The 144179-nt window shown below is 33.9% G+C and overlaps 2 protein-coding genes across 2 annotated transcripts; one reads left to right on the forward strand and one right to left on the reverse strand.

Moving 5' to 3' along the window:
* Window positions 1-43664: 43664 nt before the first annotated feature.
* LOC124353785 lies at window positions 43665-65532 on the reverse strand. Its single transcript, XM_046803781.1, is given in 8 exon segments — window positions 43665-46928; window positions 49703-49959; window positions 53105-53139; window positions 53141-53399; window positions 56256-56457; window positions 57698-57871; window positions 59524-59714; window positions 65399-65532. Coding segments are annotated over 7 exon segments (3792 nt in total). The 5' UTR covers window positions 59711-59714; window positions 65399-65532; the 3' UTR covers window positions 43665-44250.
* Window positions 65533-70471: 4939 nt separating this feature from the next.
* On the forward strand, window positions 70472-94089 carry LOC124353786 (serine/threonine-protein kinase RIO1-like). The gene is made up of 10 exons (XM_046803782.1): window positions 70472-70732; window positions 73042-73211; window positions 82101-82314; window positions 83416-83676; window positions 84429-84615; window positions 85938-86056; window positions 86856-86959; window positions 89147-89355; window positions 91136-91402; window positions 93904-94089. Exons 1-10 carry the CDS (start codon window positions 70689-70691, stop codon window positions 94006-94008), a joined length of 1680 nt encoding a protein of 559 aa, XP_046659738.1. The 5' UTR covers window positions 70472-70688; the 3' UTR covers window positions 94009-94089.
* The last annotated feature ends 50090 nt before the right edge of the window (window positions 94090-144179 follow it).

The raw sequence follows: 144179 nt of genomic DNA on the forward strand, positions 1-144179 counted from the left end.
GTGTAGAGTTTGCCTAGTTTTTCTGACGAAGAAAAAATATAATTATATACTGTACTTACGTAGGACCGAGATACCTACTTCGGTTACAAAGTGCCTACTTAAGACCGTTTAAATTCACTTACCTACTATATGACAGTGTTAAGCTTGCCATATTGCCTCGATCAAAATACTATATACGTTTGAATATCTAGTTCTTGGAAATCTATTTTGGTCAAAATCGTGTTGACATAGTTAAGTTTGCCTTGTCTTGATGAAGAAAATACACACATAAGTAGGACTGAAAAGCCTATTACGACCTAGGAGGAAGTTCTACCTACTTTTTATGTACTTTCGTTATAAGAGGAAAATCCTTATTAAGGTTATGCAACATTCCAAAATAATCGTTATTAAAGTTGTGCGTTACACTTGTTTTTTGGACTGTAGCCAGGGAAAGAATGAATCGTTGAGGCATGTTAGTATTCATTTCTCTGTTTTTAGATAAACCATTGTTAAAATGTAATATCGTAATGTCAAGGAAGCCCACCAGTTTAAAGTAGGTATTTATTTTTATCTATTTATGTTTTCAGATTCTGAACTTATATTAATAACATAAATATGCTCTTTTAATGTATCACCTCCAGCAATTATCCCAGGAAAACTGTCTAAGATATGGGAATCAGCCCAATAATATCACGGGAACTGCAAGACCATCTGAGTTTTGTTCATTTAAAAGACTCGCTATCATCTATATTTATTACCTACTGCCTAATTTTCATGAAAACAAACCATCTGGTTCAACTTGTGTGTAGTGAATAGCAGCACTCCACATGTTCATGATCTCCCGTCCTTGTCCCTTCAGCTGATTAATAATCCGCCAGGTGCCGTCAAGCTGGATGACTTGCAGGGCCCGGATTATGATGAAACATAACGATGTTAGCGACCCATAAGTCAGAGCGGGGTGTAGGCCGAGATTGAGAAGTCAGTGACAGACAGACAGACAGGCATACTTTGCGGGAAGAATGACGTCACCGTGCCACTCATCAAAGTCAGGTGGGCCGCGCACCGCAAAGGTTAATACACCTGCATTATGATTCTATCAATCAGACGTCTCCTAAGATGATGTGAAAATCTTGTCTCGTCCAATGTAATCCACTTTACCCCATTTTTAACGACTAGTCATCAATTTGCATACATCCGAGTTAATGGGGAATAAGAGACACGCGAATGCTATTATCTACCGCCTTGTTTGGTTATTTCCCGTCTTTGAACATCCAGAGCCGGTTGTCCTAATGGGCATTTTGATTTTAGCCTACAAAAACAATTTTTAGATTCACATATTGTTTCGACCTTTTTTTTATTGGTGTAATCATGGTAGGTGTCTAATTTAAATATATGATTAATAATCCAAACGAGGTTTAGATATTGTACTACCAAATTATTGTACTTCATCGTTTAAATAATTAAAGAGTACGTTTACAATAAAAACTAAAAAAGTTCGCTGCGCATTAATCATTTTTTTAATGAGACAAGGCTGCAAGGTGTTTAGCGTGGGATGTACTCTCGATTTACACTACATTCGGCTAAAAAGGAAACACAGAAAATAAATTTTGTGAACGAGAGATATATTTGAGAAATTAAACAAGACGAGAAGATCCCTAAAAGGAGGCAATTTCCTCAAAATTATTCATTGCCAATCAACTTATTTCCAGTAGTACAATGAAATCTAATAACACATTAAATAATATGTTTGTAATTTCCATATAAACAAAGCCAATATTTGAAGCAATATTTGCTTAATGTACATAAGTTTTATATGTAGATGTATAAGTCTCTGACATTCTAGAACAAGTGCGTGCAAATACAGAAGTAGGGATACGGAGATAAATGTTTTTCCCAATAAAAAATTCATTGACGTATTCATTGCATTTATTGACGAAGTGATTTCACTAAATACAACTAATCCAACGACGTTACTCTTAAGTCACTAAGCTCCAGAAGGGGGCGGTGTGGCGATTTTTATGAAAAATTCCTCAAAATTTGAAGATTTCAGAATTAAAAACAGTTCGGACATGAATTTTGAAGCTGAAGGCATCACAATCTTGTCCAACTCTTCCGCAAGAATAACTATCATTGGACTTTATAGATCCCCCAATGGCTCTAGAGATCTTTTTTCGAGAGCTTGGAACACTTCTGAGTGGTCTCTCCTTTAAATCAACAAGGTTTGTAATAATTGGCGATTTCAACATTAATGTTTTGGATCACACCGACCCCCTTACCCAGCGGCTTCGCGATCTTCTAAATTCTTTCAATCTAAATTGGTCCGTGAATTTGCCAACACGAGTGACAGCACGACGCGTACTGCCATCGACAATGTGATCACCAATATTCCTAACACAACAGTCTCTGTATTAAGTTCTGCGATCTCTGATCACTTTGCGCAGGAAGTCGTGATTCATGGATGCAAACTGGAAAATCAAAATCCAAAATTCAAAATTACTAGGGCAATTACTTCCCAAAAACATTTGCCACCTGAATAGATGTTTAAAAACCGAGTCTTGGGAGTCTTTGAGTGGGTGTGGAAATGTCGATGACATGTATCAGTCATTTAGTGACACATTCAGTCACTATCTGGATGTTGCATGCCCGTTCAGGAAAAACAAAAACAGTAAAAAGCTGCAAAATTCATGGATAACTAAAGGAATTCTTATATCTCGAGAAAGGCTCCAATTCTTCTATAAAATCTTCACCAATACTCAAAATTATGATTTCAAAATGTTTTTTAGAAGGTATCGGAGAATCTATAAGAAGGTCATAAGAGCTGCAAAAGCCTATGACATCAATAGAGCCTTGGGTACCTGTGAAAATTTTTCCAAAACGGCTTGGAAAATAATTAATAACTTTTCTCGAGATGGAGGTTCCAACAAGTGTTCCAAATCTATTGCAATCCAAATTAATAATGAAATTGTTGAAGATAAATTAAAAGTGGCAAACGAGTTCAACAAATACTTTTCAACCGTTGCTTTTACGAATTCGTCATTTAAGAATCCTCAGTCTCACGGAGGAGAGACTGGGGGACCAGTTGCGTCCATGGCTTTGGCTCCTGTGTGTGTGAAGAGGAGGTAGGCACGTGTCATACAGAGACTGAAATCAAAAAAAAAAGACCAGTGACGCCAACGGGATGTCAGTATGGCTACTCAAACGATGCTTCAAGCATATTTTGAGTCCTCTAACAAAAATTCTGATAAATTTTTCATGGGAGACTGGAAGTTTTCCATCTCTTTTAAAGACGGCCAAGATCACCCCAATCTTCAAAAAGGACGATCCTTGTCTTACAAGCAATTATCGTTCCAATCTCAATTCTTCCAGTTTTCAGTAAAGTTTTTGAAAAACTTTTCTACGAAAGGCTTGAAAGCTTTCTGGAAAAAATTCGAAATTCTGAATCCAGAGCAATTTGGATTTAGAAAAAAACAAATCCACAATTGAACGCTGTGAACAACCTTTTGGACAAATGTTGTCGATGGTTTGGATAGACGAGAGCATGTGCTTAGTATATTTCTCGATTTGTCCAAAGCCTTTGACTGCGTGCACCACGAAACACTGTTGCACCAGTTGGAGAAATGTGGCATTCGGGGTGTCCCGCACTTATGGATCGGTTCTTACCTTAAGGATCGACATCAGTGCGTGGAGATTTCGAGCGTCATTTCAAACAAAATTAAAATAGCCCACGGTGTTCCTCAGGGTTCTATCCTTGGGCCTCTCCTGTTTTTAATTTATGTCGGCGGATTGAATTCAGTTATCCAGCATGGAAAGCTGGTTCAATATGCCGATGACACGACTCTTTGTTTTAAAAGTAAATCAATAGAAGAACTAGAAAATCACCTCATTCATGGAAACTGAAACACTTGCATTCAGTATTTCACTGAAATGAATCTGAAAACAAATCAGTCAAAAACAATCGTAGTAAATTTCGGCCTTCGTCAGCATGATCGAGTGGTGCGTCCGGCCGTATTTTATAGATGACGACCTTCTCGAAGAAAATAACTCCACAAACTTTTTGGGAATGATCCTAGACAAGGACTGACCTGGAGCGATCATGTTGACAGGGTCTGTGCTAGAGCTACCTCAGGTATATATGCTCTGCGCAATCTAGCAAAATTTTGTTCCCAGAAGTTTTAATAAATGGCCTACTATGGCCTAATCCATGCTCATTTTGCGTACGGGATAAGACTTTGGGGAAGTTGTGCAAAAAAACAAAATGGAGCGCGTCTTTAGACTCCAGAAAAAAGCTGTCAGAATCATTAAACATTTAAATTATAGAGAGTCGTGTAGGGAATCTTTCGGGGAGTTGAGATTGCTGACTTTGGCCTTGCCTCTATATTTTTGAGGGTGATCATGTACTGCAGATCAAGGTGCACTTTGATTCGTGGCGGGGACGTTCATCAATATGAAACTAGAGGCAGGGACAACTTTCGCACGCATCAACACAGATTGACTTTAGCGCAAAATCTACCGCAAGAAGTTGGTGTCAGATTAATCAACAGGCTCCCTGAAGAAATCAAAATTTCCAATAATCAAAATCAATTTAAAAACGCGTCTCAAACTCCTTTTGGAGTCCAAGGCTTTCTACTCTGTTGATGAATTCATGTCAAGCCGCTGGGATATTTGAGATTGCTGGATCTGAGGTCAATGCGATTGTGACCGAATGAATGTAAGAATTGTAAGTATGAGGTTGTGTGAATGTGTGGATGAACTCGTGTAAATAGACTTATAAAAACTGTTGACGATTGCGATACGATGTAAAAAATTGTTTTAAAAGAATGCAATAAAGAGATTATTATTATTATTATTATTATTATTATTATTATTATTATTATTATTAGGTAAAACAGGTTGGGATTGAGATATTTCTCGGTGAATATCACTAAGTTTAGATTTGCTTTGGAAAATCCATCCATCCTCTAAGAGTCCTATTCAAATTCTTTCGTAGTCTATTGGCAGTTAGGACGCAGTAGAGGAACGAGATGGGATGTACTCGTCATATAAAGATGAAGATGGCCGCCGACCTTGTAATTATATAGGTATTCGAGTTTTTATATAAATACAAGACTATTAGGTGGAATATATATATCGGCTGTCATTTTGATAGCGAGTCATTACTTTTTTGTGACTTCTTTAATGAACCATTAGACATACGTACTTGGGCTGGTATTTCTCTGGTATTTCAACGCCAAATTAAAATCCTGAGATCCATTCCTGAATAATTCAAAATATAAATGCATTCTTTGTTAAAAATTTGTTGTTGAAGATGGACGGTTTGAAAAGCTAATAGTATTTCGGATATTTGCCACCGCTGTATATTACAAAATTTATATCAGAACGTTTCGAGAAAATATATCCTCTTCGTCAGGTGAGAAGATATTAGACAGGCATGTAATTATCACTCAAATATATCACACTGTTGCAAACACAACACATGTTGCGTAATAAGCTTACGTGCAACATTTAGATTCTATAGCCCTTATCATAAGGCTACACTGTGTTCTATGTTATCTTCTCACTTGACGAAGTGGATAGATTTCAATCCTCGAAACGTTGAGTTATACATTTTGTAACAGGTGACGAAGATAAATGTCCGAAATCCTCTAAACGCATTAATTGAGTATGAGGAATTTGTCAACCAGTTTAACGAGTTTTCTAGATCGTGCACGTGCCTTGAAGCATCAAACTATCTTTGGAAAATAATGTGTTAAAATACCTAGAGCCATTGTATTCTAACAATGGCCAGGTTCGACTCTGTGTGTTATTGTGGTTTTGACGGGTTTACAGAGTATAAGTTACAGGTAACGGCGCATAAACGTGCTATAACTTGTTGAGGGCCTTCAGAAGAGATTGATTTATGTGACCATTCAATCCTCTGCTATTTCGTCACCAACTGTCACCAAGAGATTTGGCGATTTCCTCTACGCCCTTACTTCACGAGTTCCTGTATTTGTTAGCGGCGTATAAACCAAAACAAGTTTTAAATTGTACAATGGTCTATATGTCTCGGAAGGTTTGACAAATTAAAACAAACGCATTACCGAAGTCATACTACCTTGTCGAGGTTTCTTTTTACTTCCACAGTTTTTGGGAGGATTCAAAGTTTAAAATACTTACATGCACAATTCAGTTTGATGATTTAAACTATCTTAAATGTCCCATAAAGTGCAAAAATATTTGAAAAAATAGGCAATTTTACAAACAGTTCGTGTTTTTTAATCCAACTGCTTCTTTAAGCGGTAAGACTAAGTGGCAAGAAACATTTGTCTGTTTAGATCACTTCGTTTCCCAGTTTTCAATGAATCGTAAAATGAGGAAATGAATATAAAAATTAAATACATGTGACACTCATAGGTGCCATTGGGCATCCTTGAGGAGATGTTGATTGACAGACAGACGTACAGATGCACAAATTGATGCATAATAAATGACGTCATTGAAGAATTACACCCACAAAAAGTGTATATGAGCTTATTCAAGTTCCATTGATAAATGTACTAGTAGTAAATACAAATTTCATTCATCAGTTTATACCTTTCATAAGAGAAATTACTTATAATTTAGTAATTGAATTTTTACTAATAATGTATTTGTATTATTATGAGGTTTTCTAAAGGTGGTGATGTCATTATGATTAGTATAAGTATAAATGAGATAAACACCATTATATTAGTTATCTGTATTACATTTTAATTAATAATAAGTTTTTGAAAAAATACCTCGTAGTGAGAACTGAACATTAACTTAAATGTAACTCAATTAAAATTAAAACATTTGTGTCCAGAGATAAGACCAATGTGTTTGCGTGTTTATAGCTACGTGTTTATATTATTTATCGAAAATGTATTACCCCTCTCCTATTGATCATAATCATGTATTCTTCCCTTCGCGTAATAAATTCTGGATACCCTGTTACAGAAGTTAGACAGTATTCTTTAAAAACAAATATATTGCAGTGAAATTATACGACCAAACACTGAACCAATTATAAGCAATTAGCGCTAATTGGCGTAAATTGATTCATTTGGACGAATATGGCGTTAAATGTAATGCAAGGGAAGCAGGATATAATTGGACTGGATGGAACTTTCAATTAATTAATTGAAGCCTGGGGTGGGTGGGGAAAACTGCAGCTCATTCCAGGTCAACCCTACGAGGTTAGCATGGTTTCAAGTTAATCCTGAACAAATAACTGAAACTGTTTTACGAGTTTGTAGAACAACTATGTTAATTATATCAACAATTTATCGTCATTAATTAAATCTTGATCATGTATGCAATCAGGTTTTTCTGCCTTGTTTTGTATGTATAAATTATATGGAATTATCTTGCAAGTAATTACACAGTACAAAGTCGACTGAAATTTTTACCGACTCAATTTATAATTGGATGAAAATTAGTTAAATAATCTGTTTACCTATACTATGTTAAAAGATGGAAATAAGATTTAACTAAATAGGGTAAGATCACGAAATTTCAGCAATTACTTCCTATATCTTGGGAAGGATTTATTTCTTGCTGATTGATTTGCATTAATTTCAAGTCAGCTTTTTTCAGTAAATTAAATATTTACTATAAACAAAATTAATCACCTCCAAAAGTACTGCATTGTTTTAAAATTATCAGTCTTTGCTATATAAATCTAACGGTATTGAAACGTCCATACATTATTTTAAAGAGAGTAAGAAAATAATTGTTTGTAATTTTTACAATAATGGGTACTTTTAGAGCTTTAAATGTTCAAAAATTTGATTTGATTTTTAGGTTCAACTAAATCTGATGTTTTGTAGTAGTTAGTTTTCAAGCCAGAAATAATGCGTTCAGTGATATAAATACAATAATAATTTAAAATGTACGAGAGGTATAAAAGTGGTAATTAATAAGAATAGCTGTGCCAATTAAAGCAAGAAACAAATAATTACTAATATCTATGTTTTCAGGTTGATCACTTTGCGTAAAAACATCGCTACATAATTACATGCTTTAAAAATGTCAGAACCAGTGTGGAGGAGTCAACAGATGTTAATATATTTAGTCAACAGTTATTAAATCGAAACTGCCAATAATAATAATTCGTCTGTGCAGGTCAGTTTGAAAGGGGGCTGAGCTTAATCGTGACTGACTAAAGCTAACCAACCAACTAACAACTATGATTAATACGGCTTCTTTATTACAGATTTTAAACAATTTGGCATTATCATCTTTGTTCAAGTTTTCTTTTCTACCTTGAATGTATCCATAGTTTCTCTTATTCCTCTATGTCCGAAATCTGTGAGGATGCTTTTTGGATTCGTTCCTGCTGTGGGTTAAATTTTATTTTCAGACCACTCATTTTTACGATAATTCTCAGGCTCTCTATGTAAAGGTGACTCATGCCTGGCAAGAGCTCTCTGTGTAAGGGTGACTCATGCCTGGCAAGAGCTCTCTGTGTAAGAGTGACTCATGCCTGGCAAGAGCTCTCTGTGTAAGGGTGACTCATGCCTGGTAAGAGCTCTCTATGTAAGGGTGACTCGTGGCTGGCAAGGGCTCTTTGTGCCAGTGAGACACAAGTCTAGCAAGGGTTCTCCGTGTCAGCATGACTCATGTCTAGCAAGGGTTTCCTATGTAAAGGTAACTTATGCCAAGGGCTCTCTGTGTAAGGGTGGCATGCCTGGCAAGGGCTCTCTATCTAAGGGTAAATCATGGCTGGCAAGAGCTATCTATATAAGGGTGACTCATGATCGTTGTAAATTGTTTGTAATTTTTACAATAATGGGTACTTTTAGAGCTTTAAATGTTCATAAAATTTGATTTGATTTTTTAGGTTCAACTAAATCTGATGTTTTGTAGTAGTTAGTTTTCAAGCCAGAAATAATGCGTTCAGTGATATAAATACAATAATAATTTAAAATTTACGAGAGGTATAAAAGTGGTAATTAATAAGAATAGCTGTGCCAATTAAAGCAAGAAACAAATAATTACTAATATCTATGTTTTCAGGTTGATCACTTTGCGTAAAAACATTGCTACATAATTACATGCTTTAAAAATGTCAGAACCAGTGTGGAGGAGTCAACAGATGTTAATATATTTAGTCAACAGTTATTAAATCGAAAACTGCCAATAATAATAATTCGTCTGTGCAGGTCAGTTGAAAGGGGGCTGAGCTTAATCGTGACTGACTAAAGCTAACCAACCAACTAACAACTATGATTAATACGGCTTCTTTATTACAGATTTTAAACAATTTGGCATTATCATCTTTGTTCAAGTTTTCTTTTCTACCTTGAATGTATCCATAGTTTCTCTTATTCCTCTATGTCCGAAATCTGTGAGGATGCTTTTTGGATTCGTTCCTGCTGTGGGTTAAATTTTATTTTCAGACCACTCATTTTTACGATAATTCTCAGGCTCTCTATGTAAAGGTGACTCATGCCTGGCAAGAGCTCTCTGTGTAAGGGTGACTCATGCCTGGCAAGAGCTCTCTGTGTAAGAGTGACTCATGCCTGGCAAGAGCTCTCTGTGTAAGGGTGACTCATGCCTGGTAAGAGCTCTCTATGTAAGGGTGACTCGTGGCTGGCAAGGGCTCTTTGTGCAAGTGAGACACAAGTCTAGCAAGGGTTCTCCGTGTCAGCATGACTCATGTCTAGCAAGGGTTTCCTATGTAAAGGTAACTTATGCCAAGGGCTCTCTGTGTAAGGGTGGCATGCCTGGCAAGGGCTCTCTATCTAAGGGTGAATCATGGCTGGCAAGAGCTATCTATATAAGGGTGACTCATGATCGTGGTGATTCACTTGGTTATGAAATATATTTGTCAGAATCAGTTATTATGATAGTCGAATAAACCAACAGTGCTTTAAAAATAAGACTTTTGTTAGGTACATGATTAAGTCAATAGATTTTTCAAAATAATTTGTTTTAAATAAGATTGTTCTAAAATAAAAAGTTACGTCTTTGAATTTTCCGAAAATGTATACTCTAAAGATCAAATCAAGATGTTTAGAACACCAGCTAAAGTTTGGCATTCTTCTAGGACGCTGACATGGGAGATTTTACAAATACTTCAAAACCTTTTATGGAACCAACTAATCTCACAAAAATAATTGCAACACACATGTGTTAAAAGCTTATTGAAAATTAATAAGAATTGTGATTCACCCAGGTTGAGTTTGTTTAATCAACGTTTCTCTTGTTACCATCATGGTTCCACAATATTCTAGTTAACTTCATCTTATTACAAAATGCAAAAAACCTGTAGTAAAGGATCATCCTAATATCCCAACCTCTATGATCCTAGATCCTAAATCCTTTATTCTAAAGGTCTGGAGTGTATTCATCATGTATATTTTAGAATGGAGAATTCTCTAATATTAGAGCATATAATATACTAAAATAATTAATAATTAATAAGTGAACGCCTCAGTTTTTGAACAAAAAGGATATTCTGAGGAAAACTGCCTGATGAAGGAACGGACTAGTTTGTGCACTAGGGCGAGCCAGTCAGCAGCTTCTAGCAGCTGCAGCTAGCTGGTCAGTGGTCACTGCCTCGCTCGTATGAACAGTGCTGTGTTCCACCTCTCCCTCACTTACCGCTACCAATGAATAACAAGAATTAATTGCAATTACCGATATAGTTATCGACTTCCACTCATTACTAATATCCATGCGGGTCATAACTGTGATAATTTAATTTTGGTTGTCCATTTTCGTAATAATATATTTTCTTTTCTTGTTTTATTTAAATACGTACTAATACTTATACATATTTTATCATTAATAAATAAATAAAATTGCATTTATAATGTGAGTTTAACTAAGTGCCATATTTTAATTTATGTATAAACTGTATTTACATCTATATACAGCATTTCTTAATTTATTATTATTGTGAATATTATTATTTTGTACTAATTTAGATTGGAACTGGACATCACGCACAGACGCTGCTCTATGTGCTGTCAATTTTCATGCCTTGTACAACTTTTGGAAATGTCTGGAAAATAAATTTCTCTGAGTTTGAGTTTACATTGTATATCTTCAAGATTAAAACAATAATTTTGCAGTTAACGTACCAATTGAACAAGATGTATCCCCTAATACAACCGGCTCAACTTCATAGCAGTAATTAGAACACAAGTAGTAGCTGTTAGAAAGGACAACTTTGATCATAATGAATGAAAACCGGAAACTAACTGTCCTTCGGTTTTGAAACGTTCAAAATCAGCAATATTACTTTCCCAGCCTAGATGTATAGTCTTAGAAGATAATTTAGTAGGGTTACAACACTACTCAAGAGTAATTTAGACCTTGAAATGGTGTAGTCAAAGATGCATTAGTCTTGAGATCTCTATTATCTCAATCAGGGGAATGTCCTATAGTGCAGTGATAAATCATAGCGAGGAGGAACCCGCCGCACCAGTCTGACAGATGGTCGGTCGGGTCAGGGAAGCCCGCTAGCTGTAGCCGGTGCACTGGTTGCGGAAGTGCAGCAGAATGCAGGCTGTTACGATGCACCAGCGGCGTGGCGGCTAGATGCAAGGATGCTACGATCCTCTCTCACGCCAGATGGTCGGTGCCGGCATTGTCTATTCTGCCAGCCTCGATACGGGGAGTCTCACGCTAGCATTTTAACGTCAAAAGATGACGGGTAATTTATTGGATATGTTGAATAAATCTTGATTTCTCATCATTTCTACAACTACTACTGTAAGAAAGGGAATTGTCTCACTGGCTGATTGACTATCAGCATTGCAACACGTGGCTCTCAGACTAGAAACAATCCGGAAAACTCAGACCTTTCCAACTTCTTTCATTTGAAAATTTTTTGGGAAATTTGCAATCTATAGTTTATGACAAAACAAAGAAAAGTAGTTCTTTAAATTCATCTTTAAAAAAATACCAAAGTAAAACTTTGCAAGCATGTTGATTTTATAAATGGGTTCTTCTGGACTCTAGTTCTAAATTGTAATGTATACGCCAGAAATAAAATGTGTTAAAATATGTTTACTCTTTAGTTTATACGGATATCACATTACGTGTACTTTTTCACAAAACATGAAGCCTTCTTAGATGTTGTATAAAAGAATAATTTGCTTACATTCTTAATTTTTTTACACGTTGAACATTTTTTATAAGTATGCCTAAATAAGGTATCAAATTAAAGGTACGTTCTTAAAAAATACGAACATATGTACTGGTTAAAAATAATGAATATTTATACGTTTTTTAATGTTTGTAATATTGTGGAATAATTAATATGTTTAAACATTCATTTTATCAAGCATACTTCTTAGTCTCAGACGCGTGTATAAACCGACCCTTTCCGTATCTGCTTAACTTACAACACAAACAAAATACCACAAAACTGCATCTTATTCGCAGTTTTGGTTTATTCGCAATGTATTTGTTGCGAATAAACCAAATAATTGTATTCAATACTTGTACATAGAACTTATATGAAGTTTAATTTGAGTTTCTAAACTTCACGCCAAAATTTTAAATACCTTCCTTTCTTTTCCTTCTCTCTGATGGAATTCTCAAAGTATTTTCATTATCTATTTCGTTTTCCTTTATCGTTTTGTTGATAACAAAATACAAATACCTCCATCATAAATATCACAGTGTGCCTTATAGAATAGGCAACTATTGTCAACAGCAAATTTACGTTATGAAAACTTCATCTAATGGGATAAAATTAATACATCAATGTTTCGTTCGTATATTAGTACGTAATTTCTTCAATGAACGAAAGTTGCTACAAATAATGTTATCTCGGTGGTGAACTCGGTTTTTTAATTTGGTTATTTTTTAAATTTAAGAGTGTTTTTTTAATATAACCATCCTAAAGTCATAATACAAATTTGTATTTCTTGATTACTCCACAACAATCTTTAAAGGTGTTTAGAGACGGATTTTTGGCAACTTTATAACCAGGCCAAAGGAACACCGAATGAAGATAAGAATATGATATTTACATTACGTACATTCATTGTGACTTCAGAGAATGATACGACTTTTAATGATTTATGATTTAAGGGAATTACATTTTTTAAATTACATGAAAAAGTGTTGTAGAAAAATATCGATTATATTGTCTATATATAGAAACATCACTCATATTTCATAAACGTATCGTAAATATTTCACAACAATCGTCGTTTTTACATGAGCCTGAGGTCAAAATACTCCTAAAGACTCCTTTAATGCATGCGGTTTGTCTTGGATGTAATTTTTATATTTCTCTAATCTTCAGGACAGGTATCTTAAAGAGCTGTGAATATTTTTTTATTTAATTTTAACTAACCGAACCGGACACTGATAGTACACCTTAAAGTAAAAAAACAACATGGCCCAATATTGAGAAGGGTGTTCGTATGTTCACATTTCTATGTCTTTTAATTTTGAACACAAGGATTCCTAAGACTCAACGATAGTAACAACCTTGATGTAACCGAGTTTTCTCCTGAGAACGCTCAATTCTCTTCAGCCGGACTTCACGACTCCCGTGCTTAGATAGCGTGTGGTCAGCGCTACCATCCAGCCGTTGGCGTGCCCCAGCCAGCGTGTCTGCTCCTAACGTGCAGGTAATGGACGGTCTGACCATCCCCGGTGGTCACTCACTCATCACTCCACCTGCTCCAGCATGTCGCTCAGGCGATCTTCACGAAGATGACCAAAAGAGTTCTCCAGAGAAAATGAGTTCAACTCAAAGTTTTTTTCACGGCTTACAGCTTTATTGCATGTATCATTTTTGTTATCCCTAATATTCAAAAGTATTTTTATGATTTGAAGTCTTTGATTATGATTAGAAGATACTCTCGAAGACAAATAAACTATTGATCATGAAGATCATCCACCCATAGGGGTGGATGAAAGTGCCTCATGCTTTGAACAGAATAAAAAAGGTTTTTCATTAGTTTCAACCATCTATACGAGCTAAAATAGATCTGTCCCTAGAAGAACTATATTTCGTCTCCCAGCTGCCCGCTGTCCTAGAAAGGTGAATTTGAACATCATATATTATCTTTTCAACAAAGTATCGGCACTGGAAATCCTTAACTAGAATACAAGAAGATTACAATAGCCGATAGTAATGGCTTTTTGAGACAAGTTGACTTTCAAACTAACTAACCTTCATGTTCTGTTCAACATGGCAAACGCAACTCTAACCTCGGAAATACCTAAGACCAGAAATAAAAATTACTATTTTAGTACAGTAGCATTGTAGACCAAAAATCCATTAAAATGCAATGACAGGGAATTTTTGAACTTTTGATCGAAAGAATATTTCTCAGAGCAACGTTTAAACCCAGCAGGGATCACTTCTGGCTGGTTTAGGCCTGTACCTTCCAGTTGAACCTACCACTGGGCACAGCAAAAACTGATGTGTCACTTAAATCTGGACAACCCGATGGATGTCCAGGAGCGGCACATCACTAACCGCAAATGTTGAGATTCTGGGGTGCAAGGCAGTTTGATATGTCTAGTCTACTGCGGGAGATGACTGTTGGAGTTTGGCGGGGTTCGTTCCCTAACTATCAGAGGTTCTTGCTAGCCTCAACAAGCCACCCTCTGCCTACTTTGACTGGAGAGGCTGGTTCAGGACTGGCCTCCCCTTCTTCCGGGGGGACATTGCTTTGAGATTAGTGCCCTAATTCTTCATCATGGATCTCGATAGGAGGCAGCCCCTACCCCCTAAACTTACCCTCCCTGAATATCCTGTCACTCCGGAAGCAACGCAAAGGAGAGGACTAAGTGCAATTTATAAGCTTCTTGACCTAAGAGAACAAAAGAAACGTTTAATATGTTGCCTCATAGCTCGTGTCACGCTTAGACTAACAGTTCCGGATTACTCGTTGAGGAGCACCAGGAGTGTGGGGTAGGGGAACACCACTTGTCCTGGAAAATAAAATTAGGTGCAAAATAAGCAAGGGCATTGTTGAATGTGTAAATTTCAAAACCGGAATACAAATTATTACTAAGAACTCCTCGATGGTGATTAATGCTACATCTATGCGCTATCTTGTATCACTCGGCACCTGCCAGAACCGGGTACCGCGTGGAAAGCGGTCTATGAGCTAATTGGACCTCGTTCTGATCGGATCCGAGAGACCACTGGCTAGGCCCAGACACATCAAAGAGCCGAATGTTGACAAAAACTGGCCGGTCCTGTCTTCCCCGGGCCTTGATGTGTGTTGAGGTATCACTGGAGACTCTTGGTCACGCGGTTCGCTTCAGGTTAAACCTGATACGGGCAGATGAGTGGTCGCTCTCTTTTTATGATCTCCCGAAACCCGAAAAGTCAAACTGAAAGACCTTCTACATCCATCTCTAACCGCTAACTACTTCTAAACCTTTATACATACATATTAGGTAAGAATAAGTGGAAATGTTACGAAGGAAAGTAGAAAAGGAACTAGTGTTACCTTTAATAACCCCAGTATGTATGTCAGGATCATATAGCCTAGCTGGACGAAATACTCATACCTCTGCAGAACCAGGAGCTCTAATATCCGTCATATAGCCTCACATCGTAAAGCTTATAAATTTAGTAGCCTTTTAGGCTTTCATTTCCCCAGTACGAATGTCAGGATCATATAGCCTAGCTGGACGAAATACTCATACCTCTGCAGAACCAGGAGCTCTAATATCCGTCATATAGCCTCACATCGTAAAGCTTATAAATTTAGTAGCCTTTTAGGCTTTCATTTCCCCAGTACGAATGTCAGGATCATATAGCCTAGCTGGACGAAATACTCATACCTCTGCGCCTCACATCGTAAAGCTTATAAATTTAGTAGCCTTTTAGGCTTTCATTTCCCCAGTACGAATGTCAGGATCATATAGCCGAAATACTCATATCCGCTCTAATATCCGTCATATAGCCTCACATCGTAAAGCTTATAAATTTAGTAGCCTTTTAGGCTTTCATTTTACCCAAACTAAAGTAAATAATCAGAAAATAATTTCAATTCAGAACGGTAGAAGAAATTACGATGAAAATGGTGTTAATGAAAAGTTATTGGCCTTATTGCTCCCCATATATGACCATTTATGACAGGAATAGCAGAAATTATTATGAGAAAGGTGTCAAAGAGAAATTATTGGACTTATTGTTTGCCTTGTATAACCATTTATAACCAAGGCGGACTAGCAGGCTCGATAATGAAAAAGATGTCAAAGAAAATCTATTGGACTTATTGCACCCCATGTATGACCATTTAAAACAGGATTAGCAGAAACTGTGATGAAAAAGGTGTCAAAGAAAAGTTATTGGCCTTTTTGCCCCCCATATATGACCATTTGAGACAGGACTAGTAGAAACTATAATGAAAAAGGAGGCAAAGAAAATCCATTGCCTTATTAACCCTGTGTATTACCATTTAAGATAGGAATAGCAGAAACTATGATGAGAAAGGTTTCTAAGAAAAGCTATTGGCTTTAATATGCATGACCACTTAAGATCCAGAAACTGGATTAACAAGCCTCAAAGTTGCTTACGCCTTTGGCTACTCTTGCTATTCCAGAACTGTGTAATCTTCTTATTTTAAGGGAGAAATATTGAATTCAAAACTAAACTGAATATTTATGACTGCACACAGTTCAATTTCAATAAGAATTTTAACGAATTTTATTATCTGTCATGTACCACTTGTTAAATAAATGTATGAGTTCAACGTTACCCATTAATATTAATCGTGTCAGTTTTCAAAGACTGCATATCAAGTTCTGTAATCTCCACGTGATGGAAGACAACACCACATCCTAATGTACAACGCTAGAGCCGACTAATTTTATTCCATCGCGACATCGCATCGGGAGTCGAAATTTAATTTGGATCTCGAAATAAACTGTTGCACAGAAATTAATTTAAGCGGGGCTGTTCAAAAACTGACATATCTCTGGTGTAATCGGTGTCGGTCAATTAACAAGTCAATTTCCGGTCCGGTCCAGGTGAACTGGCGCAAACGGTGCGGTGCGGTGGCGGGAAGAAGACCGGTCTGTGTGTACCGAACGTTGGGACATCCTGTCGATATCTCGATAGTGACGACAGTTCGATATTATATGATCGATGCGATATCAAACACTTACTACTTAAGTTCAAGTTTTATGAACTTAATCATATCCATACCATTTACCATGTTGACCTTGTACCAGCAATCCAATAAAATTGTTTGTACTATATATAATATACAACTAAACGCTCGTTTCATGAAAAAAAAAACAAAAACAAAATCTAATATTAATATGTCCTTATGCCATCAAGGGACGATTATGATGTATTTTAGCTAAGAAGATATAATAATATTAAACATTAAGAATAATTCACATTTAACTAAAATTAAAAAGGCAAATAAATTAACTTTTGCAAAGCATTTATTCGTAATACGTATTTTTTTAATTATTAATATAAGCCACACTCTAAATGTTGAGACTACATTAACCCATCGTGTAGGATCTTACTACCTTAGATCATATACGAGTAGTTATTTATCCACCAATGAACTCTACTCCTCTTACTCAATACTTTTATCTCAAAACCTAAATTCGTCTATCAAAAACTTATAGATCTGAGAGAAACCTTATTAAAGCTCCTACACAAATTTATAAAATCTCCAAACATTATCAATCCATTGTCTAATGTTCTTCACTCAATATATGAGACCCATTTAAATGAATCTTGAAACCACCCCACCAATGGCCTCATTCGGTTCCTCACAATCCAACTTCTTGGAATGTTTTGCAGTTTTTGCAGAGTTTTTTTCTGTCGAAAAATTCCTTTACACGTATCTTGGATCTCAATCTCTATACCAAGACTAGAGGCCTATGATACCACTTTTTAGCAAAATTCCTCCACATAGGATATTATTAATATGATAAAATGTAACACATCAGAAAATGGAATTGCAAGTAAACAATCGACTATCGTGATAAGCAATACTGGAAGTATTTATTAATTTTTGCCTAGCCACCAGCTCAAAATATTAATATAATAACAAGGCGTTTTAGATATCATACATAATATGCGATGTTGTCAGAATTGTAAAAAATGTTTTGTTTATTTTGTTGGAATCCAACTATAATATCTGATAATGAACAACTACGGATTCAAAACCGTTGTTTCCACTAACTATGAATATTAGAAGAACAGAAAAACATAGGCCTATTAATCAAATGAAGAGATAGATAAATTATGTTAAGCATAACCATTTTAATAAATTTGTACATAAGACAAAATATAATATTTTTCAATCGCCAAAACAATCATTCAATTTTTTTTTCTTTTTTTCCAAAACTATGTCATCGGACATTGATTTGTAAATTAAACATAAATCATAGCCCGCCAAACTATTGGAAAGATCTCTTAAAGGGATAGTAAACTCTGTAGACATGCACCAATTGACTGAATTAGTACAACGTAGTCTTTTAAATCTCATAACACAATTTATGACAATCTAAAATGGTCCAGTATTTGTATCAGATTCCCGGAATATCGTTTCCAGTGGATGTATTTCTCCAACGACCGGTGTTGTACTTTCCATTTTTCAAACGGTTGAAAACGTAGTGACTAATATTTAATGTGCTGGTGTGCTTTATTTAGATTAAGAGCATCTTTAAATGTCTCTTTATAGAGAAGAAGGACTGCTACTTACATGCTGACAGGTCCCATCATGTGAACCATCATGTGTGTTGTCCAAAGGACAGACCAGACATATAAAGTCTAACCTTGAAGTCAACATTTATATAACTTTCTGGAATCTTTTATATTACGGTCCCCACATACATTGTTTATCAATAGCGTTCTAAGTAAAAAGGTGTTGTTAAGTACACTGACCACGACTATTGGAATATGCATGCCCAAAGTCACTTCCAGACTCCCACGGTAAGTTGAACGCTTCATCCGCTTATAAAAACACACTTTGATACAATTCCACATAAATGGTTTTTAGACAAAGGAGGCTAACGAAGAACTAGTCCAAGAACGTGTCCGCTCTCGCAGCTGTCTATCGCATCGCGACCGGTCCACCTTACATGCTGGTCAATAATGCCTATTAAGGCATTAATTCCGGACATGCCGGCTCATTTTTCAACAAGTGATAAAGGTGTGACAGACGAGCCAAGGAAGCTGGCAGGTGTTTCTTCTTGCACCTGCTTTGTTACGTGCGACCAGTGCAGTGAAAGGAATTTAATGACAGTTTTATAATTGTTTCTTGATGTAATGTTTAATTAAAAATAATAAATAGAAGTCACAGTCTGGCTTTAAAAAATATTTTGGTATTCTACGCCACGCCGGCTGGAGGGGTTCCAGTCATCTCCTTTCTAGCAGTCCAATCAATACACTATTTCTTTTGAAAGGAATAGTTTTTATGTGGTTGGTGAAATCTTAGGCACTGATCCAGATGCTTAGCCTCCAAGTCTGTGGTGTTCCACAATACGCATGGCAGTGAAGGGACAACACCAATCTGTGAAAGTAGCTTTGTGAAAATTCGTGGTAAGTTAACCATTTTGAAGTTGGCCACGAAATCTCTCGGAGGCAAGTCTCTCAGAACTGGTTGTCCCACTGCTTTCGTTTGGTTTTATTCCGGTGTATTTCAATCACGGTTTCTATATTTTCTTTCAATGCTCACCCATTCCCTGTTTTAGAGTGATGGGTTCTTGAAATGGTGATGTGTTTGATTGACCTCTAGCAAGAGTGTCAATCTTTTGCATTACCTAAAACTCCACAGTGTGAGGCGACCCATTGGAGGTCAACTCTCAATCCCTTCTGTATCACAGCTTTAAGGGCTCATTTTTCAAGCAAAATGCAAGCAAAGTCCAAGAATTGCTAACTGGAATTGAACATAGAAGACTTCATTTTTTGGGTTATGCGGTAAATGAGAGAGTACGTACTACCCCCTCTGATATCGCATGAACATCAGTGTCAAAGTTGGTAAATGAGCTCAGTGCAATTCTACCTTCAAACAGCCCTGGTGCATAAACAACAGCATCTGCTCTTCGATCTGGATCAGTGGAACCGTCACTATAGATTTGTTCTCAAGAATACGCTATATTGTTACGAGGAACTATCTCCAGTGTTCGAACTCGTTCTCCTCGGCAATTATCTTCCTTTTTCGTTAGTAGCTCAATAGAAAGGGTGAAAGTGGAATTTGGAAATTTTAGATCTACGACTTGTATTGCCACAAAAGTGCCCAGCCTATAATTCTTTCCGGAGCTTTGCTGCTGAGGTCAGAAAAGTAATTTCAGACTTTAAGAAGAGCATGTATGTATCCGTCGATAGCTGCTGAATAGGTTACGGATCATCTTTTCAACTAGCTTAAGAGTGTTTAGATTATGGTGTACGTGAGGGGTTCTGTACCAGTCTGAGCCAATGATTGGTGTAGACCCTGTAAAACATATGAGTGTCTTATTTTTATCATGGACGGAACAGACGTCAATGATATGAATTTCTAGTAATTTAATAAATGGTCCTTATATTTATAAATATTTCTACATTCAAAATAAAGTATAAGTTTGCCACACCATGAGTCATAACAGGCTCGCTTCGGTTGCATGCTAATGTTCAAATCTACAGCTGATTTTTTATTACATGTTTTGTGGACAGATAGACAGACAGACAATCATATAAAAAGTTGACACAAAATTGACGCATCATAGAATCCATTCTGGTAGAAATTAAGTTTCAAATCTACATATGAAGTATTTCTCGACATATCTAGCCACATGACACATATAGATTTTCGTTTCGTTAAATTGGGTTTCATATCAGTTTTAAAATACCGCAATAAAGGCCTACACACCAAGTCACTACATGTGGCATGTCACATGTTTTTACCACTTATTAGTAACCTACAGTATTCACTGAATGATAAACTCTTCTACTAGTTCAGCCGAGAGCCCTCGATCCCAAATTTAAAGCTAACTGCGCGCCGCGGCGCGGGCGGTGAGATAACATCGCCTCTGCGTACTTTAAATGGTAATCGTGAGGGCGTGCTCTGTTCCAAAAATTAATTACTTACGCGGCGTCAAATTTATGCACTGTGGTTATCGAAGCTTAATAGATTTCGTTGACCGCCTCTAGCAGTGTGCAGATGTGATCGTGTTAATGCACAGTAGCCACTTGCACATGGCCACAGGACTCCACATCCAATTATGTGAAGGCATGTGATCATTTACCATCCAGCAGTATACAGATGTGATCGTGTTAATGCACAGTAGCCACTTGCACATGGCCACAGAACTCCACGTAACATTATGTGAAGGCATGTGATCATTTACCATCTAGCAGTATACAGATGTGATCGTGTTAATGCACAGTAGCCACTTGCACATGGCCACAGAACTCCACGTCACATTATGTGAAGGCATGTGAACATTTACCATCTAGCAGTATACAGATGTGATCGTGTTAATGCACAGTAGCCACTTGCACATGGCCACAGAACTCCACGTAACATTATGTGAAGGCATGTGAACATTTACCATCTAGCAGTATACAGATGTGATCGTGTTAATGCACAGTAGCCACTTGCACATGGCCACAGAACTCCACGTAACATTATGTGAAGGCATGTGAACATTTGCCATCGTTAAGTGATGCAAGAAATCAGCAAAACTACGTTTCAAAATTTGAAATCTGATCTGTTTCTCTGGTGGATAACTTACACATGACTGAAAACTGGATTAAACTACACATAGCTGTTAAAGGATCTACTCTCTGATAAAAAAATTAAGTATGGATTCACGAATTTTAAAGATATCCACAAACTAGCAGAAGTACAACAATGGAGTTTACATTAATATTTGGTTTGTTTATTTCTGAGTTTAGAAATATAAAGCAAATAATTTTCAAAAATGACTTTCAGTTCGTATTCACCCAGTAAGGAATAGGTGTTCGATTTTTTAGCAAATGAACATCGCATGGTAGACCCTAAATTTCAAAATTTGAAGTTTTACCAAAATGGTTCACCCGTAATACTCTACAAGGTGAGAGTCAGTTATACAAGCACACAACCTGGCTTTTATTTAAATCGATAGAGAAATCCTGCGAAGAAAGAATCGATTGTCAACAGTGCTAACTTTCGTGGCGCTCAATATGTTTACAAATCCAAAATGTTTATTTTTTTGTTGACGATTGTGTTCTAATACAGTGAATTGGCTCTTGGTCTATAAGCATTAACTACAATTTTACCTACACATTAAAGTTATTGGTGATAAAGTCTTACCCTCAGAATTACTTTATTTTAATAATTAACGATTACATGTTATGACAACATGTTAGTGTAGCTTTCTCGGTGGGTATTGGAAGTCCAATAATTTCCGTTATTCCAGAAGTATGTGTGTCTAAAAGGCACTTTTCTAATACTTAGCTTTCTACTGGTTCGTCAAAAATATTTAGCGATTAAATAATATTTTCATGGTTTGGTCTACAGGATGAGGTAGATTTATATTTACTAACTTTTGTTTTATGTGTTACCTAACTAAAAGGGTTACGGCATGTTCTGTATTGTAAATTTAATTCCTTTAAAAAACTCTTTTTAGGTATCGATACTCGTCAGTTTTGAAAAGTTTTCGTTATCAATAAACAGCCTTCTTCATAAGACGCAAACATTAATTTTGAAGTTAAGGTGCACTTCTTCTCTTCCCAACCTGATGTGTTTACCCGTGTAGGGTAAATATAGTATCATCCCCTAAATTATAAATGCAAAAAAAGTAATGCACGCTATTTATGACATTGTATACATGTCTTTCATAATAAAACGTTGAAATTAGAACTTAAAGCCAAAATTACTGTGATATATTCACCTCACGCAGAGAGCTAATAATTGATAGTATCGTAATGGGAAGTGCACAGTACGTTTGTGCAATTAACTGCGAATCACGGGTCAATCTCGTAACAAGATAACGTTAATTTGGCGCGACGTGGCGCGGCGAGCAAAGAGCGTGCAAATTGATTGCGAGATGGGATGGCGAGGCGGGAGTAATTACAGCGATAATTTCATAGGTCGCGGCCACATAGTATACGTCAGTACAGCGAACTGCAAGTTACAGCCGAAAACTTCAAACTACAAGCTGTAACTGTAGTCACCACAATTGAGTGGAGTAATTACAGCGATAATTTCATAGGTCGTGGCCACATAGTATACGTCAGTACAGCGAACTGCAAGTTACAGCCGAAAACTTTAAAACTACAAGCTGTAACTGTAGTCACCACAATTGAGTGGAGTAATTACAGCGATAATTTCATAGGTCGTGGCCACATAGTATACGTCAGTACAGCGAACTTCAAGTTACAGCCGAAAACTTCAAACTACAAGCTGTAACTGTAGTCACCACAATTGAGTGGAGTAATTACAGCGATAATTTCATAGGTCGTGGCCACATAGTATACGTCAGTACAGCGAACTTCAAGTTACAGCCGAAAACTTCAAACTACAAGCTGTAACTGTAGTCACCACAATTGAGTGGAGTAATTACAGCGATAATTTCATAGGTCGTGGCCACATAGTATACGTCAGTACAGCGAACTGCAAGTTACAGCCGAAAACTTCAAACTACAAGCTGTAACTGTAGTCACCACAATTGAGTGGAGTAATTACAGCGATAATTTCATAGGTCGTGGCCACATAGTATACGTCAGTACAGCGAACTTCAAGTTACAGCCGAAAACTTCAAACTACAAGCTGTAACTGTAGTCACCACAACTGAGTGGAGTAATTACAGCGATAATTTCATAGGTCGTGGCCACATAGTATACGTCAGTACAGCGAACTGCAAGTTACAGCCGAAAACTTCAAACTACAAGCTGTAACTGTAGTCACCACAACTGAGTGGAGTAATTACAGCGATAATTTCATAGGTCGCGGCCACATAGTATACGTCAGTACAGCGAACTGCAAGTTACAGCCGAAAACTTCAAACTACAAGCTGTAACTGTAGTCACCACAATTGAAGGAAGTAATTACAGCGATAATTTCATAGGTCGCGGCCACATAGTATACGTCAGTACAGCGAACTGCAAGTTACAGCCGAAAACTTCAAACTACAAGCTGTAACTGTAGTCACCACAACTGAGTGGAGTAATTACAGCGATACTTTCATAGGTCGTGGCCACATAGTATACGTCAGTACAGCGAACTGCAAGTTACAGCCGAAAACTTCAAACTACAAGCTGTAACTGTAGTCACCACAATTGAAGGGAGTAATTACAGTAATAATTTCATAGGTCGCGGCCACATAGTATACGTCAGTACAGCGAACTGCAAGTTACAGCAGAAAACTTCAAACTACAAGCTGTAACTGCAGTCACTACAACTGAGTGGAGTAATTACAGCGATAATTTCATAGGTCGCGGCCACATAGTATACGTCAGTACAGCGAACTGCAAGTTACAGCCGAAAACTTCAAACTACAAGTCTGTAACTGCAGTCACCACAACTTGGCGGGAGTAATTACAGCGATAATAATCATAAAAGCGATGTCCTGGGGAAATTGTTGAGTTTACCTTTATATTTGTACATTTTTTATAAATTTGTATATTTATATTTATATTTGAAATTTTATATTATGTAAATTTATGTTATTAAAGTAAAAATAGTTTATTTACACATTTTTAGTTTTATTTTATTCTTTTCTCATTACAGAGAATTTGTAGATAAGTATATACTTTTATCATGGCACTGTAGTTATGGGGTTGTAGTACTTCATCTAAAAGCAAATAACCATTTACACTCCAAATAAATAGTTTACACCAAATACAGAGCTTTCTGTCAACCTTTTCAAAAAAATTACTATTGACTTTATCTTGCTTTTTTTATTTTATGTATGTCAATCCAAGCTATAACGAGGTTTTTCACAGCTTCTAAATCATAATTCTAACACAAGAAAGAAAAAATGTGTGTGTAATACTTACAATCATAGTACGCTTTTCTAATAGGGCCTAGTATGCATTTTTTACTTATCTAAATTTGTTAAGTATACAATAAGTTAAGTTAACAAAAAACTGTTAAGTTTTGAAGCCGATGATCTTCACAAATATACTAAAATATAACTTTGTCTTGAAGGTTTTATTATAATAGTTAAAACATTATACGACATTTTAACATATTATCTTATTATTTCTTGGTGGAAGGTTACATATGCTATTTAACACATACCTAAGTTATGAAACCTGTTAGCAACTGGGTACACTCCAAATATAACGTCCCTTGTGCTGATAACGAATTAATTTCACAGCATTGCAGATTGCAGACTACGAGGCCCACACGTAACCGAGGTCAAATTGAACTCCAATTACCACTCCATTATATAAATGTGTCCATAAATAACGTTCATTGGAAATGAAATATGTTCGCCGCCAGTTCGCAACCTTGCGGAGGCCCTCTTCATTATACGGAATGTTAGTTATTGAAAGTTCCGCTTGGCGGCGCTCTTCTTGTTCGCGGCTTGGGAGGTTTATAGTTATTGTTTATGCGAGATGTACAACACCCGAGGTGCAGGAGATGGTTCAGGTTATGGCTCAATTGACTCCGGCCTCCACGGCAATCCTGAGCGTGACCAGCAGTTGGAGGTAGCCTCGCCATTGCGCTTTATGACCATCTGCGTTTACCCTTTCCCTCGACTTTTATTAGGTCATGAAGTTACTTTATTGCATCGGTATTAGCGGATTTAAATATTGTATTATGGTGCCACGTACACTCAGGTGACTATCAAACCTGACCCGGAACCTACTCATTCAGTGCGTCAATTATCCTCTTTACTTATCTTTGTTCGTAGATCTTCCCTTAAACCATGTTCGTTTGGGTGGAACTTAAAGTTCCTCTTAACGTTAGATGGGCTACTTGTGCACGATACGAACGTGTAGTATAGTGATCTTTGTGAAATGAAGTAATCGACACCTATCAGTATGCCAACTCTCTGATGCCAAATGTAAAATGTTTTCGTTCTACATGTGTAAATAAATTTACGAGGTGTATTATTCATGAGATAGTAAATTTATCGCTTTATCTTTCGATTGGTGTCTTTATATTGCTTTTGGAGCCACTCTGAAACTGTTCCTTATAAGAATCAATTTAAGAAGCTAGTCTCCAGTTTTGTAAACTCCGACACAGTTCTACTTACTAATATTAGTCTACAACATATTGGCTGAGCGAAAGTTAAGTTTTTTCTACAGATTAATCAGACGAATATCGATCATAAAGCGTCTCCGAGTACACATGACAGCAAAGAAGGGATCAAGTCATAAAGTAAAATAGTCTTATTTTACCAGGCGAAGATAGGGCTAAGAAGCCATCTCTAACACCTAACCTGGGGACCAACGGCTTAAAGGTGACTTCCTACCACCACCAATGGCCGAGCAGGCGGGCTGCTTGCAAGGACAGGATCGCTCAGCGGTCACCCATCCAAGCAGCAGCCACGCTCGACGTTGCTTGATCCGATTATCTTGTGATAACCGTTGTGCCTGCTACACTACCATATTGGCAATAGTCATAGCTCGTAAAATGTTTTATTGGCATCACTCTGGTATTTTTACTAACACTAACGTCCTAGTCATATAATCCAGCAGATATATCATTGAATTTATGGGATGGTTTAAAGCTAGAATGTGTATTGTAATTGAGCTATCTGTGGAACCAGATATATGCACTAAGTTCCGCTTACATGATCACATTGGACTATGATGCAGCAACTTTAAAAGGTGGAATTTCAGAAGTCTCCTAACCAGGATATTTTTAATGCTCGATTTCAATTAGTACATCTTTATTCACCCACATAATTAGATGATGTATGTGAACCCGGTATAGCTCTGGAAATCCAAATAGCATATTCCCTTGTATGTCGTATTTTTTAGTTTCCTTGATCTGGAATTTTAAGAGGAACATCGTCCTTTAATAAAAATTAAGGTCTTTCTGAGTTCAAAACAAACAATCTTACTGTGAAGGTGCTCCAACCCACAAATTCCTCTGTAGGTATTTTGTAAGTTTTAGCTCTCCTCTGTCAGCGTCTTCCTATGTCTATAGACTAAAAAGTTGTGATTTCTCCTGCTTTAGGGCCTCCTCAGACTGCAATCCAATCAGGGATATATACATCTGGTGAATTAGAGAGTGTTGGCTTATTTGCTGGAAAAATTAGAAGAGTTGTTAGGGTGAAAAGGAAACAAATAAAATGAAAAATTTTCAAATATTCCTTAACACCGATCAATAAAGGAAACAATCCTAAAGATCCAACAAATATGTTGATGTCACCGGATAATGTAGACCAGTGGATTGCACTCAAGCATTAAGGCTGTTGAAATGGAGGATCAACTCTAATTTTGTTGACGCATACGTGATACCTAGAGATAAACTTTATGCAAGATTGATTGAGTACAAAAAAATTGTGCAAAGAATGAGCCAAGCATACTTCTGAAAATTTTTGAAGTCTCTTAAAGTATCTCAAAGAAATGTATGGTCTAAGTGGTCAAGTATATATTGTGCTATTTAGTGCTCGTTTGTGGCATCCCTCAAAATTATTAGTTGACCCGTTACTCAAATGCCTTAGAACATGGACTTAAGGAAGATTCAGAATACCAAGCTGCCCCCTCCCCCAAATTGTGAAGACAAATATTAAAATTGCACCCACTAGCTTGTTGCCAGGCTTTCTATTAGCATTACGTTACAAAATACAAGACCGCCCATAGAGTAATACTAGTGCTTATGTGAAAGCCTTTGTACAAATTAACATTTCTCTGCTAAATATTGCTCCAAAAGCAATATAAAGACACCAATCGAAAGATAAAGCAATAAATTTACTATCTCATGAATAATACACCTCGTAAATTTATTTACACATGTAGAACGAAAACATTTTACATTAAATTTGGCATCAGAGAGTTGGCATACTGATAGGTGTCGATTACTTCATTTCACAAAGATCACAGCCGGTCTGCTACATTCAACGAAGCTGTAAAACTGGAAAGGTTAAATGTTATACACTGTGCATTCTGGACTATAATACATTGATTTAGAGATATTTGCTTTATTTTGCTTCTGCAATTATACTAATGGTAGTTATTTACGGCCGTACAGCAAACGAATTGCTCCTAGCTGAATTACTTATAGTGTGATTTATAATTGTATAAATACGAATGAGGCATGAAACTAGAGCGGAAAATATGCTCTGTTGAAATCAATTAACTAGATGACTTCCATAATTTATGTTGAGTTACCAGTTTAAACAACGGTAACTTTCTGTTTTCTGCAATCAACATTACGCGCCCTTATTGAGCTTCTGTGCAATATCAATCTTTGTTAATTTGTTTTCTGGTAGTGTTATTATTACACACAAATCTAGTGTAATATAAAAATATGATTATAAATGTAATTAGAGTTATTGGTGTTTTATTGGTCAAAAGTTAGGTAACAATACTGCAATAGCATCTGTTAAGGTACGAAGGTGTTTCAGAATTTATATAAACATTGATATATAAATACATATATACACTAAACTAAAACACATTTATTTGGTCCTAAAGATTAAAAAAAAAATACTGGTAGAGGACCCCGGGTCCCCATTATGGGGGAGGGAGGGAGCACAGTATAAAAACTCCCCAGTGAGTCAGCTCCCACAAAAAATAGTTTTTATAAGTAATGCAACTTTAGTAACAAATAGTTTGCAAACAAGATCTTGATCGGGATATTATAAGTGAGCTGGAATTGCAACGCACAATAACTATTCCAGATTTATAACATCCTTAAAGTTATGTTGTGACTTGTCGCCACATCCTACTGCAACATTCATCTCCTCTAACTGGTGCCGTATGGATGTCTTGCCAAGGGATAAACAACCTTCATGTAAAGTCATGAAGTGTGTGGGGGCTGTGGGAGGAACTATTGGTTGAGAAAATTACAAATCACCTGACTCGACCAGGTCGAGCAGCCTGCATCTCAAGGCAAATAGCCATGCTTCTCAAGGTAAGTGGTAGAAGAAATCTACTTATAAAGTAACATGTATGTAAAGGGGAAGTATTGTTGAGACCTGGAGTTAAATTGGCAAAATAAATATTGTATTCATTTCAAAATAAGAGAAATGCGTATGGAACGAGTTTCACATAAGAGATTGGTACGCTTTTGATTGGCATGGATCATCGTTTGGCATTGGTTTATGACTTTGAAAGTTATTATAAACCAACAATGTTTGCACAGAAAAAGAATTATTATTTATTAGAATTTTTTCATCATATATGTATTTTTTATTTAGATTTAAAACATTGATTTTTTATCTATAACTACATTTTACGGTCTTGTAGTACTCTTTGTTTAAAGTTTGTTATTGCTTATGGTCGGTTTGAAAGGATAACAGGATTTCGGACATTTAACATCGTTATATGTTAATATATAAGACTAAGTTTCGATGATTTAAATATACTGTCTTACTCAAGTGTAAGGAACCTAATACAAAAACATGCTTTTAATAACTGAAAAGTGGGGCAATAGAGTGCCACTCAAACAATGTTTGTCATACCTGACTGTTACATCCAGTCCAGACCGGATAAAATGAACCCAAGGAATGTTAAGAGTACAAACAACACTTCACACCCGCACAAGTGAAAGTGCAACACTAACGAGAAAATCAATGTTGATATTCCTGTGGTATCCCGGCACATACACTGAAACAATGACCAAGAAAACGACAGACGGGAGGGGGAGGGTTAAAAGCAGCTGCTCTCGAACTTATACTTTGTCCTAGACTTCAATGTCATGGTGTGTGTACAAATTATATGGCTTTAATTGGTTGTTAAATTCTTTTTTAATATTCTCGAACTGTTGATTAAGCTTCATACGTTAAGCACCAGTAAACATTGCTCCCCGTTGGGCAAAAATATCTTGCTCTTTTCAAATACGAGGTTAAGGCGATGGTAATGCAAATTAGTTTAAAATAGATAAAAGGAAGATATTGGAGCTACGATAGAAATGCTGGACTGTGCGGCCAGAGACGTAGAGTTTTCTCCTGTAACTGTGACAGTAGAGTGATGAGGTATATTTGTTGACCAGCCATCGCACCCTGTCCCAGGTGGTCTACTCATACCTCAAAGACGTAATTTTCATTCCATTGGAATTAAATAACCGTTAAAGAAGTACTATCGCTAAGAGCCTTCTCTCGTCCGATTTGATAAATTCCTTTTCTTGTGCACTGGAAAGCAGACCTTTCGTAAATTGCAGCAATTCAATTTAACTTTTTCGTAGCTCTGGATGATTCACTGGCAATATTTTAGTCAGTACGACGGTTTTATTTGCTAATATGCCCAACTCTACTCAAAAAAGGTCCAAATTTCGACCCATCAGCATCTCGTCAGTAGCCATCAGGCATTTCCATGAGAATTTAATCAAAGAGACCGAAATAATCGAGAGGTGATTTGACAGTTTTTAATATTGTCTTGTTCGAAACTTGATCGGAATTGCGCCAACGCCATGTTTCTCCATTGAATTACAATTTACATATCGTTTTGGTTCGGATAGTCGCGTTGACCGGGTTTCAAGAGTACGAGACAAGGCTTTGTAATTGGACTTCGCGGTGTTTGAAGTTCCAGACATGTGGTTGCGAGTTTATATGTGCTCTACAGTGTAAGACAGGATAAACCATTGTTTTTTGCTTGGTTCGTTGTGAATGTTTCGAGAGACTTGTCCTGACATATTGGCTTTTGGGTTGAGAACAATCAAGTCATTTTTTTTGTTTTGGTCTGACGATTTTATTATTTTGTTTGTAGAATCGATAACAGTTCTACTAACAACTATAAGTCAGGTGAAGCATACAGCGACATATTTTTTATCTAGATAAAGCCTTTTGTCTTTTGTTGAATAGACAATGTGCATATCCTATGGGAAAGTTAAGGCGTAATTGCAGCAATTACATTCAGCTTTGGGCAAGGTATGTTTGTTCTCGTTTCGGCTTTTGGGAAATACAGGTAGCTTGGCTCGAGTGTACTTCAACGTTGACTCGGAGAAAGGATGTATTCACTTATCCTTGATCGTATACGGACATCTTGAAAATTCTATCATATCTTGAAAATGTTCATTTCTTTCTCGTAGCTCACCTCTTAAAGTGTTTCATATGGTAAAATAATGTTAGAAAGTTGAGATCGCTTGATGGACGTGTTGGTACTTAACTTCAGCAATAGCTGAGTCCACCAGAGATACATGCCTTTCCTGCGATACCATGCACACCTAGAAACTTGGCATGTTGTAAAATTTGTATAAATCATCATCCTCGATCATCCCAGCGATATCCAATTCCGAGTTGGTTGAGAAGCAAATTCCTTAAATTCGAAATGACTTGTGACTGTGGTGAAGTACTATTTACAGAGTACATACGAAAGAAGTGATGGAACTTTATCTGGAGTTGGATTTCCATGACACAGGAGCACTTTGTCCAGCACTGAGGCCCTAAATAGTGCAGTTCAACAGCAGTGAACTTACAATTTTATCATATCAAATGTGTTGATGTATTTATTAATAGTTCTAAATATCTTGATCTGGAACGTTCTGTATATTACAGTCGTATATCATGGTCACAATTAAATACACCTTATAGTTATCATAACGTGAAAGTGAATCTAGTAATATATATATTCGACAATGACTTGAAAGATCCTTTTATTATCGTGCCGTCTCTCTGTTTGTGTTTACGATAACTCAAAGATCTTAGATACTTCTAACATAGGTTTTTCTTGGCCCCAGGAAGAATTCTAAAGATTTTGGGGCCAAAGGTTAAAGGTCAGCCCGTTCGTCCGTACGATATGTTCTGTGGGGTCTTCCGATACTTCGATGTATTGGTTTATTATAATATATTACGTTATAAACATCCCAATAGAAAGGTCCTTCAAACTTGTTACATAGGTTGTTCTTGGCCCGAGGAAGAATTCTATAGATTTTGGGGCCAAAGGTTAAAGGTCAGCCCGTTCGTCCGTACGATATGTTCTGTGGGGTCTTCCGATACCTCGATGTATTGGTTTATTATAACATATTACGTTATAAACATCCCAATAGAAAGGTCCTTCAAACTTGTTACATAGGTTGTTCTTGGCCCGAGGAAGAATTCTATAGATTTTGGGGCCAAAGGTTAAAGGTCAGCCCGTTCGTCCGTACGATATGTTCTGTGGGGTCTTCCGATACCTCGATGTATTGGTTTATTATAACATATTACGTTATAAACATCCCAATAGAAAGGTCCTTCAAACTTGTTACATAGGTTGTTCTTGGTCCAATACAGAAATAGATTTTGGGGCTAAATTCGTCCTTGCGATTCGTGCTGTCGAATCCTCCGCTACTCCGATTAATCGTTTTATTATAAACGATAGCATTATAAACAGTATTTCACCTAAGGTTAATAAGGTATTTTCACTAATTGAACTAATATTTTTACTACACAACGTACAATTACGAACGTATTACATACGATAGTTGTAGTACATTAATAACAGATTGGTTTTAGGCAGCAATTAACAGCAATGCATATTGGATAGTTTAGAATGATAATTTTGGATTGTTACGACACTTTCCGTCATCAAGTGTAACAGTAACTAATTGGAGTAACATAACCTATTTTATTTTGTATATAGATAAATATTTAGGCTACCCTAGCTGTCATTCTTTATTGAGATTTTTATTAATCCGTTGTCTTACTTCCGCAGAAAAATATATTTTTCTATAGTAACAAGTTGTATCAATTACATTACTGCACATATTTCATCCACTACACATGTACATATCCTCAAGGTTAAATCTTGATTTCTTCTCCTGTAACATCAGTCGTCCAGTAAAAATTATTCCTGGAGACTTTTCAGCACACCTGCAACTTTCTTCTTTTAAAGGTCCCAAGTGATAGCCAAACAACAACATCCTGTTTGTAGAACCGCCTATCCTGAAGGCAGAGTGCAACTACACAAACCGCAAGACCGTAACACGTTTCGCTCAGAAGCGGATACGTAAACCATTACAGCCACGGAGGTTCAATCATTCCTCTTTATGGCTACCGGTCGCCGCGCCGCTGGTACTTGATGCGGGAATGGCTGGTATAATTCCTCTTTCTCGAGGTAGTGGTACCACTTGCGCGGGAGATTCCAGTCCTTCTTGGGATACGCCCTACAGCCTACATCCTGTCAAGTTTTCTTGTGCGTAGTTGTCGTGAAATAATATAATATATCGGAGAGACAAAAGAAGAACTGAAAAAATTGCACGCCATCGCTTGTTTCCAACACTACAATTCATTTAATTCTTACCGCGATGTTGTAAATGGAAAAACTCTCTGCATACTTCAGCTCGCGGTTCGTGGTTTAAAATAAATATTATGAAGGCAGTATGATACTATGCATGCAGCCTGTTGATGGTCATCATATAAATCGCATGAGCAAGCTACTATTTTTAGTGTGTGATGTATTCATTGACTAGACCTTGTGCTAAACCTTTCTCTACACGTCTTTACAATTAAACAAAGTAAAAGTGCGCCTTAAGTGCCGCATGATAAGTTTCGCTGAAGTTGCATGCAAAATTATAAGCTCATTTCATACTCGATACATCCTGTGAGAAAACAGATGGTCAAAAATGAGACAGAAAATATTTCATCAGCTCCTTGACATAAACAGTGAGTTCAGAATTGTGTGCACATTGAAGGGATCTTGAAAACTATAAGGTATACAACAAAGATTAAATGGACAAAGTTGTGCGTAATAACAAGATCAACAAATCAATGCGGTTATGTTAATTAATTATTGGTTGCATCGTTCACCCACTTTGCTCAAAAAACTGTTTTTGGTCCAAATTTTCAAACTGCACAGCTTTCATATTAGGACCTTTAATAGAACGTTCTTTACATGAGATTAGTTCTAGTTTTTAAATACTACAATGTAAATTTGTACAAGAGTAGGAAGCAAGTCACCACTCTACACCAGAGTTCAAGTCATTTGTATAATGCAACGACCATTTTTTTACTTAATCAAAAGAAAGAAAATGTTGTACTGATTTCAAAAATACCATAGTATATGTTTTATTTTCCTAAAAATATGGTTTCTTAAAATAATTCATAACAACGTGTTTTTTGTAGGCTATTATTTTGAAGGTATTTTTTTAATACTATTTGGATGGTTGTTAAACCTGATTGATATCCTGGAAAATCAGAATCATATCAGAGGTATTCGTAGTCGGGAACGGTTTCGGGAGGTGCTTAAGGACCATCTGTTTCGAGCCTGTTCGGGTTGAAGATTTCGTTGCATAGAATATTGGACGATGGCTTTGTATGAATGGTGATGGATGGATTCCTGTTAATTTTTTTTCAATTTTTATTTGTTTATTTATTTATTTTTAATTTCATGAAAAACCTTCTTTTTATTTTATTATTTTATATAAATATAAGTTATCATTTTTTAACGTAAAACAGTAATGTAGACGGTACTGTGGCTTTGTTCTACTCTAAAAGTATCGCTTATAAATTTATGGTTACGTGTAAGAGAGGACTTAATAGTCCAAACTCGCCAATTCAATACGTTTTTGTTTGTATTCAATAAAGACAACTTTCATTTCATTGATATTTTACCGCACAGAGAAATTATATGACAAGGTCAGCCTAAAAATAACTGTTACTGACATTTTTGTGACTGATTAGCACAGTAGCATGTTAGTTTCACATTGTATCATATTTTATATTCCTATAACAATAAAAATAAATTAATATGTAGTGTTGGAATTGTAGAATGTACGTTATGCAAAGAAAGGACCATATTCAAAACCTTTTGTTAATTAAAAGCTACTAAAAAAACTGAAACTACATTTATATTCAATTACATAAAACAATTAAGTTATTTATTATATTCTTTTAGTTATGGATTATTTTTACATTATGGTATCATTCGTATTACCATACATATTCAGAAACTTCTGTCAATTAAAAGCAGTTTTAAAAATTTATCAGAACAGAGTACCATATTATAGATAATTTCTTCTTAGATCTAAACATGTGAATGAGTTCTGGAAAAGTTAAAATGTATGCCACTCGTCGGCGTTCAATATGCCTACAACAATGATAAAAACGTCTCAAATTGGATACAAATAAATCACCTTTGGTTTTCCTGAAGTACAAATAAATCATTTGTTTTCCAGACTCCAACAGACAGCCTAACCTTAACCACATACATTAGCAAAAATCTTTTGTTTCCCAAGTGTAATACTTTAGACTGCTAAGAACACTGATTCTTTATTTACGAATAAATTTCAATTCAATGTGTTTTTATATGACGTTTGGGTACATAAAGCGTATGGTTCATTTTACATACGTTCGTCCCAAAAAGAGAGTCAAGAACCAACATTTTTAGTGAACTAAGTTACCTAAGTTTTTATACAACTTCGTTTGGCAGATCTGATTCAAGATTGGTTAATACTCATCACCCGGCCTTAAAACTGTCCATACTAAACAAAAAAGAACTCGAAGAGATATAGTAGTTGAGGAATTATGTCAGATACAGAGAAGAAACTAAGAACGCTGAACAAGAAGAAGTATCTGAAATGGTGCCAACAGGAAATATTAGGAGCTATTTCTCAAGCATCGCTGCAGTATTGTCAATGCTGCACGACTTCTGGTAGATCTCAAAGTGCAACGATGGAGAAAGCCTAGGTGCTAAAGGCCTTGTGCTTGCATATCGCTAGATACAATTATGCCAAGCGATAACGATCTCTGAGTGTCACGAAATTCATCTTCAAAACCATTTATCTCCAGCTTGGATGTCACACAGGGCTTGACAACCTGTAGTCTCACTTCTTACTGACACAATCCGTGTTCGAATACCAGTTTCGTATAAGAAAACCAAAAACACAACGAGAATACAACATTAAACGGCTAATTAGACCTAATTAATTACAAAGCACTTCCAGCGATGCACAAATGAACAATGGTGATGTCACGTCAATTCTAACAAGTGACAATGACGTCACCTGATACTTGTCACTGTTAATTGTACCAGTTACGTCTCGCCGCTCTGGCTCTGCCGCACCAATTCACATCGTAATAAACAAATTTACTCAATTCTCACCACCGTGGCGGCCGCGACTAGTTAAATTGGAGAGTAGACTCGTGCCGACAACAATTTTGGGGAATTTTCATTTCAAAGCTGTTCTGAATTGTATTTTTGGCAGTGCACTGCCCTTGTAGTTTTAGTCTATCGTGTTCACAGAAAAGAACCTGCTCGTTATTTTGACTCGTATGGCTGAAATTTACTGCATAAATTTCATACTGATTTGTTGGATCCCACCATCATAACTTTATTCCATTTGTACAATTCGAAACTTGGTGGAGATTCCCAAAAAAGTTGGCTAAATATAATGGGCTTTCTGAGTTCTTGGTATAGAGTAAAGTTAATTCTGGACATATTCATGTTTATTGAGACTTCTGTAACGGTTTGTGAAGAAATATAACAAAGAAGTTATATATAGCGAAATACTAAGAGCTAAAGACGGTATAAAGATCTGGGTGTTTTTCGACTCAATGACGATGATATTGTTATGACAATATGGTAAAATATTGAATACCAGTTATAAACTGTTTTGAATGGCATGGTTACATGTGGTCGTATTAAAAAACCCCAAAATAATAAGTACCCATACTTAATCTCATTTTGGTCAAACTTGGTGAATGTAAATTTGCGATAGAAATGTTTAAATTCTTAGAAAATATTATGTGAACCAAAGTTTCTTACAGCCATAATATTTCATGTTAACCTTCACACTTGCAGACTACAAAATGTTTCGATTTGTGTAATGCCGACAGAAATAATAAAAAATTACCTTGTATTGTTACATTCACCTCTTTTGGTTGGACTTAAGTATTTGTTTGTCCCGACTGCAACATTTTCTGTCACAACAGTCATTAGTAGGAGAGAAACATTATAGTATGTGTTACTTTTTACAGAGAAGGATTCCTCGTATTTAGTGAATTGCCAATGAATAATTCCACACAGACACAGACTTTTTCCGTTTAACATGCTAGACATTCTAGTTCACCTGTTTAACATAAATACTCGTAGCTTGGAAACCTCCATTTTGGGATGTCGTGTGATCAACTTTGCATTTGGTTCAAAATCAAAATTAACGTGTTTATAGAAGAACCCTTTTGAGGATAACCTTTGCGAGCTCTTATTTTCCTTGTGATTCAGTTTTCTTAATTTAGAGTCTATCATTGAAAACTAGAAATTAAGTTGTCGTGGTGGTTTTTTGGACTGTGAATACTGTCACCCTTTTTATATCAAAAGTAGGCCACTATTCATCCTTTGCCTTTTAAGGTGTGCAAGTTTCTGCTCCAAGAAAACACCCAGTTCTTGACGATAGCACAAACCTCACCTAACAGCCAACCCACCGACAGTAAGTTGCGTGCGTCTTTTCGCCTCAACTGGCCCCCAATTATTGAAATTATATTTAATCTCCTTTTCGTGATCCCCGATGGATCGTCGATGACTTCATTAGAGTCGGACTTTTCAAAGCACGTAGTGGCCGCCCCTCAGAACTTACGGTACTGAACAGCCAGGATCGTTATCGCTAAATTGACCCTAATCGAAGCCGTTTATAAACCCTTCGTGTCATCAACACTTTGAAATTTTTCCGAAGAATAGCAGCACTCTTGTTTATCACAGTTTTATGGTAGCAGCACTCCTGTTTATCGCAGTTTTATTGGTAGCAGCACTCCTGTTTATCACAGTTTTATTGTAGCAGCACTCCTGTTTATCACAGTTTTATTGTAGCAGCACTCCTGTTTATCACAGTTTTATTGTAGCAGCACTCCTGTTTATCACAGTTTTATTGTAGCAGCACTCCTGTTTATCACAGTTTTATGGTAGCAGCACTCCTGTTTATCACAGTTTTATTGTAGCAGCACTCCTGTTTATCACAGTTTTATGGTAGCAGCACTCCTGTTTATCACAGTTTTAAGGTAGCCTTAACAAACCCAAATAATCGTTATCAAGTAACCTCATGTAATATTCAATTTTAAACTAAATTATTTTATACGATGTATAATATTTTGTAGATTGGATAGCAATGAAAACATGACACTAACGTCTTAATCAAACAACTGTTAATGTTTATTGTATGGTAGAGACTTACATTATCGAAAAATAAAGGAATGTAATAGGCCTACTGGTATTAAACTCACTTATAAACGTAGAAGTTTTATTTATATTTTGTTAAGAACTTAGAAACTAATTTGCAAACTTAATCCTAAAGTACTTTTTTCTCGAAACACACTTTAATTTTGTATTGATACACGATTATAACTTTCACCAGATAATGACATAGAAATTGAATTTCGTCAAGTAAAAGGACCATTATCAAAGATTATACAGACAGCAATTATGTCAAAACTATTTGAACTTTCACATAATCTACTAAATCCATGTATTTACAAGAAGTAAGCCACACCACGTATCGTAATAAGGTTCGCTGAGGTTGCACACAAAATTTCAAATATTTAGCTCATTTTATTATAAAGATATCCTGCGGACTGACAGACAGATAGACAGACAGACATAAAAGTAGAGGCTGCCATGGAAATTACGTGTCTTAGAACTCATTCGCATAGAAATAAAGTTCCATGCAAAATTTACAGGTTACATATGAAATCTGAACATATCTTGCCAGATAAAACATTTAAATTTTTGTTCATTAAATTTGGTTTTATATCAGTGTTTAGATAGTAAAATTTCACACAACTCATAACTCAAAATGATGTATGTAATAGGATAGTTCCAGAGGCGCACCCAGAAATCTTCTCTGGGGGTTGTCCTTAACCTTGTGGAGTCGGGGGTATCGAAATACCCTAGATCACAATAGGGGGGTCCGGGGACCCTCTCCCGAGGAAATTTGAAATATTAGGTTTATAGTACTTCTGATCTAATAAAAGGAGGGTTAAGATGTGGTCAGAGTGTATAAAGTTTACAGTAAAACCACCACTCTATCACCAATCACCAGGAAGTTTATATGGAGAAAATTAAAATCTTCTGTAACAAATACAGTTGATATGAAGTTTATATAACTAAAACGAAATTTAGTTATAACATTAACAATATTTTGACGAACGGGACCTGTCCCCCAAGAGCATTTTATTTCCGAAATCAACCCCTATTAGTATAGTTTGGACTAAAAATACCATTTATGTTGGAGCTAAGAAATTAATTATTATCAAATATATAAATTCAAACGTTATAACTGTTTTAATTTACAAAATATACAACACTACACATACAATTCAATTTAATTCAAAACGCAATATTTTACAGTAACGCAGCAACTACGAAAGTGAGGTTAGTTCTTACTATTTCTTGTGGCTTCTCCCTGTACTCTGTACTTTCAGTAACCGAGTGCAGAATGTACTCGTACTTATTTAAACTCATACGTTGCAGAGTACTTCTAAAATGTCCCAGTTATTGCTAAACGAGTCCGAGTACTTTGTACCAGGAACGGCAAGGCGGTAAACGTGTATGGCATCTGTGTCGTAAAAAAGCCCTGGGCAGTGTGACGGTTTGCGCCTTAAAACAAAACGTGCTAAATTTAATCTGTGTTTTAAAATGTTTACTTTTTTCATAGTGATTTAAAAAATTACATGCTCAATTACTAAGACTTCCATAACGTGACCAATACCGAATTTTGAGGATCACCCAGTCAAGAGTAAAAGTTAAGATGGTATTTTGATAACAACCTTATACCCATATTATCCTAAGATTCTAAAAAATTACATACTCAATTACAATATACTTGCATATAATTTATATATACATTTAACTACTATCGAATCATACGTATCCAAGTTATGTACGTTCAAAGTTGCAGTTTGGGCGAAAAGTTCCAAAAACCGGTGTTTTTATCGTTGTCATTAATGAATAAAAAATGGAAGTTATTGTTAGTAAACAGTTTTATATGTAAAAACATAGGAATAAACATGCTAAATTAAAAAAAAAACTCCGGTTATTGGACTTCTTGGTTCTGCTTTGTGATTTAAACTTACCTATTTTAGTTGAGAAGAATCTGACGTCATTATCTTAAATTTGGCTTTTCGTTTTATATTTTTTCTAGTTTTTTATTATATTATAATTAAAATACATGTTTGATATAGAAATCATGTATATTTAAATTTGCTAAACCACTCATATAAATTTTACAACGTTGTATGGCACAAGATAGATTTTTTCCCTTTTTGATTCTTGTACTAATATAACTTTTGAAATATTGCTTTTTGCTCCATATTTTATGGATATACTGCTCTTTACTCCCTTTGGCGGTTATGAGTAAAATCAAGCCTATCTACAGAGGTTTTTCAAACAAGACTATTCCAGAAATGCCTGCTTGCCATGGAAAGACTCAAAGACCAAATAATTCTTTCAATACTATGATCATTGAGATAAAAATGAGTTTTTGTTGCACTTAAAATAGGAATTTGGAGTCTATTAGTAATTTAAAACTCTGTTTACTTAGGTAAAGATGTTGTAAGAACTCTTCCATGAGGCTAGTGCAAATAAAAGCCGATAAAAAAGCTGATGAGTTGATGAAAAATGCCAGATTAGCAGCAAGAACTAAGAAAAGGAAGCTGGAACACTGGTATGCTGAACAAGTTCTTTCAAGAATCATGCTAGATCAGGCAGACCCAAAACAGTAAAATCCAAAGGAATACTGTATCGTACTTTTGCAGTCTGTCTGATTTTGAAGGAACCTATATGTACAAAGTATACAAGACTTATCTTGTGCACAAGTATCTCCTGTGAAATATGACGGTAAGAGGACAAAAATCACTTGTTTATAAATAAAATGTTGATGGAAACTTAAATTGTTCTTTTTATAATAAAAAAAAACTATTCAAACATTTTTCAAGTTATTTATTGGGTGTCATTCAGGATGGGATAGAGACAGAGACCTCTATTTTGTGTTGTTAAGTTTTATTTACCAAGACCTTAAAATAAATCACGTGATAAGTTTTGCATTTTAAAACTGAGTTGCCCTCAAAATTCCCAATTTTTGGGAATATAAGCACATTGAGACATGCATAAAAAGTACAAAAGCTATATGTATGTCTCCAGGCATCAATAACCCTCTTTAACAAATTTTACAAATTGATTTAGGAAAAAGAAATAAAAACACACACTTGAGAAAAAGACATATATTAAACAGTACTTACATAATTACAAATATTATTAACAGGTTCAATAGGTAATAAGAAACAACTTTATTACTAGTAACAATGTGGAACAAGATATCATAAAATTACAATATCCCATAGCACCTCTATTATGAATGAAACTCATACAAGGAGTGGCTTTATGTACTGCTTTACATTCACAAGAGCAAATGTTAAAATGCCTAGAGAAAATCAAAAAGTACATTATATAATTCATACTGATCTTATCACACCCATTTTGCATCTGGGGCCTGAAGTTTAATAAAGAGCTTGATAAAATAAAACTATATTATTATACTGAAAATCCCCACATATTATTAATACAGCCCAAAAAATATTTTAATAAAACTAATATGTTATCATATAATTTCTTTTCTGTAACTTTAGCAGTGCTCGAATTCATATTAATGTTGACTTAATTATCATGTTTTTGGAGCAGGTCTAGTAAGCAAGTTAATTATTGCTCCATAAAATAATGATAAGCCTTGAATTATTTTATTCTCTTGGTTATAAAGTGTTGCAGTGTGTCTTTTTCAAATATATTTGACCTACATTTAATTATTAATATATAATATTATTACCTACAAGTACATTTAAACCTCAGTTTTTGCAATATTTTTTCCAACAAAATAGTAGTAATTTTATTAAAGTACCGTTTTATTTGAAAAGCCTAATTAATTATAAAATACATCAACTTTACAAAAACCCTGTGATTTATTTATATCAACGTGTTGTACCTTTATAATGACATCTTACATAACTCTGACCTAAAAATGAAAACTTTAAGTAGACTTTAATTGCTACGTCTTGTCTAAAACTCTTTCTTTGGTCCAAACCAGCTAACTTCTTGAAATCACCCATTCGAAGAATTATATATCCTAACCTTACTAATAACAATTCCATTGGGTAGGTGAATCTCAAATCCAAAATGCAACTCTGCCCATAGTTGGAATACTAATACTGGTAAAGAAAATTGTAATACACCACAGTCCTAGAATGTTAGCCTTTTAGGGATTGTAATATTAGGAGGCTGTACATTATCATCAATTTTTTCATATCTGACTGCTTTGCCTAAGATTAATTGAGGATTAATTTATATTTGTAGCCATATTCAATACAAAGGATTAGGCATTTCTACACTTTTTCCCAATGAGCAACAAATACTAGTTATACATTTGTAGTGTGACTGGAGATATGAAAGCTATTATGCAGTTAACATCAGAACTTTTGCATCAGCTCATAGAACTCCTATATGCGTTCTGTCTTTATTGATTGTAGTTTTTGAGGGTTTGCTGTTTTCCATCATCCGTCTTTTCCCCATTAACATAGCTTTTACAGGTTACACTCAAATTTCTGTACTTTAAGTATATTAATTTCCCACTTTATTATCCCAGATGGTCAAATATCCTGTCTTCATTTTGTAGGCCAATTCTAACATCTCATTGAGAATGTGTTCAATTAAGTCAATAACACCATGAGGTTTATCTACCACTGATGAACTTGTACTGTTAGTCTCTAATGAACCCGTTTCACTTTATATGTTTAGTAGTCTAATGAAGTCTACACATCTTAAGTACTTTAGAGGCAGCAGTTGTGATTTCAGTCAGTTTGAGAGATCTAACTTTTTTATTTCATATTTAGTATAGAACTTTTAAACTAAGTGACAATGCTTCTAGACCTACATCAACTAAGGTAGGGATTTATTTTGAAATATTTCAATAGTCTGGTTAATATTTTGTTTCTAGAGGAGGGTTTGTTGTTATGTGCATTAATAAAATTCTAATAATTAATAATTTACCTCCTCTGGCTCAGTTCTTACAAGTAGCATAATTTGCAATGACAGGATAATGGCCTCCTAGTATTGTGAACTTGAACTTACTAAAGTTGCACAACCATTCAGCATAAAAATCTCACAAAATATGGGTTAAAATTTTAGGGTATATCTTAGATTAGGGCATCTGTCTTCCTTCTAATCTAAAGTACAATAATTAGTACCTATTAATCAATTTTATGTACCATTAATAATTCTCTAAAGAGCTTTGTTTTTGTTGGTTACTATGCATGTGTGAATTTAACCATTCAAAGGGCTCTTAGTTGATTTTTTTGTCCTTTTCCACATTCATTACATTTCTATCGTTTTTGACAGATTTTTTTAAGAGTAATGGTCTCAGACACATTATTCTTACATGGGATATGCTCACAAATTTCAGGACCCAGATGTTATGTAACTACGAAAAACACACTAGGCCTACTATTATTATGTACTGCTGGTGTCACCTTCAAACTTCTCATGTTGAAATATTTTAATTTTAACTGTTTAACATGACTTTTAATCTTGATTGTTATACTTCTATTTAAATTTTTAGGACAAACATACAAAATAGATTGTGTGTCATGATACATTTATTACCAAAAAGAGGGAAGGCGCCCTGAAGAGAATTTTATCTTGACATCTTAATTTGTAAAATACCCAATAACAACAAGTATACAAATAATGCTGTAGATGCTTTTTTATTGGTGAACCAAATAATTTACAATGGCTGAACTGCATATACTCCCTTTCCTGGATATTGTTCACAGTTCAACAAAATACAGAAAGGTTTTACATTTTACTCACACATAGTATCAAAAATAACTTATATCCTATTATAATCCACTTCATAAGAAGCTACGTATAAAATACATTCAAAGTTTAAATCTTTGTTTGTTCTAGCAAGCATTACAAATCTAAACTTTTAATTATTGAATTAGAGAGATAGCCAAGTAGTTGAATCTATTTGCTCACTTCCACAATAATTTAACAATATTCACACATTAACAAAATATTAAACTGCTATAAAATATAAATATAAATACATACTAAATAGTTAACAGCATAACAATACGAATTGAATTAAAATTATTCGAAAAGACTAATTGACAACTAGTGTAATAATGCAAGTTTCGTTTGATTGTAGTAATACAAATGTCCACTAATATCCTGAAATTACTACTTATATCAACATTTGTAATAACTTAAATAAAGTAAGATAAATGCTGCAAAAAACAATTCAATAACAATTGATGTGATTAGCATTTTCAAGGGTCAGTCATCACAGTTAAGTATTCATGAACTTCAATATATCGAGCACTTTTACGAACTTGAGTATACCAAGCAGAGTACCATTCTGAAAATAGGTCATTTCCAGACAATGTCTCTAATTCAGGACTTTGCTCACTATTTGAAGTCTCACTTTGGTAAGAATAACCCCAATGGTCTTTACATTGTTCATATTGGTTGGAATTGCCTCGATGCGTATTTCCAGCACGTTTATTATTGGTCCTGGCTAAAGTACGAGTAGTGTTTGTAGATTTTATCCTGCCGCATGGACGAACACTGTCTTCACCATTAGTTCTTTTTTTATAACTACCAAATTTTTTGGGGCCTGATTGCTCGATTTTTGAGCTTATATTAGTACTGTCTTTATCTAGACCTTGAACAAAGTCTTGATGTTCTGGAACTGTTTCAAAACCATTATGATTATATTCCTCAGACTCCAAAGAGTCACAATCATCAAACACTTCTTTGCTGGTAACTTTACGCACGTATTTATAATGTTCTTTCATTGGTTTCAGTAATTTCTCTTGGAACTCTTTTTGTTTCTTAACTTCTGATTTTACACTCAGTAAATCTGATGAATCTGAGGATGACTCTTGTACTTTCGGAGGTACTGAGTGTTGAAGAACATCAGATTCTTCACTTGATTCAGAATCTGACTCGGCAAAATCATGAAGTTCATTCCATCTCAAAAGAGGCTGTGAGAGATCAATGTATGAGAGAGAATCCTCACTTCCAGTGGAAGAAGTGTACTTAAATCTGTTTTGAACATCACATTGAATTACGGATTGTTCAGGGTCTAAACTGTGGTAAATTTCTTTTCCTGATTTCAAAACAATCTTTTCATTTGATTTCTTCACATCCATTGCATCTTGTCTCTTGTGGACTTCAGTATGTTTAGATGCTTCTTTTTTATGTGCAAGTGTTTCACTTTTTGTAATAGATTGTGAAGCTACACTTTTGTTCGTATCAGACTTTGAATATGTTTTTTGTCTTAATTCGGCTGTTGACTGTTTTACTTTATCTGGCATTTTTTTAATTAAAGGCTGTACGTGTTTTTGTTTAGTACTTGACCTAGATTTTTGATTGGATTTCTTTGAAACATCGCCAACTTGGGAGGAATTCTTTTTGCCGAGAACAATGTTATTTCTTTTAGAAAATGATGTTGTATATACTTTGAGAGAACAATTATTTCTTAATAAAGGTTTAGAAGAACTGATTTTTTCTATTTCATTTTTCTTTGTGTTAACAAATTTTTCTCCGTTTCCAAATCCATTTTTGATTATTTTGGGACTATTTTCTGGTGCATCTGTCGCACTTGTAAAATTATAAGTATCTGCTTTACGTTTTTTGTTTAGTGTAAATTGTTTCACAATATTTTCCATTGAAATCGGTGGTGTTATATTCAATTGATTCAAATTGAATGTTTTTACCTTATCGGTTTTTTTCATTTCAATTTTATTAGAATCTCCACTAGAAAATATTACCTTAAGATGATCGTTTCCGAAATGGCACTTTACAAGGATAAGTGCAAAAACTTGGTGTGACTTGTTCTTTAATTTTTCCAACATATCAAATTTTTCATCCACAGCCATCCAACCAATAATATCATAGCAGTTAAAGCATTTAACACAGTTCTCTACCTTTTTCCTGCTATTTTCGTATTTGCTTAACACTTGATTAATTTTTTCACTATTTTCAATGTCTAGGCACGATTTGGCTTCATTATCACAATTGTCTAGGAAATCTCCAATTTCACTAAAACTTAAGATTTCTACATGATCTTCAGGGATAGGATAAGTGTTCAGATTAATTGCTCCATCATTAAGTACAGAGTCTATTTCTTCAAAACTATAATTTGTTATTGTTTTACAACTTTTTTCAAAATTAACTAACTGAAAATCACTATTGTTCACATCAAAACTATCCAAAGAGAACTGCTGCAAAGTCTTAAGCCTATAGAATTTAGAATCTAGTACAATTTGAGGAGTGTTCAGAGGTATTTCATTCTCGTGAACCAAAAAAGAATAAACTGGGTCCCAATGCTCTTCTGATTTTATAGCACAAAATACTGAAGGCTCAGATCCCACTTCAATGTCCGTCAGTTGTACTTTAAACATATTACAGGAACAATCATTATTTGCAGGTACATTTTGTTTATCACATGTAAGTATCACATCACTTTCATCACTATTTTTATGGGATGATTTTTCATCAACAACTGTTGACTCTTCAGACTTCTTATCGCTGTCTTTACCATTTATATACATGTCAGAACTTTTAGGAACATATATAAAAGAGTCGTCACTTAAAGTAGCAGTACTTTCTCCAGAAAATTTCTCATCAGTATCAGTCGAACATTCTGATTTATTACTCTCTTCCTTAACTTTATCTGAGGCTTTTACAATTTCTTTTAATGGTGTACTTTTATCAATTCCTTTAGGGTCTTTACAAATATCTTTCTTCTGAGAACTATGTTCCTTAGATTCAATGACACCATACACTTTTTCAAAATCACTTTCTGAAGTTGTCCACAAATCAATACTCCTTAAATCTTCAGGAATTTTGCTCACTGACTGTGATATCCCTCCAATTGCTCCCAAATGCCGTTGGAGTAGAGCCAATTCTTTTTCAGAGGACAATACTGTTATCACCATGCCTGAAACAAAAATACATTTTCCTTTAAAAACTGCTCAAGAGTGTATATATAATTTTTTTAATGAGTGCTTTATAATACTACTTCAGTTAAATGAACTCTTTTAAACAAAAACCATATTAACTTAGTGTTTACAGCAGAAATACTTATTGAATGCTTGACCTATGTTAAACAAATCAGAAGTCGAGTTATAGCAGGCCCTACTAAAAACAACACATAATGCATTAGATTACTTTAGAAATCCGACACTGGATAGTCATCCTTGGTAAAAGATCTCTAAAAGCATCCTTAGTAAAGCATCCAACTAAATTGAGATAATATTCATAACTCCTGCTCACAACATTTTCTAACCAACACTGGTACCAAGGTACAATTCCTCTTCCACTATGTACTCGCATCAACAGGTTGAGGGTTGAGATACACTGAGAAGAATACTCCCTGAATCTGGGACAAAGCAACTTTGGACAGATATGACCTGGCCATTAACCCTCCAACTGATGGCCGACTGCACAGACATTCATCAATACCGCTTGTGAACTGTTAAAGATGGTACAGCCGAAGGTCGACTTTCCCCTATTATTACACAAAAACCGTTAATGTTATAAATGCACAGAACTTGCACCAGTTGAATCCTCCACTCATAAAATAGCAATTAATTTTATATAGTTTATATTTATAATATTACTCGTCAGTTGATATTGATCCAAATGCTGTATACAGCTGATGGACTATGCAGCTGGTGATGTGCTGCATGGTCTTGACGATCTTTGTTGCTAGGTTATTAAGTAGGCTAACTGTTTATAACTTATTGCTATGTTGTGAAATGGGCAATCCTCATTGTTCAAATGATATAAGTGAACTATTGGATGATGAAAATATTAGTTCTGATGAAGTGACATATCGGCAAATACAGTGCATGATGATATTTCTTTGTCAGATTTGTAGTCAGGTAGTCTGGATGATTATAAACAGGTAGAATGTGAGTTGAGTTGTGAAAATTGATAGTGACAGTGAAAACAATTCATCATTATCTCATATTGCCCAAAAAATTCATCAAATACCAATATGGATATGCGTAAAGTTGTACATACTTTACATTTTTACCAAAAAACTTTTGTGTTGTGTAAATAAGTGTATATATGTTATATTTTTGTTCACTACAAAACTGTGTATATTTTGTAAGTTTACAGTATCTTATTATCTCAAGCCATGTGAAAGTTAAATGAAGTGAAACTTAGAAAACAAAAGATTTACAATACACATTTTTCAATTTATGTAAAAATAAAAACAATACTCTAGTAAGTACATATTTGTATTATTTTAAAATTTTCTCTGGTTTCTAACAAAAAAATTATATGTAACATTTATTACTTAGAATTTAGCACATATTTTTTTAAATACCCGAAAATATACTGCACAGAGACAAAAACCAATGTATCATTCTGGGAGTTTCTTATTATCAGTCGGAGGGTTAACAGTCTGTGCAGGGACAGAAGTAGAATTCCTCCTAAACCCATAGTAGTTCACATAATTCCAACCATAGAGTTGGTTAGATAGACTTTACTAGCTCAGCCTTGACATTTTTCTGAGGCAGGAGAAAATTGAATAGTTGTTAGGTTCATTTTTTTCAGGTTTTTTAGTAGTAAGTGATTGTGTAACTAAATGGATCTTCCCCGGGACTAAGTGGTGTACAATAACCAAGTTCTAGGCGTACAATAGGGCCAGTATTGAGTTCAGATGATGAGGATGACAACATGGATGATACGGAGTACCAGACAGACATGGAAGTTGAGGATCCTGATTACAAGACCAACACAACCCAATGGAGCACTCACAACCGGATTGGAATGAAAGATATTCTCTTTACTAGACAGGAAAGATCTTTAGTTCCTTTGACAAATGAAAAATCCAATTAGTTTTTTCACATTGCTCGTGAATAGTTTTTTAGAGGGAATTGTTAAGGCAACCCACAAGTACCCACTTGAGTACACTTTTTCACATTTGTATAAACTTTTACATTTGTCTTGGTTCACGTATAAATATTGTTTGTTTGTCTAAAACGAATAAAATACAGTTTACTTAGCTACGATGTATTCATTGGGAATATTCCCACTGCCATAAAAGGGTGTTCCCTAGTGCGAGCGGTAACTAGAGTTACCAGCTGGCAAGGAAAACTGTACCCAGGAGCTAGCGGTAACTACAGTTACCGCATTCTCAAAATGGTATAGAGTCATCATTTTTGTGACTAATGAGTGATTTTCATATCACTGGAGAAAAAATTGCTGATCTTAGCTTTTTCTCCACATAAACCTCTAAAATATGGGGAGTTCAGAAAGTGAACAATAACTACCAGAGATCGAAACATTTTTCTTGCCAGGGACACTCTGGGGCAACTTGAAGACGAGATCTTCTGCAGCTAACAAGCTTGTCTTGCACAGCAAGAAGAGCAAAACCACCCCCACCTGCAATTATCAACATAATCTCTGTCGGCTCTATAGACAAAGTAACCTTTTGGGGGAAAAGAATCATTAGGGTGGTTAGAAGAGAGCCTGGTCTCGGTAAGGACAATCAAATTTTAGTTGCTAACAGCCACAGATGCAACGAATTCGTCCGACTTTGTACAAAGACCACAAATATCTTAGTAAAATGCTGAAAATGTTTTCTAGATTATTAAAACTACTTTACAAAATTAAATCTATATTTCCAATGATGAGCATTGTTCCAGATTGATCCAATGTAAACAGTTTTGAAACCACTGTTTCACTCTATATACATACCATGAGATCCATACCGGCCAGCTCGGCCCATGCGATGGAGATATGTCTGATAGTCAAGCGGCACATCAAGGTTGATGATCAAATTGACGTTCTCTATGTCAATACCTCTGGCAGTCAGATCTGTTGTGACTAACACACGCACTTTCTGCTCCCTCAACTGTGATAGTGCAATCACCCGGTCAGCTTGTTCTTGCCGGCCTGCAATCCACTCTGCACTCCAACCCTGGCCACGCAACATGTTGCACACACTGACCGCCCTACACATTCATCAACATATAATATTTTTACTGGATTTAAAGGGTTTTAATTAACAAATACAAATACTGTTTTTAAGATACAAAATTATACTTAAAATCCCCCGATATAGCATAACTTGACTTAATAGAATGGGCAGTTGCAGTTTCTTCAGACACAGGTATCAAACAAGAATTCCATGTCCTGTAGGATTAACCTCATGATTATATTTTGTACTTCATCATAACTTGAATGCTATCCTAAAAATAAAGTTTTTATGAGAAAAACACACTCTCTTTTAGTTCCTTTTCTTAAAATTAGAAAACAAGAGACAGGATTTCCTTTTTAAAAGTCAGCCTTATTCTCTCTAGGATCATAAGCGCTCTTGAAGGTCAATATTTGTATCCTTAACCTATTTTGGATAGGTTAGGTTTCCATAGCCAAGCCAAGGAAGCTAATTTTTAAGTTTGGTGTGAATTTTGTGTCTAAAACGAGAATCTTAAAAATGTGTATTAGGAGAACGAATGTAAAAATTAACCATCTTGGTTTTTCAGTTTGTTGGTAATTACAGAGTTGTTGGTAAAGCAGTAAGCTCCTCTCTAAAAAAATTCTGTCAAAGTGGGATATGGATTATAAATAGGCAAAGGTCTATTAGTCTGCATATAAACTTAGTTTGGCACAATTGTAAACAATATGTAATTTAATAACAGCATAAAAGAGAGTAGGCCCCAATATGGATCTCTGAGGAACTCCAGACAGTATTAGTTTTTCTCCCAATAACGGCACCAGACATCCGTTATCAACGCATGGGACCATGCAACAAGCTGACGGCGACCAACAACAAGTGCGAATGAAACCAGTTTAAAAACTACTCTCCTAAGACCAAAAACCTCACACTTACGCAGTAAAAGAATGTGACTGACCAAGTCAAAGGCTCTCTCCCCAGGGATTCATAATCTTTATGAGTACATAGACAGCGACCATAGAGTTACCCGAGCTGAGTATGTCATTACTTCCACTTATGACAAGCGAAGGAGATCATTTTTTATTTATTTTCCTGAAATAGGGCCATTTCAAGAAAATAAATTAACTTTTACTTTAACAGGCCTCCTTCTTCTACTTCCGACACTAGAATTATCTAGTAGTGTTTAAACTTCTGTCCAGTCCCTCCTCACCTCTTCTTGTACCTTCAGGAGAGGATAAAAAATTCCTTGCTGGTTAGTCCAGCCAGCGAAATTCAGGTTCATCATAATGCTTCCCTTTTTCCCTCCAAATTTCCTTCACTCTTCATGTCCCCTCCCTTTTTCTGTTTCCGTTATTTTAACCCAACACTACAGTGTGAGGTGATCCGTGCCAATAGAGTGGACGGCATCACCCATATGGTGTCTCAAACAGAGCCTCCAGCATACCAGGCGACTTACTGGAGTATTTAGTCTTGTTCCAGGCATGCAGAGCTCTCCCTGAAGGGATATTCCCTGGCTAATTGTGAGAAATCAATGGAAAGCGAAAAATAAAACTAAAAATTTGAGACCAAAAGCCCCTCACGGACAAAAGTATAGGTAGGAGTCCTAGTGACACTATGAAAGCAGTGGAAACAATGAAGATAGAACCAGTGAAAAGTGCACAGCTCTCAGGTGGAGATGATGCTGTTAAGCCCATCAATCATTATGGGGATATTATCCTCACCAAATCAGAAGCACATCAGGAATTGAAAGCCGACAGGAAACAGAATACCCTTATCACCTTCTCCTCTGTGGCAGGAAAACAATAAGATATGAAGTGAATCTGTCGAAGGTGCATGAAGAAAGAATAGATTGCTCAATGCCAAAACACCCACCTCAGCAAAGAAAGGATTGAAACAGCCGGTCTAACCCCCTGGTTTCTCAATCAACTCACCATTGTTGTCCACAAGAACGACTTATGTGACTGCCTGGAACACTTGCAACAACAATGTAATACCCAACCGCCAGGAGAAAGAATGTGGCAGGAATGCTGTGGAGGGTTGTGCGAGGAAGTGTGAGTAGAATGAGAAGAAGGAGTGAAGGGGGAGGTAAGACGGTCGGACCCGATTCTTGGAAATACCTCCCCATACCTAATACATTGCTATCTTCCTTCTAGTGGTCGGACAGTAGTCATGAAGCTATTTGAAACTACTTTAAGAAATACTCTGACAAGTAAAGGATGTCAGGTAGTCACTTCAAGCAGCACCTCTATGTGACAAACATATGACAAAAACCTTGGACAGTTTGGTGGATCATAGTAAACCTCTAAGACATCTTCTCTGAAAGAGTAGCCTGTTCTAAACAAAATTCAACAGGCAAGAGGCCAGTTAAATTTTGGCAGATGAGTGTAGAGTTAGATGGAGTATTGACTGAGTAAGCTTAGGTCTCAGGCTGGACAGAAGTAGGAATTTGTTGGATCGATTCAAAAACAAGTTGTACACACTTGCAAACATATAAAATAAAAGACCAAATTTGGCGTAATTTGAAAATCTGTTGAGGGAGAGGAGAGACATAAATGTCACATATTCAGAAGAGAATTCAAGGTTCTGGATCTTGTTAATGAGCACTGAAATTTTATGATTAAATATCTATATGATTATCTTATCAGTAGGACATTAATTTTCTCTGAAAAATACAATCCTATATTGATTCAGGAGTCCATTGCTATTTGACTCCATATCTTTAGTTCCGGCAAACATGATGAGAAAGCCACTGAATCCACTTCACCAATCACCCTATCAATACATTACACATCTTAGCATTAGACTTAACATAACAAAGCAAGTCCACTACATTGTACATTCTGTCAAGTAAAACGATGCTCAATGTGTGACAGGAAGAATTCTCCATTACAAAACTGAGAGATAAGATAGGTTTATACCAACAGATGCAATATGGAAGGTTTTATTTTATTAGCCCAAGTCCTGCACATACATGACTTAATGATATTTTCACCACAGGGGAATTTGCTTTTCAACGAGGAAGAGTTCATTCTTGAGAAGGATCAAGAAGAACCTAGAATATTTAAAACTGTTACTAGTTGGTAGGAAAATCAGCAGGCATCTTCTAAGGTCCAATGATTGAAAAAAACACATAAAGATACACATATTTTACACAGCTAAGATTTTTAATGGTGAAGCCAACAGTGATGGGGTCCAGAGCCTACCTGGTGTGGAAGTTGGAGAAGACGAGGCACTGGTTTGAACGAGATGGACCGTAAGAGATATAGCAGATGGTTCTCTTTGAGTTGAAGTTGTGCCAATCGGTCAACATGATGGGTGAGAACACTGATATACTGCCTGATGCCAACGAGGACAGTCATATTGGTACCACTGGTAGGCTCAGGCGTCACATACTGTCCCCTGTTCATGTAACAACTCAGGAACTCCATCAAGTCTTTGGTGTAGGTGGCACTGCATGCCAGCACTTGCTTACTCTCTGGCAGATGTGAGAAGATCACACTGTAACATCGATACTGCTTAACCCATTGGCATAGATTTACATAACAATTCTGTTTGGTTGATACAAAGCCTAGACATACATCATTATCTCGATTAATGAAAAAAGGTCCTCTATATAATGTTTCATGCAATGTACTTCAAAGTTTAACTATTAGATCACAGTGGGACTCACTGTTGACAGTTTCTGTTGAAACAGCATAATTATTAGCTATTTTATTTGGTTTAGTATTTGGTAAAAGTAACAAGTATTTTGCTCAAAGTTTGATGAAGTAACTCTTTTAAAAAAAAAGATAGCAAAAATTGTAATTTTATTACAAATAGTTTTTACGGATCATGTTATTTGTTTATACATAAAAACTAAATTAAGATGCCATCACTTACATAACATTGCAAGACACAATACAACTAATTAGATATTGATAGTTTTAGTTTGATAATTTGGTACTTTACTCTGGTATTATCTGGAGGCCACTATTTTTTCAAGAGCTTTTATTACCAGGACCTAAAATAAAACTACATTATTAGAAAGAACAAATTTTATTGGACTTACTGTCAAAATTAAATGTCATTATGACAAGCAGTTTTTAGCCTCTCAAAAAGAAGCATTAATGGTGAAAAGGAGGTGACTTGTCGCTATGTACTATTTGTTAATAAGACTTTACCCTGTAATAAGGTAAATACTACTTACATATAAATATTTACGTTTTGTAAATATTAAAAGTTAATGAGCGCTCATGTAATCTGAGCTTGAATTTGGGTACTATTTTGAAGGATGTTTTTCTTTTTCCACCATAAGTGCTGGGTGATCTGACATCGGAAAGGTTAGACGATCTGGGACATGATCTGAGGTAGGGAAAGTACCAATCGGAAATGCCCCTGGCCATCAGTTGTGGGTTTCAGTTGAGGGCACCACCCCACACTCCTGGCAAAAAAAGAAACATCCCTCGAGATAGTAGCCAAATTCAACCTCAGATTACTTGAGTGGTCATAAAGATTATCTTTAACTTTGGTACTAATAGTAACATTTTTATGATTACCTTATCTAAACCTACGTATATAGGTAACAATTAGTAGAAAGAGACCGAGTGGCCTACTTTTCATTGGTATCACTTTCTTTTGGGATGCAGAAAACAAGAACCTATTGTCATAATCATATGTAATTTTCACAGTAAGTCAAATAAAGTCTTTTCTTTCTAATAATTTTGTTTTTTAGGTCCCGGGTAAGAAAAACAGTAACAAACAAACCAAATAGAGGAAGATTTATTCAAAGTAGCAAAAATAGTCAAATAAAGCTCTTAGAATTATAATTTGAAAAGAATAAACATTGAAAGAGCCGTTCTTCCAGTATCTGGACGCTTTTTCTTCAAGTTTTTTGATGACCGTTCATATCACATAATTGTGATAAAAAGCTTTTCCACTCAAAACAAAATAATTAATTCTTCTTCTATAGGGCAGCTTACTGCCATGCACTTAAGCAAAAACAACCTATCAGGTCCTCCTGGGGAAATTCATTACCCTTGTCCAAACTACCAAAGATGGCATACCACTCCCTAGCTATTGAAAGGCAATCAAAGAGCAAGTGTTCGGCAGTTTCATCCTGCTCATAACATATTCTACAGAGCTCATCCTCCTGAAGGATACTGACTCTGTGAAGTTGCTTCCTCAGGTGACCATGTCCTGTGATCAGACCCATAACCTGAGAGGACAGCGATCTATTTAGTGAGAGAAGATCCGACGACACTCTGGAGAGAGGCGACTGTAGTACCATTCTGCTCATTCTCATGCCTGGATGCAACCTCCGCCTTCTCTCATGTTCAGCGTGAATCCATTTCGCGACAGCCCCAAAGGATTCACACATTGGAACACCGCAGAAGGGTTGAGGACCCGTCATATTTGACGCTGAACCCCGGTTGGCCAGGGCATCAGCTCTTTCATTCCCAGGAATACCCCCATGACTAGGAACCCAACAAACAGTCACATTGTTGATTCTGGCAAGGGAGGAAAAGACTTAATAGGAATCCCAGACAATTTTGGATTTGAGTACAAAAGAGTCCAGCGCCATCAATGCGTATTAATAATTAATTAATACACACGTTTCTTAAAATTGTCTTTTGAAACCATAAAAAATAAGAATTTTTTTAAATGGAGTGGTAATCAGTGAACTCAGTATTAATCCAAAGTTATTATATTAAAATGTGAACTAGTAACTATAATATGGTAAAAATAAATAAAGTATTATAGCTATATATATATATATATATATATATATATATATATATATATATATCTTATAATTAATACAGCTCATGTTATACTGTACTACTGATAAATGATATAAGTGCTTAAATCATTGTTGTTAAATTAGTATTTGAGTTTAAAATTACATTGCAATAAGCAAGTAATAAATAAAGTAGGCTGGGAAAAATTCAATATTGCATAAAAATTATACTAATCTTGTATACACAGTAATATTTTCTATTTGTACCACATTTAGATAAGATGATTCTTCAGGAAACATTTACATAAGATAATTATACTACAATTGAAGAATTAATATGCTAAATACTATTTATATATAGTCGTATTATATCAAAAGTTACCTGATGAACAGGTCACTTTTTACGTTGATTAAATATATTAATCTGTAAGCGGTGCCCAAAAGTACAGGGTTTATCACGGTACGATAATTTTGGTAAAACTGTACCATAGTATGCACTACTCCCACAACACAATTAGCCAGTATGATAAAAATGTATGCCGGTACAGCAAATTATGGGCAGAATCTGACATTTTTCGTCAGATATATTTTTCCCATATCAACACAAATTGCATACGGTTGTATATCAGGTCACTCACTTGATATCTTCAACAAAAGCTTTCTCCATGAGCTTATCAGCCTCATCCAACACAAAGAGCCGCACATGCTCAGTATTGAGGATCCCCTTCTCAAGCAGATGTTTCATACGACCAGGCGCACCGACCGCGATATGGCAGCCTCTTGCCTTGCTGGTGTCCAGGCTGAGAGGATAGCCCCCGACAAAACAGCAGGCCTTTAGTCCTGTAACAACAGTACTGTTGTAGAATATCTGACTTGGTGATAAATTTTTAATTTATAAGCAACAATTTCAGAATTATTAAACTTAGTGTCTCCACCATTAGTCGCATTATAGTACCACAAAAATATACAAAACCATGTCTTTATAGAAATACAAATTACAGTTTTTTGCCAACTAATTGTTTAAACCATGTTTGAATTAATAGGGCTGAAAGCCCTAGTTGATAGACTTATTAAATTAAGTTAATTGAATCATTACTAGTTGATACAAAAATCAGCAGGTTTACCTTGAAAACTATCTTCTAGGGTACACTAATTGTTTTGATTTCAGGGACTACTAAAATCTATCTACTGTTTTGTTTTGATCATCTTCTAGGGTTCACTTTATCTCAGGGACCTAAAATAAGCCCTTCTCTTCAGCAAGTTAAAGTTTCCATATATATATATAATTTATTTTCATGTGTTACGGAGGACACGAAGTAAGTTCGATTACCCAAATACAAATTTTAAGTGGAAACTGGGAAGTGTAGTGTGCCGGAACTTTGACTTAAAAATAATAGAACAACTAAGGCGAATTGAGTAGTCTCGATATTATTTGATTGGTAAAATGAACTATCCTTAATCAACAGTGTCGTCACTTCGTAATTGTGATCATTCACATGTGGGATTTATTATGATTGCCTTATCAAGAAATCTGGCTCCAGTGACTTCACGCAGTATTAAGCTAAGTTTTAATGTATTTGATTTTGAACTTAATAGTTAGTCGCTATCGATATAAGTTTATTATTATTTCAGAAGGATAAAATGAAATACATTAAAATAATAATGTAATTTAATAACTATAAACGAGTTTTAGTATTTTTATTGTTATATTTTTTTGTATTAACGAAAGAAAACAAAAGTTATAAAACTGTGACTCTGAGTTTCATATGTATTTTCCTATAGTGATAAGTAATTGAGGTAGTCAGCAACTAATTAATTTAATGAAAGGAATTCGACGGAAACATCTGTCCATTTAAAAAGTAGTTTAAAATAATGTGCACCTTACATATATTTATACATTTAAATTTGAAAAACTTGAGAATCAAGCTCCACTGCACGGATTCAGGTACACTCAGTACCTACTTAAAATTAATTGCAACATTTTTTCAAATGGTTTTGTGAAGAAACCATTTAGTTTACTATTTCAGCATAATCCATTTTCTCACAATTAATTTGAGAAACCTTACAACACATCACCTACCAGGAATTTCCTGTCCAATAGCCGTAATGACTTCAGTGATCTGCTGGGCGATCTCACGTGTAGGGGCCAATATGATAGCTTGTAACCGTGGTACAGTCGATTGCAGTAACTCTAAAGCTGCTATGGTGAATACGCATGTCTTTCCTGTACCTGCCTTTGCCTGGATAATCAGATCTGTAACAGAAAACACACAACTATCCACTTAATAAAATGCCCCATCATTTAACATTGACTGCAGAGTGTGCTATGATCACTCGAGCTGACACTACAGTACTGTCAAAGAGATTTAAAGCTGTGTTAAAACCATATGTAAAACTGACATTTAGTATCTATCACATGTTATATTGTTTTGTTGATTTGTCTTGTTTACATTCTTTAAACTGTGCTTGGATGTACCTAAATTGTAAAATGAATAAAGCCCACATATTAGGTTGTTCAGACTGTTTTATTACAATTTACTCATCTTAATTACTCTTTATTTTACTCAAGCATGGATATAAAATTATTGAAACCGGACAAATTTGATAAAGATCCTAACTCTTTAGATGCAACTCAACAGTGGACCCACTAGTTAAAAACTTTCATTGGTTCTGTAAACAACACGTCTGTGTCTCAAAAACATCACTTACTTATCAACTACATGAGTTGTTTTGTAAGTGAGTGTGAAAACCACGAAAATGCAATAAAGCCTGTGACAGCAATTTCTGTAAAACCTAAGAATGAAATATCTGCCAGGCACTCATTAGCCTCGAGAAAACAAAAACCTAGTGAAACAGTTGACTCATATCTAAATGCTCTAAAACAGTAAAGTGAACATTGTAACAACCACTCAAATTGTACAGAGCAGGGATGTCCACCAGTACAGAACAAGAGGCAGAGAAAACTTTCCAATCGAACAATACAGAACGCAGCTTCTAAACGCTTGCCATCTCAAGTTGGTGTCAAAGTAATCAATAGGCTCCCTGATGATATTAAACAACATAATGACTTCAAAAAAATTCAAAGCTAGTCTCAAACAACTCTCAGTGTCGAAAGGGTTGATGAGTTTATGATGAGTCGCTGGGATGAAAATTCTTAAAATTTTAAAACATTACCAACATGAAACCTCCCAGATTCTGATACACAAGGGAATTGTATGTTTTTATGTTGACAAACACCATTTAATTTATGTATTTCCTTATCTTTCTCTGTTGACATATGCAATGCCATTGTTAATTGTCTCAACAGAATGAAGATTATTATTGTTTTTATGGAAAGAAGGCAGTTGCATTAATAGACACTATTAATAGGCAGCTCTGCTATTTTTGTGAGTAGAAATATTGTAAAGTGTTTTAAAATCAAAGTTTAAAACTGGTTAGGAACCAGTTATAATGACGTCAACAGCTTTGCAATTTCAAGATTAAATGGTAGATTTAAAGATTCTTGACCACTTATATGGCAATGACTGCCTTTCCATTTTGATAGATCTTTGTGCTGATATTATTGTACATGATATATTAAAGCAACACTCATCTGTAGTAGTTAATTTGGAGGTAGTAAGGACATTCACAGTTTGTGGCATAACGTTTTTATGACTTAAACCCCCATCTAAACCATAATAACGCCAAACAGAACCAGAATAGGAAAAATGACCAGGAGAGGGTTAATTTCTTATTAGCTAATATTAAGCAGGATTAAATACACTCATGACTGCTCTAAGACTACTTTTCTTTTTATAAGATCAGTTCAAATTTTTAAATAGCTGCTTTAAGAACACTCATAGAACAAATGTTAGATTATATTAAATGCTACATATATAGTTATAACTTGTAGAGGTTTCCAGTTACCTAGCCCACATCTGACTAAAGGTAAAGCCTTTCTTTGTACTGGTGATGGTTTGATGTACCCAGATTTCTTTAGGCCTTCCACAATTGGTTTAGGTAACAACATTGATTTGAAATCAATGTCATCAATAACTTGAACATCTTCTGTCCGGGATTTAGCACCAACATCTTGAGCTTTATGCTCAACCATCTTCCTAGAAAACAAAAGGAAAATTAATTAAATTGGTGCTTGTGTTAAGCCCATTTACTTGGATTGAATTTGTTTAGATTTATTTTAAATAATACGAACATAACTTAAACTCAATTTAAGTTATCTAGCATAGCCTAACTGGATGTTTCCGTACAGCATACACACACCCTAATAAATGTATATACGAGGGGGTACCCAAAAGTAACCGGAATTGAATTGCTGGCAGCCGGCAGCGTGTAGTACACATTCCTGCCGCTAGGCGTGTGTCGCGCAACCCATTGCGAGCTCAGTGACCCCAGTTCCGTTGTCCTAGTGCATTCTGTTCGTTCGTAGTGACTGTTTTCGCTAACCCTCTTTTGTTCTTGTTTCGTTTTTTGTCATGGCAAGTTTAAGTGAACAACGTGCAGCTGTGAAATTTTGTTTTTTACTTGGTAAAAATGCTGCAGAAACTATTTTAATGTTGAATACAGCTTACAAAGATGATGCTATGGGGAAAACTCAGGTCTACGAGTGGTTCGCTCGATTTAAAAATGGCGACATGTTGATTGAAGACAAACCTCGTTCTGGACATCCATCAACCTCTTGAACGGACGAAAATGTTGAGAAAATTCGTGAACTTGTGCTCACCGACCGTCGACAGACAATTGAGGAACTATCAGAGAGTAGTGGGTTAACTTGGAGCTCGGTTCAGCGAATTTTAACAGGAGATTTAGGACTGAAAAGGGTTGCTGCCAAATTTGTTCCTCGACTTCTGACTGACCATCAAAAGGCACATCGAGTTGAAACTTGCCGCCTTCTGCAAGAACTTCTCGAAAATGATCCCGATTTTCTGGAAAAGGTAATTACTGGTGATGAGTCATGGTGCTATGGTTATGACCCAGAAACAAAGCAACAGTCAAGCCAATGGAAGTCGCCATCTTCACCTCGTCCAAAAAAATGTCGGCAAGTCAAATCAAACATCAAAACCATGTTGATTTGCTTTTTTGATGCTAAAGGCATTGTTCATTCTGAGTTTGTTCCTCCAGGTCAGACTGTCAACCAAACATTTTATTTGGAGATTTTAAGAAGATTGCGCAACAGTGTTCGCCAGAAAAGACCCGATTTGTGGCAGACTGGAGACTGGTTCTTCCACCACGACAACGCACCGGCACACACAGCCATCTCAGTTAGGCAGTTTTTAGCCAAAAACGGCATGGTTCCGCTGCCCCACGCACCTTACTCGCCTGACCTCGCTCCATGCGACTTTTTTTTATTTCCACACATGAAAAGAGGCTTGAAAGGTCAACGATTTGACAGCATTGAAGAGGTTAAGAAAAAAACGAAGCTCGAGCTTGCAGCCATTTCTAAAGATGACTACAAAAAATGTTTTGATCAATGGAAATACCGTTGGGACAAGTGTATTAGTTGTAATGGAGATTATTTTGAAGGAGATAAGGTCGTATTGTAAAAAATTTGATAATATATAATTTTTATAAAATAATTCCGGTTTTTTTTGGGTACCCCCTCGTACTTATATTTTATATTACAGTATGAGAACACAGACAGTGATGGGACACGAAACTATCAAATTCAGTTTGCATAGAATTAAGTACACAGATCATGTCAAGCCACTGTCTGTGTATTCGTACCCTTAAAAGAGAAGATACGAAACGTTCTAGTGGTATTGAGGAGGAGTTATATATCTCATTCCTAATATGATCTATGGGCCAACATAAACATGATCTTCAAAAAGGTGAACCCATTCGGTTGGATTCAAACGGCACACTCTGTCCTGTAACATGTATTATTCTCTGTATAAGAAGTATATATTGTAAAAAAATAAATAAAAAAGCTTTTGTTCATACTTTTAACATCACTTCTTTTTAGAAGGCAGAAAACAAGAATCAATCGTTATAATAACATGTAACAATCACAGTAAGTGAAGTAAAGGCTGTTCTTTCTAATAATTTAGTTTTTAGGTCCCCAGTAAGAAATACTCTTCCAAAAATAGTGGCCTCCAGATAATATTAATGTGTTGAATAAACGCTGCATATATCAATCACAATGTTCAAAGAAAATCTTGCAGTTTCACTAATGGGTCTAGACAATAATGTGATTACTCCTGAAGAAAGTACCTTTATCTGACTGTATCTCAGAACTTTAGTGAATATAGAGAAGATATTCACATTGCCTGACATACATATAACTAAAAGGATATGATTTGACCAAGAAACTGCGTAAAGTGAACACAATTTTTGAGAAGCCATGCAGGTATAAAGACAATAGGAACAAAAGAACAATATTATTTGTAATGATTACCGTTAGGAATTTCTGGCCGACCCACTACCATGACACCAAGATCAATGTCAGAGTGTTCAACACAGTTTGATTATTGAGTACCAACACTGTTTGAAATTATGTTATTCTTAACACTTCGCCTGTGAGACTACTTTCAGTTTACATAACCAAAAGGCAAATACATTTTAAAATATTTATTTTTTCTTGCACAAAAACGAAACCTAACATGGAAAATAACTTATTTTAAAGAATATTACTCTATTCAGACACACTCAAACCACCATTGTCCTTAATGATTGCACATTACCTTGGAGCATCATTCACAAAAGTAATTGGTCATCTATCGCTTCTTGAATGGGCAAAATTATAAAATTTTCCTACCCCAACCTCCTTATTGGACTTATGGGTATTCTTGTTAAACACCTGAATCCTCACAATGTAAAATGGCTGATATTTAATAATGTATATGCTATTAATAAAACTGTTATAAAGGGTGGGTCAAAAACTGATTGCATGTGGTTTCCAACCAAGGTTTGACACCCTCATTGTGCAATTTCTTGCAAAGTTACACCTTGAAAGAAAGAAAGGTTTCTCTCCTTAAAGTTTTATTAAATAGTTAAATGAGCCATAGATTACCTCTTACAACAGACAGTATAATACTAGCGATAGGAGAATCAAATAGTATTCAAACAGCCCGAATATTCACAAATTCGAATACCTCAAAATGAATTAAAATACTTTTGAAATGAATAAAATTTTTCTGGAAGAACTGAATTCAAACCTAGAACTACAGTATTTGTTCAATGAAATAGTATTCAAATAGGGTAGACTTTAATAAGCAACGTACACGTTTTATTCAGTTTCTGTATGTGGATTCTGAAAAGATTAATTAAGGGGAGATTTTTAATTTGAATAAATAATTATAAGTTTTCAAACTTGACAAAATGTATAAGTTAATTGTACAACTATTCTATAAATAAATGCATTCGTAAACAATAAAGAAAAAAATTATTGTTTATTTCATGTTGTTGAGTGAAAACAAAATATGATTGAGGTTTTTAGCTTCTATTTCTGTGATCATTGGTGACAAGACCTGCAGTAGAAAAGAATCTTCAGATGGGACTGAAGTAGCAGATAACAAATTTTTTTTTTATTAAGTTCTTATTTGAAGAGTGCTTTTGAATACACCGTATCTCATTTTCCCATTACTATGTAATACACAAAATATTCAAATGGCACTCCCAACAGTTCGTGAAGCGACACAGCCTATAAAAAGATAGAAACACTGGGCAAAACACTGCACAACCCACTTACGCAATCATCTCAAGGCCAACTGCAGAAAGTGGGCAGGAGGGGTTGAATCGAGTACAGTTGGGTAGTAGGGGAAAAGTGAAATGGCTGCCATTGTCTGACAGATGACTTGTTGAGGCTCAAGGGTTAAGAGAAAGGTTAAAAATTACTTTTGGCACATACAGTGTGTGGACCCTTACTTTCTACAGCGTAATAAATAATGTAAAATCAAATACTAATTTAATTTAATAAATGAGTAAAACAATCCTAACCACAACTTCCTAATTTCGCATGTGTAGGCCTACATACAACGTACCTATAAACCATTTGGTATAAATTCCGATCACATTAAAATATCAGTTTTCTGATTTGAAACATCAAACAACAAACTCATATGCTCACTCTGAAAGCAAATGGTAAATTAAAATGGATTTAGTCTTTAACACTTTTACTTGTTCTTATTACTGTTGTTCAATTAAATATGTTGAATTTCAATGCCAACTGGAAATATAAATTAATCCACACTTAAGAAATACTGTAGGTACATAATTTTCCAAAGTAAATTATAATATTAGGGATAGGCACAGTAGTTGAGTAATGGATACCATGGTTTTCCACAAGGCGGTGAGGGCTCAATATAGGTATATAACAACAATATAGGTATAATTTAGGCATATAACAAGGGTAGAGTACAATAAGCGGACCCGGTTTTTTATATTGATTAGTACAATCATCGATACTTAATATTCATTTATCTAATAAACGTTTATAAATCATATCAACATAGCTATAGCCATAATTACAATCATATTTGAAATTAAAATAACTATTATAATGCACATAGTAATAATCTTATAAATAATAAATGAGCTCTTACGGTCAAACAAACGATTAGAACTGGAAATATGAAAAACTCATAAATAAAAATGAAATGATAACAACACAAATACATTTATAACAGGAAATAAGAGATATGCGTATTATTTATATGTTTTCTCCTGTGTAGCAATGATTAACAGTTTTCGAGAAGTTGTTGAAGCATCTTCTCTAGAAAACCGTACTTCTCTTCTGCACAAATACACACACACACACACAGAGATGATCTGCAAGCAGGTTGGCTGATATGCCACTTTTTAAACTTCATTTTACGGTCTTCCACGAGCTTTTGACTGTCTGTTATTATTCATAAAAGAAAATATGTTTACTATATGAAAAAGTGATTATAGGTGATACAAGTCAATATCTATATAAAAAAACCTTGTCTGCTTATTGTATCCCTATAACAATATAGGTAGGCCCATATAACACCATGGAACAGTTGTTTAATGCTGTACTAAACTGTACTGACCACTGATACCGTTTAAAGTTAAAAGGCACATATAAAACTGAATATATACATTACAGAAGCATAGTGCACAAAACATAAACACAAAATAACATTTCTGTTTCTAATATTAATAAATATTGTGATTTCCATCCCCTAAAACCATAAAAAGTTTTGTTGACGGGCATAATACATTAAAATTATGATTGACAACTCTGTCTGTTAATTTCACTGTTACCCATTAAAAGAATGGCTGGTAGTAAACAGTCTAAAAGCATCAGAATTTTAGTCTGAGCTTGAGACACAAACCATATGAATCTTGTCTTTTCAGGAGCACATGTAACCTGTACTAAGGATAGTCTTGTAGTACATTTATTTAGTCTTTAACACTTTTACTTGTTCTTATTACTGTTGTTCAATTAAATATGTTGAATTTCAATGCCAACTGGAAATATAAATGTCTAAAGGTAATAAAAATAATCAAATTGACTCGAATTTAAGCCTAGGTATCCTCTTAGCTTTGTAATGTTTAGTCCCACCAAACTACACTATATAGTTTATTTTAACGTATGTCAAATTAATGTTTAGTGCAATAAATACGCTATAAAGTAAAAACCAAGATAAATTTCCGTGCACATTGCATACATCTAATGGGCTTAGACCTAGTAATAATTAAAAGTCACTCAAGTTAACCTTACTTTACAAAAGATATTATAGACAAATTACTGACCCGTCCTACATTTTCCAAAAGCGTAATGACAAATTGTGAATGTTAATGAGTTGAATGTCATAATTACCATTTAAAATCCTTGAATCTCGCGTCAAGCCTCTACAATCTTGCTCTCCTCGACTTACGTTATCTTGACGCTTGGTTAGTTCAGGATAGGCCCGGTTTTTCGGTTAACTCACGTATATAATATGGTAACTGTTGTCATGTTTCATACCTTCTTCTTCTTTGGTCATGAGTGCTAGTTTGGCACGAAACCGAAAGAAGCGCTAGTCATGGTACCTCGTTTCTAACTCCAGTTTGCGATTGTAATTAACGATTTTATAAAGTTGTTATTATGTGTCGTCTTTGCTTTGTTTAAATTTCAAAATTTCATATTTAATTATTATATTACTTTTTTATAAATCCATTAATTATAACCTATGCTACAGTAAGTAAACAATATAGATGCCTAAAGAGTACTGTACAGAAATTAACTAAAATTTTGATTTAAAAAGTTAAATACATGCCTTATAGCTAGTTGTTAATGCCCTTCAAAGTAAGCAGGTGCGAAGCGTATCTGATAAACCAAGAAATAATTGCTTATTTCATTTTTCAATAAACTCAAAGGTAAGAGGATTTTTCATACTTACTAGTTTTGTTATGTGTAGTAGTTTAAATAAAATTATTCTTTGCTAATAGGCTTTGGCAATCTAGAAATTTGGGTAGCTAAGAGTTTTGTAGCATATAAGGCTGTTTCTAAAACTTAAATTTTCAAAATAAGCTTCACTGAGAATTTTAATTTAATTGCGAGCGTCATTTTAAATCAGCCTATAACAATCACATTATTTATAAATTTAAGTTACAGATAGTACAGCCAACTAATCTCGCCTCCACTTTGTTGCTGGCAAACTCATTGCCCTTTAATAAAACTAGGCTTTTTATTACATTAGCCGTCATTGCCTTTCTCACAAAGGGCATGCTGGGGATTTTTATCATTTTATAGTAAATGAAAATACTCAGCTCATAACGTTTGTTTGATATCATCTAAATGTACAAAATTTCTCGTGACAGCTAGTCCATAATACTTTAATTCAACATTCCTATTTTTCACCTCAAGGTGTATTCGTTGCCGTACGGCATATTCTGCATAGTAGAACGGAATGTGCCTTAGTCACCGTCTCATCCTAAATAATATTTTTATTTAACTTTACTATACTCAGGCTCGGATCTGTAGAAAAACGTTTTTGCATTACGGAGTCCTATGACACCACTAATACCCACAAAGTTTCCTTTACTGTTACTTTAATGTACACCATTCGGTTTAGCCTTGCAATTTAATCTCCACCGCTGTCTGCTGATGTCCATCATCTAGCATTGATAACCAATTTATTCTTCACTTTGAGTCTCAACAATCCTACTGTCTTAGGGCACCTGGCTTTGGAAGGTGTCGACTGCAGGAAGCCGACAATGCGCTAACCGTTTGTACCATCCGACTAGTGATGTCGATGAGAGTTTGATGAATTCTGTGAATGGATTAGGTCATTTGTCCTGCTTCACACTCCAGTGGAAGAAAGCTGATCTAATAAATGTCCTTGCTGGGTTTCAAATAACCTAAAGAACCTGGGTTTTCGACGTCGTACACTTTCAATCTATTCTACCACAGAACCCGAATGCATTTTGGCGTTTCTTCAAGACTTTAGGGAACGTTATGTCTATCATTGGATAACGAGACCGTATCCGATCCAAGAGATTTCTTTAAATTATTTGAAACATTTTTCGTCTGTGTATGAGCCACCCAACTACAAGAACGCAAACAAACTCGAATGTGACTATCAAACGACCGTCAAGTCTCTGCTACTGATATTGCAAAAGATTTAAGAGTGTTGTTGGATATCTCTAATGGCTGAGGACCTAACAGTATTCCTCCAGCGGTTATGAAATAATGTGCTTCCCTATAATCTAAAGGAATTATCGAACTGTTTAATGCTTTTCTGTGGGATGCATTTTTTCCCAGAGTTCTTAAGGTTGGGTATGTTGTATCTATCTTCAAATCTGGTGCCAAAGATGGTGTAAATAAATACAGATAATTCAGTCTGCACTTGCCAAGCTGTTCGAGAATATCGTTCTCATTAAAATGTTACCCTTTTTTCCAACCTAATTTCTACAATGCAGCATGGCTTACATTCTGGCAGTTCCACGACTATGACTACGACTATCACCCTGCAGCATCACATAATCAAAACCTTCACAATTAGTATTAGGCAAAGCTTGTTTGTAGAGAACCAGCCCACCGCCTCATCAAAGACAACATTTGCAAGGCTGATGGATTCTTCTGGTGTTTTACCCCTGCGAGAAAATGTGGAGTCATCCTCAAATAGCTGAACCCCCCTCAGACCTAGATCGTTTATTGGTCATTACAGATGAGAACAAGTAATGGTCCTAATATTGAGCCTTATGGAACACCATGCTTCACAGGTAGAGGTGAAGATGTTGCTCCTCCCACTTTGAGAACCTGCAGTCTATTCTGGAGGCAGAAGTTTAGCATAAGATGTACCCTGCCACTGATTCCACATCTGCCCAGTTTGTTTTATATGAGTTCATGCGAGACACAGTCAAAAGCCTTTGTTAGATCAGCCAGTTTCAAGGCCACAGAATCACCAACTTCAAAAGAATCCAACACATGAGACACCAAGCATGACAGCAGTAACAGTTGATCTGCCTTCCCAGAAACCTTGTTGTGCATCTGTAAAGTACCCATTGTGGGTCAAATAAACAACGAGTTGTTTTCATTATCAACTTAAAAACTTTGGCCAGCACTGGTAATATTGAGATTGGCCTATAGCTCTCCATATTTTCCGGGTTACCTCTCTTGTAGATGGGCACAGTTCGAGCCAATTTCAGGGCATCCGGGAAAATGTATCTTGTTAAACAAAGATTTATTATCATGCTCAGAGGGCTTGCAATGCCCTCAGCAACATGTTTTAGAGCTACCACTGACACCCCGTATACCTGGCAGGTTGAATTTTTAAAACTTTGAATTGTTTTAACAATTGTCGAAGGACAGACAGGCTCCAATTCCACAAAATTATTAAACAAAACATTTCTGTGGTCCACTGTAGACGCAGATACCGCACCGATATCACGCAACGACGGCAGGGATCTGACAATCCTATCAACCTCTCCCAGTATAAAGGAGTTGAACACACCCGGACTTGCTGAGTATCTCATAGCTAGTTTGTTCTTGCGCGTACGGTTGACCAGATCCCAGGCCATCTTACAGGGGTTGGATGCCTCCATGATTTTTCTCATGTTGTACTCCCTCTTGACAGCATCAACACTCTGTCAATAATATATTTTTGTCAGGTAAAGGGGATATATTTTACCCCTATCTCTAGTGATTTTACTTCTGTCATGGAGAAAAACAACAATTTTCTTAATACTAGCCAGCTTCTCACGATACCACTCCTTTGATCTTACAGTTGATCTTACGGTTTACAGTTCTTGGCAGTTTTTGGCTTACGAGTAACATGTTTTATTGGAAAAAAATGTATCAAAAGTTTTATAGTTGCATAAGAAATATTAAAAAACAACCTGAACATCATCGGCGCCACAATAGACAAATCCTTTGTGGTTATAATTAACATAAACAGCTGTCCTGCCATTCTTATGGGCAGTGCGACTGAAAGCAGTACTCATGACTAGGTTATCAATGTTTTTATAGGCAGTAAATTTATCTGTACTGAGCCAGTGTTCGCCTAAGCAAAGTATATCAGGCTTAGCCTCTTCTTTAAACAGTGACAGAAGATTATTTTAGTCCTTATGCAATGCGAGTTTACACATGCTATTTTAAGATGTAACTTAGATCTAGGCTTACCTTGATTATTGGTTGTGCCGCTTTTACATTCATTAGGCCTATAATATGAGCTTAGCCTATTGGGTTATTGAACGTCCATAGGAATAAAAATAGCTTTGACACTGAGTTTTTCTTTTGCCAGATTGAGCTGTCCAATAATAATTTATCTTTCTGTTCGAAATCCAATCCGATTTTAAAACTGGAATTTACAATCATGGTTTTAAGCTTTTCCACAATTGTTGTTAGGTCTACCTCAGGCAATTTAGTTGATACAAAATGCTTCACAGAATCCACAGTTGCGTTTTTTAAAGCCAAACCAGGTAAACCCAGGCCTTTTTGTAGACCTGGCGATTACAGTTGTGTTTTCACAAGTTCCCACTAGCAGTTTGTTTTTTCTGAATGTCATAAGATTTATTTCTCTTCACAGCTTTGAAGTTGCCGTCATTTTATTTATTGAGAAACCAATAACGTAGTGGATTGAACTGGATGGCGCGGGAGGGACAGGAAATAAAATATCAGATTGAAATAATAAGAATAAGTAAACAAATAATATTTATCAAAGCATAAACATAGACTGTCTTGTTTATGGAAAAATGAAAAAATCCGATATCTATTTAAAATTATCCCACTAATCTTAATATTAAATTGTGGTAATTTAGTTAAGTTGTTGTATCTAAACTTTTATACAAAAAGGGCATTGTATTTTGCAGTGAAAATTTTAACCAGTTTATAATTAGTACATTTCAAAGTAGTCTACCAGTCTAAAATTACATTGTTACTGACAGTTAAATTTCCCTGTACTACAGGTATGTTTAAATAGCCCCACACATTTTAGCCTGACTCAGTTTGTTTATAACTTAATAACGTCAGTTCAGTAACAGCATGATATGGTAGTAATTAGAGTTGGTCAGCTGGTAACATATTACCACGGTAATAGATTACTGGCACATAATACATAAGTAACAACGTTGTTTTGGTAATAGGTTATTTACAAATAACGGTATTTCCCATCTCTAAGTTTTTTATCTCTCTTTTTTTAAGCCTCAGCTACAGCTATGTAGGCTTCGATGTTCACTGGTTTATCTTGTTTTATAACTTACATGATTGGCCCTCCCCGGGATTTGAACCCGTGATCTCTCAGTTAGAGAGCCGAGACTATAACCATTAGTCTACGGAGGAGGACATCTCTAAGTTACACCACTGTCTGAAACTTGTCATGACGCAGAGCAGAGTTGCACAACACAATATTACACAATAAAGGGAACGCTACCTAGATTTATAAAAGCAAACTACACTGCTTGCCTTCCGGTATCTTGACCTGTGCAGCAGCAGCGGTTCGATTCCACCATTCCGCAAGCCGGATAGCGGAAACGTTTGCACCACACTTTGTCATTTGACTGAGTGAGAGGGTTATATTTACAAAACACACGTGTTAGGTTTTCAAGTCAAGTGCTAGTAGTAGTACCAGTACATCTCATAGTCAACAGATAGGTTGTGTCTTTGTGTGTCTGTTTAGTGTAGAAAAATGGCTGATGTGATTGAAGGGCAATTTAGTGATGCCGAAGAAAAGTAAGTATTTTATACTCTTAATATTGAATGAAATATGTAAGTACACCGCTCTTTGAAATTAAACAACTGAAGAAGTTAGGTTAGGTTTGCTTTGTTGGTAACCGTTTAATTAGTGCATCAATACATCACTGGATTAACCAATGGACTGTGGCAAATCTGAACCAGAATTAAGAGTACTCAAGATTATTAATTTAGAGCCACAGTGAAGAATGTATTAACTACATGTATTATAGCTAAGTAGTTAAAGCCTGCAGTAACATGTTGACTGTGCAGGTAGGATTAGAGTGAGGGTACTCAATGGGTAGGGTATGGTAAGCGGACACGGTTTTTTATATTGAAGAATGTAACCATAGATACCTAATATTCGCATTTCAAATCCTAAACTATCAATCGATATAAAAATATCTAAATAGTCCTCAATAACATTTATATGTTTTAAATTAAAATATGAATTTAATATTTACAGTGATCAGACAAATTATTATAACCAAAATTAGGAAAACTGAAGACGACCATATTTGCTCCTCTCACAGTTACAGTTGTTTCTTTCCCACAAATTTCACATAATGGGTTTTTCGTTACGAGTCCAACATGTTGAAGCCACTAAAACACGTTAAATCATCTTTCAAAGCAATGTCGTCTAGTTTTCTAAAATTGACTGCCATTTTTAATAATCAAATGTTACTTCTGAAAATTAAAATATTAACTTACGTGTATTATTTGAAAGTGTTTACAACTGTTGATTATTTAAGTTAATTGTTCAAAATAATTAATTAGTATCGAGGTTTATGATTAAGTAATATCGTTTGCCAATTTCGATATACAACACCGGGTCCGCTTATCGTATCCTACCCAAAAGTCATAATGTAAGTCAGGGCTCCAGTATTACAATCACAATTGAATTATCAATTATTAATATCTAAACTATTGAATCTAGGCTACAAAACCATTCCAATTGTACCGTTTTACTGGCACATGAGGGGTTAGCTTTGAAATTTAAATTTTTGTGAAGTTTCAAAAAGGAAAACGAAAATCTTCTGAAATAAGTAAAGTTCAAACTAAAATAAAACTTCTTCGTAAAAATAATTAGCCTACTGGATTTAAAATTAAAATAAAAACTTCTTGATGACTTTTAAATTCAATCATGCAATATATTTGTCACTCAAAATGTACAAAGTTCTCACAGCTTGTCTTTTTATTCAATTTTCAAAATTCAAAACTTTCACACTCTAATCTGATCTGGCAATTCTTCACTTTAATGTATCTTCAAAATTCAATTTTACTTTGTTACTGATTTTCTTTACTTTACTTTAAATATTACTTCTTTTCAGTGTTAGAATTTAAAGTACTGTATTCTTCAGTGGTAGAGAATTAAAATTGCTGAAAGCATCTGTAACAACCACAAAACTCTTTTAGTATTTTTACTTAACATTTTATATACATGTGCTCACTGCACCAACAAGTTTTATATTGCACAGATCAAAAGGACAAGTTCCTAAATTCCCATTAAGCTTAAATTTAATTTTTACAATATTTCTTTCCCCAAAATTATTCAAAATAATTAAGAACGAATATTGACTGGACTCCAGTTAAAAAGTTCACTTACCCGCAGGTTCGATGACGATTAGCACAAATAACTCTAAGCACTTTCAAAGACTATACTCGTTACTACTACTTCCGATCAACTGAGACGGGAGGTACGGTACATCTACCTCACCCCACCTCTCAATTTCGTTATCAAACACTCCCATCTGCGATGCGTGCCTCGCTGATAGAAGCTTCTTTTGTACTGTCCAGTCCTTATCACTCTTCTGGGCCTACTCCTTCCACCGGTAATCCAGTTACCCCAGAATTACAATTTAATACAATCGGTACACAATTATAGTTACTTACAATTAATTATTTTCAGCTCTTTTTATTTATAGAATAACAATATTTTTCCAAATTCATTAAAACATTAAAATCATGTGTATTGTACACGGGTAATTTTCACAAGTATAATGGCGATAACATGTTACTAGTGTCACAAGCTGTCAAACATGTTTATTCTTAAAAATAGTGAAGAGTAACAAAATGTTACGCTGTTTCGTTTGTTACATTTTAAAAGTACACATAACCTTAAATTTTTATGCATTTTTATCCATAATTAAATTATTACTTTTTTGATATAAAACAGTTTTAATTGGAAATGCCTATAGGATAATTCGGTTTGACATTTTGGTTTTGGTAGTCTAAATAATCATGAATATTGGTTAATCATTATAATTTTCACATGTTATTGTACTTAATCAGACAATTAAATGTTCCAGTGACAAAGTAGAATTCATCAGTATAGAGGGCAAGAAGAAACAAGTGCAGTTCCAAATAGCAGACAAGTTTAGAAACCTCACTATTTGTAACCCTTTCTCGGATCAAGAGGATTACGAATCGGAAAGCGAGAATGACGATGAATATTATAGAGATATCTATGATAATGAAGGTAACTTTCAACACATTGTCAATTCATTTTATTATAGCCTACTGTGATTACAAATACCATCACCTCAGCATATAATTATGGTAACATATTTTATTAAATACATTGTTACAATTATTCTTTCTTGTAGGGGTTGTTGATGACAACTATGTGGAATGTTATTTATTAAGTTACATGATAGAGAAAACTTTTAATCCTCTATGTTACAACCGGAATCAGGCCTGCTTTATCTTTAAAAATATTAACTCTTAATCCAGTTCTACAATAGATTATCTTAGATTGATTATGGGTTCTCTGTTTGTTATTCTAAGTTTGTTATTGATGATGTGTTGAAGGAATAACAGGATTGTAGACATTTACTAATGTTAATTGCTATACTAAAAGAGACAACATTGTAAGGACTCTCTTCAGGTGTCAAATACTAAAATATAAGTATTAGCATGCAAAAACGTAATTATATCAACAAATAAAAATACATGACGTTTTGTTTTTACTTCTACTGAAATAATACTGGTTTGAAATAATCATGATTTTAATTGTTTTTATGTAAAGCATTTAATTTTGACATTTGTGTGTTCATTGTTACATGACATGTGTGAATAATGAAAATTTCCTTCAAATTTGTTCATGTAATATATTCAATTAAACATTTGGTAATTCTAAGCAATATATGGGTCAACCTCGATTTTTCCTCATATCACAATATAATGTTCCAATAGTCAATTAGAAAAAGGAAATGACTAGAATTTCTTGCCGGGAAAGCAGTTATAGGGAGCAGGCAACTCATATTACAATATAATGTTCCAATAGTCAATTAGAAAAGGAAATGACTAGAATTTCTTGCTGGAAAGCAGTTATAGGGAGCAGGCAAACCGCGAGAATTACCTATTAGTGATCAGGTGGGCACTGACGTGATCTGGGCTTCGAATTTGGAACTACTCGAGTTAATTTTTTTATTCCAAAAGAGCAAGCAGCGCGAAGCGCTGCGCAGCGGGCAAGCATCGTGCGTGATCTTCGTATATACTGAATTGATTCAGGCCAATGGAATGACACAGATTTCCTTTACCAGATTTTTTCGGAGATATTGTATTGGGCGGATTATATTGGTTTACTTTGCTTTCCAGCATGTAATTATGTGTTTTAAAATTGTTTTACATATATTACCTACATTATATTGTAATATGTAATAACAATTTATTAGATTTTATTGGGTAAACAAGATATGTTGTTGTTGTAAACAGTGCTTATTTTAGTGCCTAAATAATTCATAGATTTAAACAGTTCTATAAAATAAACAGTGATGAAATTCATCGTATTGGATAAGTAAAGTGTACTTTACCTGGTATAACAGATAGATATAACATAACTTCTTCAGACAACTAATAAATGTTACAATTTAATAAACACTCACAGATTTCTTGTTAAAGCAACATGTTTTTTGGAGCACTCATTGTGTGGCCTTGATTCATGTTTAAAAGCCACAGAAACATTTTTTTAAATTTTTGAAAAGTAGTTTTTCAATGTGTGTGATTTCAGTCTTTAATATTTTTAATCTATAAGAGGACGAAAGGATAATTGTGTTGATTGTAAATGCTTGGGACACACTTGCTTGACTGGTGCAGTTATTTCTGTTGAGTATTGCTGCTTCCCCACTACTCATCTGCAGAAGCTGCTCACTTATCAGCTGCCTAATTGATATCAGCTGTTTGTTTACATTGTCTGCTGTCAAGTCAATCCTGTGTGCAAAAGCTGTCTTTATTGGAGCTTATACTTCTAACTATTGATGAAAAAATAGACTGTCCATATGAGACAGTGTATCTGATCACAACTTTTATTTTAGACTTTGTATATATTATTGCTTTTTTGTATAAAGGTTTTATCAAATGCTTATTGCAGTGTTATTTTGTTAAAATGTTTATGTCACCAGCAGAAAACCATAAGTCTGCTATAACTGACAACAATGATTTTAAAAAATAATGACTTGGTGTTTGCCAAAAGTAAGAGGATTTCCCTTCTGGCCTGCAAAAATAACTCCATATAGATAATAATAAATGCAACAATGGCACTAAGTACACTGTTGTGTTTTTTCTCAACTAATGAAACCGCTAAAATCAACAGAAACTGATATACGTCCTTATAATGAGTTTAATAAGAATAAGTACACACTTTGAATCAGTAGCAAAGAAAAAGCAAGGATAGTTACAAAGTAGCACTAAATGAAATTGAATTTGAGCATAAAAAAACACCTACAAACAATTACAAAAAATACCACACAGATTAAACAAAACATCATTGGCATACAAAAGGGAACTCCTATGCTCAGGGGTTTACCAAAATTTATCTAGAAGAGTCTCTTCCTCCTCAAATACTATTTATACTCAAACAGAGGAGACCCCTTTCAAGATGCAAAAATTCAATAAGCAATCAAATACCGACGGAGAAATATTATCCATTGTTTTATCTGTGTTGGAAAAAACAAGTGGGTAACAGATGAAACAATTCAATTATACTACGACACACTTACTTTCTCTGTTTTGAGATCTGATACAAACATTGTGTTAATGAACGCCAGTAATAACACACGCCATTAAATGCCTTGAAGACTCCGACCCACCTCTTAGAACCGTTGGAATTAAGTAATAAAACACATGTATTTTTCCCCTATTCATGATGTACAACACCAAATAAATGAAAGTGATCCGGATTGACACACAAAACCTGTATAAAACAGAAGGATCTCTCATTGGAGCCTGATGATGTATGATAAAGAACAGCAAAGATTTCTATACTTTGATTCTTGTGGCACTTACAACCTTGCTCATGCCCAGGCTTATTGCCAAAAAAGTTAGAAAACATCTTAAATTGGAAGCTGAAATTCCTCTTCAAGTAATTAACGTTCCAACAACAAAACCCAATACTGTTGATGATTGTGGGCATTTATATGATTTTATTTACAGACATTCTTTTACATCTGGTAAAATCGGGGATGGAGGACTCCTTGAGGGAAATTGTCACCACACTACCATGCTCATTGAGACACATAGATGTTATGTCAAAGCGAGCCCATACTAGCCTATTTGTGGCAGAATTACCAATATCTACGTTTTGGATCCTCATATAGTATCAGACATGATGTTCAAGCCCTTTATTGTCTCAATCTCAACAGAATATTGATGACAGCAATATTAGCATGCAGTCAAGTGATGATTGGGGTTAGAATACAAAATCACAGATGTATCAAAGACAAAAAATGTAACAAGAAAAAACATGTTGTTATCCCAACTTCAAATAGATTCACTGCACTTGCAAATGAAACCCATCCAAGGCAAACAAATCTAGCTGTTAAAGGCGATTCCTTTTGTATTAAAACTAATTATGAAGGTTAAAACAAAAAACACCATCAATCTTAAGGTTTGCAGAAGTGTGAAGGAAACAGTTCAAAGTCGAGTTTTTTACGCTGACAGCCAGGGAAGGGGCATAACCTGAGCTTATCGGTCTGTTTTAGCAATGGAAAAATTCATGTTGATGGGTTGGTCAAGCCTGGTGCAGATATACAATATGTCTGTAGTCAGGCTGGCAAGTCACGTACTCGACCCCTGTTTTTTGCTGGCTGGTACAAACAATATAACTGCAAATTCAACACAAGTTATCTTTGATAAAATGGAATGCGAATTTAAATGCCCTGAGTAAGGAAGAACAGACCAGTCTGTATCACAACAATTCCTCCTAGATATGATGTTCAGCCAGACCATATGATACATTACAACATAGCTCTGGCAAAACAACTATATTAAGGGAACTAGTTTCTTAGAATGAACACAACGTTAGTCTTATCGATCTCGACTCTTTTCAAAGATTTCACTTCTCCCGAAAAGGCATTCATTTAAATCACAGTGGAAAGAAGAAACTTGCATCAATGATTGTTGACTATATTCTGAAATTAAATACACAACCAAACAATAGTATAACAAATACAGAATCCCAAATAAATTGTAATACCATCAATGTTACTGAAACACCTATGAGAGATGTTATTAAACGCTTTCGATATGACAAAACTGTCGGATTCGCACACAGCATTTCCGGGGACTTGGATGACCCTCGTCACATGTCAGCTGGTGTGGCTGTCGTCTTCAAACAGGAATTTGGCCAGCCTAAACTATCACATTGCCCTAACACGCCATCTGGCTCTACAAGATAATGCAAACCAGTTGCAACAGTGTATAGTCTTATAACTAAGGATAAATATTATGGCAAACCAAGTAAACAGGACTATGACACTGCTTTTTCTGACCTGTCTCAAAATTTTAAAAGGAGGGATCTGAAGCACTTGATATGCTCCCCAATGGGCTGCGTACGTGATAGGGTCAGTTTGACACTCTTTCTAGACAATGTAATAAAATTTCAACAATGCACAGGAGCCACTGTTACCATTGTCTCATATTTTCAAAAATCATTTCGATCAACTAAGGGAATGGTTTTATCTCATGAAGATTTTAACAGGGAACTGAAGAACCTTATTGAGGAGAAAACAAGACTGCTCCCACCTTACCAGCTCTTAACCACCCCATCAGAAATCATCAATCTTGAGTCACATCAACCAGCAGCAGTGAGGTCTCCAGTGAGTTTGGTGACGCTATCCAGGAATCAGCAAGAATCACAGGATCGGGCTAGTGATGTGTTTGTGGCACCGGGCGACCTCACATTTTCTGAGGCGCTAAAGCAGAGTAATGGTGTTTGTGGTGAATCATTAAATCAGGCAGTACCTGCCTCAGTTTGCTCTTTGAATGCTACACCTCAAAAAAACTGTCTTCCTCCTGTGCACAGGAGCGTCACCTAGGTAGTAGTTACAATTTAAATTATGTTTCAGACAGTACTTACAATAATCCATGTACTGTCATTAAAGATAAGCCATGTGACTTTGGAAGCTTTGTAAGCAAGTAGCCAACAATTGGGTTGTTCCATCAAAATATTAGAGGATTACAATCATCCTTAGAATCTTTAGAAATTACGTTGAGATGAAATAAACCCCTAATATAGTAATTTTAACTGAGCATAAAATGACCAAGATGATGCTTCAAAGGTTAAATATTAATGGGTTATGTCTTAAACTCTAGCTATGCAAGAGAAAGCTGCAGAGGAGGAGGTGTAGTAATTTTATCCAAAACAAGTGTGATTTTGGAAAAGAAATCAAAATTCCAGACATTGGATATTTATTGAAGGATGAAATATTTGAATGAGTTGCATGGTTGAAATAAAAAATATTTTTCTCGAAAAACAGTCTAAATTATTAGTGGTGGGCTTGTACAGAAATCCCATAACAAAAAATGAACCAGAATTTTTAAAAAGTATGGAAGTTTTATTGGAAACATGGTTAGACAAAAGATATAAGCACATTTTAATAGCGGGGGGATATAAACATCGATATGATGGGAACAATCAACAGTGCATTGAAACTGAACAACTTGTTAGTTTCTAAATGGAAATGTGCTCTTTAGTAAAATTTTTCCAACTAGAATTACGGAGTCATCAGCCACAACTATAGACAACATTTTCACCAACATTAATATGAATTTTATCAAACTAATCGGAATTAATACTCAACTCTCAGACCATGATGGGCAGTTCTTAGCATTATTACATACCCCTATTAAAACATAAAAGTAAAATTACTGTTCATCCCAATGAATCCATTCAAATGTATACTAGAAAGTTTTCAGATTTAAACACACATTCATTTTTTGTATTCATTGCAACAAGAATCATGGACAGACTTATATTTAGCTCCTGTTACTTCAAAAATATGATGTTTTTCATAGTATTTTATTTGTTCTACTTTAACCTCCATTTTCCTAAAACCTTAAGTCGAAAACAGTTGAATAAAAATATGTGTGGTTAACAGATGAGCTCAGATTAGAAAAGCTAGAAATTATTGAATTAAGTAGCCTAGCTAGAGAACTTCAAAGCCCACTTGTTTATAGTGAGGTAAAATCAAGAAACAAATTATTTAAGACAAATATTCTGCATCAAAAGAAACAATATCTTAATAGTCAGTTGGAAAAGTCTGTGAATGTTAATGCCACTGTCTGGAGGATGATTAATAGGGGAAGGTTGGTGTAAACAACAATAGTAATAAAAATATAGAGCTTAAGGTTAGAAATCAACTTTGTACAGACCCTGGTAACTTAAGCGAATTATAAACAGATATTTCTCAGATCTAGTAGATAAATCTATACTGCCTAATTTGTCAAGCTCTACAGGACCTTCAGTTCAACAACAACCTATTTGTAATTTTTCTAGATTTAGACTAGAGCCCAGTCACAGAAGAAGATATAGAGAAAATTATGATCAGTCTAAAAAAACAAGCTTAGTGCTGGATATGACGACATTCCTGTTGTTCTCATTAAGAAAGCCAGGAAATCGCTAATAAAACCTATCACTCACTTAATAAATTCTTCTTTTATTTCAGGAATATTTCCAGAAAAATTGAAAATTGCAAAGATTAAACCTCTATTTAAAAAAGGGAACAGAACCCACGTAGAAAATTATCGTCCCATTGCTTTGCTTCCATCAATCTCCAAAATCTCTTGAAACGTTGCTTTTTACAATCAATTTAAAATTTATTTGGAAAAAAACAATATAATTAACAGCAATCAACATGGTTTCCCAAAAGGGAAAGTCTGTCTTAACCGCAGCCACAGAATTTCTTGAATCAGTTATTGACTCCATAGATAATCATGAAAAGGTAATTGGAGTTTTTCATGGATCTGAGCAAAGCTTTTGATTCAATTTTCTCATGTTTTGTTGTTGTCTAAATTAAAACAAATTTGGCGTAGAAGGTAAAGCTTTTGAATGGTTTAAATTCATATCTGAATAATAGAAAACAATTTGTCGAATTGGAATATTTCTCCCACAACAAAGGGACAATGTATAAACAACTTTACAAATCCTCGATTTCAGATGTGAAGCATGGGGTTCCTCAAGGTTCCATACTGGGACCTTTACTTTTCATTTGTTATATCAATGATGTACCTAAAATCAGGCAACCTGGAAAACTTTGTTTTTTATGCCGACGACGCAAACCTAAAAAATTTCTGCACCTTCAATAAAGGGAGTGGAGGAGTCATCCAGCACTAACTTATCACTTTTGGCCCAATTTTTTGAAGCAAATAAATTACTTTTGAATGTTGATAAGACAAACTTTATAGTATTTAACCACAAACAAATGAAAAAAATAATCAAGCCAACAGTAACAATAAATAAAGATAAGCCATATTTTCCAAGTAGCAAATTCAAAATTTTTAGGATTATCGATTGACGAGAACCTGGACTGGAGCTCTCACATTGAAAGTGTTCTCGCAAGGGCAGCTTCAGGCATTTATGCTTTAAATAGATTAAGAAATTTTTGTGATGTCAAAAACTCTAAGAACAGTCTATTTTTCTTATATTCATTCCGTTATTTCGTTTGGGATTTCAATATATGGTGCCACAACAGTTTAGAAATTTAGACTCAATTTTAAAAATCCAAAAGAGAGCAGTAAGATCAATTTTTAAAACTTAAACCAGGCACATCGTCAAAAGAACATTTTATTTCATTAGGTATAATGACCGTGTATGGTATGTATATATTTATGAAACAATATTATCGGTAAAGCTCAGATTTTCCAATTTGCCACAGCTTGGTACACTTCACCAATACAATACCAAGGCATCAAAATGACCTTGCCATTCCACACATCATTTAGAATTTTTCCGCAAAAAACCTCAATATATGGGCACAATATTTTATAATAAATTACCTCAATATTTAAAGTCAGAAAATGTTTTATCAACTTTCAAATCAAAATTAAAATATTTTCTCATTGACAAGGCTCTTTATAGTTTTAAAGAATTTTAAATACAGAACATGTCAAATTATATACTTAATAATAATTACTTTAGATGTATAAATGTATAAGTGCTATTGGATGACACCATTCAGTGTACAATGTTGTGCCAATGAATAAAGAAATTTTGATTTGATTTGATTTGATAGAAATTTTTAATAAAAAAAAGGATCACGCACGATGCCTGCCCGCTGCGCAGCGCTTCGCGCTGCTTGCTCTTTTAGAAAAAAAAAAATTAACTCGAGTAGTTCACAAATTTGAAGCCCAGATCACGTCAGTGCCCCCTGATCACTAATATGTAACTCTAAGCAATATATGACCGTCTGGCGGTTGCTGCCTGCTCCCTATAACTGCTTTCCGGCAAGAAATTCTAGTCATTTCCTTTTCTAATTGACTATTGGAACATTATATTGTAATATGAAGAAAAATCGAGGTTGACCCATATATTGCTTAGAATTACCAAACATTTTCTTCATAATTCGTACAATTTTGCTTCTTATGTGTATTTTGCGTATCATAATTTCACATGTTAATAATTAATGATACTGCAACAGTGAAATGTTTTTACCAAGCATTGAAATAAAATTCTGATTAATTGAATATAAAAAATATCACAATTTAGCCTATAAGTGAATTATTATTTGGTTTTATAAAATTAGAGCTACATGTAATGTTATATGTTTGTTAAATTTTGTTGAACATAACTGTTAGATTATGAATTATGCTTGTAAATGACGGATAATAGTATGCCACAACTCATAACACTGAGATCAACACCAGAACTGTACAGCAACATAGAAGTGTCTTTCCTGAAGGCATTCAATTATGTTGTACAAATAAGTAACAAATATACTTTTTACTGCTTCCATACTAGTTGGATTAGTCAGCTATCGATTAACCAAACCATGCTGTGTCTCCGAAATTTGTAATATTATTTTGAATGGAACTTGAATTGTTTTATTTATGGGTATAACAAATTTGATCTCTATAGAAATGATATTTTTAGGACCAGAACACCACCGTAAGAACAACGAAAACTTTAAGCGTGGCAGTTCAAATGCACAGGTGAGCAGTAACAAAGTGTCAAACTACCAGCCAGCAGATAAACTGTTCAAGAAATATGTCAACAAGATCAATGTTGATCGATATGAGGGTCCCCCACTCCCAATACATGTGGCCAACCGGGTCATGGAGACCGAGAAGAAAGTTGAGGCCGAGAGGTAAGTTTTATCTTTTTATACAGGATGTGTCATAAATATCGCAGTGTCTCACTTTCAGGATAACGGTTCACCGAGGCTGAGACCTGTCCTGAAAATACAGTGTGATGTTTATTGTCCATATTTTCAGGGTGCATGATCTTGTGGTTTGGAATCTGGTGATGCTGAAATGCACATTTAGAAATTGATTTTCTTATCTTGCCTGCATAGAGAAATCAACACTTGGGTTTAGTGATAGAGCAATAAGAATTTCACAAGCTGAAACAAGCACTGGAACTTGTGAGCTACATAGTGTGCGTTAGGTAGTCCATTCACCCATACTCGCATCACATATGGTGAGATGTGTGACTTAATCCACTCTCCAGTTCTCGCATCATGTGTGGTAGATGGGTGAGTTGTTAGGTAGTCCATTCACCCATACTCCCATCACACAGGGTGAGATATGTGACTTAATCCACTCTTCAGTTCTCGCATCATGTGTGGTAGATGGGTGAGTTGTTAGGTAGTCCATTCACCCATACTCCCATCACACAGGGTGAGATATGTGACTTAATCCACTCTTCAGTTCTCGCATCATGTGTGGTAGATGGGTGAGTTGTTAGGTAGTCCATTCACCTGTACTCGTCTCACATATGGTGAAATGGGTGAATTTTTAGGTTGTCCATTCACCCGTTGGATCACATAGATGGGTGAATTAAAAAGTATTGTAGAGCATTTTAAATATTGAAGTACCAAAAGTCATTGCACTAAGGTAAAACATTGAAGAAATTATACTTTTGAGCATACAAAATATATTTTTTTAACAATTTATTACAAATTTGAGAGCATTTTGCCATAAGTTGTAAGTAAAACAATTAAATGTATACTTGTAACCTTGTTAAGAATTTTACTTATATTTTCATCATATTGCTAAAGGTTGTTCAATTGCTTCTTCATAGATCCAAAAGTATTTTTATATTACTCATTGTTATAAAAATTAATTTTTATAGCAAGTGTACTATTTTCAATGAGAATGTTTATAGTTACATACTGTTTTTGAATGAGAATGTGTATAGTTACAAACTTAAAACATAGTCTAACTGTACTGTTTTCTATGGAATGCAGGATCAGACTGAAGGATAAACACGACCGAGCCACTGCAGAGCAGGTAATGGATCCCCGCACTCGTATGATCCTGTTCAAGCTGCTTAATCGTGGTGTTATTTCGGAGATTAATGGCTGCATCTCCACGGGGAAGGAGGCCAATGTATACCATGCCACCGCAATTATTAAAGATGGCGTTACAAAGGACGTCGCCATCAAAATATACAAGACATCAATTCTGATTTTCAAAGACAGGGACAAATATGTGTCTGGCGAATTTAGGTTAGTATAAGTTTATTTCTTAACATGTTAGATTAATATTGTTTAGTTAATTATGTAATTCTATTAAAATACTCAACTAATTTGAATGCATAACTGTAAGATTATACACTAATGTTAATAATAATGTTATTTTAGTCCATAAAATTCATATTTTAACAAGTAACTAAAGATTTTAAAAGTAATAGGTTATATAATATAATTTAATACCAATAATCTGAACTCCACTGTGCACGAATTGTCAATAAATTAACCCTTTTACATAGTATGTATCCATCCAAATACATCATCCTGATTGTGTTGGTATATATCTTGTTTTCAAACAGTGGTTCACTCTATCTACATTGTTGCTATAACTTTGTTTCCTCATATTACATAAGTGATAAATTTTACGGCCTTGTATTTGAGCATCTTTTTTTAATACTTTTATTCATCCTAACCCTCCAATTAGCCATGTAATAGTTTTATACTGCCAAGCTTATTTTTACTGATTTGCAACGGTTTTTCTAAACTGCATGTAAAACGAACATGCTTTATGCAAATGTATGCTTATTATACATACATAGTTTTTTGTCAAAATGTAAACTTTCAGAAACGTGCAAAACTAGAAATATAGAGTTTTCTTGTAGTGTGCCAAAATTGTTTTGGAAAAATCAATAAAAGCCAAATGACGCAGAATTTACTGTCCAAAAAGAAAATATGAAATCTTTGGTATAATAGTTTTTAAAACTATTTGGTATTATATTGATGTAAAGGTTTCGGCACGGTTACTGCCGTCACAACCCACGGAAAATGGTGCGAACTTGGGCAGAGAAAGAGATGCGCAACTTGACACGCATGTACACAGCAAAACTGGCGGTTCCGGAACCTATGCTGTTGCGCTCACACGTTCTACTCATGGAATTTCTCGGCAAGGATGGCTGGCCCTCGCCAAAATTGAAGGTCAGTTGAAGAACTAACTACCTATAGTATACCATGTTTGTAATTAAAGGATAACAAATATCATATACCCTGCAAGCCAACTTCAAAATTAAAAAAAAAAACTGTTAACAAAGTTGTTAAAATAAATATTTATATATTAATTTGATGTGATACTGTTTCAAATGGCATTAAAAATATCAAATGAATGCCTGTGTATAAGAGTGGTTGCTTTTATTAAGATTTAAAATATAAAATAAAACAATTAAGTGGAAATTAAAATAAAACTAAACAATGAAGCAATAATAAAAAAACTGCAAAAGATTAACCATTAGTTAAAAGTGATATACTAGAGGAGGTGTAAACAGTTCAGATATTTCACAGTTTTTTTCCATCTATGCGAAATGTTGAGTTAAGCTTCATTTTAATTGTGAAATCTGACACACCGTGCTTTGGGATCATGTCTAAAACATAGTAGTGCACTCAGTTAAACGCCTAATGAGACAATGAGAACACTTCTTTATCTAGATTACACTGGATGGTTGTTGGGTAAACCAGGCAGAGCTTTTTCACAGTCTAGATGTCTCTGATGTTGCAAAGAGTTTTCCAGCCCCTCTCCAAATGGACGTGGACTCCAGATTCCATGGTGTGAATCAACCCTTCCCACCATAGCTACGTTATGTGTTTTTCCTTCTAATTGCGTCTTTATGATCCAGATATATTTACAATTCCTCGTTAAATCAGATTGTTTTATTGCTAAGTAGTCCTCTGTCTCAAATGCATTTTATACAGTTACTCAGGGATGTCTTTAAATTTTGTTCACACAAGGTGCACCCCCAATGAGAAAAGCACCATGTTCATTGCAAGCTAAAGCTTTAATGAGATGTGTAATTTTAGAATTACTGCATTTTATGCAGGAGTACACTGTCATATGGTAATAGGTAAGACTTAAAAACTGTTAAAGCCTCATGAGAAACTGACCTCATTCAGCTAGTAGTTATGTGCCTACTTGCAGACAAATCATTTATGATAAACAGGATTTGAGCCTTTTTTTATCTGCAGAGTTCTCCATGCCTTTTAATGCTTTTTAAGCCAACTATGAACAATATTGGCTCATTTCCTAATTGTAATATATTATACTTTTAAGGTTACTATGTCGTAGTTTTATAAACTACACAGTTTGAAATATTGTAAATTAAATTTAAAAGTTTAGACTTTTTTTGAAACGTTGTAGATCTAACTGCAGTAATTGGACTCGTTATTCTATGAGACCCAATATTACATAAATCTTGATTTATTCCAAAATCAAAGAAAGCTGTTTGACACTTGTTTTTCCCCCCCCTCAGGATGCTGAGTTGTCACAGAGCAAGGCCTGCAAGCTCTACCGGGACTGTGTAGTTATGATGTGGACAATGTACAACAAGTGTAAGTTGGTACATGCTGACCTCAGTGAATATAATCTCCTGTGAGTATTCTATGTTTTATTTAGTTTTTTTTTATTCAGGAGAGTTTTCTAACAGATTAAATTTTACTTTCATATCCATCCATGTTATAGGAGGAAGTATTTTAAAGTGTATTATATCTAAGTATTAATTGTGACCGAACATTTTTTAAATGTGCATTCCTTTCTTCTTTCCCTTCTCTCACAGTTTTGTGCTTAGTAAAGAATTGAGTAAATCCCATAAGTTTGTTGGGTTGCTCTATTTGTGCTTTCTATTGTTGATTGCTGTGGCTGTTCAACATGTGGCTACTGGTTTTTTTCCATGCTGCAATGTGAGATGGTTTACACTTCCATTGTATAACTTTCCCCGCCCTTGATTTGACACTTGCCAGCACAGCCAGGCTACAAAGCATATCATAAAAATTTATTAATGGCCTTTAAGGCGTTTTTCCATTCCGTAAGGGCTTGGGGGAATAACTGTTAATGAAGTACCTGTGAGAGAAGTGGTAAGCAGAGCACTTCACAACTCAAGGGAAGGTTCTAAATATAACTGTCTCAACTGCATGAGTAATTTGTACTTTCATTGTCATCTCTAGTTGGAAAATAAGAGTTACCACTGAACTCATTGTCATTGCATTAAATTTGATGTCATAAGTGACATGGTGGCAGGCAGTTGTTTAACATTAAAGAAAGATACTATAAGCTCGATATGTTGTACTTACTTGATACTTACTTAAGTAAGTAAGTAAGTATTAATTGATGTTCTGACATCATGACATAATTTATAATTTTTAAGTACTTGACAGATAGTTATTTATTTCAGATATCATAATGGCCAAATCTACGTGATCGATGTTTCACAGTCTGTTGAGCATGACCACGTGCACTCCACTGAGTTTCTACGCAAAGACTGTACTAACATTACAGGTAATTCTTCTTTTATGTATTAGGCAGTTATTGTAGTTTTGTTTTGATTGAGTTATTTAAAAATATTTTAGATCAATTTCATATTAAAAAGCTATTGGGACCAGCTTGAAAATAGCCCAATGTGATATGAAGTAGTGTTGCTATAATACTGTTGACTGAATACATACTCACTATGATGTGTGTATGTTCACCTACTTTCTGTCCGATTAACATGTTATTATATTTAATGTGCTTAATTAATTGAACAGGCTGGGCTGTTAATTTTGTGTTTTCAGTCTTTAGAATGTTCACAAAATGTTTGAGAATAGTAAAACATAAATGATGTTTTTACTTTTACTCAAGTTCAAGTTCAAGTTCAAAAAACCTTTATTTATTTAGGAATTTACATGTATTACTACATTTCATATGCCAACATGGCACGTGCGAAATGAAAAAAACATAAACAATTTTATACAATTATATTTATCAGAGTCCTTCAGCTGGCTGCGGTTTTACTTTCAGTCTCTAATATATTGTGTACAAGAAAACCTCCCACCTAAACATTCATGTGAATGACAGGACGGTAATATACCCATACCTCTATTAAGTATAATAACTAACAGAATAACATAAAAATAAATTACTAACAATAAATAAATAACTAATTAATGTATATAATCCAACATGATAATAAATAACTATAAAGACATAACATAACAATAATTAAATGAATTTATGATATAATTTTTGTAATAGTCAATAAAATAAATAATTCAATAAATATCCAACAAACATAAGTAACTAATGACCAATACATATCTAAAATCAAAACCTGCCAACAAACTCCAAAAATCCAATAAATAAGTATCAACAATTATACCTCATATCCATTATCAACTATTAATGTATGAACAGCAATTCTTGCAATAAATTTATCTGTCTCTATTGGTGTCATCACATCAAACCCAAGCTAACTATAAATTCCAAGGCCTTCATTTTAAATTTAGGTTTCCTCTCATACAATATGTTGTCGCCACACTCAAGTACGAAACGGTTAAACCATCTTATCCCTGAGTAGCAAAACTGTCTACGTCCGATTTCTTTAAGATAATTTGGAGTCTCTATGACCATTCTCTATGACCGTTTAACTCATGACCGTTACTCATGACCGTTTAACTCATGACCGTAACTTATGACCGTTATGACTCATATTCTACACTTATATTTACTCTATTTATTAACACGTTCACAACAGCTAATTTCAAGAATTTTTTATTTGCTGTTGAATTTTTCAATAATAATCAATAAATAATAAAAATGTAACTTTTTACATTAAGCGTTTAAGTATAATGAGGAAAGAATTTGTGCTTTGCAATTTTGCACAAAAAATGATTTCAATATGATTTTTTCAATGTTTTTCCGTGTACCCCAAGGGGTAACCATGGATAAGCATGGGCTCATTTTTCACAAACAACCATGACAGGTAAACAATAAAAATGCATATGCAAATTTTTTATATTATGTACCCCATCGGGCGCAAAACATGCTTTACAAATCCCAGTTTGCACCCGGGGTTATGAAAGATCGTATGTATTCGATGGGGCATACGTCGTCGTGAACGTGTTAATATCTCATACTCTTGTGAGAAAAGTAAATGTACATTTCGTTTGGTTTATTCTGGTGTTTGTTCATCTGCTGTCTGTTCATTTATTGCTAATAAGCAACTATTCAACAATATTATAACTATTATCTATTTTTACTCGGATGTTGTTTCTTCAGTGATTTTAGTGGTTGATCAGCTATTTAACAGGACTACGGTTTTAGTATATTTTATTAATATTACCTTAGTATATTATTATTACTCTATTACACTTAAATATTACTTTTATTTTGTCAATTCAGTTATTTTTCAAGCTGAAAGTTATTAACTTACCCTGACGGGCAATATATGTCATTGGTAACCAATGGATTAATTTTCATTTTATAGATTATAAATTGGTTTCTGAATATATATACCTTTCACTAGGGGGGAGTAAAACATACATGTAAAAATAAGGCAGAGGATATAATATCTGGTTCTTAAAATATAACCATTTTTCAGAACTGCAAATCTCTTTAAAATAGTTAAGTATTTTTGCTTAGTTATTGTGGTATCTAGCAATTTCCAAAGACATGGTAGAGGAAATTGATTAATTAAATTTGTTGCAGAATTCTTCCGACGGAACCAGGTGGCCACGATGACAGTAAGGGAACTATTTGACTTTGTGACAGACCCAACTATCACAGACAAGAACATGGAGGATTGTCTGGACAGACTCTCGGAGCTGGCTGCTTCCCGGGAACTGGAACCCTCAGAGGAGGAGAAGGTTTCAGAGGAAGTCTTCAAGAGTGCTTATATCCCTCAGAGTCTCACAGAGGCAAGTCGTACACAACATGTTTTTTAAACAGGAGTAACAATTGTACATAAATGTTAGAACAATAGAAACTTGCTTGTACTTAACATGAATGGACTGAACAATAAGTTAGAGATAAGAATTGATAAAGAGTTGGAGAAGAAGTAGGGTAAGACTTGTAAACATATTTAATATGTTTAATAACTTTTTTTGCCATAGGAAGTTGTAAGAGTAAATAACTGTTAAATCTCCAATTACAACACAAAATAGTAGTTTTATCATTAAAATGAAATAACTCATTTTCCTTCCAAAACATTTTTCTTAATTTTTGGTAAAGTTTACAGAACAGATTATGTAAGAAATAAAATTTATACATATTTATTCCACTGCTGGGTTATCAAACTAATGTATAGTTAGTGTAAATACTTGATTATTTACCCATGGATAGGTAGTCTTCTTTTTATTAGATTTACGTTTGTGTTTAGATTGCCCCTGACTCTATCTATGGGCTTAGGACTACTGATATTTACAACAGGGTTCACATTTTGTTCATCAGTATTTACATCAATGACCTCTTTGTGTTATCGATTGGTAGGCCTACAAAATCCCCACAAGGGCCTGGAATAAGAATGACTCTTTTTCAACTAGGCCTACTTCACAGCTATTTGTAACTAAGTTGTTTATTGCTTATACATTGTTTTCCACATCAGCTAATACTTTGTTCTGTTGAGGGTGAAAAGTATTTAATCTTGTTAGGGGGAGTCTGAAGTTAAGGTCTTTATCTTTTTCATCTAAGTTGCAATCTAGGTCACTATAATCACTATTGGGCTATTAATCAAAACTAAATGTTTTGTTTCAACAAATGCCTACGTCTGCCACCCGGTTTGTAATTACAGTATGTGTGTCTAAAGGCAAATCAATTACATTACTACTTGCACCTGGAGTAGAGTTTGTGTAGTGAACTAAACCTAAGTGAGTATCGGCGTCAGCTTCACAAACTCCACCACTGCCATTTGATTTATTGTCATAAAAAATTACTTGTTCTTCATCACTGTCAGAATCACTCAAATCCGATAAATCCAAAAATATATCTTTAGATAAATATTCAATAGTATCTATATTGATAAAACTTTTCCGACGCCATGATGTGTTTGTTAAAAACAACAATCAGCTGATGAAAGATTCATAACATCAAAGTATTACAAAGTGGTCTTGAAAACAGGAAAATAATTAACTTCACTACGAAAATGCTCTTCAAGAACAATTCTGAAAATGGCACACTTCAATATTCCATACATTAATTATACAATCTATGATGATTTTACTGAACGCTTACATGACACCATGGCACCCATGGGTCTTGAAAGGTTAATCTTAAGGAACAACTTTTGAACTGTAATTATCTTTATATTATTTATTACCGGTACTAGAAGGGAAGGTAAATGGTCTACACTAAAGAAGATTGATGATATGTTCAAAAGGAGAATGTTGATAGTCTGTGTAAGAAAAAAAGGTTAATGTTACTAATTTTTATCTTAAGTGTATTGTATAAGTTAAAATATTTAAGAGAAAAATATAGTTTTCTAAATAGTAAAAAGTGTGAATAAGTTAAAAACAATTCCAGTGTATTAGATTAATGGTGGGATATGTTATTTCATAATTTGGGTCTGATGTTTTTGTTTTTTTGTTGGTCATTGTTCTGTACTTTGGAAATCGTAATTGACTGGTAAAATGATCATAGTTCACAAGAAATAAAAATATGATGAAATGACAGTGAAATTGAAACCTATTTAACTGCCTGCAGGTGATAGATTTTGAAAGGGACATAACGCGAGTGAAGGCGGACCCGGAGGGCAAGGCTTTAGAGGACCTGACCTATCGGACTCTACTGGGAATGGGCCAGGACTTAACACCCCAGACAACCCCTGCACTCCTGGCGGATTGTAATGGTAAGACTGGTGGAACGAGCAATGATGAGGAGGAGGAGGAGGAGGAGGAGGAGGAGGAAGAAGAAGGAAGCAAGTTTGTCAGCTGTGCCCGACCCAGAGACGAGTCTCCAAACAGCAAAAAGGTATGTTCGTTCCTTTTTTATAATTTGTCTTATTTGATTTACCTTAATAACCTTAGATATGCATGTTTTCTTGCTTGAAGTTTGCCTTCCTATCTTTGTGCCAATTAATTGCTGTTAACTAATTTAATAAAATTGAAAACTTTGGAATATGTTATCAAAAATAATATACCATACCTACTCATTTGGATATCCTGTAGTGGAGTGCTTCCCAACCTTTTTACATGGGGTACCACTTGACAAGACAAAAATATTTTGCATACCACTCAATCATCTGGAAGTAATCATGGATGAAATATGTTATTATTTATCATTTTACTAACGTAACTAATCCATTTTCCAACCCTAAGTATGACTAATAAATTTTGTTTAGTAGTATATTAGTGTATTAATTGATATGAACAAGGAATCCACACAGGCATACACAGGCATACATTAAGCTAAAAATATAAATATAAATGTTATATTATAAAACACATTCATTGATTACACTTTAAGAAAATATCATAAAAAACTTCAATGAGAAGACCGAGCTTGAAGATTACAAGTCAACTTGGGAATATCTGGTCTAAGAATGCTCAGTCTTAAACGAAGGCCATTTTCCACAATAATGAGTCTATTCCAATTATTTTTCTGTAAGATACACAAGTGAAGAAAATGCAGTCTCGCACAAGTAAAAAGTTGTGAATGGAAGCAAAAATTTAACTGCTTTGTCAGCTGCTTGAGCGTAGTTCCCACGCCTTTCAACTCAGAAGACCACAAGCAACATTTTCAAAAATTTTTGCTGCAGTTCTCAGTTGCAATTTAGTTCAAACAGTTGTTCCTTTTCTGTGGCAGTAAAGTTTTCTGGGGCCATTTATGTATTAGCAAACGGGTTTTTAATCCAGGAGTATTTACTAAAGTCTTTAGATATAGGGTTGTTGCTTTGAATCAATCCAAGACAGTGTGCTTTGATTTCTGTCAGAAGTGCAGGACTCAGTTTGAGGTCATTTTCTTTAACAAAATCATTGAGCATTGGAAACGATAGTACATACTCTATCTTGAACCTGAAAAGGAGTGTTAGAATTTCCTTTCAGGGTTTGGTTGAGCTCATTTAGCTTTAAAAATGTCACTGCCAAATAGGCCAACGTTCACAGCCACAGTTGATATACAAAGCAGTCTTTCAATTCAAAATTTGTGTCAGACAAAAACCCAAAAATTTCATGGTGCAAACAAATATGTCAATACTTTCCTTCTCGACAGCCATCTGACCTCTGTGTGCAGCAACAGCTGTCTGTACAAACCACCCATTTCATAGCATAATATCGCAAACAATCGGGATTGTAAAGCACGTACCTTGGTAAAAGTTTTTACGGCCTGGCTCAAAACCTTCATCACAACATCAAGCAGCTTTGCTTCTTTATCTCCTAAAATGGAAGAAACTATATCTTTGGCAGCCAGTAATATTAGAGATTTGTATGAGGCTTAGCTTCTTGAGCCATTTTTTAACTAACTTTATACAAGGCTTCAACTGCCATTGTGATTTTGCTTCCTTTCAGGTCACTTTCTTTATTTTTTAAATAAGCCTCAAGTTTTCCATTTAAATTACTGTGTTTTGGATGAAATACCTCATGAGAAGGGAAGGTTTCGTACTTTGTTTGGATAGTGTTTTCATACAAATAGCATACTGTGGAATGGGCTCATTTACATTCCCAATATAAGTAAACCCAAGCTAAATAATTAAGATTATACTTTCGTTTGACTCCTATTTTACTTGTACCAGAAGAAATACTAGATGGCTGAATGCTGTTGCTGAATCAGATTCATTCAGTAGGCATACTAGTACTTTCAGTAGTCTCAGTAACAGTAGTTCACATCACTTTCACTACTTTTAAAAACTTAGAATGCTTAGAACTACTGGTTGAAGGACCAGGTTGGCAGCGTTAAAAAAATGATCCATATCAACTATATCAAAGTAAAGAACGAGTCAAAATTAACCTTAACTCAACAAAAAAATTGGTGTTGCGACACTTTAACTGCCGCAAAACTGAATAGTCAATAGTGAATGAGGGTAACGGACTGTGGTGGAATGCTCGCAGACTGATGAGCCAAATGGTACCGATCACTTCCGAATTGGAGCTGAGCTTTCCTGAGATGATTATATTTTTGAAGCTGATGAATATTGAATACCTGAGTGACCACTGTACACCGAACGGAAGAGTTTAAATTTTACTCCTATTACAAAGTATTATTATTTCATCAGTCACTTTGTTTCAATTACGTTAAACTAATTAAATTATCTCGTGCTCGTTTTAATGTCTTATTCACTTGGTCATCACGTACCACCACAGAAGTCTCTGCATACCACAGGTTGGGAACCACTGCTGTAGTGTACTTGTATAAAAGTTAAATGTTGGAACTAAGATAGATTTTTAACCATGCAATTTTAAACATGATCATATAAGATAAATTTTTTGTCAAGTTGTTAAAATGCTTTGTAAATAAATATTATGCTATTTTTTCAGGCAAGAAAGAAAGCAGTCAAGGAACAGCAGGCAGAAAAGAGAAAAACTAAGATGCCAAAGCATGTCAAGAAAAGGCATGAGAAAGTAAAAAAGGCTGCAAAGTAATTTTGTTCCGAAATTTAACGTTGTTATGTACATAACATATATTTATACAAGTTTGTATTATACATTTTGAATTTTATTAAATATGTTAACTTATTTTCACCTAACTATTTCACAATTCTAGAGTTGAGAGTTACTAAATCTGTCCAAATAATACGCAAATTAATCAAATTTTTACTTGTCAGTATCAGTCAGACTGTTGTCATACAGACTATAGAATTCGTGGTAGTTTTTGAGAAACTCGATTTTATTTCCTAATGTTAATAAATTGAGGAATGTCAAGTACAGTGAAGTTGGCATAAACTGATCTGCACAGTTCAACAGTTGACGAGTTCTGGCAGTAAAATGTTAACACAACAAATTTGAGTGTCAGCTATACATTTTCAAATACATACCAGAGCTGACTTAATAATTTATTCTTCTTTGCAAATTTTATAAATCCAAATTATAAAAATTTGTATATGAATCTGAATGTATTAAAAAAAATTGTGTTAAAAAAGCATTAAAATGTATTAAAAAAAGTTATGTCTAATTGCAGAATGTGTAGGTACATACAAGTTCTTAGTTTTTTATGAAGGAGATAGATAAATACATGCAGTCTAAATATGTTTAATGTAAAATATAATGTCAGCAACATTGAACACAAGTATTTACACCAAAACATTACCTTTTATTTAGTCCAATTGACAATTTTGATTTTAGCACCAACTGGTGTGCTTGTTCTAAATGGTCTAATTGAATGTTGGAGAAATCTTCTGGTACCTTACAAATCCCAGACACATTGATTGAACACACTGTACATTTTGTTGTGCCTTAAACAACGTACTCACGATTTGCACCAGTCATAATAGCGGACTGCCACCGCGCAGCTCTATTGCACATGGGGAAAACAAAACTTAGTTATTTCAACTACAATTAGGCATTTAAACTGTTAGTTATCTTGAACAATTTTTAAGTAACAACCGTTAAAAATCCCGGCATTATTTTTCGGAGACCCTGTATATATTTACATATGATATGTCAGCTTCCATAACGTCTCATATATATATTACCTTAGATGACCTGAATTTCTGACAGTGAACATAACTTCCAATATGGATATAATTTATGGTAACGTTCTTAAAGATTCATTGATTATATGCAAGTATTAATTTGTAACTTAATCTTCACAAGCGGTTTCTCTTCAGCTGAGAGAGTTGAATGAACAGGAATATGAAGGTCATGGCTGTACTAAAACTCTGGAACAACACAATAGTTTTAATGTACTTGGAAATGAAAATCTAAACATATATATATGTTTATGATATATGTGTTTACTCCCGGCGGAGCAAGTACTTTTTTGCGATTCAATGTTTATTGAAATTAAATAAGTCTATTGCCATTTATACAATTTAATGTAAATAAAAGTCGTTTGACAGGTATTTGGTCTTCCGATCATATGTTAGTTTGCTTATTTAAACGCATATGTGAGAGATACGGCCAAATACAAAATAATTGAATCGGAAAAAAGTAAGCGCTCTGTGGTGTAATGGTAGCACATTCACCCGGCAAGTGAGAGATCCGGGTTCGACTCCCGGCGGAGCAAGTACTTTTTGCGATTCAATGTTTATTGAAATTAAATAAGGCTATTGCCATTTATACAATTTAATGTAAATAAAAGTCGTTTGACAGGTATTTGGTCTTCCGATCATATGCTAGTTTGCTTATTTAAACGCATATGTGACAGATACGGCCAAATACAAAATAATTGAATCGGAAAAAAGTAAGCGCTCTGTGGTGTAATGGTAGCACATTCACCCGGCAAGTGAGAGATCCGGGTTCGACTCCCGGCGGAGCAAGTACTTTTTGCGATTCAATGTTTATTGAAATTAAATAAGGCTATTGCCATTTATACAATTTAATGTAAATAAAAGTCGTTTGACAGGTATTTGGTCTTCCGATCATATGTTAGTTTGCTTATTTAAACGCATATGTGACAGATACGGCCAAATACAAAATAATTGAATCGGAAAAAGTAAGCGCTCTGTGGTGTAATGGTAGCACATTCACCCGGCAAGTGAGAGATCCGGGTTCGACTCCCGGCGGAGCAAGTACTTTTTGCGATTCAATGTTTATTGAAATTAAATAAGGCTATTGCCATTTATACAATTTAATGTAAATAAAAGTCGTTTGACAGGTATTTGGTCTTCCGATCATATGCTAGTTTGCTTATTTAAACGCATATGTGACAGATACGGCCAAATACAAAATAATTGAATCGGAAAAAGTAAGCGCTCTGTGGTGTAATGGTAGCACATTCACCCGGCAAGTGAGAGATCCGGGTTCGACTCCCGGCGGAGCAAGTACTTTTTGCGATTCAATGTTTATTGAAATTAAATAAGGCTATTGCCATTTATACAATTTAATGTAAATAAAAGTCGTTTGACAGGTATTTGGTCTTCCGATCATATGTTAGTTTGCTTATTTAAACGCATATGTGACAGATACGGCCAAATACAAAATAATTGAATCGGAAAAAGTAAGCGCTCTGTGGTGTAATGGTAGCACATTCACCCGGCAAGTGAGAGATCCGGGTTCGACTCCCGGCGGAGCAAGTACTTTTTGCGATTCAATGTTTATTGAAATTAAATAAGGCTATTGCCATTTATACAATTTAATGTAAATAAAAGTCGTTTGACAGGTATTTGGTCTTCCGATCATATGTTAGTTTGCTTATTTAAACGCATATGTGACAGATACGGCCAAATACAAAATAATTGAATCGGAAAAAGTAAGCGCTCTGTGGTGTAATGGTAGCACATTCACCCGGCAAGTGAGAGATCCGGGTTCGACTCCCGGCGGAGCAAGTACTTTTTGCGATTCAATGTTTATTGAAATTAAATAAGGCTATTGCCATTTATACAATTTAATGTATATATATATATATATATATATATTATATATATATTGTGTCATAGTTATCATATGTAGTGTAAAGATGGCTGGACCTGATACAAAAAGAATTACACATTTATTTTAATAATGTAAGCCCTAAACTGTAAGAAACATGCTCAAAAAAGAAAAATTGACAATGTACCTGATGAGCATTCTATAAAAAAAAACTAACTATATGTCTGTGATCTGACAGAAAGACCTGATAGAGAGATCGTATCTTGTGACATGTCAACTCTTAACTTCAAAGTTGGCAGATCCAATTGGACTAACCAAACATTCGTAATTCTAAAAATTCTCTATTAATCAAAGGTGTCTGTGGGTATTTTTCCAAAGTGTATGTTGGGTGTTAGAATCACATCCCAATGATAATCCTTTTTTTGACAATGTTTTGTAAATTGTTCTACCTTATGAGGTGGACACTGTCTTCAAGGGGTTTTGAAGTAACCTGAGGCTGCAATTATCTTCTGCTTTTCTGTTGTGATGGTTAATATAAAGTTCTCAGCTACAACGGCCCTGATTATGAATTCTCAAATAGAAAATGCATTTACTTAATTAGGCAGCAGCAGATATATTTAGATCTATACCACACATCCTGACCTTAGATATTAACTCTCCAGTTTAGTATTTATGAAGCTCCCTTTGCATGTTGAAGGTTTATTTGTATTATGGTTTTAATACTTGGAGAGGCAACTTATCTTTCTACTTTCTCAAAATATACTATGACTGAAACGTAACAGCTTTTAGCTCTTTGTACAAAAAAAGGACCTGTTCCATTCTGTTCTCTCATTTTGAAAAGTCCGGCAAGATATTGCTTTTCTTCTTCATGGTCTTAGCATCCTACTGTGACATATCCTACAGATTTGAGAGCCCAACAGTTTATTTTATTCTCAGCCACCATGGAAGCTCCTACTGTTCTGAAAAGAATTGCTCCTTAAGAGTCCTGATGGAGCTCTTGTTGATGAGTTGATAGACACAGCCAATTTACCAAGTGCCTCAAGAACTCTCTCGCTCTCAAAATGCCTCCAGCTGTTTCTATTAGATCTGGATATTAAGGTGCAATAGACTGTTTCTAACCTTTGAGCCATAGTAGGATGCTCCTAATTTGTCGTTAACCCAAGACCCTTCCTTCTTGAATCTTCAGAGGTTCCAGTTGCCATATTTTAAAAATATTCTTCAATATACTTCTGAGCTCATTCTAGACTACAATATATAAACATCGTTGTTAAGATTCATTTGTGTAACAAATCAGCTTTCAGCTGTTACTCTTTAACAACTAAACATTACCACACAACCTTCCTTCTTTTAAACTCTGCAAATCATGTAGGCTTGTCATATGCCTTAGAAATGATGAGTTGCAATACTTTTTCCTGCAGGTCTCTCACATTATGGTCGTTTAATCTGTTATAACAAATTCCTTACATAGCATTCTCAACATTACAGCTTTTATATTCTGTCTTGGGTTACAGTTTTTAATTCTTCAATAAAATTTAACTTTTAACCAAAACACAAAAAGGAATACAGATAATCTGAGTTTTGTTCTAACATATTTGTTTTATTCCTTTATCCAGTAGTGTGTGAAAAAAGAAGGGAGGTAGCTTTTACTTATCTGACTGAACAACCCTTAAGAAACAACTTCCCTAAATTTTGAACAAACAGGTCTCTGTAACCTAAAAAGAAACTTTTCAAGTTTCATTTCTCTATCTGCAATCACCCAAAAATTCCAAGATTGGATGAAAAACAAGGGAATATCTTTCACAGGCCAACCCAGCTCTTTGTACTTGCTCATTGTATAAAGCTTGTCCCATTAAGGTTAATAAGCATTTTTTGTTGGTGTCATAATATTTTGTTCAAGGAGATTAAGTTCAAGGTAGTAATATGTATCCTACATTTGCATCAATAAATTTACAACTGTTGGAACAATTGTTTCAGTAAATATAACCGTAAAATGACAGATATCTTGTCCCATTAAGGTTAGTAAGCATTTTTTGTTGGTGTCATAATATTTTGTTCAAGGAGATTAAGTTCAAGGTAGTAATATGTATCCTACATTTGCATCAATAAATTTACAACTGTTGGAACAATTGTTTCAGTAAATATAACCGTAAAATGACAGATATAACTGATGATTAATCATGTTAAATGTTATGATTCAGACATTATTAAGACACATTGAGGCTACAATGTATTAACGATATGCCTCAAGCTTCAAGTTGTATGGTTATTAACTCCCTCAGTATGTAATGTATAACTTTCAATGTTCAGTTCTCAATGCCGTAACCCCACTATGCCTAGTGGCCAGTCCTTACAGTACTGATTGGCTTGGCCGAATGGCAATTTATAGTACAGCATGGCCAACTAGGTTTTTCAAATAACACAATTTTATATAAAATTGATTAGTCTCTGAAAACGTTCACAGAGGAAAAACTTTTGATAGCATCTGCATTAATTGTTGGCTTTAGTTTAAAGTACCGTTTTTGTTTTTCTATTCCGGTACCCTGCAGATTAAACCAGTAATACAAGGTGTACCGGCACTTCTATCATTGGTTGCCAACTGCAGTTCCACAATACAGAAAGATCACGGTATGCCTCGATCAAAGGCAAAATCTTTTTGTAAGAACACTTCATATTCTTTACACTGCAGTCCTCTTCTGAGTGAAGAAACGTGATTGTAATGGCCTTGTTTTTGCTCCATCCCCACTTCTGCCTTTGACTTTGACTGATTACTACTCGGGTTGGGGTCAGCACACGGCACACTAACACATGGAGTCACAAGCTGACTACGTGTCCATACTTGCCACTCGGTAAGGCTGATCTAAGCTGTTATGCATAGTGGGATGAGGCTTTAGAATTGCCTTTTAACATATCATAAATCTTTTATAATCTGGTAAAGTAGTGGGAAAAGTTGGGAGATGCTGGGAAGATAGGAACATTGTGAGGTATTCACCAAATTTATTATAATTAATTAAGAATGTCTTTTACCTTGAACAGGAATCTAGGACTGACGGTGAAGAAGCCACAAGCATCCACTTTGAAACTGGCTTGGCTGAGCTGTTCTAGCAACAGGATCAACTGAAAAGCATTTTTGTTCAATTAGAACCACTTAAAAAATCGTCCTTTTACCTGTTGATATTCTTACAATTCTTTAATATGGCCTGATTTTAGCTTAATGTGATCAGATGACAGAAGCAGTAAATCGCGTGGTTAATCTGGCTTTTTATTTTTAAATTTGGTGTGAATCTATGTGCTAATCAGGATTGATAACAAACATGTTTGTAGCCAAGGGGGCAGAGTCCAAAGGTGAAATAAATACTCAACAACACTGTTCTAATGGCTTTGTTAGGGAATTTACAAGACCTGACAAAGTGATTATATATAATATTGTTCACCCCAAAGTTTTTACCCGATTTCTGTCAAATATGGTCAATGGGACTATATGAATACCTAGTAGGATGGAAGTGGTGAATCAAGTGATAAGTCTGGGTTTCAACCCCTCAAACAAACTTAAATGGAGAAAAAGTTTAGGTTGTGATTAAACCAGACGTTCTACATAAAATCTGATGCTAAAATCCAAATATTGAACCACGATGTTAATCAATTATAATATTTTATAGCTTTAAAGTTCTTTTAAATCTCAATATAGTAATGTTTTGGTTAAATTCAAAAGCCATGTCTAGAATTCAATCAACTATAAATTAAGCCCTAGGATGAACAGTTCTTAGGTTCTAACAGAATATTTAACATGTGTCTATTGAACGCTAATTTGAGAGGACGCTTGAAATAGGCTTTGATCAACATATATACAAAGTATTTTGCTGTAAATGCCTCAGATTCTAAGGGAGAAAACTCAAAAAAAAGATGTGCAATGGTCCTTTCAGGAGTACGTGCAAAGATTGGCTCTTTTCCTCTATAGAAAAATAGGTATTTATCTTGTAATATAATTTCAAAATTTGTTTAGTGAACAAACAAAATGATAGCATGTATATTTTGGAACAGTTTGAGGGAGGTATGGTGAAAATGTTCCTAATTCATTGCAGAAAACACTGCACTCCGATGATTATTGTAACTCTGCTTGCTTCAGTGCTAAACTTTACCTATTCATGCTGTAATAGGGGACACATATATATGTTAGTTAGCAAATAAAAATTAACTTTTATTGAAACATGTTTACTACGTACTATTATTGGTGGTTTGTTAAAACAATACTAATTTATTCTACAGAATGTCATCCTGATTTTGCTTAGTTTTATACAGCATGTTTAAAATATTTTTGAATAAATAAATCTGTAAAGAAAGAACAAATGATTTTTGAAACAAATTAATTGAACCAACATGTTTATTTTTCACATTAGCAAAGAGGTATAATAAAACAAAAATAAGCCTAAAAAAATATATCAGGTGTTTTAGTTATCATACAGGAAAAGTTTTTTCACTAAGTTTTTAGACAATATTAAGATAACACAGGTTTTATAAGTGGAAACTTGCCTCCTTATTTGTCTCTTTGTCCATTTTATGAGTGTCCTTTCTATAAAGTGTGTTTGAGGTTTTTCTTATCTGAAACAAACAATGAACTAATTGTCAACAATGTAAGTGAAAAGATATTTGCGTATTATTCATCAATTAAGATGTACACTTATTGTAAGCTGTAAAAGAAAAGAAGTTTTTTTTGTGAAACTTCAGTAATTTTAGTTAATTAACTCTCAAGATCTTGAAACTTCATTTTAAAAACTAGAATGTTAAAAGATTATACACACCTCTGCCAACAGCTTGGAAGCAGATAATACCAACCACACTACATAAACAACTTCCCCAGCACTGTGGATGGCAAAATATATAACTTTCAGTTGAAATGTTCTTTGAGGTAAATAGATCACATTAGTTGAAAATTGCCGGTAATAGTAAACTGCTAACATTATGAAATCGTTGAATGTTACAAAAGTGTGGAGAATGACAATGCTTGTGGACAAAAACAAGTCCAAAGTGTACATTGCTAAAGCCTGTTTGAAAAGCGAATTAGAAAAAAAGTGTTTTCTCTCCCCACTTCATGTAAATGTTTCGCATTTACAGCTTCGTGTTGGAGAGAGTAATTCAATAATGAAAACCGACTACAGGCAAAATAACACACCATAATAAATTGTGATTGGACCAGTAAAGGCCCCCATCTGACAATGTAGACTAGGACTAGGTTCATTTGAAGTGATAATGTAAATCCAGAGAGTCTGGATAAGTAAAGCTTCAGCACATCAGCGACAACTTCTAAAAAGGCAATGTAGAATCCAGTTATAAAAAAACGTTTGGGGTATTTATTTTTATAGAAAATTCTGTCAAATACCACCTTGGTCTTTGTGGACATGACTGTGCGGTTGATGATTATGACAGTGTTAATGAGAAGGATGATGTAACAGGTGAATCTTTGCGGTTCTCCCCCGGGATAATTGTGGAGGGCACAAATAGATGTCGACAAGTAACATAGCAGGACCCGGAAAAATGAAAACAAGAACCCAAACCAAGCTACTTTAACTGTAATAAATGAACTTTCTCTCTTGATAATAATAAAGAGAGACCCAAAAACACAATTAAAAATGCTCCAAATTCTAGGAAAATCCATAGCAAATCTAACCTAAATACGAATTCTGCTCGCCAACTTTCTCCAAATAAAACAGAAGCTTTGTTTGTGAAGAATCTACAAAATAGGCATCTATAGTACAACATAACAATCAAAGATAAACTGTGGTTTGGCCGGCCATTCATTGTTATGTCAATACACTTGAATATCAAATATTGTAATTTGTCCTTAACAGGCTTAACTACACAGAGCTATTGAATAGTCCCAGAGATAATGATAAACAACTGTATAATATATTTTCATTATATATTATAGTGGTCCTTGAAACGTTTTCACTTTTTGATGTATAATTATTTATAAATGAATATCTTAAATTTATAGGTAAACAAAGGCAAATCAATTGTAATATTTATGTAATGTATACAGGAGGGAGCTGTAACTTGTTAAGTTCTTTGTTAATATTGAAGGCACCAATGTGTCGCTATTAAAATTGAACATTAAATAATAGTACTGTAATAATAATTCCTTCTTTAAAAAAAAATCATCCTCTAACTGTTTCAGTGTCACAGTTGATTGTTACGACCGAAATGGTTTCAGGTTTCATTATTTTCAGTCAACATACCCTTTTATTTTCATTTCCTTCATCTTTAATCTATGACGGGGTCAAACAAGCAGTCCAAAATTCATTTATCTTAACATAAACCAATTTAGAATAATAATTGGGTTACGGATGTTTTGAATAGTTGCAGAGTTAGATGAGAGTATTGGAAGTAGTAGTATTAATTTTACTGCAGGTATGTCAGATAAATTAAGTTTGAGATGAAAAGATATATTTAACACTTTTACAACAGCAGTGAATTCCCAGCTTGTTCTGGTCATCTAAATTACAAGATAGGAGTACACCAAGCGTGTTGCATAACAGGCCTCATTGAGGTTGCATGCAAAATTTCAAGTCTATAGCTCATTTCGTTCTTGAGATGTTCTGTTCATAAGAGAAGTTGTGTTAGCCTACTGAGTGTTTGGCTTAGCCAATGGCGCTTAGCCAAAATACCGTAATTGCACATGTGCCATCATACATTATTATTGCCATCAACTCATTATTGTCAATGTTACAATGAAGTTTTATGCATAATTAAAAGTCTGCAGATGAAATCTTTCTCTGTCACATGATACATTCACATTTTCGTTAATTGAGTAGTGTTTCATAGCAGAGTTTAAATAATAACAATTTCAATGAGGTAGGGAAGATACTGTAATTCATGAGAACTGAAATTAGATCTTGCCAACGACATTCAGCTTGCATTCTGTTATTTTTCTTTTTACTCTACGAATAAAAGTTTCTTTTTTACTCTATGAATAGAAGTCTACACACCACCAAGTCACCACAACATGATCTTGTATGTCTTGGGGTAGTTAGGCTAAATGTGTTAATATATTATATTAAATCTGATATGATTGTACTCAGTTTGTTTACACATTTATTCAGCTATTTTCTTGTTACGATCATGGTTACCCAGAAGACCAATGTAAAAGTATTCTCTAGTGCTTTGATGAATCCCATGGAGTGACATGTACAATCACCGAACTCAGTTTTACTCAGATAGGAATTAAGCTTCATGCAAAGTTTCAAGTACATAAGTCAGTTTGAATTCGAGATATCGTGCGGACAGATATACAGACAGGAATATGGTTTTTCTAGCTCCATCAAGTGATAGGCTTAGCCAATAAATATCTCAAAATATGTTTTCCAATAAAACAACTCTAAATAATCAGAAAATTGCGTAAACAACATTTTACGTATAAATAATGATTGCATGTATTTTTGGGATGTTTTGGCCTTGTTATGCATCAGGTAATTTTGGGTCTGGGGCTACTTTAGGTAGGCTTCAGGCTTTCTTTACGTTCGATTATGATCTAGTCAATAATATGTAACATACATACTAATTTTTATTCAAATGCATGTATCTATAAGACTTTTTGGATATTTATGCAGAAAATGATGATTGTTGAGGTCAGCCACTTAGCTTAATCCTTTCCTCACCAAATAACTATCCTGGGTTACAATTAATTCCAAGGTTCGTTCAGGCACATTGAGGTTAAAATTCATAAATCCATGAGTGACCAGGAGAATATTGAAGGAATGGTATTCGACCTGGGTTTTTGGATAGTCAAAATTGTCAAAATTTATTCCATGTAATGTCCCTTTCACTGGTAAAATCCATGGATTTGTAAGACATCCAAGATCATTGAGCAGAAAATGATTTGGCCTGAGGGGATCTGCCCCTTTGACTCCCATTCCACTCATGAACTATAGTTAAAATATATATTATTTTGGTTAAATTTATACATTAAAAATGCATGTAGAGTAATTGTGTAGATAAGGTTTTTGTTTTGGGGCTAAATCTAATTTGTTCTGATAAGTCCTAAATGAATGAGGTGAATTTGACCTTTCCTTTTACTTGAAGTCAATATATTGGATAAATATCAGAAAAGTCTATCACTCAAGGGCCTAGCAAAATTTCTCTTACCTCTGTCCGTCTGTACGATGTTTTAAGAACAAATTGTGTATACACATTTATTTCTATATAGGCGACATTAGTTTCATGATGTTGCATTTCTTTCCAGAGAATGTATATAATTCTTTTCTTAACAAGGCTGTTATGCAATGATTGGTCTGGCATATTTCTTCTTTGTTTAGCAATGAAGTCAATGTAACAGTAAAAATATACAAATGTAAAACAAAATTAAATTTATCCCAGACGATTTAGAGGGCTACTTCTCTTTCCTTGAGAACACCGTTGTTGAGAGATATGCAGTATTCTTTATATTCTGTATGAGATATCGTGCAGCCTTGATAAAGAGAAAGAGAATTAAGAATATTGTCTTCCCACAAATAAATAAATAACAAACAAATTGTCATTATTGTCCTTTTCCCTCTCTTTTTTGATATGGTGAAAAGGAGATTTTCCTCATAACAATAACTTTATACTTAAAAAATATAAATTTACCTCACTGTTGATATTAGAAGCTGTGACAGTCATCCAGACAGTGTGGATGTTCTCTTCAAGTAAGCTCAGCCCAAAATACACACATTTGAGTAAAAACCATTGGAGGTTAAAGTTCAAAGAATCTTTGGAGGTAGGTTGCATAAAATAATACAATGAGACCACCAAGAAATCATTTAGAAGTACAGAGGAATGAATGAATGATGCACCTACTGATGTCAGAATGTCAATTGCATAACAGTTCAAAGCCAATTCTAGCAATTCTTTGTTGTGGTATAGGACTCTCTTTGCATCTGCAATGCATTGAGCATTAATGGGGTTTTTAAGTAAAATGCGAGTACAAAATTCAAATTGATTACCGATAATGTAACAAACAATTGCGAATTGCGACAAAGTTAAGAAAAGGCCCCAAGAAGCGACAAAACTTCCTAATAGAAGTAGTTTCAAACCGAAAGGTAAAAAATCGGAGTGAGAAAATGCAACAAGCTTACCGATATCCATTAAGACAACTAGGACAATGAAGAGTGATCCAAAAGAGAAAACCTTTTGATGTGATTTGAACTGAGAAAACATTTTTTCGAGAAGGACTCTAGTTCGGAAACAAGCCAGTAGTCTATTCAATATTATAGTGAGAGATAATATCACCGTTAAGTAACAAGAGTACTTTTGTGGCTCAGCATTTGGAAAATTGTAAAGTCCACAAATTCTGGAATAAGTAAAGAGTACCAGAAGAATGCGACTCGTAATGAACAAGAAACCAATCCAACAAATGTGAACTTTAACAGGAGATTCTTTTCTGTTTATTGCAAATGGAAATGAGCCATACAGACAGTTGAATATATTCCAGAACGTCAAGTACTCCATTGCAATACATTTGAAGTAGGATGTCTAACTAAACTCTGTAATTTAATTTTCTTAAAAATTAAAGATATATTACATATAGTGCATTTAAACGATAATCATACCACAGCATTATTAAACAGAATTGTAAAATTGATGGAATAGTTTCAGTGGATCCTTAACACAATTATCTCTTACAAAGTAAGCTATTAAGTTGTTATCAGCTATTACGAACTTTAGTCTGTTACAATGAATATTGAATGAATGAATATGAATATTGAATATGTTTGTTAGATAGACAAATATGACAACAGTATTGAATGTGTGGTGGTCGAAGTAACAATATTGAAATCCAAATAATACCTTTTAGTATTGATTACGTACAGTGTACATTTAGCTTTCACCATTAGGAAAGTATATTTACCCTAATGAGAAACTATAAAACTTAAGATTAAATTGAACTACAATGTTCAAAGGGAACGTTTGAAGAATATCCTAACTTTTAAGAGGAGAATGCAGTACCTTGTATTGGTTTGGAACACCTTTAATTGCTTCATTGGATTGTTCCCGTTCATGTTTAAACACGAGAAGAATGGTATTAAACTGGTCCGGTTTGCACTCTGGTCACCCTTATCACTCATTGGTATCATTGCCTGCTGTAAAATGTATCACAGTGTGTGCCAGATGTATAACTTCCCCAGCGGGGAACTTCAGAAGTACAATTGTTACCTGTTCTGGATGTCCTGTGTTATCATAATCTGTCGTAGATTTGTCCTTTATAAGCCAACCAAAGAATTATTTGAATTTATTGCCACCAAGTATACTTTCGACTCAAACTTCAAATCAGGCGTATGCATCATCATGTTAGAAATGGTAGCTGCCCTGGTAAAATATGGAACTTTGATTTTGTCGATGAACTTTTTGACCATTTTCGTCAAAGTACATACATTCTTGAGTTACTTTTTCTATGCATTGATTCCATGCTTTGTTAATCTGCAATGTATGCTTGTTTGTTATGCCCTCTGTAACAGATTGAAAATTCTTAACGCTTCACTTTCAACTGAAATGGAGACAAATTCCATTAAAGAGATCAAAACACAAATAACAATTTGTAAGCAAGTGTTTATCAGATTTGTAAATCTGTACGGTGTCGATATATTTCTGTCTATTATGGTCTCAAGTTTGGGCGCTTGTGTTATTCTTCATAGTTTCATAAACATATCCACAAAATTTTTCTTTCAATCTTTCTTCACTTGGGAGAATTACACATATAAAATTTTCTTCTACACTGCATCTTTTACCACTCTGTTCTGTTACGTCTTGTGGCTCAGTATCACTGCTTCAGATCTCCAGAAGGCGGTAAGTATTGTCAATAATAACTTATAATTAGTCCATCTAATTTAGTAAGCAATTGTGTAATGTTGCAATCAAATTACTAATTTATACAAATCGGATTGTGAGAAAAGGCTAGAGGTGAGAAGTATTATAAAGAATATGTGTCTACTATAGTTACTCAACATCTATACCAAAATAAAAATCTTGTCGGTTTACTATTGCGTTTGGTTAGAATTAGCATTTGGAATTATAAATTATTTTACATTCGTGGGGGTCAGAACAAAATGACTACCTTAGTTATCATTAGTCATTCATTGATTTATATTAATGACACTAATTACTATAGAATGGCTGATATTAGCAAGTATCTCAGCATTTTGGTAAATAATGGTTTTAAATGAATATATTTGAGTCATAAAATTCAAGTCACTCTGGACGTATTAAGAATAAAGACAGATTGTGGTCAATTCTTTGCAGTATTAACAATATTTTATCAAATGAGTAACCCATATGCAAAACACGTTAATTCCATTTTTTTTCGAAATTGAGATATTGGTATCCCTGAATTCTGTTCATCAAGACCTATCAGAATATGGTGTTTTCAAGTGTCATAACCCGCCATTACCGTCTTAAAAACGATATAGATAACTGGTCAAATTTCCAAAACACGTTATTTCCACTGCATAACAAACATGCGCCAATTTCCAAAATGCGTCAATTCCATCTACCATTGTTTTGATTTGCAAAGTGCGTTAAAAACTATCAGAGTAACATGGCCATCTCAGAAAACAGATCCAAAACCTGTTATTTCCAGTTTGGTGTAATATGTAAAAATACTCTAAAATTTAACTTTTTATAATAAAAATATAGATTATTATGTGTGTATTTAGATTTTTACTCTATGGCAAACATTAAATACCAATTTTGCCCAATGACTACTATCCAGATGTTATCGTTATGTTTTTTGTTTTGTTCCCACTTTTTGTCTGTTGAAGAATCAGAGATCCTTATTTAGAAGAAATAAGTTTTTTAAACATTTTTTCCTGTAAGCTTTATTATTTGACATTAGCTTAATATTAATATTTCAACTCAAGTTCCTTTCTTTTCATTTCATTACCCAATAAATAACAGGTTTTGCAACTGTAATAAGTACAAAAATGACTGACCACACAGTTCCAAAACCTGTTAATAACACTTTACAGATTCAAAATCAGTTATTTCCAAACTTTATTGTTAAATATCTTATTAACTAATAATGTGACATTATATAATTTTCTATCAATAACAAATTTTAATTTTTCTTAAATTTTTGGTAAAAACTTCAAGTGGTTACCATAGAAACAAACTCTTTCAGAAGTTTTTTGTGATTTCCCAAAATTTACAAAAACTGGAAATAACGTGTTTTGAATATGGGCTTCTCAAATGTAATTGCTTAAGTAGTGGAAGTAGAAATATATTTCAATAATTGGTTAAGTTGAATTACAGTTAGAATATAGAGATATTCTATTATATCCCTTATAGAATATATTCTCTCTATATTCTATCCCTTTATAATAATGAGAACTAGTAATAAATACATTCTGTGATCTGCCCAGAATGTCCTCACTTCCTGGATTGTTTTATTTGCCCAAATATAATCTGTTATATTGCTGTGACAATATTACATCATATGGCAAACATCAGTTCATAACAATATCCTAATATTTCTGTAATTCATATTACATTATACATTCATACGATCTCTACAATCACACCTCTTTCATTCATAGCCAATGCAACCCACTTCGAACAGCGGGGTCAGTCGTCTAACTGGACGGCCTCCCAGTTGAAAGCCAAAAACTCACCTGCTTTGTAAAATGCCTGAGACACCAAGAATCAATTTAGGCGAGTCTTTAAAGCCTTAGGCATTAGAGCATATTTGATTGAATCGGGCAGTATGTTGAGGAATTGAACACACGCTTGCAAGGGCAGGCGTTAAGAAACCACAGTTTTGTGACCCCCAGTTCGGTAGTTTGCTATGTAACGTGTCTCATATATGTGTAGGCCTCTGGTTAAAGCACAATTACTCACACAAAACAAAGTTGTTTCCAATATGTAGAGGCATGGTAGAGTCAACAGCTACATTTCTTGAAAGAATGCCTGCATAACTCTCTGAATTTGATTTTTGCGATGATTTGAATTGCTTTTTTTGGGATTCTGAACAGTCTGTGGAACTGAGTGTTTGCACAAGCAGAAACTAAACTTGGGACAGAAAAACATAGCATCTGGGTAATTAAATGAATGCACAGGAGCAACACATCACTAATGACTAATGTCAAGATACTGTGATATAGGAGTAGTGTGTTTCACAAATCTAGTTCAATCTCTCTTAGCACCAAAGACTACTTGGAAATTTAGGTTAGTGAGAGAAGGTTCCATTATACTGTTGACTAGTAGAGACTAGACCAGAGAGAGCTAGTCTTTTTCCAAGCTAACAATATTACCCAACACCCTCCTCTCCCCTAATGTTATCAATAAGACATGAAACCCTCCCCCTCTCCCTATTTCTGGCAACAAGAAAATTGAAGAATAAATAAATGTGTACACAAACTGAGTACGTGTCATATGATGTTTCAAAATATGACATAGTAACAAATGTAGCCTAATGAAATAAGTTATAGATTTAACATTTTTCATGCAACCTCAGAGAAGTCTGTTTTTCGACATCTGTTGTGGCATACTCCTATTTTATTTATAATAGATTAATTAATTGTGAATATGAAATATAAATTACATGCAAAGACTCTAACTTTATACTTTAAATACTAAAATATTTAAACTACAACTAGCGATCTTAATGAGTGATCCTCTAATTCTTTAACAGGTTTAGGTATGATATTTTATGACACTTTATTGCTGTTATAAGTACCAATAAAACACTCAAATTTATAACATTATAATTAAATATATACAAATAAATAAAGATTTACTACAACATTTGGCTTTACAGGTGAAAATGACTTCAAAACGTATATTCAAAATGGATTTCAGATTAATGGAAGAAAATTGTAAGAACGAGGTAAGTTGGAAAATATATAAAAATGACACATTATTCGAATAGACGATATATTTTTAAGTTTAAATTAATAATAACTACCCCGTTTAACTTATTTATGTATTCCAAATACTCGGAAACCACAGAGAAACAACAGAGATTTACTGAATATTCAAAAAAAAAAAAAAAAAATAATTCAAAAGAGATCTTACGACTTCCCAGAGGCCTTCTGGATGTCAGCCATCTCCTTTCTTACCATAAAACGAAATTTCGGAAATTCATACTCCTTTGCAGACGTAAATCTTTTAATTTGTTTGTATGATTTTGTTTGAACTGATGTCACTTACCATACTGAAGAAAACGTTACATAGGGAATACAATTAACATGAAATTAATATCGAACCCAAAATAGTTTCACTTAAATACTATCGTTTAGAGATAGGATTATAATTTTGTAGAAAATAATAAAAAAACAAAACACGTATTGACGGGTGGACTAGAAAAAAAAGAAGAGATAAACCATTGTTTGCATTTCGTTTTTGGCTCCATTATTTTGTGCACAAATCTATATCCTACTATTCTACAGTTTGTACTAAGAACGCCAAAGTCAACGAAAGTGAAAAAAATATTAACACTTAACTAAAAACACACAGATTCAATAAGTAAAACATAGATATGATTCGTATTATACGGAACACATAGGCTACGTTCACAAATACGAGCCCAAAACGCACCGTAGACACTGAAGGTTGCATGTAGGCCATGTCATTAATCTATATCTATAGGTAATATATATTAAATATATTTCTATGAGCTGGAATTAGATGTTCTTAACCAAATCGAACGTGTTTATTTGGGAATTCCTCTTTTACGGATAGACAGTAGAGATAAATAGTAAAGAGAGATTGCACAGATTCACAAAAATTTAACATATCATTCAATAATCCTCAAATTCAAGAAACAGGCCACCGCTAGGTGGTCTGCGCAATCTGTAGCCTGCGAGCCAGCACTTCACCTAATTGTCTATAGTTGAGGTATGTCACTGGTTCATAATCCACAGTGTACAATAATGGTTTTATTAATAGCTTACAAAACTAATATGTACTGGTCATTGTTAAATTCAAATGTTCAATAAAATTGCAAAGATGAGTCATCGGATGATGGGCGGTAATAATAGATTTTTGCCACTTCTTAGGATACAAAGTTCAATCTCACCTTTTCCGTCGTTACTTGATGGACTGTACGGATCTTGGCGAGATTATTGTAAATAATTCAAACGGACATACTCTCCATTTTTACATTCAAGGTCCATATACTAAATTATTATACAACTTAACCTAAACAAGAAACTCCACAACAAAACATGTGAAAGGCTGAAAAAAAAAGATATTACATAATACTCTATTGCAAGGCATGATATATAACTAGAATAAATAAGTATATAAAATGTTTTAAACTGTAACAATACCATCATGAAAGACCGCAACAATAAATAAACTATAACAATAGAAATAACATAATAAACAGAAATAACATAATAAACTATAAAATAATATAACAGGGATATTCATAACAATGCTCCAAAACAGCAAACAGTAAAAATAACAATAGTGATAAGATAAACTATGGCATACAATAAAACAGAGAATATGAATAAATATGTGTAGGCAGTAAGTTAGCAGCGAAAGACAACAAAAAACTGATGAGTGTAATATGATAGACATTAAGTGGAGGCATTTACGTTGGTAGCACTGCACCTTTCACTTTCCACTTCAATGTGTTCTCACGCCATCAATGGAACAGGTCGACAGTTATAGGCAGATTGTTGCCGGCCCTCTGCAGGCGTACCACCGTGTGCTGTTTGCTGCATAGTTTGTCCCATAGTGTGTTGCCTGATGAAGAGGTCATTGGAACGAGTGCTGGATGGTGTCTTGAAATTGAGGAGTTGAAGGACGTCTGGGCAAACCATCTCACCGTTCACCAACTTGTGGAGAACCACTAAGTCGGCTACAGTCCTGCGAGTCTCAAGATGTTTCTAGTTCAAGTTTGGAGTACAGATCATCAATTGGTACTTGTTGGTATTGGTATCCATTTCTGACACCCACCAAAACGGATGAAACGACGCTGGACTCGTTCAAGATCGTCACAAAGGTATTTTTGGGTGTGGATTCCAAACAGTCGATCCATATTCCAGAATCTGGCGTACCAGGGCACAGTATATAGTCCCTCAGGGCTGCCATATTTGTTATATGTTTTAGAAAAACGGGAGATAAAGCCAAGCATTCTGTTTGCCTTCGAGCAGATATTATTATATAGATATAGATATTATTATAGTTATTGTTATATATTTATCTATTTATTGTTACACAATACTTGTTATCTATTTATGCTTTCTTGTTATGCATCTTACAATATTCATATCTATTTGTTTCATATTATGTATCTATTTTTTGGTTTACTGGTTGCATATTCTATTGTTTTTTGTTTTAGTCTACTAATTAGTTTCTTCGGTCACTTGTTGCGCATGTAGATAAAATTGAAACTTACTTGTTGAAACGGTGATGCCGTTGAAATAATAAAATAAAATAAAAATAAAAAATAAATTAATTTTTGTAGTTCGATTATGAACTGAAATTGACTTGAAATACAATTGAATGAAATTAATATCGAACCCAAAATAGTTTCACTTAAATACTATCGTTTAGAGATAGGATTATAATTTTGTAGAAAATAATAATAAAAAACACAAAAAACATTGACGGGATGGATTACAAACAACAAGAGACAGGCCATTGCTTTCATTTCGTTTTTGGCTCCATTAATTTTGTCCACAAATCTCTATCCTACAGTTTGTAGTAAAATCGGCTAAGCCAACGACACTTAAAAAAACAATAAAAATAACACTTAACTAAATACACACAAATTCAATAAGTAAAGCTTAGATATGATAAATATTTTACAGAACACCTACGAGATCTGTTTAAGAAATAATGCGACTTTTTTATTTCCGCAGGTTACGTATATTCGTTTTGTTTACTTTTTGTGACGTTACGTTGGTACACATGTCTCTAAAGTATGCCTATGCCATTTTGAATATTCAGTTAATCCTTGACAGCTGATTTGCTTGTACGTGTCATGGCTCGTCTTCGATTTGTGCGTATTGGAAACAATGGATCAAAGAATCTGTATAAAATTTTGTGTTAAAAACGAAATTAAGTGCGCGGACGCATTCCGAATGTTGACTGTGGCTTTATGTAGAAGCTAAATAGAAACCAAAGCTTTATCTAGATTTTGATACGGTCATATTTTATTGATCCAGACTTATACACGAGGAAAGATTAATTTGAATAAAGCCAAGCACTTTAACTGACTCGTATCGCCAGTTAGTCCCTGGGAAACAATGTCTTTGATCCAGAGATTTAGTCTAGGACCAAGAAAATCATACGTCTGAGACAGAATAAAAGATTAAGTTAGTAACACAGCTAGGAAGGTTTCTACCGTTTCCATTTTAGTTACAACCCTTTCTGTCTCACGGCTATCACCATAAATGAACCTTTACTCTAGCTGCCACCTTTACTAATGGTAATCGTTATCAAGTTTTGCATTTTTCAGATAATCCTGTTGTTGGAGCAAATGCAAGACAACTTTTTTTCAGTTGATGCCGTTGGATTCTTCAATGTTGACGTGAAATTTTTATTCAAGGTATAATATAAACAGTTGAATTTGTGTTGTTAATAAGCTATTTATTTTTAAGTTACTTTGTTCAGTTATATTCTTTTATTATTATATATTCTTTTCAGTTAATTTCTATTGTTTCATATACTGTAAATTGTACATAGGTTATGTAACCTAGAGTGGAAGGGACTTTGTAATTCCTAACCTTCGCCTCTCATAAAGCCAAGTTTCATTTTATTTCATTATACTACTTGCGTTTTCTATTAGTGTTAATTTTTTGCAATCATTAAAACGACAGGAAAGGGTTTAAGAAAGTACGAAAAAAATTAGGAAAATAATGGATAAAAAGAATACATATAATTGCAATTCTTATTGATTTAAATTCAATTGCATTTCATAACTAGGTTCTGGGCAAAACAACTAACATCCAAGCATCAACACCTCTGGAGGCTATCTTGTTTTACTAAAATCCAATGACGGCCTAAAAGATAATGTTTACAGATGCCTGTGATACGTTCGCAAGGAAAAAAAGGATTTCTATATGTCAGCAGTTCAAATTTTTGAAAATGTTTACCTTGCCTACAGACAACCCTCTTTTAAGAAATGTTAAGTAATTTACTCCACTTTTATTCCAAATAGTTTTTTGATATCTCGCAAAGAGACCGAACCTTCAAAATTTGAAAAGGCAATACTTGTATCATAGTTATTAACAAAATGAAAAGGGGATTTAGAATTTACGGCACCTTTTCTCTTATACATTTGGTGATATTTCTTAAGGTTTCAAAATTTTGGGCAGTGATTAATCAATTTTATTAGTTTTTTATTAGATATTCCATAACTTATAAACAATACTTTTTGGTTAAAATAGTGAGCATTTACGTTCAGCCATTGTTATCTGGGTTATAACCCCATAGAGGGCAGCACACGTTACAAATTACAGACTCAATGTGATTATATTATTACTTTCTCGGTTATCTGTACATATTGGATTTTTTCAAACTGTTATATTTTGTTGGTATTTCAGGGTGTTACTACGTCTATTTCGTTCATCTTCCTGTTCATCCAACTGTCGCAGATGAGGTTGCAGAAGGAAAAACAACAGTGATATTAACCTGGAATTCTTTCTTCCTCCCTAATAATTACAACAACTTTAACATGAATTTCAGTGACAGTATCAGAAGTTTATATGATAGTCTCTATCGCACAAACGCTCGATTATTATATTGATATGAATTTGGTTTCCTGTTCCAATAGAAGCTTTACTTATAAATGTGGATAAATAAATATTGATTATGGTGTTTTCTCAAACCATGTGATATATGTTTACAGGACGACATGTTACGACAGGATTTCCATATTACGGTGATTTTAGTAACGTTCTTTCAAAGTTTGAAAATGAGTTATCCAAGAAAATTACTTGTACCGTAAGTTATATCAAAGTATCTAAGAACTTGATTTTAAAGATTCCACTGAATCCACGATCCCAGGTGCTTATTGTATCTCAGAAATTGAAATGTACTTGTATACGTTAAATTATTTAAAAAAATGAAATATTAAAAATTATTTAAAATGCGTTAGATGTTGCATTATTGACTTCTATTGCACCGGCCATATTTTGCATTAATTACAAACAGAATAATTTCAAATGAGGCATTCAAATTTAGATGTTACAGATCATTGTTTGTTGGTTCTTCAGTATAAAAGAAATAATGTTATTCCCTTCACGGTTTTTGACGTATATTACGTCCAGTGGTGACGTAATATTACGCGCCGTTATGTTGTTTCTGTTCTATTTTGTATCTGTCGTAATATTACGCGCCGTTATGTTGTTTCTGTTCTATTCTGTATCTGTCGTAATATTACGCGCCGTTATGTTGTTTCTGTTCTATTCTGTATCTGTCGTAATATTACGCAAGCATATTATTAAGCATTTCTATGACAACCAACAAGTAGGTTTGGCGTTTTCTACTAGATGTCAGCAGTTCCTTGGTCCTCTGTTATGAGTGTGGAAATATCTGGCGCACAAATAGCCGACTGGCTTCGTTTACGTGATGATTGGCAAAAAAAAACTCTAAAAATAACTTTTTTGTGTAAGTATATATATCTAAACTTTACACCTGCCTCTGCAAAAAGAGCAAAACAATAACATTTTAGGTATAACAAAACCGTTAAGTGGAAGAGACTTTTGAGTACTACACTAAGGTATAGGTACGAACGTAAGGTAGGAACGTAGTTCTAAATTTGAACTATAAAAAAATTGGGAATGTGCTGAAAAGTGACAACTGTAACATACTTTTAGAAAGAGTACTTCTTTGGTAAACTTGGATAAAAATCATTATTTTCTAAAATTTTTAACAAGGTAACAATAAAAATAAATACTGTGAAACCGTACATCGGCTCAACCTACCTTTACATTGTAATATCTTTAAAAATTACTACCACCAAAGTGCAATTTTGGATGTTCCAAATTCTTTTGGGTTGAAATGTGGGGGTTTTCGTTAAAACGAAGAGGGTAGGTTTTCCCATTTCAACTGCTATACGAGTACATCGCGGGCGGGTGGATGGTCTGACGTCACTATGTATACCTACACGGGTCTGAGAAGCCTATTTCTGTCAAAAGACAACTAAGATGGGTTTGATAACAGCTTTTAAATTTATAGTAAAAGTCAAATTATAGTAACTTTATCTTTTATATCTGCATTACATTACTGATCTAGCACTCCATACTTAATATTTGCTTATCTGGATATTTTCTTACTCTGTAGGCCTACTCAACAGGGGTTACAGACAAGATTGAAATAACAAGTGTTGTTACTAACAAGCTTACTCTTGGCTTTCGCACTGTAAACATGTATAAACAAATTGAAAATAGTGGTTAATTAATTAAACACATGGTTGTGATTTCATAAAACAATGTTTATACAGAACAGTTCAATACATTTAATAATTAAACCTTTGAATTAATAATGTTTATTTGCTGAATGCAACTTGAGAGAACAAAGATGGGATTTTTCTCAACTTAAGAGACCAGTAGGGCGTAGCCCGGAGGGAATTTCTAAATAAGAATAGGATCATATACTAGGACCTTAAACTGATGACCATGTGAACTTTCAGTACAATCGTTTGGATAGTATACATACGAACAAACTTTCGGATTTATGATATTAGTTAGGATAAGGTTAATAAATATTAAGAGCATTTAAGTTGGCACCACTGCAAATATAAACCCATTAAGTTTGCTATAAGCTGTTTAATATGACAAATGTAAGTTATTGTATTATGGCTCACTTTTAGGATAAGAAAACAATTTTGTGTATTAGATTTCGCATCAACTTTATACTTGTGTATGTTCATCGAAATTCTAGAAGAAAGTTTAATGAAGATCCTCCCAGTAATCACTCCATTCGCAGGCGGTATTTGAATTTAAAAACAATTAAAAGAATTTTTAAGAAGAAACTAACTAGTAGGTCGTCAACTTGTGATCAAGTTTTGGAGCGGATAAAAAAACGTTTTGGACGTAGTGCACAGCAATATACACTGTTAACTGTACTATAGAGCTTAAAGTACATCAGAAAAGAGCATGGAACATTTTAACGTAAACATATAAAATTGAAGCATAAATTTAAGCTTTTTCAAGTACTAAAACCAAACAAAAAAGTTCTAAAATTGTTTGTAAGAATATTCAGTTATCCATACAAAATTTGGTTACTGTGTATATGAGTTTTAAAGAAAAATATTTTCAATGAAAAACACACATACATACATACAGAATGCTAAAAACCAAACTATAGTTACAAATGGGTTTACTATAACTAAAGGAACAATCCCCTAAAATATCGTAGTTCTGAAATACCTTTTTATCACTCTGAAATATAATTATGCCTTATCTGTCAATGTGAAAGAATTGAAAAGATTCAGGAATAACCTCGAACAACTTCATTTTTTACAAATAAAAGACAATTTAATATTTTTAGCTTCAGCTATTTTATTGGGGATTTATTCAAATTTTTAACTTTAATTGCCTGTAATTTCACTTGGAGTGATAACAAATGTTATACTTTTTCTGTATTCAGGAAACTTGTATTAAGGAGCAATGAATTTAACATAAAAAAGGGGAAGTTAGTTGCGGGACTGACCAACTAAAGTTACTATTTCTTATAACGGGCTGTAAATATATATATATATATATATATATATATATATATATATATATATATATATACGAATTATTAAATGGTAATTTTTTATATTTTAAAATAATATGACCCAATTCTTTAATACAAAAAGTCTTATACTTTCTACTAATTGTATACACATTTTTGTAATATTTTTCATATTTCATATATTACAATGATCACTGACTTTTAAATATTAAAGTAAAAATAATTTTTTTACATTTTTATTATTATCGTTTGTATTATTTTCTATAATTTGGTCATTAACAATTCTACTATAATCTTGTTTTTTCCAAATTAGTTAATTCATTTTCATTGTTATTATACTCTAAAAATGAAATTATGACTTATAATAACCGAAATAAGAAATAAAAGCTCTTTACTCGTTATCTTGAGCATGTAATTTTATAAACCACTATTTAAAACGTTTAATTCTTAAAACGCGTTAAATTGAGCAGGTTATGTTAATTAACAGTAATTGGCAACTGCTCGTTTTAACGCGTAATCATCAGACTGCCCAGGGCTGTGTTGCCTCGTAGTGACAACGAATGGTAACAAACTAACACAGTACAGAACTGCTCAGAGCTCGACAACACACTCACTATTATGACAACGGATCACGTCGGGACTACTGTAACAGGTACTTTGTACTGGGTATTCACTCGTTTGTTCCGAGAGTACAAGTTACCGCAAACCCGGTACAGGCTACTGTTACAGGTACTTTTACGATACAGATACTTTATCCTGTTTACCGCCATTCCTGGTATAAAGTACTCGAACTCGTTTAGGAGTAACAGTAACTGGAACTTGTCCATGTACATGATTTTAAATCAGTACGGGTACAGTTTTTACTTAGTGAATGTTCGGGAAACAGGTAGAAGCCTCAAGAAATGGCAAGGAACTAACCTCACTTTCGTAGTTGCTTTGTGGCGGTGAAATTCAAATATTTAGAAAATAATTTAACTTTTATATGTGCAGTGACAAGTATTTCGAAAATTAAAATAGTTATAAAGTTTATATTCATATACCTGATTTGGTTTGATTTCAAATTTCCAACATAAATATTATTTTTGGTCAAAAATAGACTATTAGGCAATCGATTATTTTGAAATAAAATGCTCTTGTGAATGGACAGGTCCCGTTCACTTGAAAATGGCGGCGTTTTGAAATGGAAAGAGAATATAGGTATTTATTTTCGTTTTTCCTTAATTGTAATTAGCTTAAAATAACTGCCAAGTGTCATGTTATTTGCTCCAACGGGTTCTGAGATACGATGAAAAAAAAAACATTGTCAAAAAACACTGAACGAAGTGAGATAGGACATGTGTTCATATGAGCCTTTATGCTTTTTTGTATCTACTATCACATCCTGAAGCTGTGCCAACCAGTCGCGAAACATCCTGTTTAATAAGAGTAATAGAATTTGTTTAATATCTCAGCTTGTTAAAAAACCAACTACGTCGTGCAACCTACGCGCAAGAATAAAATGTCATAAGCTATTCAAAATATGCATATAAATACAATATCTGTAAGACTACCTTGCGGGTTTTGAGGGGGGGGGGGGTTAAGAGTTACTAACGTCAAGTCAGTTTTTGAACTCTGGGGTGAAACATATCCAACCAGAATATCATCCAAAAACAAGTTTGACCATAAAGCTTGGTGCTTCTCGACGTTTGGTTTTGGCGTACTCATTCCTACAAGATAGGTAGGTATTGAAGCTGCTTATTTCAATTTCTAAATTTTAGAGTACTCATGGTTAAAAATAACATAAAACACATTTTGAATTAACAAATAATATATTGTTGAAAGATATCACATATTTTGTTACATCAATAATATAATATGTATGAGATTAAATGCATACAAATAATTTTATAAGCTTAGAGTTAACATCTACTAACAGTTTGACAGTGCGTTTGTTCTGAAAAATATAAACCAAAAATATCCCATTTATTTTCCTGAAAGGATCTAAATCCATAAAAGACATATTTCTGTACAATAGATCTTGCTATAACTGAATCTAGCCCCGATTTGCTTCCCTACGTGTACGGAGTAGCCGGAGAAGAAAATGAGCCCCACAGATTTCACCAAACTTAAGGATCTCTTCCTTCATGTTCAGCTAAAACATTTTAGTACCTTTTTCAAGGGCTTCTCTTGATTGGGGGTAATTTGACGACATAGCTTTTCCCTACAAATGACAACACTGAGCAAAGTCGAATATCGGTGTACTCATTGCTATAAGATAACAGGCAGGATTTTAGTTCGTGTTGTTTTAATCTTATATTTAAAACACTAAAATATAGATGTTTTATTATATTGTAACCTAAGTTCTTATCAAGACACTCCTGGTTTAGCAATATTGACCATAAAGTAAAAAAAGACACAAAAAATTAGTAATACAAAATTTATTATTTAAGTATTTAAGGCAACGTGAGACACTTTCAAAATTGTAGTTCAATCAAAATAATATTAAAATTAACTAAAATAAACGTTTGCACATATTAAAAAATATAGCAAACTCGTTTATTCCAACAAATGTAGGGTTTAAAATATTTGAAAGTTACAAAATGAATAACACTACATTTCGCGATCTGCAATCTGATCTCTTCCTCAGGTGGATAACCAACCCTAATCATAACTCTGGTATTTTCCTCATAACATTAACTAAAATATATAAATAATAATAATGGAATAATAATACATCTATTTTAAAAATAAAAAAGCTATTATATCACAAGTAGCCTATATTCTCAATAGAACCCCATTAACATCTTCGATCACGAACTGAACTAACAACCTTACTAAATCTTATTAAATTGTCTCTTATTAGTTTTTCTATGATGAAACTAAGAACAAACACACCTTTAATTACTATATCTTTCATAAATTATACCTATTATAATATTACAGAAATAAATACATCTTAGGATATCTTGATAATTAATATATTAGTATAGTGCTTAAAACTACTTGTGGTACATTACATTTAGATTAAAACACATTCAATCAGTTTTGTTCTGTAGTAGTACATATCTTATCTTCAATTATTAAAACTACCCTTCTCTTTTAATGCCAGCAGGAAGTTGATGTAACTATAGAAGGCACTCATTATCTGTTAATTACAAATACATAATTAGAATATTATTTTGTATCATAATAACAGTATACATAACACAGATATACAGGGGTGCTGAACAGTCTTAAAACGATCTAATAACTTCTGTAATCGTAAACGTACAATCATAAAGCTTTGTACGCTAAGTACCAGACTTATTTTGTCTGGAACTTAATTGGCTACTATGATTAAAATTGTATTCAATCGAGTTGTTACTGATTTGATATGCCAACTGTTCTAGTAAAATATAATCATGGGGTCAGCATAAAATAACTTTTAATGTATCTTATACTCTACTTTCAATATAATTTGGTAATAAATTGTAAAATGATGTATGTACTGCATCGGTATTAAGGGGAGAGAGAAATGGTTGATAATGATAAGTCAATCATTGGTTTGGTATAATTATTTGTTAAAGAATTTCACACAAATCATCGCTATCTTAGTTTTAGTAAAGTATAATGGTTTGAATAAAATAGGTGAGTGAAAGGTATTATAAACTTCTTATTTGGAAGTATTCAAAACCTCATTCTTATTAGTACATTTTAGCTATTTTTCAGTGTATATTAAATTAACTGGAAGAGGCTTGATAGATAACCATTAAAGTTTGGTTTAGACAACTAAAAAAACTGCAAATATTAATTGATATTGCATCTTTATAAACATTGAAACCCTTTTATAAAACTGCTGTATAGGGTATTTAAATTTTAATGTAGTATTCTTCAATGTTATTACTGCGCGTGTTTGCAGTTTGCCTTGTGACATTCCAAATATTAATTGATATTGCATCTTTATAAACATTGAAACTCTTTTATAAAACTGCTGTATAGGGTATTTAAATTTTAATTTAGTATTCTTCAATGTTATTAATGCGCGTGTTTGCAGTTTGCCTTGTGACATTCCAAATATTAATTGATATTGCATCTTTATAAACATTGAAACTCTTTTATAAAACTGCTGTATAGGGTATTTTAATGATTTTAAAATTATTTTAAATCAAGCCGATAACTGGTATAAAGCCAATATGTTATTTATGAACACAGAGAAGACCCAACACTTGGTATTTACTCTTAATAGAGCAATTTTGAATGAAACGACAATTGAGAGTGTAAAACTATTAGGAATTTTTCTAGATCCTACGCTGTATTGGCACATACATGTTGGTTATGTTCATAAAAAAGTGAGCAGGGTGGTATATTTATTGCGAAAACTAAAACTTTATGTTTCCAAAGATACGCTAAGAATGGTTTACTTTGCACTGTTTTCAGAGCATCATTAGTTATGGTCTGCTCTTGTGGGGCAATGCATCTGGTATTGATAAAATTTTATTGACTCAGAAAAAAGCCATGAGAGTTATAGCGGATGCTAATTTCAAAGATCATTGTAAGCCGATTTTTAAAAAAGAAGCCATTTTGACAGTTATGAATCTTTACATTTTTTACTGCTTGATCCATGTCAAAAATAATTTTCAAAACCTGACACTGAATAAGCACATGCATATTCACAATACCCGAGGCGCTAACCTGATCAACAAACCTTTCACAAGACTTTCAAAAATTCAAACTTCATATGAGGCCGTTGGAATAGATCTATTCAATAAACTACCACTGAATGCTCAGAGTGTTACATTCAATAAATTTAAAACTGTTATTTATATTAAGTGGCTGGTAGAGAGGCCGTTTTTATGACTTATCAGAGTTTTATTCATCTGACATCAGTGATATAGTTTTTTAGTGTATTGTCTGCTAAATAGTACACCTTTGTCTCACTAACATTATTGTATTAAATTAATGTAAAATCTATTGTGTCTTCTATAATGAGTGTTTAATTTAAATTGTTAATTTTACTGTTAGTATAAGTATTCTGACGTGATCTATTGCATGTATTGTCTAATGATCAATAAAAATCTTATCTTATCTATCTTTTAAATTTTAATTTAGTATTCTTCAATGTTATTAATGCGCGTGTTTGCAGTTTGCCTTGTGACATTCCAAATATTAATTGATATTGCATTTTTATAAACATTGAAACTCTTTTATAAAACTGCTGTATAGGGTATTTAAATTTTAATGTAGTATTCTTCAATGTTATTACTGCGCGTGTTTGCAGTTTGCCTTGTGACATTCCAAATATTAATTGATATTGCATCTTTATAAACATTGAAACTCTTTTATAAAACTGCTGTATAGGGTATTTAAATTTTAATGTAGTATTCTTCAATGTTATTACTGCGCGTGTTTGCAGTTTGCCTTGTGACATTCCAAATATTAATTGATATTGCATTTTTATAAACATTGAAACTCTTTTATAAAACTGCTGTATAGGGTATTTAAATTTTAATGTAGTATTCTTCAATGTTATTACTGCGCGTGTTTGCAGTTTGCCCTTTGTGACATTCCAAATATTAATTGATATTGCATCTTTATAAACATTGAAACTCTTTTATAAAACTGCTGTATAGGGTATTTAAATTTTAATGTAGTATTCTTCAATGTTATTACTGCGCGTGTTTGCAGTTTGCCTTGTGACATTCCAAATATTAATTGATATTGCATCTTTATAAACATTGAAATTCTTTTATAAAACTGCTGTATAGGGTATTTAAATTTTAATGTAGTATTCTTCAATGTTATTACTGCGCGTGTTTGCAGTTTGCCTTGTGACATTCCAAATATTAATTGATATTGCATCTTTATAAACATTGAAACTCTTTTATAAAACTGCTGTATAGGGTATTTAAATTTTAATGTAGTATTCTTCAATGTTATTACTGCGCGTGTTTGCAGTTTGCCTTGTGACATTCCAAATATTAATTGATATTGCATCTTTATAAACATTGAAACTCTTTTATAAAACTGCTGTATAGGGTATTTAAATTTTAATTTAGTATTCTTCAATGTTATTACTGCGCGTGTTTGCAGTTTGCCTTGTGACATTCCAAATATTAATTGATATTGCATTTTTATAAACATTGAAACTCTTTTATAAAACTGCTGTATAGGGTATTTAAATTTTAATGTAGTATTCTTCAATGTTATTACTGCGCGTGTTTGCAGTTTGCCTTGTGACATTCCAAATATTGATATTGCATCTTTATAAACATTGAAACTCTTTTATAAAACTGCTGTATAGGGTATTTAAATTTTAATGTAGTATTCTTCAATGTTATTACTGCGCGTGTTTGCAGTTTGCCTTGTGACATTCCAAATATTAATTGATATTGCATCTTTATAAACATTGAAACTCTTTTATAAAACTGCTGTATAGGGTATTTAAATTTTAATTTAGTATTCTTCAATGTTATTACTGCGCGTGTTTGCAGTTTGCCTTGTGACATTCCAAATATTAATTGATATTGCATTTTTATAAACATTGAAACTCTTTTATAAAACTGCTGTATAGGGTATTTAAATTTTAATGTAGTATTCTTCAATGTTATTACTGCGCGTGTTTGCAGTTTGCCTTGTGACATTCCAAATATTAATTGATATTGCATCTTTATAAACATTGAAACTCTTTTATAAAACTGCTGTATAGGGTATTTAAATTTTAATGTAGTATTCTTCAATGTTATTACTGCGCGTGTTTGCAGTTTGCCTTGTGACATTCCAAATATTAATTGATATTGCATCTTTATAAACATTGAAACTCTTTTATAAAACTGCTGTATAGGGTATTTAAATTTTAATGTAGTATTCTTCAATGTTATTACTGCGCGTGTTTGCAGTTTGCCTTGTGACATTCCAGATATTAATTGATATTGCATCTTTATAAACATTGAAACTCTTTTATAAAACTGCTGTATAGGGTATTTAAATTTTAATGTAGTATTCTTCAATGTTATTACTGCGCGTGTTTGCAGTTTTGCCTTGTGACATTCCAAATATTAATTGATATTGCATCTTTATAAACATTGAAACTCTTTTATAAAACTGCTGTATAGGGTATTTAAATTTTAATGTAGTATTCTTCAATGTTATTACTGCGCGTGTTTGCAGTTTGCCTTGTGACATTCCAAATATTAATTGATATTGCATCTTTATAAACATTGAAACTCTTTTATAAAACTGCTGTATAGGGTATTTAAATTTTAATGTAGTATTCTTCAATGTTATTACTGCGCGTGTTTGCAGTTTGCCTTGTGACATTCCAAATATTAATTGATATTGCATCTTTATAAACATTGAAACTCTTTTATAAAACTGCTGTATAGGGTATTTAAATTTTAATTTAGTATTCTTCAATGTTATTACTGCGCGTGTTTGCAGTTTGCCTTGTGACATTCCAGATATTTTCATAAAACAATTGTGAATAGCATTATACACTTGTTTAGTATGCCTTTAAACCCTAGATCTGTGATACTAGTTGTGGTACTAACGTTTACAAGAAGTACAATGTTTCTGAGCAAATTGAACTCAAAATAAAAGTTTTTCACTACAATTTTGACCGAAATGTCTTATAGTGTTAATCTGGCTTTCTTATTCTTATATATTATATTTTGAAGCTCTACACAAGTCACAAAAATCTATCTATATATATAAAAGAAAGTCGTGTTAGTTACACTATTTATAACTCAAGAACGGCTGAACCGATTTGGCCCCACTGGTCTCTAAAAGTTACGGAAATAACCGTAAGAAATGCATTGCAGCAAACATATGTTATTAAGTGAAAGAGCCTGTTCAAATTTAATCAGCTGTTCTTTGTAAACATATATAATGCGACATACAAATATGTTTATATAATTTAATTACGATTTTAAATTTCTTTACATTTATAGTTTTGAAAGCATAAAATAAGCTTAAGAGAATCAGCAAATTTTGTTTCAATAAAATAAAAACCATACGCAATTTCGTTTAACATCTGGAGCTCATAATCATTAGACTGTAATAATATGTACCTAATATATGCCTATTTTCGTTTCAAAATTACATTGAGCGCCATCATTTATTACATCGTATGTGTGCAAATGAATTCGACTTTTGACTCCTGTCCACGCTGGGCTAATATAGTTCAATTGTATACAAAAATCATAGAATATTAGAGAAAAATTCCAGTTATTTCACAAGTGCATATTGAGACTGTTTTAAAATTTAAATCTTAAATAGTTCATGAGCTTGGAGTATCTTTCAGCGACTATTTATCTCAGAAGGGTAATAAGGACGTTCAAAAGAAATATGCCTCCTATGTCCCAATTGTTCTGCAGGAAATCGCGTGCGAAGCCGTGGGTAACTGGGTATCTGGTTGTAATTGGTATTTTATTGAAAATCAAGAGTTTTCGTTATAAAATACTACGAATGTATTGACGAACTAGCTGTTACCCGCGGCTAATCGCGCATAATTGCTTTTACTAAGTAATATAAGGACTTTTCTAAAGATTGTGTGCGAAGCCGCGGGTAACAGCTAGTAGAATACTTGCTTGAATACTTTGACAATACTTAAAAAATCATGGACATCTTAGGACTACAAAAAATTGAAATTGAAAATTGTATAACACCTATTTCTGTAAAAGGGTGCAAAGAATTATCAGATTAAGAGATCCTCTCGGATATACTAAAAATTTAATTGTTAAAAAGGTCTGAATTTCGACCATGTCAGTGCCAAAATCATGTACGCACTTCTTTCAAGATTTGTGAATAATGTATACAGACCTTCCAAAAACATCAAAGTACCAATTTCATTGTTGAGTAAATCATTGAGTAATAAGTCGTTTGTTCAATAGATTTATACTAGTCTACAGAAATATCTTAAATACTGCAAACTTATTTTTTACTATTCGAGTTCTGCATCTTATGCCAAATAGTGTCATATTGGTAAAATAACCAATTCAACCTCAATCACAAAGCTATTCATATTTATAAACAATTGGTTTCATTCGATATAAGCCAAATATCTCGTAATATGTTTAAAAGAAAATGCTAAACCAGTTGGTTCACTAGATGTGGTTGTAGCTGCAATATTCGGACTAGAAGTGAAGTATACTTACATAAGAAAAGGTCTCAAGGTTGAGAGGATATATGCCACCAGCTGTGAGCCGTAGAGGTCGGGCGGCCACGGCCATCATGATCTTCAGGCTGGTCTTGAAACGCTGTGATCGGTTGTACCACATGTAATCGTACAATGCGCGCCTTAGGTTGTCAGACTATGACAAAGATACAGAACACAAAATGTATAGGTTCTATTAAAGTCATTCTTCAATGTCTGTCGTTATATTAAGGGGGTTTAAAATTCAGTTGATTGATATTTGTGTGTGTCCTTCTAGTGTCCCATTATTAAAATCTCTGTGATAGTACATTACTTACATACATGCAATAACTACTTACATTTAGTATAATACCCACAAAATATAAGTATTTTCAATCTCATAGTTACATACACAATGTATTAGTACTTTAAAACCCATGTAGACTTTTTCAGACAATGCTTCGCCAAATTCAGAGCCGCAGCTATAGGGTTAGGTGGTTGTATGTTGCGGGCGGCAAATTTGTCCTCATTATAGTTTGTCCTCATATTTCTAATAATAAAAGTTATAAAATTAAATTTTACCATAGGTACAAAATACCACGTATATAGCAATAATTAATATTTCTTTCTAGAATCGCTACAAGCTTATTTAAAAGCAGCATACAAGTATATTTTTAAATGGACAGAGTTGATTCATGGGATAAGGCGGCAATTTAAGGACTACTGTCTTTGGATAAAATATGTAGTAGCTGCTCTGGTCAGGGTTTATTATTAATATTCATATAAATATTTGGTATGGGGATTAGATCAAAATATAATCATTATCTCTTGTAATATAATTAGAACAAATATGATTCGAGAGAAATAATTTGTAAAATATCTTCAGTAGGAAACTGATAGTACATAAAAAAAATTAGTCGAGTGTTTAACTCTCTACCTAATGAGTTTATTATTTAATAAATATAAACACACCGTGGATGCTTCTTTCATTTGCGTGACTTATCTAAGGAGAGTGTTTTATTAGTGCTAATAACTCGGTTATCATTTTGCTGAGAAAAAGCGTTGCTATAACCATTAAAATAAATATAACCAGCAGACATTACGTTAATTACTGGATTGAGAAGAGCTGAATGTGTAAAACGTATGTGCTTTAGTAATCAGCTGTTTATAAAGAAAATTCATTAGCTTAACATTGCAACTTTGAAAAACCCTTAAGAGAGCCCTATACATAGTCCGTTATATTTTAAATCCATAAAAGACACATCTATAAGATATTTCGTTACCGTACAAGAAATTGTTTAATGATCATAGATTTTATGTATTGTCAAACTTTAATTAATGAACATATGCTATTGAGATAAAACATTGAATCATAAAATTCTCAGCTTATCATTAAACTCAAATTATGTAAGTAAAAGATGTTGCATCAAAACAGCTATTAGAATTAATTGTGAAAATTCGTTCCAATGGCGAATGAAAAACAAACATAAGTTTTTGGATTACAAGGTAGGAGAACGCCACATCACGCTTCGCATACAGATTTCACTGAGGCTGCTTGTAAAAATTCAAGCATATTGTATTATTTCGTTTTTAAAATGTCCTGCGGACAGATGGACAGACTAACAAGAGAAATTGTATCAGCCTACTAGGTGATGTATCAGCTAAATTACATGCATCATCATAGCACTCGTTTTTGTATAATATGTAGAAATTAAAGTTTCAAGCAAAATGCTTACAGATGAAATCCGTCTATTATTTCTTGCTACATGATATAATAAAACCACAATTTTGTTCATTAAGTTGGGATTCGTAAATTCATTACAACTCCTCATTTCAATATATGTATCGTTTTAACTACTGCAACAGAATAAATAGCATTTATTTTATATACCACAGAATACAAAATGGCCTCCAAATATCCATGTGGTAACTGTGATATTGGAGTTAGATTTTCAGGTATAAAATGCACAGGTCCTTGTAACAATTGGTATCATGCAGGATGTCAGAATATTATAGAAAGGAATTTGAAAAAATTGACTTCTCAGGAAACTGAAACCTGGCAATGCATACAATGTAGGGAAGATCAGTATCTACACCTATCTAAAAAGATACCAGATCCAATATTATTAAATAGTTCATGTACCTTTGAAGACCTTACAAAAATCTTATTGAAAAATAAATAACTAGAAAATTCAAAGAGTGAGGAGGACAGATTGGAGGTGGCTGCAAAATAGGGTCAGCATTAGTTGAAGAAAATAAACTGTTAAAAGAAGAAATTCCCCAGTTAAACACCAAACTAAATATGGAGGATAAAGTGGAAGAGATGGAAAATGAAGAGAGAAAACATATTGACAAAATAGAGCATTTGTTACAGCTAAATAACAAAAATCTACACATCAAGTCACCAAAGTATGTTGTTGTGTGTGTCGGTATAATAAATCGACGTGTGACACATGACTAAATGTCTTGTGTTGTACATAATCGTTTATTCTGATATTTTCCCGTTGCCATCGTGGTGACTCTCATCGTGGTAAAAACATTCGCTAGCTCAGTCAAATCCCGTGGTGTGGCAAGGACTTTTATCGAACTCAGTGTTGCCTATATAGAAATGAAGCTTCATACAACATTTCAAGTTTAATGGTCATTCTTTATTAGAGATATCTTGCCAATAGACATAGAGATAGACAGAAATAAAATTTTACACCTCCTCAAGCTTCGCCAAAAATACTGAGGCCAACAATAAAAACAGGGATAGTCACCTTTCTATGTGGTGTAGAAAGAAGAATTTGGTAGTTGGACCAAGAAAATAACTATAGAAAGAGGTGGTAATAAATGATAGACAACAAACCTTTAGACAAAAACATGCTATAGTACTTAGCTGCATGTTTCCTTCTAATTAACTATTAAACGGTTTATTACAATTTTAATATTGATTATAGGCAATTATTAGTAATTATGGTAAATAAAGTTCAACCATAACTCGCATAACATACTGAATAATAATAATATTGTTATCGTTCATACAACATGTGGTAATTTAGGTAAAACATAAAACATGCCCCAATTTAGGTAATTAAGGTAAGTCACACTGTATGTTCCAATTATACATTTTACAGTATAGTATTTTATGAGTATTATTTATTATGAAATAATTTTAAATACCTCATCTTCTATCATCTGACCAAAGTAGCAGACCAATCCTACCATCAATAATGACCCTCCTCCAGCATTCACTGAGTACACAATATCCCACACCGGCAGTTTGGTCACCTGAAAAATTTTTTGGCATATAAGAATGTTGCTATATATTAAACCAGTAGATATGTGTTCAAAACATAACATAACTTCGAATGCAGTGAAACCTGACGCAGACTAAAAATAATGTGGATGCAGGTGTCATTATATAGACCACAGTATAGAGAGTTGCACCGCATTGATTATTCCTTTCAAACTGGGGTTTGCAGTCCCAGGGAGAAGTATATTTTGTTTTTAAGTTGTCAATGTTGTACAAAGATGACATTTTACAATCACGTGGCTCATATCTTCAAAGAAAAACTAAAATAATTTTCATGAAGATCCTTATAGGAATTTATAGGAACTTATAGGAATTGAATAAAGCTTGCAACTCATAGATAAACTACATTTTTGTTTTTAAACTTCCTGTTGAATACGTACGATGAAATTGTATATGCAAGAGTCTCATGCTTTCAACAGAGAATTGGCACCAGAAATAAGTCAGATGGAAAAGCGTTTACAATGTCTGCAAGTAGTTGGCCTTTGCCCAACGTAGGCTTTTAAGACCCACGTATCTACATTCAATCTTAATTGGGACAACTGTACATGTACTGTACATTTTTACAGCGCCGGAAATTCCTTAGACCGGAAGTAGACTTTTCAAACTAACGATGTATATATTTCCTTGATTCAGGCAAAATTGCAAACGCTACTAAGACATCGGAAGGTACCATAAACCGAAGATACCACAGACTGGAAGTAGATTATAATGACTGAAAGTAGACGCTTTTTGGCCGCAGTAGATTTTCAGACCAACGTACTATATCTTAATTGAGGTAACAAAGTAAATGTTTCAGTGGCACCAGAAATAACATAGAGCGGAAGCAGACCACAATGACCGGAAGTAGACGCTTTTTTACAGAGTAAGACTGTTGATACCTATTATTTACTTGATCGGTCCAACAATACAAACTCTTCAATGGTACAGGAAATACTTTAAACCAGGAGTATGGCGTAAACGCTTTTATTTGGCAATAAAGCAGACTTTTCAGACTAAAATATGTCTACATTTTCTTGATAAGGGCAAGAATGAATACTCATATGAGGCACCGGGAATAACATTTACCGGAAGCAGATTCACAATACCTGAAATTAGACACATTTTGACTAAAGTATTCTTCTCAGGCCAATACTGTATTTATATTTTTCCATCGTGGCAACAAGGTAGAGATTCTACATATGAAAAATAATTGATTTGAACCAGACATATTTTATTTACTTGGTCAACCTGACATAGACGTCATTGGCGCTTTGTTTTACTTTTGTAGCTCTTGACAATGAATATTTAAATAATATGTATCTTAAATATGTCTATTTCGATTAAAAATTATCATAGGTTTCCGTTATATTACATAATAAGTGCTTTCACTAAGATTAGTACGTATGTACTTGGTATTCTTCTACTGTAGCCAAAAAGACTTCAAGTTTTACTGAAACTAATTGAAATATTCATTAAAATGTTATGAATGATTTGTGTATTTCGTTACTACTAACAAAGCTATTTTCACTCTCTAACTTCAGAGTCCCAATTATTCCAATTATAAGTCCAATTATTCCAAAAGACTTGTTAGAAGAATTATTTCCAGAAATACCCAGAAATAGGGAATCGCATGCAAAAACGTGGGTAACTGATAGTTAGGCACGTATAAAATTTATCACAGCTGGAATTTTATTTCATATCTTTAAGCAACCAAGCAAAAAAACAATTGACCTTATGATACTAGTTGTAGAGAACTCCTGATTAGAAGTTCCCTTATGAAAAACATCTTCTATAGAGTAAAAGCTTCCAAAGTGTGGAAACTCTTACTAAAGTACCGGTCGACTTGAGAAGTGAGAACGTCTTAAATTTTGTGATTTCTGAGTCCTTGAGATCTCCGAGATAAAAATCTTCCAGACAGTGGAATAGGTATTGAATTTCTAAAGGCTAACGTTTTCTAGAGACTAACATTTTCCAGAGACTAGTAACTTTCAAATCTCATATTAAAGAATCAACGAATCTGTATTGTGGAATATACCATAGGAAGGAACCTCCTAAGACCAATAACTCCTAAATTCAGCAGCTTTCATACACCAGGAGATCTCTGACCAGGAGACGCTTTTAGAGATTGTAAGCTTCTAGGACCTAAGGTAATACAAAGGACGGGACCTGATTGAAGGCCTTATAAAATAGAAATTATTAGACCACATCAGTCTAAAAATTACTGTAATTTTTGTAATTAATTAGCTAAATATCATGTTAGTTTCAAATCGTAATATAATTAATAATTTTGTATAAAATAAAAATCATAATAAAAAATATTTAACTTAATTAAATTACAACACAGCTTATTTTATTCTAACTAAAAATGTCCGCTGGCCCGCATATTCACAAAAGTTTGTACAATTGGATATTTTTTTATTTTTTTATAAATTATCCATAATATGGCTGTTTACTTATTTTTATATGATGATTTTTTTATATAAAACTATAGTTTACGAAACAGCTTAAAAATAAAATGATTTGTCTAATTAGAAATTAATAAAATGTCAGTAAACGTCATTTTTAGACTGACCTTGTCTAATCATTTTTATGTTTTAATAAACTGATTCCAAGAATGTGTGCAGTGAAATATCAGTCAGGTTTACCAACGACTCGAATACTCGAATAAAAATTCCCTTCACACAACCATACAAATAAGGGTTTTTATGAAATATTGTATAAAAACCAAAAGGAAAGTATAACATACATGATATTTTTTAAACTAGTAAAAATCTAGACCATTGAGTAGGTAAAAAATGGGACGCTGCATTAAAAAAATTACTCAAGACCTACAGTTCCTGCTTTTTTTCATTATAATATTACAAAATCTGGAAGAAATTTCACACAGATTTCATCTGACAAACGTTTCAATATAGAGAGCTGTGATGGGTTGAAAATTTTGAAAAAAAAAAAAACAGTTTTTTGAGCGCAGCCAGTGAATGACGCAACCAGTAATCAGCTTGACTTTAGTGTGTAGATACTTAGGATATACTTAGGGTGTAGATAGGAAACATAAATCTAAATATTATGATTGGTCAGATAACCGAACCAGACATCATCTTTCATCTTACCTGTATTGCTTGAGGTAATAAAAGTGCTGAGAGAAATGAAGAAGTCTGCACCAGAACCAACACGGGAAAGGCATAGCAGTTGTTCATTAGTTTGACAGTCCTAAAATAGTTATCATTAAAATATTAAATATATTTGTTTATCCACTATTTAACATATTCGCACAAATATTTATTATTTCATAAACTGTTATTTATGTCATTAAAGAATTATCAGTATATAGTCTATATATCTGAGGTATAGTCCATTATAAATTTAACTTATACTTAATATGTATGACATAGTTGACCTATTTTTTAAAATGGCTAGTTTCATGTTTGTGACATATATGAATGTCACTGAAATTTAATCTGAAAACGCACTTGGATTATTAAATATCCTAAGGTTTGAGTCAATGGTGAGATTGAAGTTAAAGACAATCCCTGTAGGTAGATGACTTAGGCAAAACAGGAACGTCATGCCTGATCATGTACACTCTATCACGTTGTGGTGTATTTGCTAGTTTTCTCAGTTTGCTATCAAGATGTAACTTGTAGTGACTCCCTTAAATGTACATGACTCGATATTCCACTGTGGAAATTGGTGAATCTCACTTCGATTTAGTATCTCAAGTAGAATAATGGTATTTTGTAATTAACATTTTAAGATTATCTAAGAAAGTATAATTGTTAGTTTCTATTGGTTGAAGCAGAGTAAGGAACACATCGAGCAACTAACAACTCATGGTTGGTGATTCATTCCTGAATCTCTGAATCACCAACAATCTTTCATTGTGAAAACTCCCCATCTTAAATCGCACTCTTAAATGCTCATTATGCAATATTCTGAGAAACTCGTAGGTTCCAACAGGGATTCGCGCAAAAATATTGCTTGGATATTTGTAATAAAGGTTTTAGATGGGAAAACAGCAAAGTTTTCGTAATTCTGTGAGTATAAGATTGAAATTGAATATTCAAAGGCAATTATTTACATTGCCTCCGAAGCCTGAGAGTAACCTTAATTCTATAATACCTTCAAAGTAAAATTAGTTCTTTAGTACAATTTTCCGGAGCTTCCTTCATTAGTTTTACTAATAAGTGCGACTAATGAAGTATGTAAGTATCTAATAATATATGAAGGACAGAAATAGTGAGAAAATAAAGTTTCCCACTAAGAACTTTCAAATAAAGTTCATGGATTTATTAGTAACTTTTATTTCTCAAGAAAAATACAATTCTTATAAAAGGTTTTAATACTATTGATGATTTAAATAACAAAATTGTTCAATACAGTTTCTATGGAATGGATTTTAACTTTAACATGAGCAACATAAAAAATTCCCTTTCAAATGAGATGTCACTTAAAATGAGGGCCTTTAAATTAAAAAATTTTGAATTAAAAATTGACGTAATATCTTAGAAATTACTTATGATATCAGCTTTATTCTTACCATATTGTTATAAAATTAATCAGAAATACTGTAGCTGTTTAGTAAAATTACTTAAAAACATATATCAATAAAACTCTAACTCGTGCATTTTTCACAATATTTTTGTGTATTTGAAATCATGCCCACAAACCATGGTTAACATCTCACTAAATTATATTAACTACTTAGTGAGCTATTGGATCCATTACCTTGCCAGAATAAAATTTCTGTTATGCCGAGGTACCTCTTCACTTATACATACACACAGAATTGCAACAAATACTCCATAAAAATGCCATGGAAAATATTTTAAATAAAATAAAGCTTAATAAAATATTTTGTTTTTATTTTTGCATAATAGGCAAATTTTATTGTGTTGTCATTATTCTGTCCGAAAATATTATTTTAATATGAAGTATATATTTTTTAAACTAGTGTAAACAATATTTTTAAGACCAAGTTACATAGCTATTGATAAATAATTGTATTTATTGATCAAATGAATAATTTATAAGTTTGAAACAGACTGATGAATAAGGATCAGTTTATGCTCACTTAAACATTTTTTTTCAGTTATGTTTGAATGTTTTAACTGCGTAATATTTTATATTACTATAATATAAAATACAAACCGTATCATTCCAAAGTGTCTCTCCACCAGCTCTTTCAACAGTCTTTTTCGGCACTCGATGGAAATCATTATCTTATCACGATCTGTTATCTTTTGTTGAAGTGACGTCATCGAGAGTTCCACCACTATCTGGGCGGTACGACAGGCCACGATGTCGTCAAAGTTTCTCATATCATTAGCCAGCATTTTCAACAACATCTTCAACTTTAACGCCGCAAAGCTTAGGGTCATATGCAACGTCAAATAAATCCCTGTGCCCACATTTGAAATAGTACTTATGAGGAATGCTATGACATACACTACATGTGATTCTGTGTGGAATGGGATCCATCCGTATGGCAATGGGTAGTCTTCGACTCTTGATTTGTTTGAAAGAAACATCAGATTTAGGAGGGGCTTGAGCGGGAGCACCAAGCAACATAAGAAGAAGTAAAGATTAATCATAAAGATTACACCAACTAGGTTGACCCATTTTTTGTAGTTTTTTGTTTCCTTGATTTTCAGCAAAGATTCTTCACTTGTTTGTACAGGTTCCATGAGACTTTCAATCAATTCACCAATACTGTTCCTACTTCTAATCATGGCAGTAGAAGTTAGAAAAAGAATATTTAAGACAACTATAAATGTCACCTGTTCTAATGCATCTGTCTTCGATACTTCGTGCAAGCTGAATCTGCACAAAGTTGTGCCAAGAGCTAAGATATTACTTATCATGGAACAAACGATCCATAAGTTAAACTTGCGAGTTTTGACATCATAACCCACAACGATCCTGTACAACCTTGGTAGATGGGCTATAAACGGTGAAGTTCCCATGATGATTTTCTGGAAAAAAATAAAGACCTAATAAAACGTTTTATTTGGAAAAGCTAAGTTTAGCGTTTTAAAGTACTTCAAAATTAAATTTTTATGAAATGCATATAAAGCAATAAATATGGAACTTCAAAACGCATGTATAAAAATGATAATATTATGAATAATTGAATATAATAAATATAAATTCTACAATAAGCAACAGAAGAAATTTCCATATACATTTTGTAGGAGTAAAGATGGACCATACTATATCCAGTTACCATACCAACATTGCAAGGCACTTATAACGAGTAGATATTACTTATTATTACTACAAATAAGTGTTACATTTGTTTGCGCTTATCCATTTAATAAATAATAAAAAATGTTTCTTGCACATAAACATGTCTAACAGTGTCGAACGCACAAAACGATCGAAAAACTACATATTCTGAGATCTGTGGTACATTATCGAAAAAATACGATACCTAATAGCAAATTAATAGATATACAAATAATTTCATAAAAGCCCTCATTTTGCGTACGTACTCAATAAACTTCTACTAAGTTTTAAATTGCCATATACTAATAATTTTTAACTGTAAGGTATACTTCTTCATTTTCAACGGCATTTTGCCACAAAGGTTAGACTGACTAATTGTGTTGTATGAAATAGTTCTTTTCATTTAACAATATCCCATTAGGTACGAACATTTTAAACTATTTGGTATCACCGGTTAACAGAAAAAAATATTTCCATTTTTAACTGTTTTATTGGCTAAGCGTTAATGAAGTTACGCACAAACAAAAGGGGATGAAAAACTTTAATTTATGCCTGTCTTTTAGCAATTTTGTTCATACAAATTTTAAATACGAGACTGTATTTTAAATAAGATTGCATATAATATAATATATCCTGATTGTATACCCTTTTGGATAATTGATTTAATAATGGCTTTGTAATAACGTTTAGCACTTTTATCAGAAAACTAACAACATTTGGTACCTAAATCTTAAGCGCCCTCTTTTTCAAACCCATTATTAAATACTATTACACATTATAACTCTTTACACAAATACTTAACAAATTAACTGAACAATAAGATGTATAAAACATTTTGGCTGAATGTCAGCGAAGCCGACCAATCTCATGGCTTGAATAATTTTATTTATATTTGTCTGTTTCTTTTACGCTTCGATTAAATACCCCTACTCTTTCATAAGCCACCACTTTCAGACGTGAATAAATGAGTTATTGTATGATACATTTTAGTTTAAAACTATCCAAGAAAAAATTTAATTTCTGTTGTGTATAAAAATTCTTCTGTTCAAAGTATAGCATTGCTCCTTAACTCACAGTTGCCTGTACAGTTTTGCTACTATTACATCATTAATACATCATAACGAATTGTTCTATACAGAGTGTTCCAAAAAGTTAAACACGCTGAAGGGATCTTGGAAACTAAAAGAAATATGGCAGAGATTAAATGGAAAAAGTTGTACGTATGAACAAGACCGATAAATTAATGCTGTCAAGTTGATTATTAGTTGCGTCGTTTTCACTCGCTGCTCTTAAAAAATGATTTTGGTCAACATTTTCTAACTGAAGCTCTCTTATTAGTACCTATATTAATTTCATTCATTTTAATATTTACTTTTATAAAATATGATACAACTTGAAACTAAAATCAGTTGTGTTAATCAGTTACAAACTGTCAGTAACAGTCATTCCAATACTGTGTGCAGTACAGTATCAGTCATTCCAACACCGTGTGCAGTACAGTATCAGTCATTCCAACACCGTGTGCAGTACAGTATCAGACATTCCAACACCGTGTGCAGTACAGTATAAGTCATTCCAATACCGTGTGCAGTACAGTATCAGTCATTCCAACACCGTGTGCAGTACAGTATCAGTCATTCCAATACCGTGTGCAGTACAGTATCAGACATTTCAACACCGTGTGCAGTACAGTATCAGTCATTCCAACACCGTGTGCAGTACAGTAACAGTCATTCCAACACCGTGTGCAGTACAGTATCAGTCATTCCAACACCGTGTGCAGTACAGTATCAGTCATTCCAACACCGTGTGCAGTACAGTAACAGTCATTCCAACACCGTGTGCAGTACAGTATCAGTCATTCCAACACCGTGTGCAGTACAGTATCAGTCATTCCAACACCGTGTGCAGTACAGTATCAGTCATTCCAACACCGTGTGCAGTACAGTATCAGTCATGTTTACCGACTATCAGCATATTAGAATGAAATTCCGCTTCAGACAACCAAACAAGCAAATACTTTTATGAATTATTTGGTTACAACTACAAGGAAAGTATAACATTTATATGGAATGTTTTAGATCTGTAATAATCTAATTTCTTTTTATTAGGCAAAATACAAGTTTGACAAGAAAATTGACTTTACAACTCCTGCTTGCTGGTCTAGAAAAACTTTTGCCTTTTAATATTTAAAAAATAGTATAAACTTAATGCAGATTTCCATGTTTCAATATAAGTATTAATAAGAGAGCTATGAGCGTTTGAAACTTTTTAATAAAACGGCGAGTGAACGACGCAACCAATAATAATTAATTTGCCCACATTAATTGGTGACTTGTTATTACGCAGAACTTTGTCGATGTAATCTTTTCTGTATCTCTTATAGTTTCCAAGATCCCTTCAGTGTGCATAAAATTTTGGTACACACTTTATACTAACCAGTTGGATATTGTGGGTTAATTTAACAAAGTTGTGTTAGATCTATATTCTTATGTAATTCTTAACGTTTTTGCGTTAACTTTGTATTTTTAAACATAAATGACAGATCTATATTTTTAAAATTGCAACGATAAAGCTTAATTATTCATCCGTGGCCTATCCGGTTCACAAATGGAGTGATCATAGGAGGAGTGTGTTTGAGAGATACATAAATGGGGCATAGTAGTTACTATTATGTCATTGGACAACTAATTTTACTTTTTCTCTGTTTTTGTTTCTTTAATCTTATATCTACCTTTGCGATCGCCTGTCTTTTTAGGTTTAGGCTTAAAACTTTACTCAGTAACAAAATACATTTCTCTCGATATTAATTTAGAAGTGTGTTTCTATATTCACAAAAAAAAAAAAAAAAAAAAAAAAATAAAAATCCAAAGTATAGACAAAGTGGTTGAGGCCTAAATACAGAGATGTCTTACCCTGTGGTTAGGTTCGAAGAGAGTGCAGACTGACCTAAAAAATTTCACCACTGAAGTACAGCTTATAAATGACTTCATTATTTAATAAAAAAATCCAGTGGTAGCTATATTTATATTAATGGCTATCTGTATTAATGAGTCGGATACGCTGAGTTCAGGTGTGGTGCCAAAAGCATTATTTATGCACTGGTTCTATTCTTGCCAGGTTGGTATAATTGTTTGTATTGATACTAGTGAATTTATAAGCTGTTAATATTCTCTACAGCTTGTTTGCATTCCTTTGTGGGCGGCCATGTTAGGATATTTGCTGTAATCATTTATACAATTTGATGTAATTGTCAAAAATATTATAATTATTTTAAATTAGGTTGATTGCCTCAGGTTTACTCTGTATTTTAGTGGCCATTTAGGTTTGGGGGCACTTTCTATAGTTGGCACTTGATATCTGAATAATTTATTATCTATTGGTAAAATTTAAAAGTATGCCGAATTATGCTTTGAATGCACACACGATAATATCTTAAGCTAGACTGTGCAGCAAACATCGTTCTAATATAACTTAACAAAACTTTATTCACCTTCCAGCTTTAATAAATTGATGGCTACATAATTTTTATAAAGAATGCAAGGCTTTATTAAAACCATGGGTTTATTAAAACCATGATTTGAATATCAGGCTTAGCTGGGGTTGCTTACAGAATATATAGCTCATTTCATGTGTGTGTGTGTGTGTGTGTGTGTGTGTGTGTGTGTGTGTGTGTGTGTGTGTGTGTGTGTGTGTGTGTGTGTGAGAGAGAGAGAGAGAGAGAGAGAGAGAGAGAGAGAGAGAGAGGAGAGAGAGAGAGAGAGAGAGAGAGAGAGAGAGAATTTTTTTATTAACACCACTACCGGTGTTTTTAAGGCCCGATAATGATGATCGTCACATTTGTATACTAGTTAAATGTCAAATCCAAGTTCATAATCACTAAAATCGGGTGTGGTATTTGTTTCAACTCAAACTATTTATCATATGATAAATTTATTATAGATTGGCGCAAAAATGGAAGTTTGGTCCTTAGTCCAATGTTTTGGAAAATCAAGCAAAGTTTGTTTTGACCTTTAGGGATTAAGCATTTTTTTTATTTAGACGTCTTATGTGAAGGTATGTCAATGATATATCTGATTGGGATATGGGTCTCGTCTATATTTTACGTGGATTTAAGATCTTTGGAATATAATTAATACGAACCAAAAGTGCTGCTAGAAACGCAAAACCTGAAATAAGAGCTAATCGCATTTCGCTTAACCATTAACACCAAAAATGTGTTCTTTTTTTCGTTCTCAAGTATATTAGCTAGAAATTTTGTCAATAGTAAAATGTTAGCTTTTACTTTTAGTTTCTATATTCCATGCATAAAATTCTATACATAAATAATTTAATTTTACCCTGTTTTAGTTATTTTTTTCTCCTTATCTACACCCTATAAAATGTAAAATGCCAATATTTTAATATTTTTAATTATTCTTCTTTAAATATTTTTTACTCCTACTTACCGTAAATACTGTTCCTTGTATTCCAAATCTATAAAATTTACCTATTGTAAAACATGTAATTAACTCAAAAGATACATTTTGGCAACTGAGTAGGTTAATTTCATCAAGTTATTAAACTAATTTAAAATTATCTTTTAGAACAAAATACTACTACTATTTTGCCTAAGTACCAGGCTGTAATGCGGCTACAGGATCCAGGAAGAGTAATTCTCTAATCTGTAGTCACCACGACCGACACATCACTCTTGTGGTACGTTTGATCTAATAATGTAGACTAACCTCTAGAGTATAGTAATTGGTGTCGATCCAGAGGTAACAATCGGTAGTTTAACTCTTTGTTATAAAAACATCAACTATCTGCGGCAGTTGTTGAAAGTCATGAAATATAAACAGAATATCGCAGTAGGTGCGTCGTTTGCCAACTGCTTCGTAAAAATTCAGTCTGTTTTCCGAACGGTTAAAACTATACAATTGCTATAGTTTCAAGTTAATAATAACAAAACGGTTGCAGTGGAAGAGGTAGTTGTCGTGGAATAATTTAACTGCTTAATCTTTTATTCGTTAGGACTTCTTCACAGTCAAGTATTGGCATAACTTTTCGATGAAGATAAACAATTGCCTGGGAAGTCAATATGTTATGGAATTTCTGTCCGAACTGATAATTTTCAAATAGATGTGAAACGATCATGTTGATCCCATACTACAAACGTTATTCTTATAAATAAAAATGAATTATGTGTATAAAACATTTTGTGTATAAATATATGAACAAATATGATGTTAAGCTCTAAATCTCGAGAACGGGTGAACTAATTGACGCAATCCTATTGTAAAATATTCATTAAATTCCGAGAAAGGGTTATAAGAAGAAAGATGTGAAATTGATCTAGAATATTAATTAATTCAGAAAATTTATAGTACTTTATGTTTCATAATCCACATTATTTTACACTTAATAGCTGAAACATCTGCTTACATTTCAAATTTATAAAATATTATGTATTTTCTTCATCAATTAATGCAGATAGAAAATAAAAAGTTAGTATATAAATTTAACTCCAGATTGCACCAGTGACTTAACACTGAGTTAATGCATTGTAAATACTATCTAAACTCTGTTATAAAATCAACCTTAATGAACAAAGCTGTAAATGTTTCCACATAAGGTACTCCAATCTGGTGGGCTTCCTTGACATTCTGATATGGCGTTTTAACACTGGCTTATGGAAAGGCAGAAAAATGAACAGTAACATGCGAATGTTGAGTTTAGCTCTGGTTCACGTTCCTCTTATGTGCTGCATCTGAAATCTGATGCTGTTGCAGACTTGACTCCAGATATTAACTCAGTACGGGAAATTATTTCTCGAAGGCGAGGGGATCCTTAGAAAAGTGAGAAGACAAATGAATAAAAATTTTCAATTGTGTTTATATTTAAGTATGTATTTAAGTTTGTGTACAGGTTTTGATACATATTATATATACATATATTGATATACTCCCAAACTTTGCAAGTTCCGTTAAACATGATTTCTCTGCAGTCTCAACTGGGACAGCTGTATGAAAAGGAAAATGTAGGTAAGCGATGTACTAAAGCTCTGGAACAGAAAAAAGTTTAAGCCATAACTTATATTAAATTAAAGAAAAATACAGGATATTTGAGTGAAATACGCATTACTTTACCAATTTTACTTAATCTTCTTGTTTTAACGTATTACGTATAACGTAAATTATAATGGCCATAAATATAGACTTTTTTACATGATTTTCTGATCGTGGCAACACGTTAACTGGTCAATGTTTACGTCAGTAATATAATGCACGCGACCCAGAAGTGGTCATACTCGTGCAAATCTTACGATTTGCGAACGAAGCCGAGGGTAACTGCTAGTTCCGTGAACAGCAAAATGATAAGTAAGAAAGTTTTGAAATGTTGGGATCACAATTTTTTCTGTGGCAATCATACAATCTAGACGTTTTTTTGCTTCTTTTTTGTCATAGAATAAATTATTTTGTAAACCTAAACAACGCAAAACGAGTGTATAAAAATTAAAGTCTGCCTTAAAAAAAATTCACAATGTCTAATAGTATTGTTTAGTGTTTAGAAATGTTTAAGGTGTTTCTTTTTCACTGTTTTTCATGCAAACCTCTTCATTTAATACTGCAACATTCACATGACTTGTCATGAATTTTGATATGTTTTTAGTAAATACTAGCTTGAGGATGTTTTCCGTTCGTCGCCCACGGATAGGGGCTTCAGGATTCAACAAAATATTTCCTTTAAAACATTGTTACCTTAAACACGAATCTTGCGCCAACAATGAAAAACCCGCAAGCGTCCACGTCCAACTTGGTGGCACTGATCTGTTCAAGAAGTAACACCACCTGTCAAAATATGAAATCAAATGTCAAAACAAATCATTGCCCATTAATCCCAGTACTCCAAAACACTTGGAAATTTCAGTAAACCTGATAAATGCTTTACTCAATAATAAATGGATAGGTAATTTCCATTTTTAGAATGCAAGTATTAATAGAAAAATAGTTTATTAATATTTGAAAATAATTGAGTTTATACTTTTGTTATTGATAG

Source organism: Homalodisca vitripennis, chromosome 2 (genome assembly GCF_021130785.1).
Source record: "Homalodisca vitripennis isolate AUS2020 chromosome 2, UT_GWSS_2.1, whole genome shotgun sequence".
Lineage (NCBI taxonomy): Eukaryota > Metazoa > Arthropoda > Insecta > Hemiptera > Cicadellidae > Homalodisca > Homalodisca vitripennis.

Excerpts from the sequence above, each read along its gene's own strand:
- LOC124353786 (XM_046803782.1), top strand. The coding sequence starts at position 70,689 with ATGGCTGATGTGATTGAAGGGCAATTTAGTGATGCCGAAGAAAA. Across the intron at positions 70,733-73,041 it reads TTTAGTGATGCCGAAGAAAA|TGACAAAGTAGAATTCATCA; the intron begins GTAAGTATTTTA and ends TAAATGTTCCAG. Across the intron at positions 91,403-93,903 it reads AGTCTCCAAACAGCAAAAAG|GCAAGAAAGAAAGCAGTCAA; the intron begins GTATGTTCGTTC and ends CTATTTTTTCAG.